This window comes from Candoia aspera, chromosome 2 (assembly GCF_035149785.1).
Source record: "Candoia aspera isolate rCanAsp1 chromosome 2, rCanAsp1.hap2, whole genome shotgun sequence".
Taxonomy (NCBI): Eukaryota; Metazoa; Chordata; class Lepidosauria; order Squamata; family Boidae; genus Candoia; species Candoia aspera.
Window position 1 is genome coordinate 114,215,837 of NC_086154.1, and position 144,179 is coordinate 114,360,015.

The following is a 144,179-nucleotide window of genomic DNA, read 5'->3' on the forward strand; positions in this document are numbered from 1 at the left end:
GAACAGGAAAGACAAGCTGGTAATCCAACAACGTATACAGTAGAGGACCACAGACTTCCCATATTTACTGTACAGTGTGGCTGTTGCCCCAGTGACAATTTTCTAGAGGGCAGATGACTCATGTAGCTATACCGTACATCCTCCTGATGCCTGTGTCTGTAGATCAAATGTGATCACCCCGTGAGCTGTAGAAAACTCCTTTCTATTTAATGTCAGCATTGCTTAATGCCAGTGAGAAGAAAGACGAGAGAAAGGCGTTCTCACAAACATGAACAATAAAAAGGTCTCCAAAATAGTGTTGTTCTCTTCCCAGGAAGATTTAATCAAAAGTCATTAGCAAATAAGTTGTATTTATCACACTTAGAAAAGAAGAATAACAAGACTTTTGAATACATGCACCTAAATAAACCCTTGTGGTCCATTTAAAATTAGCTTGGCATTGCTGCAAAACACTCAGTGACATAGTTGATGTGATGGGAAACCTTTCACATTATGGGAAATGAATGAAACTTACAATATTAGGAGCAGTGTTGCTTTGCTGTCTCACACGTTGAGCACTGCTTGTTCCATTTTCCCCATTTCAGCAGAGAGATGTTGGTTTTACACAGGAGTCTATTATACATATATATTCAAAACATGTTTATGCTGGTGTTTTGAATGTACCATGCCAAATCAGCATTGAAGCCAATCTCTTTGCAGAAGCTATAATCCTGCTCTCTTTCTATGCAGGCCACTGTGCGAGCCATAGACACAGTCACAGATTTCTTGCTGAAACAGACTGGTGAAGATGTACAAATCACTGAATTTATGCTACTGGGCTCATCCAAGGTATCTGAGAGGGCCAAGGCCTAAGTAAGATGGCTGGAGAGTCCAGATTTTTTTAAAGTGTGCCTTCCATCCAACCTCTGGAGGTTCCCCCTTTTATCCCCCGCTTTGTCCCCTCTGCCTCTATTTCCTCTATTGTAGAGCTAGTATAACTTGGCTGCAAAATTCAGATGAACTCTAGATGGCAACAAAGAGTTTTCTGTAACTTTGTTACAATCTAGTGGCTGTCTGGACCTTTGCAGCCCAAGTATGATATCAATGCAAGTTTGACTTGGTGGCATCAAAGAGTCTGCATGGTGGTGAGGTGGAAGGTGGGATGGTGGGAAGAAAGGAAAGGAGGCAAAACAATCAGCTGAGCCCAGAGTTAAGTTTCCAAGTCTTTCTTTGTTCTCTGGTGGCTGCCAGCACAAATTTTAAAGTTTACTACCAGGACAGCTGATGCCACTTTGACCGGTATAAAAGCCAAAAATCCCACATGTGTGTATATGAATGTTATGAGAGAAATGTGCATAGATCTGCAATTATTCTTTAATATGATAGGGTAGTGGTGTGGTTTTTTTGTTGGAGGTCATGCAGTTGTAAACAAACAAGCAAAAAGTATACCTCATCACTGTCCTTCTTCATTAAGGTGTTTAAAAGGCCAACCATGCCTAAGCTGTAGTAGTTCAGAAAGATTCTTGAGTTTATTTCCAGCAGCTCTTCTCCATCTTTCCATTTCTCCCCTTAGCGTGGATGGATCGCTTGGCTGACTGCAGCCATTGACAAGCGTGTGGTGTCATTTGTCCCAGTCGTTATGGACTTCCTGAATTTTGTTGAGGTGAGAATTTTCAGCTGCGCTACTTAAGCACCTGTACTTTGTGCATACTGGATTGGCTTGCCTTGATGACCTGGACAAGGTTTGTGACAAAAGAAGTCTTCTGTTCTCCAGATTTTTCTTATGGAGCTTTTTCTCTTTTTGAAGAAGTTCCATATTTATAAAGCTGAGCAGCTTAGAATACATAATCAAAACCTGATGGTCCCAGACATTAACTGGGTGACTTCAGCTATTGGAATAAATAAACCTGGGTTATGGTGGAAGATGGGTGAGCAACCTGTTTTAGATGTTCTGGACTTGACCTCACAATGGTCCTCACCAGCACAGCCATTGGGAAAGTACTGGGAAAGTTGTAGTCCAGAACTATGTGGGGGCGTGGGCACCAAGCTGCCTACTGCTGATCTTTTAAACAAATGTTGCTGGCTCTCATTTTAATGGGGAAAATGTTATTTTAGAAGCTGGGTCCTGTCAAAGTTACTCTCAGATCAATGCCAATGCTTCCCTATCTGTGTGTCACATATCCATTCAGTTCAAAGTTAGTTGAGATATGAATCGAAATCTCTGCACTTGAACATGTAGGCTTACAAATTATTGCAGAAACTGGCAGGGACATTTTGTTTCAAGATTTGATATGATTAAATACAAGTTTACAAAGTTCACGAGTCTCTTCCCCAAAAGAAGGCCCCTTTGCAGATTTTTTCAACAGTTTTTGTAGCAACCATTACCAACCTCCTCCCAATATCCTAGAATAATGGTAAGGTGAAGGCCTTATGGAAAATACAAAACAACTGCCAGACAACCATAAATAAAACAAAAATTTAAAACTTTTCCGTTTGGTTTCTTTTTAAGGAGGAGGACACTTAGACTCAGGCCCGCAACTAGGGTCTGTGTCACCCGGGGCAAACATGAATTCCGCATCCATTTTGGCGCCTCACCAGCATGGCACCCGGGGCACATGCCCCGGTTGCCCCCCCCTAGTTGCGGCCCTGCTTAGACTGGCCTAAAAATCATTGGAAATATCTCCTTTGTCTCTGGAAAAGTTTGGTGAAATTATCATCTCAGTTTCTTCACTCAAATACAAAGAATTTTGAAAATGGGCATTTGCTCCAAAGCAGAGAAAAGTTTGTTTGTTTGTTTGTTTGTTTGTCATATTTCTTTACTGCCCATCTCGTAGTACCAACTCTTAAGTTATTTGATGTGTCACTAAAAGGATAGATGCAGTTTCCAAAAATCCTAACTAAAACATCCCTTGAAGAAGATATCTCTTTCTAAGGCTCTATGTTACAAGACTTCTCCTTTTGGGTACTCTATCTAGCTCATAGCAAGGCCAAATGCCATGCTCTCTGAGAATTTCAAAGAGTTGTGGTTCTCACAAATGGAGGGCACCAGGTTAGGAAAGGCTGACATTTATGCTACAATATGGGTTGAACCAGGATTACTGACAGGACCTCAAGAGTTCAGCAATGTCCAGTGCTTGCAGAATTGGCCTGTCCACCTGGCTGAGGAGTCAGCTACTTTAAAAAGTAGTGCCAATAATCTAGCTCTTTGTCAGGTTTCCCTTCACTGCATCAAAAGCTCATGGCTATAACCTTCTGCAGAATTTCCATCACCAGTACAGATCATACTGTGGCTGGAGTTTCGCACTGGCAGCTTTCTACCACTTCAATGTGACGCGACAGATGGATGATCCCCGTTTTGAACTCATGGCTTTACATGTGGACCCTTTGAGTAAGTAAACACCACTGAAGATTCAATTAATGGAGGAATTAATGAAGGTCTAGACTATAGAGCCATGGTATTTAAGAAGATACAAATGGATTTAGGAGGATGCAGAGTATGGGAAAGGAACTGAGGCATACTGTGATAGGCTGTGAGAATAACCTTGAGGAAGAGGAGGGAGATCCACAGCCAAGGCAATGGTCAGATAAGAGAGATCTCAGTCCAAAGCAGGAATGGAATTTGAGAAAGCATCTCAGACCTGACCCTCCCTAGTTCTTTTCAGGATAAAGGCAGGGAGTGGGGAGGCACATTCAGAGTTGCAAGGTTCTGTTACTGTGACCAGCTAATAAAAGTAGTTTTAGCAGAGAGTTCTATTCTCTTGGCTGTGAACAATTAACCCTATCCCTCTTTGCTCTCTGCTGAACGTGAGGCAAGGCATATACCTTCCTTTATTTTCTCTTCCTGTTCCCAGAATACAATGAGCAGTATGTAAACAAAGCAAAGTACCTACTTGTGGCATCAGGAGATGAAATCAGCCAGCCTGACAATTCCAATTATTATTTTAATCAGCTAAAAGGAGAGAAATATCTCCGGTGAGTTGAGCCACAGAAGAAAGTTCTCTCTCGTAGAGGCACCCAGGTTGTATTTTTAGAAATGTGCAGTGGAGGTGAGGAATACCCAGTGCTCAGCAAGAGTTTGAATTAATGAATTGCAAATAAATTGTACAAAAACAACACATCTGAGGGATTTTATTATAATTACAATTTAACTCTTACAACAACTATAACCGTATTGGTAGTGTAGGTTAGATAATCACTTTTAATTTAAAATGAGAGAGAAAATGTGTGCTGGGCAGAGTTTAAACCCTCCTTCAGACATGAAACTCAATGAAAGAGTTTGATTAGTTACTCTAAGGTTATGCACCTCCCAGGATTGGTATGATGAGAGGCAGTGGAGGAGAATAATCAGACTTACTATTCCTAAGTCCCTTGTTATAAGGATTGTCTTATTTGTAAATTGCCTCAAATAAAATGCATCTTGAATTCCACTTCTCTGATACTGTTTTCGGACTTACTGGAACAAAATCGCTGATACAGGAGTAGTAGCAATCATGCATTATATCCAAGGATCACTAAATAGCAGCTTTGGTCAAGGTAAAAGAGAAATGACAGTTTGTTTGGGGACAGAAAACTAACCCAGAACAGCAGCTTATTTCTGCACCCTAGCAGACTTAAGGCTCTCTTTACTCTTGGTGGGGCCAGTAGAAAACTGAATAAGCTCCTGTGCAAAGTTGGTTCAAAGCTAACTCTTACTAGTCAAGCAACTCATACATTTCTCACCATTCCTTTACAGAATCATCCCAAATGTGAACCATGCCTTTGCTCACCATGAAGACAGTTTTGGAATTCCAACCACCACTTTTTACCTTATCACCATGCAGAATCAACAGCGTCCCCAGGTCCATTGGAACAGGACTTTGGTGAGAGACATATAGAATCATAGAATCATAGGGTTGGAAGGGACCTTGGAGGTCTTCTAGTCCAACCCCCTGACCAAGTCAGGAGTCCTCATACCATCTCAGACGAATCATTGTCCAATCTCTTCTTGAAAACCTCCAGCAATGGAGCACCCACAACTCCAGGAGGCAAGCTGTTCCACTATTAATTTCTCACTGTCAGAATTCCTCCTTATTTCCAGGTTGGATCTCCCTCTGACGAGCTTCCACCCATTGCTTCTTGTCCTACCCTCAGGTGCTATGGAGAGTAAGTCGACACCCTCTTCCCTGTGGCGGCCCTTCAAGTATTGGAAGACTACTATCATGTCTCCCCGCAGTCTTCTCTTCGTTAAGCTAAACATACCTAGTTCCTTTAGCCGTTCCTCATGGGACTCCTTATCGTCTTTGTTGTTCTTCTCTGCAGTTTTTCTAGGGCCTCAGCATCCTTTTTGTATTGCGATGACCAGAACTGAATGCAGTATTCCAATTGTGGCCTCACCAGTGCGGTATAGAGCGGTACTATCACTTCCCGTGCTCTTAATATGATCCCTCTGTTGATGCAGCCCAGGACTGCGTTGGCTTTTTTGGCAGCTGCAGCACATATGATTGCACTACAGCCAAAAACAGTTGATCTGCTATGCTAAAATGAGAGCTCAGCTTCCACAAAAGGGCATTTTCAACAAACAATTTAGAATATTCCTTATTACCCTAGCATACCTAAAACCATTGCAAATGAGAACACCATGGGACAACCAACCTGGAACTCTCCAGCTGCAGTGGCTGGGAATTCTGAGAATTTCAGTCTTCATACATCTGGTGGAAACTTGTTGGGAAATCTTTGTTACATTAAATTGAATTTGCCTGTCTCTTAGTGCATGTTTCCCCCTGCAGCCATCATCCCCCTCCCCAAATGTTAAACGCAGCCGCAAGCTAACTCATCCCTGCCATAGACCAGGTGTATATAAACAATATAACTGATGGCCCACCATATCTTGTCTCCATCAGGTAGTAATAGGGCAGGATGAAGGTTGAAATCAGATACATCTGGACAGCAGCAGTTGGAGAAGACAGCATTAATGACATGCCACCCAAGATTTGGCTTACATACCAACAACACTTTTTGTTTCCACTTATGGAAAAGGAAAACAACACTCAGAAGAACACCTGCCTTCATTTCTTTCTCATTGATCCTTCCTCTTTTTCTAGACAAATACTGGAGGAACTATATACTTTTCCACAGATTTGGAGCCTTCATCAATCTGTGCTTACTATGCTACCACTAATGCTGAAACAAGGTATTGGGGCCCTAACACATTTTTTTTCTTCCTCCATCCCTTTTTGAAAATTAACTTTGCAAAACAAAGTCACATAAATTAAAATAAGTGACATAAACTAAAAGAAAATACAGAATTAAAAAAGAAAAACAAACCAATTACAAAAATGACAGAGAAAAAAAATCTGGGAGTGTTCAGTTTCTCTACTTTTAACATCCTTAGGAAAGATTTCCGGATGCACGTGTTATCTGGACAAGAAGCTAAAAAGAATCCTATTAAATGGCATCGTGTTAAGGTGAAGAAAGTGGTGAGTAGACATTCATTCATTCATTCATTCATTCATTCATTCATTCGGCTTTGGAGGAGAGAGTTAAAGCTGCCCAATTAATCGCAAGCACCCAGATGTGTGGGACAGGGATGAGAAACCTATGGATATTTAGATGTTCCTATTGCACTACAGTTCTCAACATATCTCATCACTGAGTGTCTGGCTGAGCTTCAGGAAGCTGTAGTTCAACAACAGTTGAAGGACTAGAAATTTTGTACAATTAAGATATTTCAAAGCAAAAGTAGTAGTTAAAATGTTTATCATAACCCTGGAACGCTTCTTTGGCTTCTCTTGAAAAACTTCTAGCATGCCATATTAAAGCAGGAATAGGGATGTGGTTGTCATCAATGTTAGAGTTTGCCTTTGTTTAAGTAGTTAGTTTTGGGGAGACAAAATAAATCTAATTATTTTAATCTCATGTTTAAAAAATATTGGTATTGTCTTTCTCCTCTTTGCGCAGTCATATGCTCTGGACTGAAATTATTCTTTTCACCCATAAAGAATGTCATCTTCTTCTCTGGCAAATACTTTTGCATAATTTGATTAGAGATTTCAGGCAAATTCAAACCACATTTTCCCAAATAGAGAACTGTATCATATAAGCCCATTGATGTTCTTTATTCTTAAATATGAGAAAACATTAGCCCCTTTTAATTTTCCAAGCTAAAAAATAATCTAATTAGACAACTTCTAATTAAATTTGCTTGTATTGTTTCAATAAGGCTTTCTTCAGTTGGTTGATAATTCTGTAAAGATTTGTTTTCTATAAAGATCTCCCTTTCCATGAATGGCATACCCTTGTGCTGTTGATCTTGCTAAAAAATGAAGAAATAAAAAAAACAAAGAAAACAAACTAAAGGGTATTTTGGTCTAGTTAACCTTATAATATAGAAAAAATATGCAATAGTTTCTCCCTTAGAAGCAGCAACAAACAGTATTGAAGAGTTCCCCACCCCCTTTGGATCAATTTTAGTTCCATTTATCTGTTGGATGCCAGCTACTTGTTTACTTAATTTTCCTTCCATTGATGCCTCACTTGTACTGTTTTTCTTCCTTCTTCATCTGTCAGACACCTTCCACACAATTGTTCCATTTGTGCCATCCATTGGCACACTTGATTAACCTTTCTTCAAGCCTACAAAACTTCCTTCCCTCGTTCCCATCTGCTCCTTCCTTTGGTCAACTTCCTCTCCCTTGGCCAATTGCTGAAGTCCTATGGCCACGTAGTGTCTTCCTGCACCTACTCCCTTCGTACCTCTCACTCTCCTGGGACAAACTGTCTTCTTTGTTCCCAACTTGAGATCCATCAATAATTCATGCTGTGCACCCCTTCATCTGTTAACTCTTTAGAAGCATTAGCATACAATAACTCATCAGACAGAGTGGCTATCAAGATCTCACTTTGGGGCAACTGCTTGGTTGTCCTATCTGGCCATTTTCTTTGCACCAAAGCATCCATTTTTATCTGCCTTGCCCTCATTTCTCACTACATATGTCAGCCCCCCAGGCTGCGTGTTCAATTTCAATCTGGCCAAAACTAACAAAAACCCAGAAAAGCTATCAGTCTCTGTAAACAATACTTATTCAGATACATCAGTGACTTGATGTCTTGTTTCCTCATGGATTTTTTAAACTTCCTAAACAGTAACCAGATATTTTTCTTCTTTGGAAAGAGCACAGGTGTTTATAAGAAAGAAATGAAAAATCCAGATAAAGGATGGAGAGGATTCTTCATTGAGGTAAATACTGAGCTCTGTGGGAAACCTTTCCATAGGGGTGCAGTCAAAGGATAAGGCTGAGCTTCCTCCACTTCTGGATATTCAAGACTTCTTACCTGAACAATCAGCTTTTATAAAGGGAGGGGGGACCCAAGACTTTTAAACTGGGCCACATCCCTGCCCCTGCATGTGAGAATTGTTTCACACTTGCAAAAGAGGCATACTTTAATTAAGATCAGGTGTTGTATCATAATGTTTGAAAGGGAAGGGTATGAATGCACTTGAGGTCTGCAGCAACAAAGGGGGCAAATGATGAAATGGACCTTGTGATGCAAGCTCCACCCCTTTTGTAGTTGCATCGTGATGTGGCATGCCTACACATAGGGGGCAGAGCGTCTACCACAGAACTTGTTTCAGTGCTCTGATGAAACTGTCAGGTTCTGCAGATGCCTCTGGGGCTGCCTCTGTTGTTTCAAAGGAGGGATAAACAAGGAGAAATGAAGGACAGAACCAATGTGAGGAGAAGGGGAGCGCCACGTTTTCAGGGGGCAAAACCAGGCAGACATAGATGGTAGCCCTATGCACTGACACAGGGTCTATCCATGATGTTTTTCCTTGAAAAAGCAGCTGTGTGCTCTGTCGTCTTTAGATGTTTCGATTTTAAATTAGCCCTTTCCCGTTTCTCCTGACACAGTTTTTGCCACTGACATGATCTATGATGTTTCACTGACGGTGTGGTGGATGGCAAGGTCGGGGCTGGGATCTACCTAGCTCCTATTGGCAACTTGCTTCTTTCAAACTGGGCTCTCCCCAGGGATCATCCCGATGCAGACGGTGCAGTGCAGTGCAGGGATGCAGCAGGAGAGAGATGCACAGTGAAGCTGGAGAGAGAGAGAACTAGTGCTTTTCATCTCTGCTGTTTCAGGGTGCAATTCCCCTCCATTCATTTTAATACAAATTATTATGTACTTGCCAGGCTTCGGGTCGCAGGAGACTCTGGGAGAGAGATTGCTCTTTACCTGCTAAGTCTGATCGCATAGACCTGTTTTGGAGATCTGGCAGTAAAGATTCAACTCCCCCCCCCTTGCTTCTTCTGAGATTGGAGAGCTGGTTGGTAAAGAGCTGCTTATCTTGAACCACCAGTATTTGTCAATCAGACCCGGCAAATCTCCCATTTAACCAAGCAGTCCCCCTGTTCTTAAAGCTACTGTTTGGGCTGCTTCAGGTTCTTTCAGATGACTGTTAAACCTGTGCTTTAAAATGGCTTGAAATAGAGCGGACAGGTGGGGGCGGGGCAGTGGTTGTGAAGTGGGAGCAACCAGACCCTGCAGTCAGCTGTTAGCTGGGCTAATTTACTGCATACACTTGAACTTAGCCAAAAGGCCGACAAGCAGTTGGGGCTTCTTTAACTCCTTCTTCTGAAAGGATGCTAAACCCATATTCAAAAGCAGGCAGAACATGGGTTTAGCACTTCTTTAGGAGGACACTAAACTTGTATTTAACAGTAGACAGAAATACAGCTGGCAGGCATTAGCAAGTTGACGCCTCACTTCTCCTGCCACACCTTGTAACCTTGGCTGACAGGGCTGGGGGGTGGCAGGAGAATTTTGGTGTCTTGTCCCTTTACCTCCCAGGTGTTTGACCTGTGGCTGATATGCGGAATCAGGAAGAGCTCTCCTGCTTCTCCAGGTGGCCCCTGCCCAGCCACTACATCAGCATTCTCAGTACCAGAATGTGGATCGCTAGGTCTAGCCATCTATCAAAAGTCACTTCCTGTCATAGAGGCAACTCATGTTCGAGCAAGGAATTGGTACTTCTAGGTAATGCTCAGTGGAAGAGGAAACACAGCCAATTTGCTTAACTTGTGCTGTGTTAAAACTGTAAGGGCAGCACCACTTGCCAGCCAGAAGAGCATATTTTATTGTAGCGTCCTTCTCTGCTAGCTCCGGAAGGACAGACTGCATATTAATGCGGCTGCCCAGCCACGTCCTTTAATGCACCCCCACCATCTTCATGAGCAACGTGAATTGAAGAGTGAGGAACTGCTCAGCACATTCTCTCAGACCCTTTTCTGAGGCAGGCCTTTGAAGACTTTGATTCCATTACAGGCTACATATTCCAGCTTTGGGGATCCAAGCGAAACAATAATAACAACATCCGAGCTTCACGTAATCCCAGAAACGTTTCCATGTGAGGACTGTGCCGGAGAAGCGTGCTATGGCAAACTGGTCTGAGAACTTTCAACTAAAATGGAAGATGTCTTTTAATGATCAATAAGCAGCACTCAGAAAAGGGGTGGCAGTACAATCTCTGGAATAGCCTAGAACAGGGAGTGGGCAGCGCAGCCTTTCAGATGCTGCTGGGGCTGTTGGAAGTTGCAGCGTAGCGGTCTCTAGAAGACCATGGCTTCCCCATCCTTAGGTTAGATGGTCTGGACCACATATTTTGCAATAAAATAAAGCAGGCTATTTTCTAGAATATTCTGTGAATCATAGTAGTAACAAAAAAGAATGAATGGATATAGTTGCCTTCAAATGATTTGTCTTGTTGTGACTTCTCCCCAATTTTTTACTCTTTTACTTAATAAAATCTCACTCTGCATCACATTTGGCTAATTGGAATTGATGTGTGTTTAATATATAGTTGGCCTATAAGGGGGCTGAGGTTCAGCAAAATGTTTGGCAATCTGGAAGAAAAGAGATTGTGTCGATCTAATCTACACATGAAGAATCTTTTAAGGACAGGGCAGAATTGAGAGATTTGTTACCCCTTGTTATATATCACAGAGGAACTGCAAAAAATTATGTTATGGAAAACCCCACCCCCACGAGCCACTCATCTGATGGTTTGTTAAAGCCTCCAGTGACTCTTATCACACTTTATCACATACAGAGGGAGTGTGTAGCATTAATGCTTAAATCAGAGTTAAGTGCAATTGGAGAAAAACAGACTCAGGAATATTCCCAACTGTCTTCAGAATGCATTTGCATTTATCAACAGCTTCTAAAAATGTGGTCCAATATGTTGGTGCCACCACTAGCTAGTAAATGCCGTCCATTTACTAGTTATGGTGGCACCAACATATTGGACCTGCAAACAATTCCAGGAGGTAGCAGATGTTTCTAGTTCCCAAACGTAGAAATCTTTACTGTTCTTGCTATTCTCTGTGGACTCTTTAGAGGGCAGTTGGCACAGATCAGATGCAATAATCTTCAAATAAAAATATAAAGGCAGGTTATAGGTTTTTATGTTTACAAGGCATTATATCCCCAAACTTGTTGGGGGAGGAGATAAGGAAGACTGCCTGAACATTTTAAAGAGACATAGTATGGGAAAGTGACAGCACAAAGTCTCAGAAGCTTCCTGAATACCATCTGAACTTTAATTCTTCCCTTGCAAACTACTTATAATAAGCTGTCAAGTTCTTCTCTGCTTCATCTTCTGAGTTTCCATTGTGCCAGTGGATAAGAAGCTTTGCAGCTTCAATCATACATTCACACAATCTGCTTAGTGTTGGATTATTTAGAAGTTTGTTCTTGCAGATTAAACTTCAGCTCTGGATCTCTTGCAAGGGGAGCCCCCTTGTGATCAAACATTGTCATCACTGAAGGACTTGCCATTGTGGAAAGTTCCAGTGAATCCTTTTGGTTTGGGGTGAAGGGAGAAAAATCACTTCCAAAACCATACGATAGATCTTTTTTTTTTTGCTTTGGTGGGCAATCTAGCCTCCCATTGAAAGGGATTCACATCATTCCCTCTCACTTCCTGTATTCCCAGTATGTTAGGTTATTAGATAAATAAAACTGCTGCCAGCATCAACAGTTTGGAAGGCAGTGGATGCTTGCCACCATTGTGAGCACAGAAATAGAGATCAAGTTATTAATTTTTTTTATGGAGATGGGGAAGCATGTGTTCTTCTGTTCGTGGAGAATGGGTAAGACTGGCAAGCAAGAATAGACACCTCACTTTCTATGCTCAGCTAATTGGCCAGAAAGGCTGATTTGCTGGCAGTTTTCTATGAGCTTCTGCACACACCAACATGTAAATATGCCCATCCTTGGAGCATTTTGGTGCTAAATTAGACCTGAAATGAAATGTTGAGCAAATTTTAAAAGAAATTCAGAACGGCTGAAAAACCAGAATTCTTGTCATCTAAAGACAGCCACAAAGAATAAAAAAAACACTGATTTGCTCCTTAACTCTTTTTAACTAGGGAGTTTTCAGTGGAAGATGACATTGGCTGGATTTTGGAAACAGAACCATGCAAACTTCATTTACAAGGATCATCTCTCTATGGATACCCACCATTCCCCCATAATAGTTCAGAAAGCACTCTGAGCTTTAGTGTTTAAAAAACTTCTAATTTAAAATTATGCAAGTTTTGACTGGGAAATATAGTCCCAACACATCTTGAAGGAATCAGGCTGGTGAAAGGCTGATGCAAGCCATTATTCTTCCTCTGTCCTGAACCCTTTTTCAAGTTTTGTTTTTAATCGTACAACACAGTTCAGTGTTCATGCTGCTTGTTCATCCTTGTGAGGTCCAGCAGCCAGATGTGTAGACTATTTCGCCATAACAAGTCATGTTGCCCGGGATGCACCACGAGGAGGCTAGTCTACATTGCACCAAGTTGGGCTGAGAGTGTGTGACTGGCCCAAGGTCGCCCAGCCGGTTTTCATGCCTAAGGCGGGACTAGAACTCACAGACTCCTGGTTTCTAGCCCAGCACCTTAACCACTAGACCAAACTGGCTCTCTCTTTTTCAAGTGATTGTCCTAAACAGGATCCAAATGAGGCTTTAAAAAAATATTATTGGATTATTGGAATATTATTGATGGAATTGTACGTGTGGGGTCTAGATGTATCAATGTAGCCCTCCTGAGTTTCTCCACTGCTACATACGTCAGTTAAGGAAAAAAAGACAAATTAATTGCATGTCTTTTGATTGGAAGTGCTGGCAGTACCTTTAATTAAAAGGCCTGCATAATTTTTGATACTGTTCAGGATGAATCTGTAAGAAACTGAACTTTGCATGTAGAAGCATCTGCTCAATGTCATTTTTGGTCTGAGCCTTGACAAAAGCTCATATCCAGTGAGTACCATATGTATCAAAAGAACACTCTTCCCCAGGTGTCAAACTGGCTCTTAACTGCACTTCCTAGACAGTCTCTGTGTGAACACTAAAGGCCATTTTACAAAAACATTAATTCCAGGTAGGCAACTCTGAGATATATAATTCTCATTCTAAACAGGGTCTGAAACAGTAGTGACAATTCAAAAATCACACTTTTGCTGCCATCTTCAGGTAATCAACCAGGCAGCATGAGTTTCAAAAATGAAACTGGAGGAAAAAATAAATATATATACTCATTACCTGAGAGTCTTTAAGAAATAAACAAAGGCCTGTGACTTTAATCAGGCAGCCACAAAACTAAGCAAGTTCATGTTCTGACTGGCAGAAACAGTCATGGTGAGCTAATCACCATCAGACGTGCCTTTTCCATTTTGCCAGTGGAAATAATAAAGTGAATGTAATGTACCTATGCACTTACGAGAGAAATAGGAAATAGTGTTGTAGTGATACACACACCCGTGTATATATAGGCAATGAATGAGAGGTAAGAGCTTCTTTGTTGCTAAGTACAGGGTTTGCAGAGAGGGTGTTTGAGAATCCAATCCTGGCCAACTCCTGCACTGAAACCATGGACAGTGGCTGCCAGAACACATTGAGAGTTTTGGACTAGGGGGACCAATGATATGTCTCTCTCTCAAACACTCTATGGTTTCTAGCCTTTGCTCATTGTAAGCAAATTAGAAAACAGTTTTGGTTCATCTTTTTCCCCCTTTTAAATGATCTGGGAAGCTTGAAGAGGTGGAGGATGTAATTCTAGCCCCAAAGAGTCACCCCTACTCAGCACCCACCCCCTGCAAGCAAATTAATATTTATATTTATCTATCTTGGTAGGCCATTTGGTAGGCAAATGACTACTCAACTTTCTAGGCAGTTACAATAATCCTTCACAATTTATTATTTAGAGGCCAACCATGTGTTCACCAGATGTGCTAGACTACAACTCCCAGCATTCCCAGACAGTATTGCTGACTCCTTGTCCTGACTCCCTGTAGTACCTCAGCTGTTCTAAATCCTCATCTCATTGCAGCATCCATTTTGAAAGGCATCCAGCGTGGGCTAGACATAACATTGCTCTATCTGCAGGCAAAAGCATCATCAACAGCCACTCAGCTGCATTGTTCTGGAAGGTAAACCTTCTCTTTTGGCAGCCTGCTCTACATGGTGCTCCAGTTGAAAGTCCACGCCTTCTACCTTAGGCTTCTGAAACCTATTTTTTTCCTCTCTAGAACCTCAAGAGGTCAGCAAGAAGAATTTTGAATCTGGAAATAGGTTGTGCCTGCCAGAGCTGAATACAACTCAAAAGTTTTCCCATACAAACATCCATCCCTAGCTACCTGCCACCTCCCCACTTCTTAATTTCAACATCATAATTTAGTGAGCCACCGTGAAATGCTTGGGAGTCAGCAATCTTTGGTGATTTACTTCCAATCACCCAAAGATGGTCTAGCAAAGTAGAGCTTACTGTCTGCCTGCTCCAGGGATAAACACTGCAGTTGTTACCTCTAAACAGACCTCGTTGTTTTCTTTTCTTGGCTGAGTGGGAAAGATCCTGCCCCCATCTTGCAACTGTGTATCTTACTTATTTTGCTAAACTACATAGCACTGAAATGTTGTAAGATGTTAAAAATTATGTCAGTGTTTATACGCAAGATGGCAAGCGGTAGTGGACATGTCTGCACTCAGCAATGTTGAGAAGCTCCCCATTTATCAGTGGATACACCTTTATTATTAATTTCACATAATTACTTAAAGAAAGTAGACATCTATCACCATAGGGGTGCATGTCAGGAAGACTTACATCCAACTATGGACTCCAATTCATCCTGCCAACTTCCTCCAAAGCCACTAAGATCAGCTTAGACTCAACTCTGTGTACTATTTTTTCTCAACTGGCAACCCTGGGATCAGCCAGCAATAGTCTCATGTGGAACCATCCCTGCTGGGGCTCCAGATTAATTCAATCTCATCATCACCGTTTAGCTGGCTCCAACAATGCCTCTCCCACTGTGTTACTTCATGTCATGATTTTGCAGATTTGAAGAGGCTGCCCAGGTTATCTGGTCCCTAACTAGCAAGAGCCTGGTCCTTTTTTGGTGCAAAACTATCGTCAGAACACGAAATTTGCTTAAGAAGAACAGAAGGAGCCAAAAATGAATATAAGCCAGATGCGAGTCCAATGTTTATTTGCTGCAGGTGCTCTGTGCTAGGTCACAAAGTTGTGGGAAAAAAATCCCAAACCAGCCCTGAAAAACAGATTCAAAACAAAATTGTAACCCAGCTGTTTGACCTAGAGTATCTTCCACTCTCTCCCCATTTTCCCCTTGTGCTACAGCAATATGCAGGAATCCTGTCATGTTTCACAAAAACAATCTTCTTTAAAACAAATACAAAATAATCTCAAGGGGAAAGAAACCTGTACAGAGAGTATCTACATCTCAGATAAATAGGCTGATAGTGAGGTGGGGTTGAAGCTTGGAGAACTGTGTGAGGAATCAAGAACACCACAAAATTTTGCAAGGGAAGACAGCCTTCTTTGTGGCTCTCCCACCCCACCCCACCCCACCCCACCAACCTTGTTGCAAACATTAGCCAGCAAAGCCACCCCCTCCAAATCCCTAATCTCCGACCCTTTGCTTGTGCTTCACTCAGGGCTAAAGACTACTACTTCCACTGGTCCAGGGCAACCTCATCTGAACTCACCCAACCCCATCCCTGCCGAAAAGAACAACTGCAACAGGACTGGTCAGAAACATAATGCTCAGGGTGTGTGCTTTACCCTTCCTTATTAGTGGAAGTCTTTTTCTCCCCCCTTAAACCCTGCTATTCTGGGACATGATTCCAATGCTAAATAAAACAGAGGGCCAAGGTTTCACGGTCAGCAGCTGAGTAGGGTAGTCCCCACAAATTGTTGGCAAAATCTTCCTGCAAAGCATCAATACAAATCATACAATGATCCACCTGCCCAAATCTACAAGCCTATTCACTGGCTTGCAGCAGCAACAAGAACAACCTAAAGTATGTGTCCTCTACAACGAGGACAATGGAAATCCTGGAGAGGGCAGCCTTGCACTAGGCAACTAATCCAGGCACTGGAGCTGACATCCTGGTTGCTCATTCCCCTTATGTTTAATTTTTAAAAAAGTGAGAGGATCCCAGCTAAGCATACCTAACAGACCACATGGCTGAATCACTTGGGGGAAAGAAGCCATCAATCTTGCTTGATTACACATAAGGAGCAAAGGCAATACGGGGTGCCTCTGGAATCTCTAGGCTTCAGAGCTAGCCTGTCTGCTCTACAGGTTGATGTGTACCTTTGACAATCCATGGTCCATTCCTGGCGCTGGGCCTTAGAGAGTAGCAACTGCAGCTTAAATAGAGTTACATCCCCTTAGGGGTGCGTACTGCACAATGCCCTCTACCTCTCCATTAGCTCAGGCAATGGACAAATCAACTATGGTAGCCCCAAAGACTCCAACCATTTTCTCTTCCTGCCACATGGACTGCAGAAGACGCAGTGGGTTTCAAGTTGCCACGGTAAGGAGCTGGCGTTCTTCCCAATAAAGAAGTTGGTAAGTTGGTGGCTGCCATCGACTTAGCGCCCCCTTCCCTTCTTCCTGCTCCCAAACTGGAAAAGAATAGCAAAAGCTGAAGCTGGTCTCCCAAGGGTAGCAATAGAGAGCAGACGATCTGGTGCAGCCTCTCGTCCCCCACCCTCAGGAGATGGAGAGACGTCCCCTGCCAATGTCACCACCACACAGTTGGATGAGGTGGCTAATGCCGCTTGGTGGAGGAAACTTTCTTCTTGCGGGCAGCAAGCATCTCGTAGAAAGGGTCCCGGCTGATTGCAGCTCTGAAGAGAGTAAAATGGGACGGGGAGAAGACAATTAAGCACTCGTAGGAAAAATCCTACACAGGCCTCCCAGTAGGATTTAAACAACAGGGGGTCAGGAGGGTTCCAATGTCTTTCATTCATCTTTTACTTTTAGGTTACAAAAAGGCAAGCATTTTGTTATGATTTCATTAAGGGTTGCCCCACCTCTTTTCCTCTTAAGTGGAGCATTATCCCCACTTGCTGCTCCCCTCTCCCCACTTTCAGGTCCTTCTTTGGCTAGAGATTTATGGGTGAGATAGAATACCTCCTCTCCCTGCTTCCCTATCACAAATTTGTATTAGAGCACAAAGCTCCAGCAAATTCCCCATATTGCTTCAAATATACTGGCCATTCCCTCCTTCCATCTCACTTGATGCATTTGATCCACTCGTCCTTCTCCTCTGTGGTGGGCGCTGAGATGCGGTACACGGTGTGGTTTCCTTCCACCACACGTCCATCTGCCTCAGTCTTACATGCTTTGATGACCTGGTCCTTGTTGTCAGGGATATACAGCTCAAAGCAGTTCTGCAAGAAGAACATGTCTGAAAGTATTGCTCTCGCTTCATTACTCTAAAAGTGAAGCCAGAGGTGTCACCACACAGAATTCAGTTGACACATAGAAAAGTCACAAGTTTTCTGCAGCAAGTACCAGTTCCATAAACCACTTCCCTTAACATTCAAAGGAGGAAGCTACTAATTCAACACAGTTTCCAATGTAATCCAAAATGAGAAACTATGATTACCAATTAAACCATCAATATTAACTTGAATTAATTATCAAGTGGCTTGCTCCAAAGCTGATAATATTAATTTCCAAATTCAGTTGAAACAGGAAACTATAGTTAAGAGGCTTCCCAATTGGACTGTTCCTCCACTGGAGGCCTGAGCATAAAAAACTGTAGGTGTAGACAAAAAATGTACTCATCTCTCTTTTTATTAAGTCGAAGTAAGATTACAGCAATTTATAGAAGTGCTAATGTGGCATCTATACTAGCTCAGAGTATAAAGTTTATATTCACCAGGCAACCTCTTCAGGATAGTGCATGTTAGAGTTGTCCGTGCTTCAGAAACAATTTGGAATGCTTGGGAACATGAGCAGAGCACCTGTCATGCGCTGCCTGCCTCTGAATAATGCTCAGACACTGGTTCGATGGATCAGGCTCTGGTTTATTCACAGCGCAGTTACAGCGTCGGAAGAAAAAAGCTGAGAGTGACAGGAGCGCGCCGGTGCGGGGTTTAAATACCCCGCGCCGGTCAGCGCCCCCTCACTCGCGGTCACGTCACCCCCCTTTGTCCAATACGTTGCCCTGCCGGTGGGTGAGGGGTTGTGAGGCCCCGCTGGCGTTCCGGGATCGCCCATCATCGGGTTTTCTATTCATCCGGTGATTGCTGTCAGCTGGGCGATCTCCGTTGTATTGGCGCTGATGGCTTGGGTGTGCTCCATGATCCGTTTAGTTATTGTTTGTTGGCCGTTAGTCGTTGTGAGTTGATGGCTACTTATCTTGAGCCCCTTCTCCTGTTTCCTTGCTATTGTCATGTGTGCCATTGCGCTGATGACTTCAGCTCAACGGCACTCATGACATACTGCCCCCTGTCCGAATAGTGCTCCCCCCCGGTTTTCTGGTTTTTTTTTTTTTTGTTTTGTTTTTTTTCCTGGTGGAGCTGTCAAACGGCTTTTTTTTTTTTTTTTTTTCCCGAAATTCCCGCCGGAGTAGTTGTCGCCCCTCCCTTTGCTCCTCCCTCTACCACGTGCCTTCCCAGGGTGTGTCCATAGTGCGCATGCCCGGGTCACGTCCTGGCGTGCGCATGCTCCAGCCACACCCTGTTTGTTTGGCTCAGTTCGGCGAGGAGAGAGGCGTGGCTGGTCGGGTGCTTATCAGCTCCAGGTAGGGCCCTTCTTTTTTTTAATTTAAAGTGCGTCGCCTTTGTTATAGCTCCTGGGCGTTGCCCCCAGGTTGCCCTGTTGACTTGCTTGCCACTCCCCCGCGGCCGGGGGGCGGGGGGAGGGTGCTGGCGAACGCTTGTCACCGCCTCGTGGGCCCGGGGCGGGGGGAGTGAGTCCCGGGGGGGGAGGTCCACCCAAGTCGCAGGCTTGGGGGGGCCCTTTCCCTTGGGGCACGGGAGGCGGGGGGGGCCTGCGGGGGGGGTTTGCAGGGGACGGCTTGCTGACCTTGGTTGTGGCTTGTCGGGGTATGCCCGGTGAAATGCTCTGGTCAGGTCAGGCGCGTTAACGTTGTGCGCCGCCACCCATTCCGGGTGGGGGAAGTGTTTCCACCTGACCAGATAGTGTAGAGTTCCTCGTTGCTTGCGGGAGTCGAGTATGTCCCTTATCTCGAAGTGGTGTTGCCCGTCGATCATCACCGGTGAGGGCTGTGGTGTGCTTGGGTGCCATCGAGAGGTGGTTGCCGGTTTCAGGAGGCTGGTGTGGAACACCGGGTGGAGTCTCCGTAGGTTGTGTGGCAGGTCCAAGCGTATTGCTACCGGGTTCACTATTTGGGTGACTCGGAACGGCCCGATGTACTTAGGCCCCAGTTTTTTCGAGGGTTGGGGTGACTTTAGGAACTTGGTGGATAGGTAGGCCATATCCCCCGCTTGGAACGTCGGTTGTTGGCGCCGGTGCTTGTCAGCCTGCTCTTTGTAGGCTGCCTGTTCATCCTTCAGCGCCGCCGTGATTATTGGCCATGATTCCGCGATCTTCCGTCCCCAGTCGCTAGCGTCCACCTGGGGTTCCGGGGGTTGAGGTAGCTCCGGAATGGGGACGAAGTCGCGCCCCGAGACTACTTCGAACAGAGTTTTCCCCGTGCTCGTGTGGACGGCGTTGTTGTATGCGACTTCGGCGAACGGGAGCAGTTCAGCCCAGTCGTCTTGGTGATAGTTAGTATATGAGCGTATGAATTGCTCTAAGGTGGCATTAAGAACCTCTGTGGCTCCGTCCGTCTGGGGGTGCCAGGCCGTAGATAGGGCCTGTTGGGTCCCCGTCAGCTTTAGGATTTGGAGGTGAACTGTGTGCCCCTGTCGGTCACCACACATGCGGGACATCCGTGTAGCCTGTACACGTGGATGAGGAAGAGTTTGGCTAGCTGTTGTGCGGATGGGACCGACGTGCAGGGGATGAAGTGGGCCTGCTTTGAGAAGTAGTCCTTCACCACCCAAATGGCCGTTTTCTTCTGGCTGGGTGGGAGGTCCACTATAAAATCCATAGAGATTTCCTCCCATGGGCGGGAGGGTTCTGCCACCCGTTGTAATAGCCCCGCGGGTTTGCCTGGTGCCCGTTTGGCCCTAGCGCACGTTGGGCAGGACGCTACGTATGCTTTTACGTCTTGCCTGAGCGCGGGCCACCAGAATTGACGCCGTGTTAGGTGTAGGGTCTTGAGGAACCCAAAGTGTCCCGCTTGTTTGGCGTCATGTGACCTATGCAAGATCACCTGGCGTTGCGAGTCCGGGACATAGATTCTGCCTTCCCCCCATGCCAGGTCCTGTGCCATCGTTACCTTGTCGGGGTTTGCCAGGAACCAGGGGTCGGTTTTGAGGGCGGAGGCGAGGTCCGTGCGCATTCCCCCTGGTAGTTGCGGTTGGCTTCTTCTGGTCGCAGGTTGTCCCGCCGTCGGCTGCGCCGTAGAGTCGAGCTGCCTCCGAGCGCCGCTTCGGGTGGTCACGGCCATCCCCAGTTGCGAGGCGGATAGGACCGTCCCAATGGTGTCTGGGGCGGGCTCTTCGTCTTGGGGCAGTCGGGAGAGGGCGTCGGCCAGGAAGTTCTTTTTGCCCGGCATGAACTTCAGCTGGAAATTAAAGCGGCTGAAGAATTGGGCCCATCGGACCTGTTTTGGGCTAAGGCGTCTGGGCGTTCGTAGGGCCTCGAGGTTCCGGTGGTCGGTCCAGACCTCGAATGGTTGGGTGGCTCCCTCGAGTAGGTGTCGCCATGTCTCTAGCGCCGATTTTACCGCGAAGGCTTCTTTCTCCCAGACGTGCCATCGCCTTTCTGTCTCGGAGAACTTCCTTGACAGGTAGGCGCATGGTTTCAGGAGTCCCGTGGGGTCCTTTTGGAGCAGGATGGCCCCCAGGGAGAAGTCTGAGGCGTCGGCTTGGACCACGAACGGCCGTTCTGGGTCCGGGTGCGCGAGGATTGGCTCCGTGGTGAACAGCGCTTTCACCTTGTTGAATGCGGTCTGGCACGCGGGAGTCCAATTCAACACTGTGCCCGGGTTCTTGGCGCGTCGGGTGTCCCCCACCCCTTTGGTTTTGAGGAGGTCCGTTAGGGGGAGGGCTATCTCTGCGAACCCCCGGGCGAATGACCTGTAAAAATTCGCGAATCCGAGGAAGCTCTGGAGTTGGCGTCTGTTGCGGGGGCGCTCCCAGTTTAGCACCGCCTCGACTTTCGCAGGGTCCATTTCTATGCCGTCCCCGGAGATTCGGTACCCCAGGTAGTCTAGGCGCGCTTTGTGAAACTCGCACTTTGTAGGCTTGGCATAGAGCTGCGCCCCTCTGAGCTTGTCGAGGACTTGCCTGACTAGGGTCACATGTTCCTCGTGCGTTTTTGTGTAAATAAGGACGTCGTCGATGTAGACCAGGACCCCTTTGAACAGATGTTCATGCAGTACCTCATTGATGAGCTGCATGAACACCCCAGGGGCCCCCGCGAGTCCGAAGGGCAGCACTTTGTACTGGAAGGCGCCTAGGGGGCAGTTGAACGCAGTCTTCCATTCGTCCCCCTCCCTGATTCGGATGCGATAGTACGCCTCGCGAAGGTCCAATTTGGAAAAGACTTTGCCCGTGGACAGGTGGGCAAGCATGTCCTTCACCAGGGGTAAGGGGTATTTGTTGGACAGGGAAGCCGCGTTTAGGCCCCGGTAGTCGGTGCAGAGCCGTAGGGTGCCGTCTTTCTTCTCCCGGAATAAGACGGGGGCTCCGACCGGTGAGCATGCTGGCTCTATGAATCCCCTGTCTAGGTTTTTATCGATGAACTCCCGGAGGGTTGCCATCTCCTTCGGGGTCATCAAGTAGATCTTTGGTCTAGGTAAGGGGACGTCGGGCAGTAGGTCGATCCGGCAATCCGTCTTGCGGTGGGGGGGTAGTTGGTCAGCTTCCACCTCTCCGAAGACCTCGGAGAAGTCGGCGTATTGTTCCGGTAGGTCTGCTGTGGTAGCGGCGTTGTCCTGTGTAGTCGCCTCCGCTCGTCCTACAGTGGGGTTGGTTCTGCCCGCTGGAACTGGTGCCCGATACTCGCCGTCGCCGAATGTGAAGGTGCGGGTCTCCCAGTTGATGCGCGGGTTGTTTGTCGCGAGCCATGGCATCCCCAGGACTGCAATGGGCCGTCCGATGTGAGTGACGACGAACGATGTGCGTTCGGTGTGAGTGCCCATTTGCAGGGTGACCGGCTCGGTTTGCAGCGTGGCTGGTTTCCCTCCCGCTGTAGAGCCGTCCAGCTGGTGGAATGCCAACGGCGTGGGGAGGGGGAAGCAGCGGAGGTCGAGTTTGGCGACTAGGTCGGGGTGGATGAGGTTTTTTGAGCACCCCGAGTCCACTAGTGCCGCGGCCGTGGTGGCTCCGTTGCCGGCAGAGAGTTTGATTGCCGCCATTATTACGGGGCTTTCGTCGTTCCGTCGAGGTGGTCCGCGCTGCTGTCCCACCGCCTGCCTCGCAACGCGTTTCAGGGCAGGCGGGGAGCTTTTCCCGCCGGCTGGTCGGGGTCTACGTTATCCTCTTCCCCCCAGTAGGCGTCCCAGCCTTCCTCTGGTGTCGCTGTGGCCACGGTCATTCGGCGGTGAGGGGGCGGCCCCAGGTTGGGTGGTTTGGGGCTAATTTTCGGGGTGGGTTTAGGCGCACTGGTCGGCGGTCGGTTGGTGAAGCAATCCACCGTCTTGTGCCCTAGTTTGCCACACTTCCCGCAGGGCTCCCGATTGAGTTTCTTTTTTGGGTATATGGGGCCGGCCGTCCCCACGTGTGGTGCGGGTACCTTTTTGCCGGCATAGTTTGTGTCTTCCGTGGTTGTCATGAGGAAGGTGCGGTGCGCGTGTTCGGCTTTCCCCGCGAGGTGGATCCACCCGTGTAGCGTTTCTGGGTCGTCGCGGTAGAGGGCCCATTGGAGAACGTCGCGATTGAGCCCCCTTTTGAACATTTCCAGCAGGGTGGTCTCGGACCAGTCGCTGACCTTCCCCGCGAGTGCTTTGAACTCCAGGGCGTAGTCTGGGACCGTGCGTGTGCCCTGTTTAAGTCTTTGGAGTGCGCTTTTCGCCCTTACTTTGGCTAGGGGGTCTTCGAAGTAGTTTTTCATCTCATTGATGAAGGCAGGGAAGGTGGCGAGGGCGGGGGAGCTGGACTCGTACAGTTGGACATACCAGTCCGCTGCCCTGTCTTGTAGTTTGATCGCCACGGCGGCGATCTTGTCGGCTTCGGAGTCGTAGGAGTGTCCGTGCCTCCCCATGAACTCCCTGGCGTTCGTTACGAAGAACGAGAGTTTCGTGGGGTTCCCATCAAAGAAGATGGGGAAGTCCTTTGGGGCCCGGGCGTTTTGCGCGGCCCTGCCTCTCGCTTCCCGGCCTGTGGTGTCGTCCGCCTGGGCCGTCTGCTGACCCTCCGCTGGCCCGTGGGGGTTCGGTGCTTCGCTCGGGGTGTGGGCCTGTGCAGGGACGTCGTTGGGTGGCGCGGGGGGCATAAGCGACTGGAGCATGGTCCGGAGTTCCGTCAGTTGGGCCCGCATGGCCGCGAGTTCAGCTCGTGCCTCGTCCACGGCCCGCGCCGCCGCTGGGGCCGGTTCCGTCGGTGCGTCGGCGGGGGTGGGTTGCCGGCGGGGTTCATCCTCCCTCTGCCGCTGGTCCGCTTCCTCCGCCGTCTGCTGGGTGTCTCCATCGTCCTCCTCCGTTGACCGCCGTCGGGCTGTCGCTCCACGCCCGTTGCTGGGGTGCGATGTGGGGCGCGGGGTCCTCCGCTGGTTTCGGAAGGCATGTTGCTCCCTCCTGCGGTCGGGTTGCCTCCGTCGCCATCTCCCCTTGGGGTTGGAGCTGAGGCTCGGGTCGGGTGGGGTGGGCGTCCATGGCTCCGGGAGTCCACGGTGCCTCTGGCCTTGGTCGGTCCTCCTCTGTCTCTTGCCGTGCGGCTCGCCCTCCTTGCCCGCGTCGCTCCGGCTTCATCTTGCTGGTCTTCTCGCCGTCTATTCCTCCCGCGGCTCGTTGTCGTCCGGTGGGGCTCGGCGAGGCTGAGTTTATGACTCTCAGCTTTATGTCATGCGCTGCCTGCCTCTGAATAATGCTCAGACACTGGTTCGATGGATCAGGCTCTGGTTTATTCACAGCGCAGTTACAGCGTCGGAAGAAAAAAGCTGAGAGTGACAGGAGCGCGCCGGTGCGGGGTTTAAATACCCCGCGCCGGTCAGCGCCCCCTCACTCGCGGTCACGTCACCCCCCTTTGTCCAATACGTTGCCCTGCCGGTGGGTGAGGGGTTGTGAGGCCCCGCTGGCGTTCCGGGATCGCCCATCATCGGGTTTTCTATTGCTGTCAGCTGGGCGATCTCCGTTGTATTGGCGCTGATGGCTTGGGTGTGCTCCGTGATCCGTTTAGTTATTGTTTGTTGGCCGTTAGTCGTTGTGAGTTGATGGCTACTTATCTTGAGCCCCTTCTCCTGTTTCCTTGCTATTGTCATGTGTGCCATTGCGCTGATGACTTCAGCTCAACGGCACTCATGACAGCACCTCCTTAAAGCAACCAGATCTTTTTTCAGGCTACTATGCACACCTGAAAAAGATAGAACTACTTCAAAGAAGTGCTGCTCCCACCTGGTCCAAAACACCTCTTCCAAATCACTTCTGAAGCATGCACATTTATTGTTTTGCACTTATGCACTAAAATAAAATATTCTGAATAACTCAACATCACCTTGAGAAACTCAAGATCTGCTATAAAACAAGTCAAGTTCTTAGGCAGCAAAGGTAAGCTTGAAAATTTTGCGGGTAAGACCTGGCCACAAAAGTCAGAAGTCATTTTTTTCCTCTGTGGGATTTTCCCGCGCTGAGTGCTTTGGGGTGTCATGCATAGTTTTCCTTCTCTTTATTGAATAATAGAAACAGAACCAGTTCTACAATGTGAGTAAACCTGCTTAATTACTCATATTTCAGCTTTTCTACCACTAGTCTTGAATTATTTCTCATTTTCTTTTAAAGCATGCAGAAGGGCAGCAGATGAGTGTTTGGGGAGAGCTTTCTGGAGAATTTTTTTTTTGTTTTGAATAATGATATCCTGCCTTTGTGCATATACTACGACATTTATTTGTTTCCCACAAGAAACTGTGCTTTCAACTTTTAGTAACCACAGTTAAAAAGAAAAAGGGTGCAAAGGCTGCAAAAAGGTGACCTTGCCCTCTCTCAGAATGGTCTCCAGGCTTAGTATTACTCACCGGCTTCTTAGAATCTTCCACCTCACGGATACTTAGATTTTCCAATGGAATAATGCCTCGTGGTTCCTTGTCCTGCAAGATTATTATATTTGAATCCAGAAGTGAATTATCTTCTCAATTGTCACAGAAGTCACAAACGTTCATCCATCCCAAAGCTAACTGGGACAACCTCCTCTCTCAGACAAATAATTTCAGGATAATTTCAAAGACAATCATTTCAGTGATGATGCCAAAGGCATATACCATAGTAAAATAAGGAAGAAATGGCATATGAAAGTAATAGGCCAACAGGCCTATTGCGGCACAAGCTTTTATGGTTTACGTGACAGAATTTGTGCAGCCTCCCATTCCGAGAATAAAGATTTCAGCACGTCGACTTATTCCAAATACTCCAACCTCATGTCAAAGTAAGACTTCACACTGAGGTCCACCTTTTAGAGTAGCAGCATTAGCCACTCTGGGTTGTGACTGGGTGCACCTGCACAAACGCCAGCACTCGTGACACTCACCGTGGTGTACTCAAAGTAGTAAAGGCAATTGTCTGTCAAGATGAACCAGCGCCGCTTCCAGGTCTTCACTCGGCCACCTGCACAAGGGAGAAGCAAGCTTGACAATGCCTGCCCGGGCCAAAAAGCCAGCTCTGGGCACGAGAGCAGCTAAGGCAAAGGCAGAGCGACCGCCTACGGGCACAACAGACAGTAGCCGAGCACACGGTGCCAAGAGCGCAAGCAGAGCCAGCCCCACGGCAGAGCAGCAGGTGGTCTCCAGCTGAGTGTAACAGCTTGGGGAAGTGGAAAAGGTTGCATTGGTCAAAGGGGTTGCCCTACTATACACTTCTGAATGGACCTGCATCTGCTCCGCACAGCAAGGATGGAGAAGAGGCGACAGATTTCCACTAGGATAGATAAAAGCTTAGACTTACTAAGAGTAAAGCCTACACTTTAGCCAGAGCCTCAGATGAATGTGCTCTCTAGAGCAGTGTTTTTCAACCTTGGCAACTTTAAGATGTGTAGACTTCAATTCCCGGAATTCCCTAGCCAACATATGCTGTCCTAGGCTGGGAAATGGAAGTTGTAGGTCTGAGATAATAGTCCAAGACATCTAGAAAGCATGGAGTTGGAAGAAGCTTACATCGAATTCCAGTATCAGGCCCTTTGGCTTGCTTCCATCTTTCTGGCTGGGGAATTCTGGGAGTTGAAGTCCACACATCTTAAAGTTGCCAAGGTTGAGAAACAGTGCTCTAGAGGATTCCACCTGACTCTAGGAAGTCCACCCCACCTCCCTCACATCTTACTTCATAAACAACCCTTTTTATTATAGGTGAAAGAAGAGGGAATTATTTACCCTAACAAGACCCTCCATGATAATTTGGTAGTCAGGAAACATCCTTTTTGATCTTAGTGCTCAGCCCTACCTGTCCCACAGCACGCTATTTCAAGCTAGGCTAAGAAAAGGTCCTTGATTAAAATGGATTACTACACTTGATCTTAGCCAAAAGGCTGAGAAGATTACAGGAATAGCTCCCCTCCACTTTGCCTTCAAGGTGTAATAGGGCCTCTAGATTTGTGAAAGATTACTTATGCCCTATGCAGAAAAATAGAAGCAAGCCAAAGGGCCTGATATTGGAATTTGATGTTAGCTTCTTCCAACTCCATGCCTTCTAGATGCCTTAGACTACTATCTCAGACCTACAATTCCCTTTTTCCCAGCCTAGGACAGCAGTCCAAATTACCCAAGAGGTACCAGATGGGAAAACGTTATTACATGTAAACAGATTATTTTCAAATGAGATTTCCCCAACAGATGGGGATATGCATTCCAGAGAGTGGGCTCAAATTAACACCTATTAGGGACACATATGCTAGAGATCTTTCTTTTTCCTAATACTAAGTTCCTTACTGGGAAAACAAACTAGCTTCTCCAGTTGCTAAACAGCTGCTTACTCCCAATGTGTTTCAGAGATTTGTCCTTTACCAAGAAACACTCCAAAACAGAAGCTTAGTGGAAAAGAAGTAAGTCCTCTCAGCTTATTTCATAGCAATGCACTGGTCCTTTTTGGTTTTTGGTTTTTCTTCCTTTTCCCCAACTACACTGTACCCACAATTAGCCAATGGCTTTATCCTGAAAGTGAAGCCAATGTGAACAGGAAGATTCAAATTCAGGGCAGCATATTAATTTTGGCAAAAAGTGGCAAACTTAAAAAAAACTGATCTCAGGCTTTGTCAAAGAGGTTTTGAGGCTGTGAAGGATCAGTGCAACAGGTACTATTCTGAACAGTTACTTCCTGGAGAGACCACCAAGGCAACTTCGATCCAGAGCTGTCTGACTTAACTCATTAAAACCCAGAAGACAGAAGTTTGCACAGTCCCCTTGGGCTGGTCTATCCAGCTCAAAGAGGGATGCAGAGAGGCTCCTGTGGTTCCAAGAGGCAGAGCAAAGTTGAGAAGTGGGGAGGCAAAATGGTTTTAAGTAACTTCAGTCAGCATTGGCTACTCTGGCAAGCCCAGAGTAGCAGAGTTGAGCCCACCAGAGATTACCAGGAGCAGAAATATAAAGACCCACTTGGGGAGATCCTGACCGCCACATATAGGCACAGACAACAACAAGGTCTCATTCAAGCAACATAAGAACAAAAACAGAAAAAGAGGGACAGTGGGGAGTGGGGGAAGCCAATTGCTCCAGATAATGCCTGCTACAGTCCCCAAGGAACCTGGAAAGCTTCAGCTGTTGTGAGTCCCTCTTATCATGGAATGACCTACTTCATCACAAGTCAATACATTAAATAAAGACAAAGAAACAAGACCTCCTCAGGAGAGCCAATTGCTAAGTTCAGCAGTAGAACGTGAGTTCTCCAGTTGAAACAATGTCCAGTTAGAAGTATTAGGCAGTAGCATTTTGCCCAGTTCCTGTCAGCGTAGACAAAACTGAGCTAAGTGGACAAACAAACTGTGCTGATAGAAGACAACTTCCAGAAGACAGTATGGTGAAATAGCTTCCAAGGAACAATAGGCCAGCCACCTTTAAATTGAGGATTTCATCAAACAGGAAGAGTAGTTAATTGTCCAAGATGATATTAAATTCAAGACCAACAACTGAGGAAAAGGGCCTTGGAGGAGGAGGAGGAGGAAGAGGAGGATTGGCTTTTTAATGTATTTGCCCCAAACTGTGAACTGAGAAGCAAAATGTGAAAGGTCTTCCATTTCACCATCTCCCCTTTTTTTTTAAAGTCCACCAAAGTGAAGCTCTTGAAACACTCTCACTTTAGAGAAGTCCAATTTGCTACCATGTTTACAGCTGAGAAATGTTGAGGAGGTAATATTACATATGAATGTTACAAGCCAAGAACATGTAGGATAGTAACTGGTAGGGCTACAAAAACCCCAAAGAGCTCTTTGCTACCAACTAGTGGTCATCCTGATTTTCAGTTCAGACATGGCAACTCTAATAGCTGGGGTATACTGTATTTTTAGTGGCCTAGGGAGACTCCTACAGTAAAACAGCCACCAGAAATTCTCTTAGTTACATTTTGTTTTAAGCCCTTCAGGTTATGAAGAAGCTCTTTAATAATACACTTACAGTTAATGCTAATATTACATGATTATTAAATGATGGATTCCATAGAATCACATAGATCCTTTCAGCTACAAATTCATTGGGTGACATTAGTCAAGCCTCTACCTTCATCAACCAGGCATCTTAAGGGATGCTGACACTCCAGTAACCATGCAGGCTGAAAATTACAGGAGTTACAGTCTGGACTCATTTGGCAAACTCCTGGTTGGGGAGGACTGGTAAAGACCATGTTCCTATTCCATGTCCATAAAATGGAAAGGATAACCTATTTACAGGTTTATTGTAAAGATCAAAAGAATAAGGATTACATCTACTGTATAAATTAATAAGTTAATTAATTGAAAAGAAGAGCCTTAGTTATGCATGAAGTGGATTCTAGTCATTTGGAGTGGCACTGAATTAAAAAGTCCAACTTGATAAGAAGAGATAGGATTGTGGTCTTCTTTCCTCTTATCCAGCTGGACATTTTGATTCAGTGCCACCCCAACTAACCAGAAACTATCTCAATGCATAACCGAGAGTCTTCTCTGTTCCAAACAGGACCAGAGCATGGCAAAATGATTGCCATAATCAATTAAACAACTAATATTTTATTATTCCTTTACACACCAGCAGCATTTTTGTTTTGCTTAGTGCCCTTGGATGAAAGTTATATATTACTAATAGGAATTCTGCATTTTAAACTTGCTCTCTTTGATTAAAAAAAAAGAAGCAAAGAATTGAAACAATTAATGACAAGCAGGAAATATGTAATATTCCTCTTAGTGATACTTTTCCTTTCTGAAAATAATGGAAGGGGGATAGTTAATTGGAGATACTTTATATTTAAAAAACATGCACTAAACTGGGGTGTGGGGGAGAATTGGAGAACACAACTTCTGAAGGAAAAAACACACACATGCAAATTGGTTGGAAGTTGCACAGAAAATGGGAAAGGAATTTGTGATGATTTAAGTTCTTGCAGTGACTTAAATTTATCAGCTGCATGGTGCAGGGCTGATGATCAGCTATCGGCCCTTGAAAAAAACAGGTAATGTCATCTAGAAGGTTCAGTGATGGCACTGCAATCATGAAGACTGAACTACAGTATCTGGAAAAAGCCCCTTGAAGCAACTATATTGCTGTGAACTGCCCATAACCTATGAGTGGGGTGGCATAAAAGTTTTTTGAGATAATTGATTAATCTGTTGTATGCCAAGTGTAGCTGAACTACAACTCCCAGCATCCTTCAAACTTAATGAGAATTGTTTTTCAGTAATATCTATCCCAGAACAGATCACACAACATTTTTGAGTTGGAAGTCATAATTTATTTTTAATTATTTTTTCAGCTGGTGAGCATCATAGGGAGAGTTTCAGTAATACTAAGGGTGAGGTGGGAGAAAAGAGAAGCTGACAATTTTGAGCTCTCCCCACTCTTTTTTTGGGGGGGGTGGGGTAGGGTTGGCGATATTTAAATACACAGTATGTCCAAGTTGCGCAGAGCTCTGTAAGATTTAACTTACTGATTCTGGATCTTTTTGTGGGCAAAGCAAAGCAGAAAATGACTGTACTCTTGTCATAGATCAGCATGATCTGAGACGCAATCTGGAGTCACTGTACTAGATCAGCAAAGAATAATTACTTTGTATTTCTTGACCGCAGCTAAAAAAACCCTCACATGGTTACGCACCTTCTCTGTTGTCCAACTGTAACCCTGAATACTTCCAAGGGGATGTGGGCTTTCCCAAGCAAGGGTGCCCTGCCTGTCTGCAACCTGCCACGGGAGGAACAGATTCTTCCTAGCTCCATCATGGCCTTCCTAGCTCCTGCCCCCTTGGGAGCCCAAGCTGAGGTCCAGACCTGGTTCTCAGAACAGGAAGTTCTTCAGGACTGTACCTCACGGAAGACATCCAGCAAGGTCAGTGTGAATTTTAGAAAAGCAGAATGAGGACAGCTACCCAATTCACGGTTTGGGAAAGTCACTGCTCTCTCTTCTCTCTCCTTCTGGTGCCCAGCGGAACACAAGCACTTCCCCTCCCCACCTCTGCCCCCACCATCCCATTTCTCTTCCCCCACCCGCCAGTTCCCCAGGGACTGTGCAGCCAATTAGCAATGGGGGCAACAGTAGCAATACGAGTAACATCACCAGCAAGTAAAAATAAAGAGAACAGAAAAACAGACAAGCACTGCAGCACGGCCTCAGCCCCAGCAAAGCTAGCAAGGAGATATGGGGTACGTACCTCCTGAAGTTTGGGGGCAGGGAAAGGCAGAGCCAAAATCATGGAAACATACAAATGAGGGAAAAAGAAAATTAAAAAACAAAGGACTAAAGTTTGCCCTTCGTGCACAATTCAGTTGCAGTCAGCAATGGGCACTGCCCAAGCTACACATTGTTGAGCAAAAGGGAAATGGAGGGAGGAAGAGCTCTCCTCAAAGGGAGGCCGACATATCTCCTACCTTAACACACACACACAAAAAAGGGCTTTGACATTTCTGGGGTTACCAGCATGCCAAGGCCAGGAATGCAGCAGCTGCTGAAACACTTGATAGAAAGGTTCACCTCTCCTGATTAAGGAATTCCTGGCACTGGCTATATCATGAATGTGTTTGCCACACAAACAGCTGACTGAGGAGTTAGTGATTTTAGTGCCAAGGCAGGTGGTGGGTGTTAAAATGGCCTGGAGCCAGGAGACCTCTGTGGGTAGATGGGAAGGGCAGCATGCATCATCAAGGGCCAAAGGGTTCAGCCAAAGAACAGCCATATGTGGAGAAAACCAGGGTTACATCCCAAACATTCAAGGCCAGTGGTCCTACCTGCTCCACCTTTGTTCTCCTGTTACCACCACCTCCTTCAACCCTCCCCTCTGGAACACAGCAAGGAGGCCTCGTGTCTCCCTCAGGGTGAATGGTGGACCCACACACACACCCCTTCTCTGTCTCTGCAGGGTAAGCCTTAGTTACGTTTCCCCTTCTTTGCTGCGCTCTTGGCCACATTTTCTTGAATTGCCTCCCACGTTAGTGGGAGCAGATTCCAGAACACAGTGCTGTAGTTCTCCTTCTTTAAAAGATGTCACTGCGAATACTGAAAAGATTTGGCATATAACTGGGGATGGGGATCTTCCCCAGTGTGGTTGTCTCTTGGAACTTGTGACCCTGCTATCTGGGTAAGACTTCAGGCTAGGATGTTTACTCCACTCGGACAAGAATTTGTATCTTCTAGAGAAATAAATTAGGCCCATTTGCTCCCCTCCCTTTTGTTGCCCCTGAGAAAAGTTAGCGGAGGAAATGCCCAAACCAGGAGGTCTTGCAGAATTGGTTTTAAGGTGCAATGTCAGAGCTCTTGGCATTAGTATCATCACAGTTCGAGCCGCATTTTTAAAACAGTTGCCACGGAAGTTGAAATGCAAAGAACAAAACATTCTGCCTTTGAACTGAAGTAAATTTGGAGGTTGTTTCCTGAAATGGGACATCAGATGTTGGAGTTTGCATCTCACTTCTAAATCCTCATTTCTTTTGTTTCAATCAAGGCGTCTTTTGCTAGGTGGCAAGGATGTACCCTAACCAAGGTCTCCACCATATCTAAAGAGAGGCCAACAAACAATAATAATAATAATGGACATTACCCTATTTTGATAGCCAGTTTGACTATAGAATAATTGTGCTCTGTTACCTCTATCTGATTAATCTCTTCAATGTGAAGAATCTCTTCAGAAGTGGGTCCAACATGTAGGTCAACCAAGCAGCCTTCTTTGGTCTTTCAATTTTCACCCCAAGCCATATCAAAAGGTCCAGCTTCTACTGTATGCACAGCTTAATAATTCTGCCCAAATACTGCAGCTATTCTTTAATTGCCATCAAGTTAAATCTTTGCTTGCTCAAAAGGCATTTAAATCGCTTTTATGCAGCTAGTCAAGATCTGGTAAACTGCTTTTCAATAATTTTTTAGGAATTGCAAAATTGAAAATGAAAGACATTTCAATTTTCTGGTGTTCGTTGTATCATTGAAATCAGCCATCAAATTTTCAACCACATAATTTTGTTTAATTGAGTGCCTTTCTACTACTCATTGAGCAAGCATGGTGTTGACAGCCTATAGCTCCATCATCCCATGGCTGGCCAGGCTAGCTAGGGATAAAGGCATTTGGAATCTAACTCCCAAAGCACCACAGCTTTCCTGTTCCCATCACAGAGAATGGAAAGTTTGGACAGTTTGCCATCAAGCTAAAAGAAACTTTTTTACAGGGAACTGTAATAATATGTATGTATTAATGTTGTATTATGATTACATAGGCAAGTGTGATTATTATATACACTTGCAGTAATACAGTAATAATGGACATTATCCCATTTCACTATTACTGTATTACTTTACCATTTTACTATTACTTTACTTTGCTGTATTACTATTGTACAACTACGCATTTTCCAGGTTCCATTTAGCATTAGGAAACCTGAATTACTCCTCTCGTAAGAGAAGGTATAGTGATCCTTGGTCATTTTTTGCATGCCTTGGTTGAAAGGAACAGAAGAAGAGGGATAGAAAAGATGAGGACTTAGGATCGAGCCTTATTTTGGACATCAGAGCTAGATGAGTGTATGTCTTCCCTCTGGCTCAAAGCAAAGTACGAAAAGTTATGTACACAGAATAATTTCACTAGTTGAATTTAATTAAGATTCAGCAACTGCAACTTTGGATATTTAGGAGAATTCTGTTTTCAGATTTGATTTTCAGATTTCAGGTGATTTAAGATCGCTGAAAGAGGAAAAACTAAACAACCACCCATTCCCTGAACAAACCAGGAAAACTTTTCAAGCCAAATTCTGGCAACTGATTAAGCAGCTTTGAGCGAATGTGAAGAGGGAGCCAAGAGCTACACAAGGAGAGCTGGTGAATGCATCAGAGATGCCCTGTTAGCACTGCCCGTGTTCGCAGAGCTGGTACGCGTGAGGTGATGCCAGAGACTAGACTGGAAAATGAAAGTGAGAAGCAGAGGACCCTAGACAAGTCTTCCGCTTCTCTGTAGGCAGCTGTAGGTGAGCATTTTGGAACCAGATTCCACCTGCCATTCATTGGACCCAACCAAGTAACCTGCCTTTCCTTTGCCCAATTTCAGTTTTTGGCTGGCCAAACCCAGGTTAAGAGAGCCATAGGAAGCTACTGAGCACTGCAACCAAGACCCTCCTCACTGGATGCGCTGTTCAAGCAAAGGTAATGAGAAGCTTTCAAGTTGTACAGCTGGTCCTTTGTGCTGGACTGTGGCCACCGAGCCCCATGCAAAGAGCCTCCTGCTGAACTCCGTGCTCCCTGCAGCCCATGCCACAGCATCAGCAGCCCTGCTCCTTGTTGGTCAGGCCTTGCCTCGTGCAGACACACACTCACCAAGCTTCAGAAGCCAGCCTTCCCGGTCCGGATTAAAGAAGGTATGCGTCAAGTCATTGCCATCATCCTCAGGTATTTTGAAGGGCTCATTTTTTATGCTCTCATAGAGATTCTGGTGTGGGGGAGGAGAAACATGTGGTGGATCACTTCCACAGAAAGGTTCTGCACAACCTTTTCCATATGTACTAGTGCAGGTCCTACTTCCCGAAAAACATGACTGAGTTTGGAAGCTCGGTATTAGAGCATGAGATACTGGGAAGATCAGGATAGTCTTAACCTCTGGCCTATGCCTGGGACCTTGGTGAGCCTGCCAGGCAGACAGACGGCAGGCTCTCTGTTCCAGTGATTCACCACTCCCACCTGGTTCTCCATTATGGCCCTACTCACAGAATTCCACTCTGTTCTCTTCCCACAAAACTTACCCTGAGTAATTCCTCAGGCAGGTCCCCACCATCATTGATGCCACGGTTCATAGCAATGAAGCGCTCCACAGTTGGCTTGTCCTTCACATTGGGATTATGCAAACTGGTGTTCAGCATGATGATGGCAAAGGAAAGCACATAACAGGTATCTGGAACAGGTAAGGATAAAGAAAAGACAACAGAAGATTCAAGCACAATTTGGGAGCACAGTCTGGATTATACAGTATCAAGGCGTAAGGCCTAAACCAAATTATTAGCTTATCTTGGAGCCCAATATGATCTTTAAAATCCTTTGAAACTCTAAGCCAATTGGGGTCACTTTATCTGAAACACTGCTTTCTGCCATGTATATAGTTACTCATTTCATCAAAGGCTGGGTGTGCCCATAGAACAAGTAGCTAGTAAGGGAGAGGGCTGTTTAGTAATGATACTCTTAAGGAATAGCTTTCCCAGAAATATGCATCAGTTCCATCTTTATGGTCCTCCTAGTGGCAGTGGTGTCCACATAGGTCTTTTAAATAACTCAGCATTAAGATCTGTTTTTACTTGATGTTAAGGGTTTTGTCTTCTTTTGTCTACATCGTATATAATGTTTTTGATTTTTATGATTTCAAGCTTTATTTTTGTATTTAAGTTAGTTGCTATAAATTGCTCTGAGATCCTGTTATAGGATAGCATGCAAACAAAAACATCAATAGCAAACTAAGAAGCCTAACTGAGCCCTATGCTTCAAATTCTGGATTTCCTGGATCATTCACAAGCATTAGCACTACTTTTTTAAAAAGGGGGCATTAGTACCCCACTTCAAAGACACAATATTTTTAATTCTTCAGTTCAATCTTCATATGGCTCAGTGTTAAGCCTTCTCCACTTTCATCAATGAACCTGAACATTCAGCACTGAAAACGAGAAGGTGGTTTTTCCAGAAATCTCAGTGAATAATTTCACCTTGCACATACTGAACAACTTAAGGTGACAATTCACTTACCTGTTGACTGGAACACACCAGGGTTGCATTGACAATACCGTTGTGCAAATGCTTCCATCATCCGGTCAATTTTCTGGGCTTCCCCTGGCAACCGAAAGCTCCAAAGGAACTGCCTGCGAGGGCAACAAAAATTAAGCCTATATCCATTTGTGTGCTGTACAGTTGTGAGCAAAGATATAGCAAAAATAATGTTCAGTGTATCTTTCCCCAATTTGGGGTCCTGCCAATGTGTTGGAAATACAGCTCTTAGAATTCCTTGCCTACATGAGCAACCAGCTGGGAATTCCACAAGCTGCAAACCCAGCATATCTGGATGATGCTAGATTGACAAAGGGAGTGTTGTGCAAAATAAGGCCGTTTCAAGGCAGGAATGCTTCCAGAATTGTCAACAAAGCATTGGAACACTTCTGGTAAGATCAGAAAAACCTGTTTTGAGGCTGAAATAGAATTCAAAACTTTTTGCACACCTCTGCCTATAGGCCACGTCAGGAACAGAGCAGATCTGGACTTTCAAATGCTACTGGACCCCAGTAACTCCCATAGCCCAAGCCAGCATGCTCTATAGTCATGGATTGTGATTTTTGTGTGTGTGCCTTTGAGTCACTTTTTCACCCCTGGCAACTGCCTGGACTAGTCCCTGAAGTTTTCTTGGCAAGATTTTTCAGAAGTGGTTTGCCATTGCCTCCTTTCTAGGGCTGAGAGAGAGTGACTGGCCCAAGGTCACCCAGCTGGCTTTGTGCCTAAGGCAGGACTAGAACTCAGAGTTTCCCAGTTTGTAGCCTGGTGCCTTAACCACTACACCAAACTGGTTCTCTATACCAATCGAAGTGAATATTTGTAGCTCAGGGTTGAACTATGGAGTCCTTGGTGCTCTCTGAGCCTTGTTGTTTTCTTGCAGACGTTTCATTGCCAGACTAGGCAACATCTTCAGTGCAAAGAGGGAGTGGGCCTTGCTCTCAGTTTATATACTGTAGTTTGTCCTGCTTGTGTTGGTGGGGGTGTTGTTCTCTCCTTACGAGTTCTTTGATTGGGCTGTTGTTTGCTGCTTGAAACTCAAGTCTACAGGAAAGCTACCCACACCAACCAAGTGCTCCATTACCACAGTAACAATCCAACCTCCCACAAGAGAAGCTGTGTAAGAACATTATTCAGATGAGCACTTACACACTGCAGCAACCCAGAACACCTGTAAAAAGAAAAAGAACATCTGCACAGCATCTTCCAACAAAATGGACACCCGCTCAACTTTATCAAAAAGTGCCTCACCACCCAACCCCATACAACCCAACCAATGGAAACTATGAAAAGGATAACACTGCCATACATCAGAAACATCTCAGAAACCACCAACAGACTGTTACAACCACATGGCATCACCATAGCACATAAACCAACTAAAACTCTTCAAAACATATTAAGCAACCCAAAAGTCCCAATAGCCCAAGAAGAAAAAACAGAAGTTATTTACAAAATACAGTGCAAAGACTGTAACAGCCACTATGTAGGACAGACAAGCAGAAGACTAGCAGACCGCATCCATGAACACCAACTAGCAGTCAGAAGACACAATGAGAACTCCTTAATCTCACAACACATGGACAGACTCAACCATAGTTTCAACTGGGAAACTGTGAGCATCCTAAACCAAGCCAAATCCAAAAACACCAGAGCATTCCTGGAAGCCTGGCACTCAGACAAAGCAGCCATCAACAGACACATAGAGGTAAACAACATTTACATACCATTCAGAAGAGACAATAGAAAAGCCAAAAGACCAGTACACTCCCTTGCCAGCAGTCAACACCCAGATAGGCAAAAATCAACACTAGGATTAACACCAGATGAACCATCAAACAGCACAATACACCCTAATCAAGGAACTATTAACTCAGGCAATCAACCAAGCAGCAAACAACAGCTCAATCAACTCCCAAGGAGAGAACAACACCCCTACCAACACAAGCAGGGAAGCCATGGTATATAAACTGAGAGCAAGGCCCACTCCCTCTTTGCACTGAAGGTGTTGCCTAGTCTGGCAATGAAACATCTGCAAGAAAACAACAAGGCTCAGAGAGCACCAAGGACTCCATGGTTCTCTATAGTCATGGAAGATGCTGGTTAATCTAAAACCATGGGAAACAAAACACCATCTACAGACAACTTCTAGAGACACACAGACACCCACTATAATATTAATCTCTTCCTGCTGTCACTCACCGCAGTGCCTGTACAAGGTTGAGATCTGTAAACTCATGGAGCTCCACAAATGAATGTAATACTTGGATATTGAACTCATCTCTGAGGGAAGGAAACAGAATACATTGAAATTCTTGACTGAGCAATTTATTACTTGTATACAGATTACCTGTCACATACAGGTGACAGAGCATGACTACTGTTAAGGATTGTGTTCCTCCCTCTTGCCTGATAATAGGAACCCACCAAATATCACTCCATATGCTGAATCCATATAGCTTAGAGTTGCTACTCTGATGGACACTGAAACTCCAGAGTCTGATTCAGGGATCTTCCTGCCTCCTCCTCTCTGAATGCAGACTATACACTCCACTGCTGAGCTATGGCCCCTTCTCTAATGTTAACAAAGAAGAACAATGTGTGAAGATTAACATACAATCCATTTTCAAAACTGGCCTGATTAATTACCTTTCACCCAGGTAGTCACCAATGGCAGTCTTGTTGAGTCCTTCCCCCTTGTAGAGGAATTGGGCAATGTCTTCACAGGTATTCTTCAAGAGGTCATTCTCTATAAGGAACTGAATTCCCTGCAAGCACAGGAAAGGAAAAAGGAGGATTCAAATTTTTGTTATGCAAAGGCATAGAAATAAGAACTTGAAACATCTGCCATACTATTCAACATGCATTTCAAATTATCCTAATTGATTACATCCATTTCAAGCAGGAGGGACTGCAGGGAGTTGGAGGGGTTTGCAATCAATACGACAGTAACTTGCTTAAACTCACTTAATGAATTCTGCAGCTGAAGTTAGGCTGAAATGATTTCCTGACTCACCAAATGCCACACTTTCTCCAGGAACATGATGAGCCATCAGAAGACCTAAAAAACTGAAACCCCAGGGCCCTCAAGCCATGTTAAAGCAAGTTCTGCTTTTAAGAAACAACCCTTAAGCCATTTTCCTGGATGGAGAAGGGAAATTACAGACCTTATTGTTTATTCCCAAAGAATACTTGGGGGAGGAATTGTTCAAAGGAGTTTAGCAGATAATTTGGGAGAAGAGGGGAAAAAAGCACGAATATAAGGCCCGAATTGACAGCAGCCAATTTAGGATCACACCCTTTAGCCCTGTTGATAATACAGGATTTTGCCTCATGCATGGTTGCTATTACCACCACAGCAAGGAAGCAGCATCATTTACCTTCTTAGGATCCATGTTGAATTTCTTCCTGCCCATTGCCACCTGCTTGTTTCTCTGCATGTTTTTCCTAGGTAACACAAAAAGGTTGCTAAGATGCCTTTGCTACAAGCCAGTCCGTGGACACTACTTCTGTAATGATCACCGCCTGTAATACAGTTAGCCTTTTCCCCATCATTTCCATCATACCACTTCTATCTGCAAGCTTAAGATTTGAAACACAGAGGACTTTTCCTCTGTAGGAAAGCAGTAAAGATCTGTCAACCCTAGATGAGGATGGTGGTTCTTAAATGCTCCCAGCATTAAAATACAGTTGAGACAGGAAACTGGTATTCCCAGCAGGCTGATCTTCCAGAATTCGGCTAGGCTAAGGAACCGGAGGACAAGCTTGATGTGGCAAGCTACTGGCCTCTGTAAGGATGGGCAAGTACCCCATGCTGACCAAGGAGATGAAAGAGATGTCCTGTTATCAGTTTCCACTGACAATTCAGGTCACCTACTCTACTGGTGACCCAATCAGCTGCAATTCAGAATGGTGCCAGATGAGGAAACAGGACTAACCCTGAAAGTTTGTGTGTGTGAATGAAATGACATTTGAAGAAGAGAGTGAACCACAGATGCCTTGATGATATTATGGACAGGAAGAAGTCTGAGCAACTTTGTAATGTTTTTACAGAAAAAACTGAGTGTTAGGGCTGACCACACCCTGGCACACAAACACATTCTCACCCCATACTTTTCAACAGTTGACACTGTGACTGTAATGCCCCTGAAAGGCCTAAGGCCCAACCTAGAATCTCTAAACACAAGGAAACTTCTGATTTCTATAACAAGATGAACATTTCACTCTCAACACATATAAGGGAATCTAGGTAACAAAAGACTCATTTCTCAGACAACTGAAGTCAGCAGAACTCTCAAAAATATGTCACTGAATATCTGCATGAGAAAATCTCCAACAAGGTGTTGGTTTTTTAATAATATCAACACTAATGTGCTGCATGTACACAATGGCATATATATTATTTGGACTAAAAATCAGACACTGAGTTTCTAGAAAAAGGAATGTTTTCATTCAGTAGGCAAAACACTTTTGGTTTGATTTATGAAGGTTATATTATGTTGTTCTAGTTGACTGTAGTTAGTTAGCCTCCCAAGTTCTTATGTAAGATGGGCAGCCATACAAATTTTCTAAATCAATCAATCAACGGTCCTGAATACCCACTATCAGGATTTATTTTCAACTCAGATTAGGGACTTTGGAAGACTGATTACTTCATTCTTTCTGATATTCATTAAAAAAAAAATGAAATGCCCCCAAATTTCATCTTCCCACCTCTCCAATAGAAGAAACACTCACCTCTCTTCTGTGGAGCCCAGATTCTCAATTTCATTAGTGACTTCTGCTATCTCATCTTTCAGACGCTGTAAAGAAGAATAAGGAAGAAGTAATGAAGTGAGGCCTTTGATCAGCTTGAAGCAGGGAGGAAGCTGTGTTTATTCTAACCTCAGAATGGAGGACAATCTTTATTATATCGGCCTTGGCTGAACTCTTTATTTTATACCAGCTTCATCTTTTTCAAACCTCATTAATTCAGACCTGAGAATCTTCAGTGGAAGGGCAGGAGGAGAGAAGAAAAGGCACACTCACAGAACATAGAAAAGAACAACCAAACTCACACCACCACCAAAACTCAAGAGGATGATAGGCTGAGATTTAGAAGCATACAATATCCCAATTGCAACTACTGTACAGATCTAACAATCTGACCTCTGCGGCTCCTTTGAAGCCAGGAAACACTGTTCCTCTTTCCAGAGGTACAGCATCCATCTTTTGCAGCCAAAGCTTTGGCTAGGGCAGCCAAAATGAACCAAGGCACCAGCCCGCTGCCTCCTCTCAACGGAAGGAAGAGGAGGAACCCCTGGGGCTAACCCAATTCCTGGATTAATCCCATTAGGAAGTGTCCAGCACATGGCAGTGATTAGCCCCTGCTGCTGTTTTATTTATTGCTGATGGGCTTGATAAGCATCCCTGCCAAGCACAGCACCAGGGAGCAAGTTGCTGCAGGGAAAAGGCAGTCCCTGTCAGAGCCAAAAGCCACGCTAGCTGGCTAGTAGATAATGCAATGAGTGGGAGAGGATGTAATAAAGCCACATTTTAAAATGTACAATCCCTTCTTGAAAAAAAATGCCAATCAGAAAGGGGTCTGTCTTGCCTGTTAGGGAAAGAGGAGATGGCTGAAGGACAGGGGGACAGGAGAGAAGGGAGATAATAAAATCAGGTCACTCAACATCCTCCCCACTTCTCTGACCCATCCCACAGGCCAGAATGGAGATTGACCGGAGTCCCGAGAAATAACTTTTCCCACCAGCTTAAAGCTTGGACTTGGGAGCTGTGCTCTGCAATTGGATCTCCTTGCCATCTCACCTCCCTGCCCTGACCGCAGTGCTCAGAACTATGGCTCCCCACTCGTCAGTAGTAATATAGCTCAAGACCCCCACTTTACAAACTCTCAAGACCCCCAACTAGAGAAAATTCTTTGGGAAACTGAAGTCTCTAATTTTTAATTTTTCAAAAAGAGAACTCACACACAGATATAATCACTGGCTGCTAACCTCTGATGCCTGAGAGACTGGCTATGGTTACTCAGGGGCAAGGTAAAGAAAGAGGCATAGGAAGGAAAGCCTGCACATCTTCAAATGTAGTTCATTTTAGGACTGAGTCATAACACAGCAAACAATTAAGTCCCAAAAGGAGTAGGGAGGAGCAGCCAGAACAAATAAGTGCCAGGTATTCAAAGTGAGAGAGCTGCTTCCCAAAGCAGCTATTAACTCATCATGGAAGAAGAATGTGAACATAGCAAAAAATCGTTACCTTATGTCAGAAATGGGACACACCAAAGCCTATTAATTTGACAATGGCTTGGTCTCTTCTGTAGGAAGCTGTTTATATACAGCCAAACCATTGCCACCTTCCGTACTATTTTAACTGGCAGCAACTCTTCAAGATTTCAGGCAGATGCCGTTCTGTATGCTCCCAAGACATGGGCTACAACCTGACCTATGGCCTGCCTGAATTCCACCTTCCCACACACACCTGTATGTCTGCCAGCAGCTCCTGCTTGCGCTGACGGATGTTCTCAAGTTCTTGACACTCCTCAGGAGTCAGGTCGCTTGGCACTGCCATGAGAAACAGAAAGAGTTATGCTCTAGGTTTGGGATTGAGCTGGATACTCTTCTAGGATCCCTCACAACTGTAATACTTGAGGCTAAGACTTCTGTGAATTCAGCTTTAGCTTGGGTACCATAAGATGTAGAAAAGATAGGGCTGAAAGGTACAAAGACTATCAAGAAGGCATACTGTAAGTGAACAGTGGAGATTGCTCAGTTTTTTCTCTCACTAGGTCAAGGGCAGGTGTGTGCATGTGTGTATACACACTTTCTATCACTGAAATGTTCTCTCATGGCCTCTTTCTAAGGATACTAAGTTCTGGGTCAAAACTTGGTACCCCTAAAACTTCTCATTTGAAAGACATACGCTTTGCATTCACTCCCAGGTTCAGTGAGAGAGCACCCATGTTACAGTTAGACGATCTGTATTAGCGGTGAACAAACTGACATCCCAGGACTGCTGATAGTCTCCCAAAACCTTGGATGCAACCACGCAATCCCAGAGAGCCCCTCTAAAGTGTGCCACCAAAAGGAAAAATTCTTAAATACGGTACATGGAGATTCTTTACATGAATTAGATTTAATTAATGTAATTTAAATTAAAAGAAAAATATATTTAATTTTTATCCTGGCCCCATTCCTTGGTTGAGTGGGACTCTCTGCATGCCCCTTGAAGATCTAAGGTAGATCTCTGTCCATAAAGGCTGTCCATTCTTGATCTATGTAATGACCCAATCTCTTCTTTGAGAAATAGCAAGTCTCTGGTACAACAGCTGCCCTTATAGGCAGCACAGCTTTCTATAACCAGATTGTGCAATAAAATTTTGGGGTATACAGCATATGCCCTATTGCACACATTCTAGTCATTTTACTTATCTTTCACCCTTGAGCTTGCAAGTTTCCCAGACACATCTGGCTGGTTCCACTAAATGCAAAAACGCTGGACTAGAGAGACTCTTTATATGATCAAGCAAAAATAATACTTTTGGAAATTGAGAAGTAGGTCCTGGACTTACATCACAAACTGCCAAGAAGATTTATTGTATATCTGATTTCTTTCTGCTCCACATGCTTCCTTACCATATTACCTTCTGAGTGTAATTTGTTCTTAATGTTCAGATAAAGATTCTTAAGGTTTCTATCTTACTCAATGGCGATTTGTCATGCAAGGAAAATGTTACTTAGTTTTACCAGCAAGCAGTCTCAAGCCCACTTAGGCCATCATTTTCCTTCTCCTTGCAAACATAAAATAGCTAAACAAAATTTTGCAGATTAGGTTAGAGAAGCCTGTATTCGCTCACAAGTTCTAAATGCACGCCTTGAACACAGCACAAATGCTACAAATCTGATCCTCCTTGGGACAAGAATTAGAAGGCATTACTGCATTTTCTAAGAAGGAAAAGCCATATAAAAACCATTTAACATTCACTGAAATTGTGGAAGTCTCCAGATACATTCAACACTCCTAAGAGAACAAGACCTGCTCAAGATTCCAAATGAGAATGAAATTTTATATACAGTGTACAGAATAGATAATTTCACCACTTTGCAAACTGGAGAATTTCAGTGCATGGAACTTATTCCTTTAAGACAGGGCAGTGGTAGAAGAAATGGTGCTCCCTCAAATTATGCTATTCTTTTTTACAAAGTGCATGAGCCTCTCTTAGTTCTAATTCCTTGATGAAGCATGTCAGCCTAACATTAGCTGCTGCATCAAACTCTCTCCTTTCACAAATCTAGATTTACACCAACAGGTTTAGAAAGCTAATCCCAGGAAGGATGGCCAATGGATCTGTTTAGTTCAAATCAGGTTGTTGGCAGTGGATTGGTACTGCAAATGACCCAAGGTCTGATCCATTTGTAAGTCATAGATATCATACAATCCCATTCTTCAGAAGAATCCTACAACAGCTTCAACTTTCCAGAGTGAATTAGGACTGCAGATGTGTATCAGGTGGTGACGATGAACTGCAATCATATGCACACAGCAGTGTCCTATCTTCAGAATTGCTTGACAAGCCCCACTGCAATCCTTAATCTGGTTGTGGCCTCCCACAAAACGTACCCCAAGAAGCAGTACCAGAGTATGCACAACGGCCCTGTGTAGAAATGCTTTGCATCTACTGGCTTTAAGCCTACTGCAAGTCCCAGAAGAAAAGGACATGCCAGAATCGCTTGCCGAGATGGGCAGTGAAGAAATGTGATAAATAAGCTCCTTTCTTATATGCACGTGTCCAGCAAATGGAGGACTCTTGGTGCCTCAGGATTTCTAGCAAAAATCAGAACTTCGTTGAGCATCCTATTTAGCAAAGATAACCCATGGAAGAGGAAGCACATGACGGCTGAAAGAGCCACTTCATTCCAGAACTCTGACCTACATCTGCGCAGAGGCATACACAGGCTTTCATATATGCAGCCAGCATCATAAGACAGTCTGCAAATGCCACTGGAGGAGTTCAATCACATTCTCATCGTTGCAGATGCAAGAGTGCCTTGATGTGACCCAGCCAGAATTTTCGCTGATTCAGTTGGCTTGAAATGAGAGTCAAGATGGAACCCAGGGTCAATATTAGAACTGTGATATCGGATGGAGAGGACCAACATCAGTGGGTATAGCCAATCAGAAGAGATATTGTTGGCTTATTGCTTTAATGGCAAAACCCTCTCGTCTTATTGGGGGTCCATGTCCTAATGGGAGTACGGATTTCCAATTAGAGTGGGAAGTCAAATCTCTCTACTCAAAGCCAATTTCAGAGTAAGCAGAGTTTCTGACATAACAAGGCTCCATTGTGTGACTGCTGGAACAGAGGAGCCAAACAAGGAAAGCGCCTCTTCTTTGCTTTGCAGTTGGACATGAGGATAAGAGTGTAAAGCCAAGCTTCCTGCAGCCACAGAATACAAAGGAGGATGGTCTTAAAGAGGCAGTGCCTCTCCTTTCCATCACACAGGGCAGGTAGACAATGCAGGAGTTCATAATGCCTAAAGCTAGAGCCTTGATGTTTGACTTAAGTAATGCCATATACTTAAGGTATTATTATAAACTGACAACATTCGTTTTCAAAACTGATTGGAGCTTTATAAAATTAAATGAGAAATTATGTGAAGGCTCCTATTCCCTATAACTTTGATTGACCTCATTCCTGGGCATTACATCCATCCTTTTACAATAATGTTTCTAAACATGTTTCTAAACCCTCAGAAGAAAGGCAAAGTGTCCCCAAGAACGGGGAAAACACTTTTCTTTTGTGAAAAGAATATTTCCTTTGCAATCTGGAAAGTGTGAAATCAGGTTCTACACCTTTCTTCATCTTGTCCTTCTAGGATGTCAATGTTTCCCACTGCCAAGCTGTACTGCCAAAGAAAGGTGATCAAGTCAACAGAGAGGGAAAAGTTCAGGGTCTGCTCTCAACTTAATAACTGGTTTGCATGACATACAGACCAACACAGAAACATGATGAATGTGTCCTATAAAAGTAAAGCCAGATGTTTCCATGGTCCTCTTATTAAAGGACATAACTGTATAGAACAGGATAATTGTGCACACATAGTATTATAAATGCAGCTGTCTCCTCCAGGTCAAGTGGGCAATCCTAGACCAATAACATTACAATGACTCCAATGCCTCAAAACAGGTTCCTTATAAAGACACGGTAAAATTATGAGGAGGTAGTATAATCTTGGAGAGGACCTTGGAGTTTATTTTGTCCAATCTGCTGCCCAATGCAAGAATCCTCTACTATAGCATCCCTGAGAGATGACCATCTGGCCTCTGTTTAATTGCCTCTAGCAAAGGGGGGGTCCACTGTGTCCTGAGGCAGTCAATACCACTGTTGATTTTTCATGATTCCAACCAAAATCTTCCTATCATTCCTCCCTCCAAATATTTTGGGACTGAGAGGGCAAACCCAAGCAAACTTGAAATCTCTGATTTCCATATTCTATTCTATTTTTTTTAATCTGTTCAATCATGTCCAATTCTTGGAGACTGCCTGGGCAAGTCCCTGCAGTTTTCTTGGTAGGTTTTTCAGAAGTAGTTTGCCATTGTCTCCTTCCCAGGGCTGAAAGAGAGTGACTGGCCCAAGGTCACCCGGCTGGCATTGTGCCTAAGGCAGGGCTAGAACTCAAGAGTCTCCCAGTTTCTAGCCTGATGTCTTAACCCCTACAACAAACTGGCTCTCATTCTATTCTATTCTATACTGACACCTATACTCACACATATGTATATAGCTCTACTAGTCTAGAAACAGCAAATGAGTCAAAACATTCAGTACAGAAGAAGTTCAGCAAAGAATATATATACAAACTTTCCAATCAGCTGAAGCTTGGAGAGTGGATTACAGTATTTCTCAAGAAGTCGTGGTTTTTCCCCAAATTCTTTAGCGGCACAAGCTCTCAGCATCTCGTTCTCTTCTCTTTCAATACCTCTGCTAGTAAAGTAAAATCACACATTTCTAGAACTATTCATTTTTTCCTTCCAAACAAGTTGCTTATGTGACGGTTAGCCCTCTCACCCAATAAAGCCTTGGAATGTAATGTTGTTGTTGTTTATTCGTTTAGTCGCTTCCGACTCTTCATGACTTCATGGACCAGCCCACGCCAGAGCTTCCTGTCGGTCGTCAACACCCCCAGCTCCCCCAGGGACGAGTCCGTCACCTCTAGAATATCATCCATCCATCTTGCCCTTGGTCGGCCCCTCTTCCTTTTGCCCTCCACTCTCCCCAGCATCAGCATCTTCTCCAGGGTGTCCTGTCTTCTCATTATGTGGCCAAAGTATTTCTTTCTACAGATTAAATACATCTGTGCCCAGTTCAAATGGAGACATCCTATGGGTACCCTTTCCTGCTTTATTTTATGACCATATTAAACAAGTCACCTTTACAGAAATGCAGGCTGGGTCTGCAAGAATGGAGCAATCAACTTCCCATAGATCACAGCAGCTACACTGGGAGTCCTACTCCAATCTCAAAGACAGTTTGTCCTCTACTCTAAGTCTCACAGGGGATTGTGTGAAATGCTCCATTTCAAGTTTGAAACAATTCCAAAACAATCTAACTGGGGGGGGGGGGGAGACAACCATTTTGGACTTATAGCGGCAACTCTGTCCTCAAAACAGAGGGGTTGAATTCAGAATGGTTTAAATTTCCAATATCTTGCACACATCTAGTTGGTTCCAACCTTTGACTCAAAAAAGGAATTTACTTTGCTCCTGGTGATACGATGTCCCTCACCCCAGAAATTTAAACTCTTGGCAAGCAGTAAGTGACACTCCTATAAACTACTGATTAGCCATCACTTCTTTAGAAAATCTTCCCAGGTTTCTATCTGTTCTTCAGGCAGAATAGCAATCACAGCCCATCTCAGGTATCTACCCCTGTAATTCCAAGCAGGTGCTATTTATCCAGAGTACATCCTAGACACAAACTGTACTATTGTCACTCTGGGAACAGCCCCACAGAAAAAAGTAATGGCCTGAGGCTCATCTAGGTAAGGACACTCTCCTCTACTCACATCAGGTAACATCCAGTTTCTGAATGCGCATTTGACTGAATGATGGACTGCTCAGATCAGAAGAGAGATCCCGATAAATAAGCCTGCAGATTCCTGGAACTATATCCATACTTCCCCTGCTGGCCCAACTACACCACTCCTTCAAAGGAGCTATTTCTTCCATCCCCAACACTAAGGAAAACAACATCAGCACAATGCCCTCCATGCCAAAAATAAGCTATTGGGACACTACAGTTATAGACTGCAGGCAGAGGTGGAAAGCAAAGCTCACTGATGGCAGGACAGAAAGATGTGCTACACCAAGCATGGCTATGACAGAAAGGACAAGCACGTGGGGCTCACATGAATAAGACACAGGCACAGCACACTAAATGCAACTGGGACAGATGGACCAGCACACAGAAAGGATGCCAAGCAATAGCAGCTTTTCCCCAGAGCAGACAATTTCCCATTTGCACACACATGCACAAGCTTACCCCAGTCGGCTGCCTCGCTTTTCCTGCCTGCTATCGATGCAAGTCCTGTGACGCAGCATCAGCCCGCTGGTAGTCCACGTGCTGGGGAGCCCAGCCTTGTCAAGGCGAAGGGGCTGTGCCTCGTCGGACCCCGCATTCTACTCCACCGAGCTTCCCGGCCCGCCTTCCGGAGAGGCTGACAGCTTTGGGGCCGCCCACCTGCCGCTGCACAGAGCCCAGGCATTAACTCCTGCCCGCCTGAACTGCAGCCAGGGCTGTACAACATGTAGCGGAGCTCAGCAGCAAAGAAAAGAAAGGGTTCTCCGTAGGACAACCTTGCTCTTCCAAAAGCAGCCCCATCTAAGCCTCAGATCAAAGATAGGGGCCGCCTCTACAAAAAAGGATTTCTCTTCTCTGCTGCTGCTTTCTCCACATCAGTAAAATCTTTCCAGAATGCTGAGAACGCTGAGCTACATTATTTTATTTAATAGTACACTATTCAGTAAACGCTATCTTGTTAAACCCGTTTAAGGCAAACACCACAGAATTCTGTTTTTACCCACATGAATTGGTGACATTTCCACAGAGCTATAAAGCCGCACATGAAATTTTGTTCTTATTAAGCAAACTCATGCTTGCCATTCTTGTTCTTTTTATTCAAAACTCACATCAGTTTGGCCAATGCTGGTTTCCCCTCTATTTTCTGACTGCTTCTGGAGATGCCCCAGCATTATCTACCATACAGGTAACAGAAGTATCATTTTTCTCCTTTACCTTTGAGTTCAAGCGGTAAGTTCTCATACAACATAAATAGTTTCTTCCTCTGTATGTTTTCTCTTTAGCAGAAGACTTTTAAAAAGATTTTGGAAAGCCTCTTTCCCTTTCTTGGCTTAATTAGCTTAAAAGGAGTCACACTGAATTATCATTATTTGCTAATGCAATTTGCTATAAATGCTGGTACTTAAAAAGACAAGTCTTTTTTTTTTTGCACTCCTGAAAGACTTGCTGACCTGTAATTCACTAATACTTACATGATTACTTTTCAAGGCTGCACAATATCAGGAAAGAATTGTGTGCCATCATCTCTTGCAGCAAAGAAAGGCATTCTTCCACAACAGGGTTGTCTTGATTAAGTCCTGCATGCCCAGTGATGCGACATGTTCCATGCATCTACCTCACTTCTTCGGGAAACTTCATGGACAAGAGTCAAAAGCAGCCTTTCTCAACCTTCTGGCCCTGGAGCATCCCTTGAAATATTTTTCAGGCCTTGGGGAACCCCTGCACGTTCAGGCTCAATTATAGGCCAGAAGTTACAAAATTGTTATATTCACTTCATGGGTAGGCCTGTTTATATGCATAAACAGTGTTCTTAAACTGAAAATAAAGACTGAAACTAATCTCTCTAATGTGAAGTTGCCTGAACTTGAAATTATTTTTCAAATAAATTGTGATCTCCCAGGGGCAGAACCCCGAATGACCTCTCGCGGAACTCTGGTTGAGAAACCTTGGTCGAAAGGAGCATCTGGGGTATGTGGGGCCAGGATGTGGAGGGAATATAAGAACTAAGAGGGAAGATCCTTCATCTTTGGCAAATGTAGGATGAAGCAAAACAGCACTCCAGTTAAAAAGTGTTTAGACATTTTTTTATGCACAGGACGATTTCATTAGACTTTAATCTAACATTACATTTAAATGTACTTATTTACACCCTTAGCCTATTAATGAGCTATTGAAATGAAATAGAGTACAATTCTTCTGTGTCTGACAGTTCTGGGCCTTTTATCAATGTACTTACTGGTTCCTTCACATGAAGAAAGCAGAAGTCTGAAATCGTGTTGAATGCTGAAAAAGATGTTATGCGGTTGCTGTTTGGAAGCAGATTCCACTAAAGATGGATTTTCAGAAAACACGGTTTTAGACCTGATCAAAATTAATTTAAAAACAGGGACTTGATAACATTGCAGTTCTGACAAATCACTTCACACTCCAAGAAGATCTTTATTCTGCACTGTAGGTCTTTTAGGTGACATTTGCTCAAATGTTTTTAGCTTCAGTATTCTTAAGCTTTATGAATTAAAAATCGCAGAGACTCCTGTGTCCTTCTCACATGATTTCTATTATGGGAAAATCCCATTAAAAATAGTCTAGTCCAAGTCACAATAATTTAACTTCATGTTTCCATTTCCTTAACAATTTTGAGCCATACTCCACACCAGCCTTTCTAAATAAGTTTTGTAAATTTCGGCCCTTTTTACATCTGATTTTTATGTATCTTTTCCTGTGGCCTTGTCTGATACCCAGATCTAAAGGTCCATTATATTCAAATTCACTGTAATAGCACAAACCTATACATGATTACTCAGAAATAATATCCACTGATTTTACAGAGGGCTGCTGTCAGATAATTAGATATAGAGGATAGAAACCTATAAACATCTCAGTAGTTATGTCAGAAGTGATCTCTCCTCCCATGTGCTTTAAGCAAACTCCACATGCAAGGCATTCAGGAGATGCTGTCTTCTATCTAGTATGACATCTGATTTGTTTACACACAGATCTGCCTTAGATCTCACTGATTTTTTTTTCTAATTCTAATTGCAGATTCAGGTTCAATACTTCCATATGTTTTTACTCTTTTACTGTTACCCAAGCAACCCAACAAATACAGCTTAACCCAGGGGATTTAAAATAAAGAGCTACCACCACCATCTCTTCATAATGGGTGTTTTACAGTATGCCTAATAAACAAGGAAACCCCTTGCTTCATTTCCTCACCGTGAAATTTGACAACAAATAATTGAATGCCACCCACTCCTAAATCAGGGCTACCTTAACACATCTTGGCTAGCACAGCCCAGCTGCATCTTCAAAAGCCAGAATCCTTATCAGTGTTACTTTGTCATGGTAACATCCACAAGGCAGAAGACAGTAGTTGCTGCAAGCAAACATCAGGAACCAACTATCAACTTGAATGATCAGTGAACTTTGGGCATCCTGAATTTTGGCTGCCATGCAGAGCCTCCTTTAAACAGCTCCCTCAAACATAATAACCTCCAGATCTGTTGAAAGGGCCCCAATTCAGGAGAATTCAACAGAAGGGCCTCAGTCAGGAGAAGCTGATTTAAACACACTCCATATGATGGCCTTCTACCTAAACACACCTGTTCCCGCTGCAAGCTGTAAGGCTCAAGATTCATCTTAACACTGTGTTGACCTGCTGAACTCAAACATCCAGTAGAATGAGCAGCCATCACAGCAAACCTAGTTAAAGCATCCTCCAGCAAAGCATTTCTGCCAGCCTACAAGATCATCTGGAATCACTTCTTCTTTGCCAAGAGTTTCTTATGGCAGTTAATGTCAAGACTAGATTCTTCTCAAGTTCATTTATGATTTGTTACTTGCCATCAGGTGGCATCCATCATTTCTGCATGGCATGTATTACTCCTTTGTGAATCCTTACATGATTCACCAGGGGTACCATAATTCTGTATTGCACTGCTTTTCAGGATATGAACAATTTTAGACATTGCCATATAGGCAAGCACTTAGAAGGAACATTCACCCTGTAAGAAAGGCTGATAAAGTGCCTCACGGGGAGGTTAAGAAAACAAAAATATGAAGAGGGGAAGCTGTCTTTGGTGTTATTAATAGGTTGCAAAGGAAAGACTACTCACAGGACTCATTGAAGATTTTGTTGCCTCCAGCACACACAGTGGGTCTTAAATGGTTAGAGCAAGGGAGGAGAATTTCATAAGGAAAGGGGGAAGGCACCTACAGTCAAGGCTGCTTAGGGAGTGCCATTATGCTAGAGATGGTGGCACATGAGATATAGCCATTACATTCCTTCAAATATTTCCTCTATTTGAGACTTTGAGAACCAGTTTGGTGTAGTGGTTAAGGCACCAGGCTAGAAACCAGGAGACCGTGAGTTCTAGTCCTGCCTTATGCACAAAACCAACTGAGTGACCTTGGGCCAGTCCCTCTCTCACAGCCCTAGGAAGGGGGCAATGGCAAACCACTTCTGAAAAAACTTGTGAAGGAAACTGCAGAGACTTGTCCAAGCAGTCGCCAGGAGTCACTGGCTGGAAGGCATAAAGAAATAAAAAATAAATAAGATTTGAGACTAGGTTTGACCAGTTGATTCCCATGCCTGATCACCAATGTAACCAAGTCTTAACCATAATTAGCCTTTCCCCATTTATTTCTGCCTCCCTTTCCACTGTTTTAATCAAATTATGGATCGTAAATTTTGTCCAACACTTCTTTTCTTACACTCTGTAACACAGCATGCATGTTCATAGCACTCTTACCAACAACAGATAATATACTGTGTACATGCACTATCAACTCTCTTGACCAACACACTTAGGCATAGACAAGATGAGAGAAGACACTGCCATAGAGATGAGAGGGGAGAACAGTTCTACAACAAGACTTCTACATATTAAGTATTCAGACCCAGGCAGTAGCAGTGATCGAAGTTAAGAAAGCAAAGGGGAAGATAAATTCAGGATATACTCAGCTTCCTGTGTACGTGCATGAGGAATATAAGCACAGTAGACAGCCTAATTATGAAATCACTTGGTGCCTGAAGCAGCAGCAGGGCTTCTGATCGCCATTTTTCCTCTCTCCTTTCCTTTACTCTGGTTCCCTCAAAAGAATGAATTGCCTTTGACATGGTAGGATTCCACAGAGTTACAATTGCAGACAAAGGCAGGGTGGAGGACAAGAAACTTTTTTGCACATTACATCGCCCACACCCAATATTCATTGCTAGAACCAAGGCCTGTAACTTCCTTAAATCTAAATTTTATTCTCTGCAAAATTTTGAGGTGGTGTAAGAACTGCACACCACAAGCCTTGGAGACAAGCTCTTCTAACAGTCCCAAGGGATATACTTGCTATGTCAATAGTTTGACTTCAAAACATCCTTGGTGGGGGTTCTACATTCAGATATTGTATTACCAAGCTCATTACTTATAGCGGGATTTACATGCTTACAATGTTTGAGGAGCAGAGCACATAACTTTTTTTTTCCTACTGCGTGGGAGCACCTCTAGCTTCTGCCAGTACATTTGTTCACAAGCCAACTACTTATTCATTAACAATTCTCACACATATTCCCTGATGCAACTGGCATCAGAAAGAGGAATGAGGAGGATAATTTATTAGAGAATGAAGGAGGGTGTTATGTACACTAAACACCACTATACTGTACATACCAAAATCTAGGGCACCGTAAGTAAACAGTATGCTTCATTTTTCTCCTGGCTTTCAATATTGATAAATGGCTGACAGATTCCACCCGAAGAAACCCTATCACTGGAGAGGGAAATTAGGTTCCCCTCCCTGTTGTTTCCGTTATCATTCAGCCGCAGGTCCTCAGTTTTATAATACTTTCTCCCATACCATCCCAAGACCTCAGCTATCCATTTTATCTCTTACTGATAGAGATAAAAGGAAAGCTTTGAAGAGGGAGAAAAAGGAGCAGGCCTTGCCCATCATCACTTTGATGCAACTGAATATTCCAGCTACTAAGGAGCCAGTCCTATACTTGGAGGCAGGAAGATTGCCCTCTATGTCATATGGGATCCTCAGATGGCTTCAGTGCAATGCATGTGGATACCCAACGCCAAATTCTCCTGAAAATCACACCTGCCACAAGCCTACGGCTCAGTTGCCTGTTGGGCTCAGGGAAACATGGGTTTGTAGAAGCTACTGTTCTTGGGGGTGCAGGGGCACAAATGGAACTATTGAAGCAGGAGGGAAATGTCTTTCCTTTTACCGGTGTTACCCACCAGCACCCATAACATTCGCTGCAGCCCTCAGGAGCAAAAAGTCTTCTCTGCCTCACTCCTTGTGACTGATAGTTGGCAAAATCGGATGTGTCCACCATGGAATGATCAAGTATTGTCAATGAACTTTGTAAGTAAGAGCTTTTATGCACCGGCTGAGGATCCCTACTGACATGTGAGTCCACTCACCCAAGCAAAGGCTGTTCCCGAGATACAGATGTGAGAGTGAGTGCTAATTCGAAGTCTCTTCGCCTCTATCCTTGCATAAGAATCTTCCATTGTATTGTTGCCTGCCCATATTTGTATAATAAAGTAAGACAACGCATAGCTGCCTTCCCTCACTTATTCTAGATTGAACTAAATCAGCCTTCCCTCCTCTGGTAGCCTTTAGAAGTGTTGTGAGTACAACTCCTGGAACAGTCTAATACATCTGGATGACATTAAATTGAAAAAAAAGCTGAACTACACATGGGGACATATCAGAAATTCCAATGGCCAGATGTGAGGGTTCTCCTTCACGAAAAGAGCTAAGCAAGCCAATTCACATTACATTGTGTTTAGTAAAGAGAACTGATGCAAATTATTCTCTTAAATAATAGCTGTTGCTAGCTCACATTGTTCATGATAGCAAAAAGTTGGCATTAAGATGTGCCAGGTAAGTTACTTTTTTTTGCTCCAAGCTTTCAACACACTTTGCGGCCAGAGCAGAGGCCCATTCAGTGATCTTTGTGGCTGGACTGTGATTTCTACTGGGCCTGTTGTTTCAGGGCAAATGCACTGAACAAAAAGTAGAGCCTTGATTCCACAGAACCATACATCCCAATATATCTTTGGGAAATCCTTAAGCATCCAGCTATTAAATGCAGTCTTCAGTACAGAGGAAACAAAATCTGTGCTGATGGTAACTCAAGAGCAGCAGCCTGTACAGCCTTAGACCACAGACCGCTCCTGATTGTGTTCGGGCGGGGCATTCACATGGTGGAATACAAATTCCAGGAGGAAACAGCAGCTAAGATGTGCCATGCTCTCTGAGTGCGACCAGTAAAGAGAGAGTCTAAGCTTCAGTGAGGAAAACCCAGCACTGGGTATACAGGCAAGAAGAAAAACAGACAGCAGGGTGAAAAATGCATGCAAATACTGAGGACTGACTTGGTGCAATAACTCAGCCCCCCCCCAGTTTCAAATCACATAGCCACTGCTCCGACAGGAACACCAGATCCGGTGTGTGACCACTGTCCCATGTTGGGCTCCGGATAGCCTGGGATAGGCCCATGGCCATCATGGTGGCCATGAACTCCTGAGCTGCTTCAGACCCCACTCCTAGAGAAGGCAGATTGAAGTCCCCCAAGTCCCCCAAGGAGGTCTGGGGACCTCCACTGCCAGCCCAGAAATGGAGTCAAGGAGCTCAGGCAGGGAGGTTACTATGTAGAAGGGAGGGTGGTACAGTAGCAACAATCCCAACTGATCCCTAGAGCCCAACTTACAGGTGGTCCTCACTTAACAACCATTCATTTAGTAATGGTTCGGACTTACAACAGTGTTGAAAAAAATGACTTACAACTAGTTCTCACACTTATGACCGTTGCCTCATCCCCGCAGTCACGTGATCATGATTTGGGTGCTTGGCAACTGGTTCACATTTATGACAGTTGCAGCATCCCATGGTCATGTGATCACCATTTTTGACCTTCCCAGCCAGCTTCTGGCAAGCTAAATCAATGGGGAACCACGTGATTCACTTAACAACCACACGGTTCGCTTAACAGCCATGGTGATTCACTTAACGACTGCCATAAAAAGGTTGTAAAATTGGGTCAGATTCGCTTAATGATCACTTCACTTAGCAACCAAAATTCCAGCCCCAACTGTGATCATTAAGCGAGGACTACCTGTAACAAACAGGGTCTCGCATCTGGTGACCTGTGGTGCAGTGCCCCTGAAGGCCATAAGCGATTCCCAGACAACAATCATGACACCTGCACCCCTGCCTCGGGGCCTCGGCTGATGCCACACCCGAAATCCAGCTGGGCATATCTCAGAAAGGACCACCCCACCTTCCAGGCCCAGCCAGGTCTTGGTAATCCATGCCAGGCCAGCCCTCTCATCAACAATTAAATCAACAGATGAGGGAGGCCTTATTACAGACCGGCCTGGCATTTAGAAGCAGCGGTCGAAAGCCAGGGCCTCTGAAGGCCGCAGATGCTTTTAAGGCAAGGTTTTACTTTCTCAGAATTAGTGGATGATTCTCTAGCCACCTGAGCAGAGCTTCCACTCTAAAACGCAGCCTAGGAATAAATGAATTACAGGGTGCTGTGTACATCTTCACTGTTACAAGCACATACGGTTTAATGTTAGAACTGGTCCTTAACACTACAGCTACATGAGGTTTTCCTTAAACACCTGCATTAGATTGTTCCCATAAAGACAGACTAGGGGGGAAACTCTCAATTGTTATAAATGAACTAAAGCTGTGATCCTAATCCAGCTATTGAAAACACATTTAAAGGCTCAGCATGTGCAGGTAAGACACCTTGCTTCTTAATTCTGTATGCACAGAACCCCACCAAACCGCCTTTTCCAGGCCCTTAAAAGAAAAGAGTGATCCATCTAACCTGAAGTCAGGCCATTCCCATTTATAAGGACAAGCAGCACCTTCTCCCAGCCTTACAGGGAAGTTCCTCAGACCTTGCTGGAACTGAACTTCTGCAGGCAGTCTACAGCTAAGTTCCAGACCTCTCCAGTTAATATGAATACTGTCCAGTATTCCAGAAAAATCATGCTATTCAACAGAATTGTCTGCTGATACAGGTAGTCCTCGCTTAACAACCATTCATTTAGTGACAGTTTGGACTTACAACGGTGCTGAAAAAAGCAACTTACAACTAGTCCCCACACTTACGACCATTGCAGCATTCCCCCCAGTCACATGACCATGATTTGGGTGCTTGGCAACCAGTTGACATTTATGACTGTCACAGCGTCCTGTGGTCATGTGATTGCCATTTTTGACCTTCCCAGCTGGCTTCTGGCAAGCAAAATCAGTGGGGAACCATGTGATTCGCTTAATGACCACATGGTTCATTTAATGCCCATGGTAATTCACTTAACCACCACCACCACAAAAAAGGTCATAAAATTGGGTCATTCACTTAATGACTGCTTCACTTAGCAACTGAAAGTCCAGTCCCAATTGTGGTCATTAAGCGAGGACTACCTGTAACTTGAACAGCATCTTTGGAAAACTACTTAAGCTTTCATGAACTACAATCTGAATCATTAGCTGCATCTGTTCCTCTAAGCTGCTGGCATATATGAATAGTAGCGTTTGTTGCAAAAGACTACCCCTCAGGAAATTATTTAGTAACTAGTCCTTTCAAGTTAGTGAATAAATTAGATGGGCTGCACATTTAAAATGCTACATTGATATGCAGCCATTGTGTGCAAGGGGAACACAATAAGTATCACAGAAAGGTTTTTTTTTCTACCACGACCATAAAATAATAATATTTTCAGCAAACTACAGAAGGAGTGGGGGACATTTACTGGGTCAAGTGTGTAGGGAACAGAATTAAAAAGGCAGCGATACATTGATGGATGCATTGATTGTGACAGCTTTGGGCTTGCTGTTTAACCCATACACACACACAAAACTGGAAATGTTTGACCTTTATAATAACTTGCTAGAATTTTTAGATGGCTAATTTTCAGACTTGATTTGTACTCAGAATTAGTCCTTTAAAAGCCCTTCAAGTACTATGACAATATTTTAAATGGTCTCCTGAAATGTATTTGTTGACCAATAAAGTGCCCACCCATGATTTTTCTCCCTCTGCCAACAGTCTGGGAAACTATGACTATTGCACTTGCTGGCTTACAAGGTTTCTCCCAACTACCAATTCATCTGGATACACTCAGTGTGCATCTAAAGAAAAGAGAAATCTGCCCCAAATTTGGTTTCACCAAATCCACACGATCTCCTCCTTACAGCCTGCTCAGTGCCCAAGGGCCAAGGTGGAACAGGCAGGAGAGATCTTGTATCCAAGACATGCTGCAGCATGTAACTCCATGGCTGCCAACAGAAACTCTCCTTTAAGTACAGAAAGTCTTAGCTCCTCCTACAGAAAAAGAAGAAATGGGGTGCATTCACAAGAGCCCCTCAAATCTTTAGAGCCCAGCAGTGTTCACAGGAACAAGTGTATGTACTACTGGTTTTATATGGACCCCCCCCCCATCCTATAGACACCAGTGCGACTGCCGGGGTTGCCTCCATCATCAGACATATTAAATCATGATCAGGAACCCAAGTATACTTCTACTCAGTGCTGGAGCTGAGAACCAGAAGAAGCCCAACATACCAGGTCACTTTTGGAAGAATCCATCTCTTTTTCTCCTAAGTTGTAACAGGTAGACCAAGATTTCCTTACCATATTCAGTCAAACTGACCCTAGGAGGAGGTCCCTCAAACTAAGGGATTTGGCTCAGCCAGCCAAATGAACTGGGAACTCCCCACCAGATATGCTCACCACTCTCCATCCTGAGCACCATGCTGCCAGCGTCAGAGAAAGACTATAGACCACGGCTGGTGTTCAATCCAAGATAGGTGCGGCTCTGCGGCTTGACGGGGTTGATACCTGCAACTGACTTGCTGTCTGTCTGCTGCTTCCTGGAATGAGTCAAATCTTGTTCCAGCTAATGGGCGGCTCTTGCTTAGGACGGAATAGGCTCACTGACGTTCTGCCTGCAACGTAGATAACCAGTAACGCCCTGTTCCTGTGCTGATCCCTCAAGCTTCAGAGAACCATTAACCCCTCATGCTCCGGAGGTCAGACAGAAACTTCAGCCTGATAGATGGAAGTGTAAGAGATACCACTAAAGGAGCTTCTCCAGGAGCAAAAAGACCCCATATGGAAATAACTCTCATAGCAAAAGTCTGGGGTCTCTCAAGTTCAATGCTGAGCATTTTAATGCAAGTTAACAATAAACTGGGAGCCAATGGTATATAGAGTTTGGAGTGCTGGAATTAAGAATGAAGGAAGCCAAGTTCAATTCATGGTCAGCTATGAAGCTCAGTGAGTCACCTTGGGACAATCACTATCTTTGAAGGTTATCTTCAAAACAACCCTGTGAAAGGATTAAAGTGGGAGAGGAAAGAATGATGGAAATTTGGATAAATGTAATAAATATATAAACAATAAATATCTTAAGCCATCAGGACAGAGGCTATAAATATTCAGGAAGGACAAGCATTTCCTGAAATCAGAATTTTATATACAGCATACCTTTCCTTAAGCTCTCAGAGAGAGCGAGAAAGACACAGACATTGCATGCCACTGTGTATGAGGTTTTACATGATTTTCACCACCATCCCTTCTTTCTTAAAACAACTGCTTAGTCAAGGAAGCTCTAGAATGGTATGTTTCTCAGAAAAGATTTCATGCATACCATGGTACATTTGCTAAAACAAATGGAGATGGTCTAAAGGAATGACTGAATTGCTAGATGCAATTGGCTAGAAGTATCAAATCTGAGATGCAAAAGTGTGGACAGCCACTAGGAGGGCAGCAGCAGAGACAGGCTTCTGCATCTGCATACTTTCATCTTTCGGCCACCCAGATTTCTGCAACCTAGATCTGGCAGCCTTAAGTCCACCCTTCTGCCCATTCATTCATCAGTCATGAAACGGTGTCTCTGCAGTATTTACTGGAGTCTTAAAACACATCACTCTGGAAAACAAGCAACAATTAATCCCAGGTTTCATCTTATTTCTCTCTCTGTTCCAAATACTGCTATAGGCCCTTTCTGGAAACTCATCCTCCTAGTATTTCAGTATTGCTAACGAGCAAGAGGGACAGTGTGAGAAGGAAAAATTTATTTAGTTAGTTAGTTTTTATTCGATTTCTATAGCTGCCCAGAGTCACTTGTTGAGATGGGCGGCTATAGAAATAGAATAAATAAATAAATAAAGTCTAAAAAAGCAGGCCAGTCATCCATTCTAACTCTATATTCTTTGTTATGCTCTTCACTTCTTCCGACCAAATGCCTCTTTGTTCCACTATCCTGTCTTGTGGATTCAAGGCATCATGTACACAAATGTATTTGCTTCATCTCAGAATGGGAGGATAGGACTTCTTGCAGGATCTAGCACTCAAGAGCCCTTGACATACTGGGAAGAAGCTCCTGGAATGACCAAAGCACAGGGAGAATTGGTTTCCTATAACCTTAAAAGCTCTGTAGGAAAAAGAATACCAACAAATGCAGTTTTTCTTGTCTCAACACGATATGAAGCCGTCATTTGTTCTGCCATCAACTTGTTAAAATTCCAATAGGTCTGTCTACCTTTGCATCTCTACCATCTAGCAAATCTACTCGGAATATCATGAAACATCAAGAAAGGAGTAGCAGCAGTTGATCTGTACCATTTCTGCTAGTGAAAGGAAAAGAGTAAAGGCTCAGCTCCCTAATCACAAGGAAGGACACAGCTCAGGAATGAGCTGGCGTAAACTGCAGCTAAGGAACAGTTATTTTATTTGTTGTATTACTAGCAATCATTTAGGACAGTGAAGTGTCCCAAGATACATAGCAGGTTTATAATATCCTAGGGTCGTTGGCTTTTTTTTTAAAGGATAATCCCTTACATCACTCGAGGCCAAGCCAAAAGTAGATCAGTTGAAAAGTTGGATCTGCACTGCCCCCTGCTGATTGGAGAGAGGCATTGTCTTTAACCCAGAAAACCAGGGGAGGACACCACAGAGAAGAAATTACACTTTTGGAACAGTCTTTTACACTGGTACAAATCATCTTCCTGTCATCACTTCTATCTCAGCTTATTATATGCAGACTATAAAAAGGAATCACACACACTGATGTGCCAGTAGCTATTTGTCCAAGGCAGTCATTATTTATTCTTACCCCCAGCAACAGGACTCCTAGGAAGAGACGCTGGAGTACTATCAATCTTATAATTGCCCTGCAACTCTTGCTAATCTAACACTCGATTTTTCTGTATACATCACAGCCTAATAGCTGCATGACAAGAAAGTCCTCAAACAGAACAATCAGGGCATATCTGGGTCTGCTCCATACCTTCCCCACATACTGTATGTATGGATTGCTTCTATTAAATTCATATCTTTTTTCTCTTCCCACAAGGCATTGGAAGCCTTACTAGATGAGGCTGGAGAGCGTGTAGGAAATCCACCTCTCAAAACTATGCAGCAGCCCCACCACTGATCAAATTGTGTTAGGAAAATAATTGATCAGTCTTGAGCCATTCAAATGCCGCTCCTAGGAAGCACAAGAAATGCAACAAAAGTTAATAAATAAACCTTTAATGCACCCAAGCATTAAGGACGTAACACAAATTTGCCTCTGGTCTTTCCATTTCCTAGGCTCAGATGATGACCGAGGGAGGTGGGGGAAAATACTCTAAATCAGTATTATCTAAAGTGCCCTTAAGCAGGAAATCCATCTGGGTAACAAGCCAATTTGAAAGATAGGACAACCTGTTTTGATTTAACAAAGGGTCCCCTCCAGTTTAAATAATGCCAGATGCATGCTGGGGATGCTACCTGCTGGTTTTGCCAGGCAATGCAGAACTTCCTGCCTTCAGCTGCTGATGCCACCACATCCTGTTTTCCTGATGACAAATACCTACTGCTTTAGCATCAGAACAAGCGAACGTTAACAGTGACACAGAAAGGTCCCAACTTCAAGCCTGCAAGGCCTGCTTCTCAATCTTTAAGCTAAAATGAAGCTCACACTATAAACCCACTCCTCTCATTCATACCTGAAATGGAGCAACCCCAGCCACGCACTGTCTGGGATCTCTTGGTTTTCAGAGTGGAGGTCAGGTTTCCATGGACACCTCCTGGCTCCCATTTCCCCCAGCTCCCGCCAAAGCAGATCCTCTTCTGTCTAACTTTTACAGTTGGATCTAACAGCCATCTGGGAAATGGCTGTCCCCGGCCGGGGGTCTGTCAGGGCATCCCATAAAAATTGTTCCTGCCCCGTCATGTCCTCCGCCGCTGGTTTCTTCGATCCCGGGCTACAGCTGGAGTCCCCCGACTGGGGTGTGGGGTGGGGTGGGATGGGGCTCGGGTCCCTGCTCGGGAATGTCAACTCTGGAAGTTTCTTTCATACCTGAAATGGAGCAACCCCAGCCACGCACTGTCTGGGATCTCTTGGTTTTCAGAGTGGAGGCCAGGTTTCCATGGACACCTCCTGGCTCCCATTTCCCCCAGCTCCCGCCAAAGCAGATCCTCTTCTGTCTAACTTTTACAGTTGGATCTAACAGCCATCTGGGAAATGGCTGTCCCCAACACCTGTGAAGGCAGAAAGTATCACGCAGCCAGCCTCCCGCTCTTCTCTGACAAAGGTAGTTGTGCTCTTTGTTCAAGCCCCTGGGTTACGAAGGATGTCTTCTCCCAAACTGGCTAAGACCGCATGCAGTGCTACAAATTATCTCTGTGTTAGTACTACACAACACAGATTACAAAAAATGTGTCACTGTATGGAGATATATGTACAGTATATATATATTGCAGAAACAGTTTGAAGATCCTTTGGCGTTCACAGAATATTTCAGAAGGCGACAACTGGGTGCCTTCTAGGTATTTTAAACTGTAACTGCCATAATCGTTTATCATTGATTATGATAATGGGATTCAGGGGAATTGTAGTCCCAAGCATCAGAAAGGCACCAGGTTGTTTTATGATGCATTCCAGGAGAAAACAATATGAAAAGAAAACAGCTAGGCCTCAAATTCTCTGGGCTTTGTCTCCCTTGCAGATAACCAAAGCACGAACTTGATTTTAAATTTCTCTGTTGGCTAAGGATGCACATTTGACTTGGTTGCCTCCCAAAATGACTTTCTGAACAATCAAGTGTTAACTTTATTAAAATAAGGAAAGAGTCAATCAGGTTTGAAACTTGCTGCACTAATTATAAAAACAAATTAGTTTACTAGTAGAATAAAACAATGAAATTAACTTTTAAGAATAATAATGAGGTAATCATGGTAGGTAAGTTTAGATAAATATTTCACTTAATAATTATTCTGTCTTTTTTTCCCCCTAAAATATTGATCATCCTATATATAAAAAAATTCCCTTCTCACATACCACTAGGGTAGTATGTGTCTTCCTCAACCTCGGGTCCTCTACCAGAGGCCTGGGAGTTTGAAGGTTCTGCGCAAGTGTCTTAGCTGTTCCTAGCATTGCACTCTTCTGGACAGAGAGCTCTGATGTTGTTCCTGGGATCTGTTGGAGCCACTCTCCCAGCTTGGGGGTCACAGCTCCGAGTGCTCCTACCACCACTGGGACCACTTTGGCCTTCACTTTCCATATCCTGTCTAGTTCTTCCTTCAGGCCCTGGTACTTCTCCAGCTTCTCATACTCCTTCTTCCTGATGTTGCAGTCACTTGGCACCACTACATCTATCATCACCACTGTCTTCTAGTCCTTGTCTACTACCATGATGTCTGGTTGATTGGCCAGTACCTGCCTGTCTGTCTGGATCTGGAAGTCCCACAGGATCTTAGCCCTGTCATTCTCCATGACCTTCTGTGGAATTTCCCATCTGGACTTGGGAGGGTCTAGCCCATATGCTGTGCAGATGTTCCTGTACACAATGCCAACTACTTGGTTGTGCTGTTCAGTGTATGCTGTTCCTGCCTGCATCTTACACCCTACCACTATGTGTTGGACTGTCTCTGAAGCCTCTCTGCACAGTCTGCACCTTGGGTCCTGCCTAGTGTGATAGACCCCTATGGATCTGGTGCTTAGTGCCTGTTCTTGTGCTGCTATGAACAGTGTCTTAGTGCTGTCTTTTAGTCCAGCCCTTTCCGGCCACTGGTAGGCTTTCCCAATGTCAGCCACCTCAGCTATCTGTCGATGGTACATCCCATGCAGGGTCTTGTCTTGCCATGGCACTTCCTCTGCTTGATCTTACTTCCATGTCTGCTGCTGCCTCAGGCATTCTCTCAGCAGCTCATCTTTAGGTGCCATCTTACTGATGTACTCCTGGATGCTCTGGGTCTCATCCAGGATAGTGGCTTTGACACTCACCAGTCCCCGCCCACTCACTTTCTGGGTGTTGGACCTGGGGTGGAAATTTCCATACATTGTGAGGAGCTTCCAGGTCTTCACATCAGCAGCCTCCATGTCCTCCTTTGGCCATCTCACTATACCGGCAGGGTATCTGATGACTGGCAGGGCATACATGTTGATGGCGTGGATCTTGTTCTTCCCATTGAGCTGGCTCTTCAGGACCTGTCTTATCCTTTGGTGGTACTTGGATGTTGCTGTCTTCCTCATCTCCTCATCGTGGTTCCCATGTGTCTGTGGGATGCCAAGGTACTTGTAGCTGGTCCATATGTCTGCTATGTGGCCTGCTGGTAGTTCCACCCCATCAGTCTTAACTACCTTCCCTCTCTTTACTACCATCCCGCCACACTTCTCCAGTCCAAATGACACCCCAATGTCCTCACTGTAGATCCCTGTCAGGTGGATCAGCGAGTTGATGTCTTGTTCACTTTTAGCATACAGCTTGATGTCATCCATATAGAGGAGGTGGCTGATGGTAGTTCCACTCTTGAACTTGTATCCATATCCAGTTCTTGTGATAATCTGGCTGAGGGGGTTCAAGCCCATGCAGAACAGCAGTGGGGACATGCATCGCCTTGGTATATGCCACACTTGATGGCCACTTGTGCAAGCTGCCTTGAGTTGACTTCCAGTGTTGTCTTCCACAGTCCCACTGAGTTCTTGAGGAAGGTCCTGAGTGTCCTGTTGACTTTGTATAGCGCCAGGCATTCACAGATCCATGTATGTGGCATTGAGTCCTAGGCTTTCCTATTTGTATCTGTATTTGTATTTGTATTTGTGTATACACACACACACACAGTATATGGATGAAATTAAAATAATGATCTTTACTTGTGATGGCTTTTTGTCTTCCTGTTTGGAGATGCCGCCAACTACCCCCAGGCATGAATTTTTGAAAATAATTAACTCTGATCAAATGATAGGCAACTGGTATGCCAACCCTCCATCAGACTGAACAAGTAAATGCCAGATTTACTGACATAGCAGGTCATGGCAGAATGCATTCATATAGTCACATTTTTAAAAAAAAAATACTTTGGGTTTATATCCTGCTTTGCTTTACCTTTTTAAAAATAGGGCTATCACATCTAAGGATTTAGGGAATAGCTATGAAATTCTACATTAAGGGACCTGTCTAGCTGTAACTGTTAGGATGTCTGTTCTGTAGACTCCTTAATTCCTTGGCCAGGATAGTATTCAAGAAATACAAATATGCAATATTCTCATGCAGCCTCTGCCTCATAACATTCTATACTAGAATGCAGGGAACACAGTAACAGAACCTGGGATTTTGTCAGAAAGCCAGGTAGCTCGATATGACAATAGTAGAGAAACCTTTCTCTGTACTTGAACAGCTTCTCATCTTCGGAGGAACACTAGATCAGTCTGCCTCACCTACTGCCATCCCAAAAGTCACCAACTTGTTAGATTAGAACAATCTACCTATCTGGTTGTTATACAGCAAGAAAGTAGTTTCAGGAAAGAACCCCACCTTCATACACTAGAGATTACACTTTTGTATTGCAATGATTCTAGCAAACAACAATCACTAAGTGAAGATCTGTCAAATGGCAATTCTCCATGCTGGGATAAGACACGTTAGAGATGATGACATCATCAGAAAAGAAAGGTAGAAACATCCCCCACCCCCACCCCATGCTTGTAATCTAGCCAGGGTCACCAGATTTTGACATCTGTTGATTCATTTGCTGTTTTAACTTTCTTGGCCAGTCTTCGGTGGTAAAGATCAAGGACTAAAAAACAGGGCAGTGTTTAAATATAATCCTTTTCACCCTTCATACCCCCCCAAGGCACATTCCAAATTGGCTGGAAAAACTTGTGACTATTCAAAAGTGCATATTTGTGTTCAGGAAGATCAAGCAAAAGGTCCTAGCCACAATCCACGACTAATAGTGATCCTGCTCAGTACCAGGATGGTCCATTATTGGGAAGATATAATTAGCAGTCAAGCGGTTATTTCCAAAGTCACTTGGACTTTGTATCTGGTTTATGTCTCCTTGCACAAAGATTTGCCCAGAGGTCCAAAACCAGAAATTGTTTCTATCCCCCCACTGTAATCAAACCAGAAGTCAGCTCTCCTTCCGCCAATCACTGAAACTTATATTGGTTTCTGAACCAAGCAATCAATGAAACAGTTCAGCAGGCAACTGAATTAACTGTGAGTACACAAGCTCCAAGAAAAAAGGTTACATTTAAGCTGAACGTTAGTGTAATGGTTCTCAGTAAATCAGAAAAGCTACAACAGAGACACTGAAGCTGCAGCCTACAGCCTTCAGACAGGGTGGTAGAGAGAGGGATCCCAACAAACAACTCTATCTGTCTGCAACAGAGGGATAACCGATGCCCGCTCCATACACTCTGTCTTCTGCTTCCTACTTACCATAACATCAGCAAGATATGCCACGCATAAAAAGTTAAAACACCTACCTGGCTTGGTGGCCAAGATGGAAGGGCAGAGGAAGGCTTGGAAACTGGAAGCACAGAGCTCACTGACTGTGCCCATAGTGGCAGCACAATGTTATGCCCTCCCAAGATTGGGTGGGAAATGCTGTCCTTGGACAGAGGGCAACAGCCTAGCGAGTCCGAGTTAGCAAGGGGATGGTGGAGAGCAGAGGTCGGAACTTATGGAAGTCCAGCTTCATAGCATCAAACGTTCAGCTGCACCTGCCACCCCTTCTTCCACCAGCAGGGCCAAGGAGGAGACAGAAAGACAAAGCAAGGGATCCCCAGTCCGGCTGGAGCAGAAGGAACAGCAGAGGCTCCCACGCATTGAGCCTAGCCAATCCCAGCTCCCTGCCAGGAAACTATTCCTAGTACTGCAGTGTGCAGCTGACAAGTCACACAAAACCATTTGGAGGGCAGTTCAGTTTGGAATTTTTTCCAGATGCCCCTTCTCCTGGCTCCACCTCAACCACTCCCTCTAACTGGCCTGGGGAGGTTTGGGCAAAGAATATTTTTAGGTTGGTTTTATCCAGCTTCATCATTTGAGTTTTAAGCATCTAGCGAGCTGGGCTGTTGCATAGCAACTGTCACTGCATAAAGGAAAGGTGCATGAAAATATAGTGTATATGGACACTAAAGATTGGCAAGTACATATGTGTAGATGGAAAGTGCAACATAGCAACTGGGTAGGAGTTGTAAAGCCAGGAAACTGGCAGAATTTTTGCTTCCATCCATGCAACACTATAAAGGAGAATCAGGAATAATCCCATGTGGATATTTCTGGCAGTTCCAACCTTTGCCGGGAAGGAAAAGCCTTTTCCAAACAAGTTGAGAGAGCAGTCTGGCCAGCATTACCCTAATTGTAGAAGTTTCAGAATGTGTAAAACTGCCGTTGCACACTGCACTAAAGACCAAGCAACTATGGATGATTTTTCACCTGATTTCTTAAAAGGTCATTAATCTTCATGAAGAGAGAAATGCCAGCTGAGAGGCTGGACAAGCTGTCTAGCACTTCCTTTGCCACAGCTTTTGTGCTGTTGAGAAGCATAGCAGGCCTGATGGTTACATCTGTCCCTAGACAGTGCACCAGCTTCTTCTGTATGCCAACTGCTGCTTTTAAAAAGATGGGTCCTATAAACAGGAAACAAACATCCAGCAAAATGAGCCATGCAAAATATGTGAACTAGACATAAACCCATGCACTGGGCAGCAGCAGGAGCAGGACAGTGGTCCTGCAAGAGAGCCAACCTGTGTCCTACAGATGCTGGGGGTCTGGCCATATGGAATGGTGGCCATTTTAGCCATCATCTTCACTGGACAACATGACCTCGAGACTGAGGGGAACTAGAGTCTGCCTGAAAATATAGGGCAGCCTTGGTGTTCTTTTCATTGTATCTCTGAAGGACTAAGTGGTGAATGGGATTGGACTGGACTCACAATCTCTGTACTGGAAGTTTTTGGGAGAAGTTATGGGGGGGCTGGAGCTGCTTACTTCTTTTCGGGTGAGAAATGGAGCAGTGTTCTGTCTCACACTGTTTGGTGAGAGTGTGATATATGTCTGGGTGGGGTGGTAGATAGGCCAGCTGACTAGGGTTCGAGTGGTGAATGCTTGCAGAAATGCACCGGTACCCAGATCAGTCAGCGATTTTGGTGGTGTGTGTTATTCTGGAGTCAGGCAATGCTTGAATCAAATACCTTATTACTATCATTATCTAGGGTGTGATGGTGCCCTTTGTTCTGGGGGAAGGAGACTAAAGTCATGGGAAATGAGAGTTGGGAGGGGGAGAGGGCAGGCAGTAACAAAAGGGAGGCAAGGGATGGGGGTGGGCCAATCTTGGGAAAGACAGTCTCAATATTTGGTACCAATGCCCCCCCCCCCGACACTTGGCCCTGAGATTTGCTCATTGGAGTATTGGTGGCCCCAGTCTCCATCTGTTGATACTTACTGCAAGGTTGGTCTACAATAAGGCTAGCCTCATCCATGATCTAATCATAGATGAGCGCTGACCTGATGTGCATTACTGAAACCTGGTTGGGCATGGGGGGTGGTTTGCTCTCTCTGAAATGTGCCCACCTCAGTTTTGGATGTGGCACTAGTGGGCAGGGGTGGGAGTGCAGCTATTCTCATCCAAGAAATTCTGCTGGCTGCCAGGGTGCTGTTCTACAGATAGCCAGATGCAAGACCCTATTTGTGATGTTGGGTCTTAGGGATCAGATGGGGTTGATGCTAGCAGACCAACCTTTCTGCTGCACAGCTGCTTCCATCCTGAGCTGCTGAATGCTATGGTCAAGTTGGCAGTGGAGTTCCCCAGACTTATGGTTCTGAGACTTCAGTCTGTCTTCTCTAGACCTGGAATCAGAGGGGCTTAGGAGTTCATGATTGCCATGGTAACCATGCCCCTGATCCAGGTTATCAATGGAGGTCACATGTTTTTTGTCTTGGGAAAGTGGCAACATGATTTGAAGTTGGGGGATGTTCTCATCTATCCCTTGCAATGTCCCTGGTAGCTTCAGAGTACTCCTAGTTACACCCCCACCCCCCACAGCTGCAAGGAGGTAGGACCTATTTGATTGGTCTGCCTCAAAAGCCTGATGGACCAGGTGGGGTTCCAGGGGAACCTGGGATTGTCCCTGAAGCTCTATTGCATGGATCAAGTAAAGCCCTAGTCACTGCTTGCAATGAGTGGGTGACAGCTGCCTACGATCAGATCACACCTGTGCAGACTCTCTGTGCACGCAGATCTCAGATAACCCCCTGGTTTTCAAGGGAGTTCCAGAAGATGAAATGACACAAAGATGCCAAGAGCTTTGCTGGAGGATGGCAAAGAGCAAATCTTACCCAACACAGTAAGAGCCTTTATTAAGAATTACCTTGTGGTGTTAAGAGTGGCAAAACACTCTTATTTCTCCTCTTGTATTGTGTCTGCAGATAGACAGCCAGTGACCCTGTTCTGGGTGACTTGGTCCCTACTCAGCAAGGGGGAGCTGGGAACTACTGCAAGGTCACTGTGAGCACTATTTTAGGCATTTGTTGGATTAAGTCTCTCAGATTTGCTTGGAACTGGATTCTGCTTGAACAGATAATATGGAAATGACAAAAGCGGGGTCTTGCTTGGTTATCTGGGGAGAGTTTGAATGTGTCAGTTCTGAGAAAGTAGACAGTCCTTGGGGCTCTGAATTCCACCACTTGTTTTTGAGCCATATACCTTCTGGCTGGTCAAGGCCACACAGAGGATGAAATGTTGTTGGATACAAGTGGTAGTGAATGCTTTTTTGTAGGAAGGGACCATTCTGCCTGCTTTAAAGGAGACAGTGGTTCATCCTCTCCTTAAAAAGCCATCACTGGATCCAACAGTACTGGGCAATTTTCATCCAGTTTCCAGCCTCCAGCTTGAAAGGGCCCTGGACAAAATAGATTATTTAGAACCTTTTCAGTCAGGTATCAGGCCAGGAGTTTTTTGTTTGTTTGCTTTTTTCAGGCTAGGTTATAGTACTGAGATGGCATTGATCACACTTGTAGATGACCTTTGGCAGACTCAGGACAGGGGTGGTGTATCTGTCTTGGCCCTCTTTGATCTTCTGGTGATTTTCCATACCATCAATCATGGTATTCTTCTGGACTTGCTTAGGGGATTGGGATGGTGGGTGGGGAAGGGTAGAGTTTTACAGGGGTTTTCTTCTTTCCTCCAAGGCTAGTTCCAGTTGGTCAGGGAGGGAGTAATCTAACCCAAAGCCTTTGCTTTGCAGGCTGCCTCAAGACTCAACTCACTCTTCATTCCTATTTAACATCTACATGATGCTGTTGGGTTAGGTCATTTCATTGGCATGAGTTTAAGTATCATTAGTATGCTGATGATATTCAGCTATACATGTCTGCCCGAAGCTATCCAAATGATTCCATTGAAGTACTTTCCCAATGCCTGGAGGCTGTGGGGGTCTCAATAGAGAAGAACAGGCTTTGACTCAACCCAAGTAAGACCGTGTGGCTGAGGGTTTAAGGACCCCCAAACCTGGAGATCTTCCATCATTAACTCTGGAGGAAGCAGCACTCCTTCAGACAGAGTTGGGGTTCATCTTGGGGTTCTTCCTGGACTCACAGCTCCTGCTCCATTGATTTTTGCCCATCTCACCAGATTCAGCACTGAGTCCTGACCTGGACCCATGTTTTGGGTCCTTTCTGTGAAAAAATGTAATCTAATGGGACCTAGGTGGTGTGCCTTCTCTAACATGGCACCTGCCCTATGGAACAGGTCTCCCTCGATTTTACCTTCATAACCACCACCTTGTGAGGTAAGTGGGCTGAGAGTCAGTGACTAGCCCAAAGTCTCCTAGGGAGTTTCATGGTCAAGCAGGGACTTCAACCTGGGCATCTCTGGCTCCAGTTTAGCACCTTAGCAAGAGTAAAAAATAGGAATGTGACAGGAGGTACTCCTCCTGTAACATGCAAACTAGACTAGTCCTACCCTCAGAATGTAGAGAATCAATTCTTTCCATGTTTGAACCTTCCAGATGTGTTTACTACAACTTCCATGATTCCCAGCCAACATATATGTAGAGGGAACAGACATATGTGTTAAGGATATGAGCATGGGACATGTGCCTGCTGGATATACATAATGGCCAGTTGGGCAACTCATAGATTTGTTTATCAAGATGATTTATGGAGAATAACTTGCTTGCAAGATAGCTCAGCAAAAAGAATTCATCATGACATCCCCAGGAGGAAGGAGTATTAGGTATGTTTGCTGCCTTGAGTTATTTATAAAAATAATAAAGGCGGGATAGAAAACAAATTAACTAAATAAAATAGATAAAAATGTCTCCAATTGCAATCCACACCTGGCTCTTCTTAAGATGCTAAACCTAAAGAGGTTTAGAGGAAAAGGGTAGAGAACTGCAGATCCTAACACAGACATTTTCCAGATATGACCTAACTGTACTATTCTGTGCCAGTTTCTCCTGTTGCTGGCTGGAAGCCATCTCAAACTATTATACTCCAGTTTCTTCACATCTGTAGAATATTTAATGTAATATTCCTACTAGCAGTTAAAAGCCAAATTGCTAGAAAAAGGAGGTCTGAGGATATCCTTTTGTAATTTGATAAACAATGGGATTTGTAATTTGATAAACAATGGGATATGTTGGGTAGGAGGGGGAGAGTGCTCACTACATAAGATAAGCAAAAGAACAAGCCAAGCCAGATAATTTTTATTTGGCTGTAATCTTGTTGCTTCTCAATTAAAAAAAAGAACAAAGCAGTTGCTCCACACATTATTTTTGTTCAGTACACAAACTACAGACAAACACAGTAAAAAAAAGTGATTGGTCTCTTTTTTTTCCTGTTTGATAATCATCAAGGAATACTTCTGTAATTTTTCATATTTATTACATAATCTAGGCTACTGAATAGAAATACAATTGTTTGGGAAGCTGGCAGAAAACCATGCCACTCAATTCAATAGCAAATATATAAAAAAAAAATACCAGGAAAAGATTTTGCTACAGGAGGGAGAACAGGAGGAACAGAAAGGAGGTGAAAACACAGGCAATATAAGGGGTGAAAAAGTCTAGAAGGTGACTGTGAAAGAAGTGGGGGTACTCCTTCCTTACACACACACACATGCACATAGAGAGGCTGGCACTTCATTGGGCACTTCACAGAAACTCATTGTAGAGTTTCAAATTCTCTTGAGCATCAATTTAAGTCTTTACAGTAGTAGCCTATCAGTTGTTTTTTAACCTACAAGAGTTCATACACTTTCTTAAGGATGCCCATTTATTCATTTCTAACCACCTTCCCAGCAACTGAAATCTCCTAGCAATCTCATCTATAGATTCAACTCCTCTTTCGAGAATGGAGTTGCAACAGCCCTGAGAAACTGGTGCTATCACAAAATCTCATTTTTTCTTGCGTCAGAGCCCATGACTGTAATGGCTGAATCACATCAGCTGGCCATCAGCTGTCTGGCAGAAGCAGCTCAGCACTGACAGTCTTCACTGTAAAGAACAATCTTCACTGTTCTTTCACACAGGATGGGTCAAAGTGCCCAGTGGATCTTACTTTTTGTGCGTGGGCACCTTCGAGTCAGGGATGACTCTTGGCGGCTGCCTGGACTAGTCCCTGCAGTCTTCTTGGCAAGGATTTTCAGAAGTGGTTTGCCCTGGCCTTCTTCCCACGGCTGAGAAAGTGTGACTGGCCAAGGTCACCCAGCGGACTTTGTGCCTAAGACCAGAACAGAACTCCCAGTCTCCTGGTTTCTAGCCTGGTGCCTTAATCACTACACCAAACTGGCTGTTGGATCTTACTAGAAAAGGGAAAAAATATTGCACTCTCCTGCTTTCCTATGCTATCTCCTTACAGTGAATAGATCACCACAAGAGACTTAAACAATGATAGGATCCCACCTACTCAACAAATACTCATAGGCTTCTACATTAAACCCAATTGTTGAGGAATCTTAAGAACATCAGAAAACAATTGTTCTGTTCAGATTCTTAACATGCACCTAAACAGGTAGCAGCAGGTCTTGGAACAGTTGGGAGTTTAGCATTCCTGGAATCCCTGCAGTGTCTGTTTCTTGATGTGGCCTACCTCAAAGGACTGACACTGGCCCACCCAGGTACCCTTAGGCTAGAGGGTAGCAACAGCCTGGCAAGAAGTTGGCAATTGCTATGTTTGCAACAGCTGCAAAGATTGGAAGTCTCTTCTTTAGATATCTTCCTTTTTCTTTCTTTTTTTGTTATTCTTCGCTTTTTCTTTTGCCGTTTTGTAATTTCTTTCTTTTTCTATTTCTTCTATATTTTTGCAGTTTTTTAAATCTTTGTAAAATCTTCTTTTAATAAAAAAATATTTGGAAAAAAGGGGGAAGTAGTAGAGCAAGCATTAACAAAGGGCCTCTTTTACATTGTAAGTAGCTGGCAGAATATTTATTGCATTTTAGAACAAATTTTGGGTCTCCAGTTTCTATTACAGTGGTATTTGGTAGGTTTTGGCGGGAAAGGTTAATAGGTAGAATCAGTGGATAGAAGTCTACATAGCTGTCTTTTTTCCTCCTTTCCCAGCTCTCCTGGGCAGAGGTATCACTTAGGCTATTCTTAAATGCTTTTTGTAGCTTGGCTTTGAAACTAGAAGTAATCTGGGGTGTGGGGTGCAGAAAAAAGAGAGGATTTGCAACATTAGCTCTTGTGGGAGAGGTTAAACTTTCTTCTTCCCACTGCCTACTCTATTTTGCAAATTGGTTGCAGTTTCTGTTCCTGAGTTCACGTTATCTCATCAGAGATGGCTTTGAGGGACTTACCAGTTAGTTCCCATGTTCTAGTGTAATGGTTTATGGCCCTCATCTCACTTCCAGACAACCTGTTCAACTGTTGGTCAGGTTAGGGATATCTAAAGCAGATATCCAACTTAACACTTTATTGAGTGCTCATTCTCAACACTCCTTAAGCTACAAGGCACTCCTTTTAAATAGGTATGGGATCAGTTTTCATGTCCAATATACTGTAGGCATACTCCAATAAATGTTAGCATCATGCTTCTAAGACTAGTGATTGTGAAGTTTAGTTCAGCTTTCCTATTTGTGGAATATTGTGTAGAGTTGAGGGCTTTAATAAATTACCTAGCTTGCAGGGTTATTGTGAGGTAGCCAAGCATTTCAAATATAAATTGTATTTGAAACTGGATTTTCTCGTGCTACCATTTTATTTTCACATAACGCTTCTTAGAAAGAAAAAGAAGGAATAGACTAGGTTTCCAGCTTTAGCCTCCCCCTTGTCATCTGCAATATGGGGTAAGGATAGTACCAACTGGGTTAGGCATATTTTGTCCATATAGCACAAGCACAGTCAAACCCTATTTTATCTCAAGCATGCTCATGCCATTCAGTGCAAGCTAGGATCTCTAATCTCAAATTGCATTGCATAATATCACCTGCATTACACAGCTAGGAGACATCCCATGTGCTGACTCATATGTGGACCAAATACAAAAATGAGTGACCAGTATGAAAGAAGTACGTTGAGAAAGTTTGTGGGGCTTACAGAAAAAAATGAAGATTGAATCTCTAAGCAAATGTACGAAGAAAGAGTGAATGGATTGTTAATCATTTGCTATTACTGTTTGAAGAACATTACATTATGGCCTGGGACCAAAGCCAAGTTTCAAGAGCTTACCGGAACCCTAGGAGAGAGGGCACAGTTCCTATCTCTGGGGGATGCTGTTCCAGAGGGCAGGGGCTACAACACAGAAGGCAGACTTCCTCTGTCCCACAAGATGACAACGTTTAATAGAGGGGACCTGGAGTGCACCCACTCTGCAGGAACATACCAGGTGGGCAGAAATGACTGGAGATAAGCAGTCCCTCAGACAACCAGGCCCTATGTCATACAGGGCTTTATAGGTAATAACCAGCACCTGGAATTGCATTCAGAGGCCAACCCACCAGCTAGGAGACATGCCATGTGCTGACTCATACAAAAATGAGTGACCAGTATGAAAGAAGTATGTTGAGAAGGTTGGTGGGACTTACAAAAAAAATGAAGATTGAATCTCAAAACAAATATATGAAGCAAGAGTGAATGGAGTTTTAATCATTTGCTCTTACTGTTTGAGGAACAGCTTCTTTTCTTATTTTCCAGGACTGTGGTTGCTCTTTATCCATTTAGTAAATTCCCAACTGAGAGGAAGCCCAATGGTGTTGCTGCTTTCTTGCCAGGAAAACTGGGGCTTGCAATCCTCCACAAAAACCTCGATTGCCATCAAAACCTGGTACCTCTGGCAACTAAGCAGAGATCAACACAGACCATTCGTGACCAAAGGAACATTGGTTGAGTTTATACCAGAGACCTGGTCAATGTTTGTGGCTTTGCCTATTGAGTGAACCCAGTCTGTTTGGCTAATTTAAGTATATTGTGCAAATCCAAAAAATGGGGTTTCAGTAATTAGATTGAGCATGTCATGTAAGTGCATTTATTAAGATCATACAAAGTTCTTGCTCCATTGAGCCCATGACCACTGTAGGGTACTGAGTCAGCCAGCAGCTCTCAAGCAGGAGTGGGGCCTTTTCTATTTCTGCAGTTGAGGTCTTTTTATCTGGAGATGCTGAGCATAGACCCAGACACATGCTGTGGAGATGCCAGAAAGAACTGGAAGGGAGGGAAGAAAAGCAGGCTCAGAAGGATGGCCGCATTGGGGAAGAGCAGGAATTACTCTTTAAAGCTCCCTTACCTCTGCTTGACTCTTCCCAGGGCAGAAGAGTGGTAGCCAGGAAGCCTGGATCACATAGCTTGGGTGAGGTGGAGGGAGGGAGGGAGGGAGGGAGGGAGGGAGGGAGGGAGGAAGGAAGGATTTCCAAAGTCTTATTTAATTGGACAGTTAGGTTCCAGGTGTTTCTGCACTGCCTTCTTCAGCACTTCAAATGAACCGTGAGGAACTGAGCTTTTGCTCCAGTCTACTCTTTCCTGAACTCAGCATCCCCCCTTCCAGGTGCACACACTCTTACCAAACAGAAAACACACAACTGGACCTCCTCCTTCAGAACAGGGAACTCCAAAGCTCCATGCACCAGTTCTGAGGCCCTGTGAGAACTCTGTCCTGCTCTGCTTAGTCAAGCCGGCTATGGAATCGAGTCCCGGAAGGAAGATGCCTAAAGGGGATGAAGAGTGCGATAAGACCCATCCAGTGCTAAACTGATAAGGGCACACTCACTACTGTCAAGGAGAAGCTCATTCATTTTATTCTCATGGGTCAAACAAATTCATGTACTTTTCCTTTTCAGGAGTCACAACACCACAACCTTTGAGAACCCCCAGGCAATACAGCATGGCTAGTGCTAGAGCCAGCCTGCTTTAGGAAGAGGTGCAAAGCTCAAGCATGCAATCCTGCCTACTTAGGAAAACACATGGCAAACTGATGTACTGTAAGTGCTCCAGGAATCTTTTCTTCTTTTTTTTGTTCAATCGTGTCCGATTCTCAGAAACTGCCTGGACCAAGTCCCTGCAGTTTTCTTGGCAAGGTTTTTCAGAAGGGGTTTGCCGTTGCCTCCTTCCTGGAGCTAAGATAGAGTGACTGGTCCATGGTCACCCAGGTGGCTTTGTGCCTAAGGCAGGACTAGAACTCACAGTCTCCTGGTTTCTAGCCTGGTGCCTTAGCCACCATACCAGACTGGCTCTCCCAGGAAGCTAGAAGGTGACAAACCAGGAAAGTAGAAAGGACAAATGCAGAACAATTTTCCCAGGCCAATTAAACCAGCAGCTTGAACTATACAGAACCAAAATTTATCTTGCAAATATCAAGCAGCTACAATGCAGGCAGGGGGAGTAGAAAAGTTGCCACAGGGATGAACCTTTCTTCATTTGTGCCTAACAGCAGCATAAATATGCCCAGCCTCCTCTTTTTTTGCCAAGTTCTCATGGTGTCACCTTCATCTGGTTCCCAGCCCACACCAGAAGCAACCTTTAGTTGTCTTTAGCTGTATTGGTTTTATGGTAGTGTTTTCCCTCTTATCCCAAGAAAATGTTTGCTTTGAATACCATCTGGCACTCTTCACTGACTATTCTGCTGCTGATGTGGTCAAGTGACTTCTACAGGTTGGGATCAGCCCAGCTGCATTGGCCATATTACACAGGGTAGGAATGCCACCTGCCCATCCTGGATACTGTCCTTCAGGGCCATTTTGATTAAGGCAGCAAGGGAATCCTGTTCTTTCAAGCAGGGCTCTCTCTCTGTACCCGGTTCAGGGTCTGGATCAGCCCAAACAGCAGCCAACCATGACTGGTGGGGGTGGGAGTGGTAAAGAAGCAGAAAAGAGAAAGCCATGACACTCTGTCCCACTGCATGATGCATCCCCCTCTTTTTCATCTGCTTCTGAAGGTGAGTTTAGTATTCTTCCGATACAGGGATACAAATGCTAGTAGAAAGGTAGTGGATAGCAGGTGGGCTGTTGTGAGGATTGGTAACAGAACTTACCAGGAACTATTTTCCCAGTCATTGGAGGATGGGCTTGACAGGAAAGCCAAGTGGTTAATCAGCAGTGTTGATTTGTGAAGGAACCCATGTTCAAATGGTGTCCAAGTATCAGCTGATATTTGGGCTCCCTCTAAGTGCATCTACACAATAGACTTGTACAAAACCAGAGAGGATCCAACAAATGGCTAAATCCACAGGTCTAGGCTTTGGACAAAACTCACCTCTTTCCCAGCCCCATCCTATATTAAGAAGAGAGGGTGGTGGATGTTTTCCTGCTGGCTGATGACTTTTTTGGGGGTGGGGGGTGGAGACAGGGAAGGAAACAAACCCAGGGGAATCCACCATTCCCAGTCTTTAATGAACCTGCACACCCTACATAAGATCAGCACCATTTGCCAGCATTGTGCCAGGGGCAGCATAGAGACTTTCAATAAGGGCAGCCAATTTTATGCCAGAATAGTTTTCTGCTGTCTCAAATAAAGCACATTAAGTCAGCCATGAGGAAGAGCCCTGTGTGAGGGAAGCCAAGATAAAGAACAACATCTGAAATACAAATGTGTTTTACATAAATATGATGGTTGTGCAGTCCTTTAGATTGATTCTTTTTAAGAGGTGCATTGAAACATCTTAAAGCAGCTGAGTCTTTTCCTGGGATTGCACAGCAGCATAGACAGTAGCTTGAGCTAGGAAAAAGCACAGCTGTTTTAAGGTGCTGCAGACAGAGGCTACATTCATACTCCTGTGTACCCCAAAACACCTGTTGGAGACAGAATCTGAAGAACCACACAGCCCTACATCATAGTTCCTTTGATTTTGTTTCACTTGCTATATGTGGGATTCCTGGGTGAAAATTGCTGGCAACAGGACGGGTTGGGACAGTGGGGAAAAATAAATGGCTTTGGGATACACCATGAAACACAGAAGGAAACTCCTTTTTAGTAAAATCCTCTCTGCCTCCCACATACCAAATGAAGGTTGGGATTTTAACAGACCCGTTTTTTCCAGTATAAAAATAATGCTTCATTAAAACATATGTTTTAGCAATGTCTTATTATGTTTTGGGAAGAAGTAATTACATATACATTTGACTCTGAGACAAGTTTTAATATTCTTGGGCATCCATAGCCCAAGATCCATAGTCTTTTGAACTATATCCCCATTACATGGAAATTGATGGCTAGAAAGCAGGAGCAGATTCTCTGCACCCTTCTTATTGCTAATAGACTAGTCCTTCAACGTTAGAAAGATACATTTACGGCTCCATTCACTCAAGGATGGAAGACCCAATTTTTATTTATTTATCTAAATTTGTTATAGCCACCCAACTCCAATGGACTTTGGGCAGCATACAAAACCAAAAAATCCATAAAAACAGATAAAACATAAAGCAGACAGACAGCCCAGACTAAAACAGTCATAAAAGCAAAACAAATCAAACAAAACAGGCACCCCCAAATATAATATATCAACCCCAGGCCTGGGACCAAAGTGAGGTGTTCAGAGCTTTCCCAAATGCCAGGAGAGAGGGCGCTGCCCTTACCTCTGGGGAGATGGCTGTTCCAGAGGATGGGGGATGAAACAGGGAAGGCAGGCTTCCTCAGTCCCATAATGTTTAACAGATGAGATCTGGAGCACGCACACTCTGCAGGAACGAACCAGGTGGGCAGAAATGACTGGAGATAAGCAGTCCCTCAGATAGCCAGGCCCTGGGCCATACAGGGCTTTATCGGTAATAACCAGCACCTGGAACTGCACTTGGAGGCTGACTGGCAACCATTGCAGCTCATGTAGCAGCAGTGGCACATGGGCTTACCGAAAGGTGTCTGTTACTGCTCACGCCACTGCATTTTGAACCAGCGGTGGTCTTCAAAGACAGCCTCATACAAAGCACATTGCAAAATCCAGTTGTGAGGTGGCCAGGGCACAAGTGACTGTCCGAAGGGCCTCCTGATCAAGGAAAGGGTGCAAGTGGCACACAAAATGAACCTGTGCCAAGGCCCTCCTAGCCACGGCTGCTACCTGCTCTTTGAGCAATAGCTGCAAGTCCAGAAGGACCCCCAAGTTGCACACCAGTCTTGAATGAGGCAGCGCAGCCCCATCCAAGACCAACTGCGGAAACATTCCCAACCCCACGGGGCCAAACAGCCACAGACACTCAGTTTTGTCAGGACTGAGCTGGAGTCTTTTCCGCCCCATCTGCACCCGTACAGCCTTCGGATGCTGGATCAAGGCATCAACATAAAAACCAAACAGTCCCTCTGAGCCCTGAACCTACCCTCAGATTCCTTGCAAGTTACTTGCAACTTACAAACAAGTTGCTTACAGATACAGAGTATGTATGGACAACTGTAATGAAATATGGTCATCCTTTATGGAAACGTGTGGCAAACCTAATATACATATAATCTGAGAAGCGTGTGTGCGTGCGTGTGTGCGTAATCTTCTCTTTTGCTCTTTTTTCTTTCTCTTGCTTTTCCCCTTTGTTTAATTAAAGCTTCCCCCCCCCCAATTAAAAACAAAACAGACATTGCTCTTCCAAATCATTTGACTTATCGTTGTGAAGGAAGGGTTAGAATATGTTTGTTTAAAACAAACAATTTTGCTAGTAGCAAGGATGAAGTCAGTTGGGTCTGGGTAACACTTCTCTTAGACTTACTTCCCCATTTACATTTTGGCGTATTTCCCAATACTTTAGCAGTGGCTAGTAGGAAGAAACTGAGTTTCTTCAGCTTCCTCAAAAATGAGGCATATACGTAAGCAATGCTCTACTGGAGTTGCGATCATCAACCAAATGTGAATGTTTTTCAAGGAGATGGAAGAGACATAGTTAACCTCCAGCAAATCTGCATTTCTCTTGTTAATCTCTGGCAAAGCAGAACACACAGCACAAAGTCAATTCAGTCATCCAATTCCTTTTTCTTACCACTGGAACCAGGAGACATAAGGTCAAAGCACAAAGGCACATGTAACACCTTTGCTCCGCGAGCTGCACTGGGTGCTAGTTTGCTTCCGGGTCCAATTCAAGGTGTTGGTTATCACCTTTAAAGCCCTACATGGCACGGGGCCAGGCTACCTGAGGGACCGCCTCATCCCCTTAACATCGACCCATCCTACCTGGTAATGCAGAGGGGGCATGCTGCGGACCCCGCCAGTTAGGGAATTCCACCTGGCGGGGTCCAGGAGGCGGGCCTTCTCTGCAGTGGCACCCGCCCTCTGGAACATTCTGCCCCCGGAGGTGAGACAGGTCCCTTTGCTCCTGGACTTCCAGAAGAACTTGAAAACTTTGTTCTGCCACCTGGCCTGGGGTGGGAGAGGCAACAGCTTTTCTTGGGGGTGGCTAGCACCATAGAACTCTCCCCACCGAATAAGAGCTTCGCCCCTTGGGTTTGGTATCTATTTTATTCTTATTTATTGGTTTATATATTGTAATTTATACTTTATGATTTTAACTCTGATTTTATTGTAAACCGCCCAGAGTCCCCCTCTCTTGGGGGAGATGGGCAGTAATAGAAGTTTGAAAAATAAATAAATAAATAAGATAGATAGATAGATAGATAGATAGATAGATAGATAGATAGATAGATAGATAGAACTTGCATTCTCAGCAACATTCCTACACATGAAAACAGACCAAAGCTCACACACATCTACATTAAGGCCCTCTGGAACAGTGCTGACTAAACAGTCATGCTTCTGAAGTGACTTCTCACCACAAAACCACTGGTTCATTGCAAGCCATCCTTTTCCCACATGCCCAGGGTTGCCAAAGAACACAAGACGATTGTTCCACTGCAAGACCATTTTTTTGCAAAAACGAATGAAGCCAAGGCCAGGAATACCACACCATTAGCCTGAAATAAGGGGCTGATAAATAAATAATCCAGTTTCTAATACATTCGTGGCCCAACAATAAAGGATCCAGAATCAGAAATTCTGCAATCCAACACTATACAGTACTTCTTTGTTTTTCACCTGCACACAGCATGTAACATTAGAATAGTGCTGTATCTTACCTCACTGTGAGCCATCAACCCCTTGAACACTACCTCTGTTTTGATCAAAGAAAAATCAAGACCCACCAACCACAGCACCAGAAGTGCTTCTCATCCCCACCCTCCAAGAAGCCAATTCTCTCCCAGAAAAGGCCTTTTTCATATCTCAGCAATGTACATTTAACCATTTTACTAGATGAAGCACATGCGCGCTCACACACACACACACACGTTTATGCCCTGAATCACAGTACCCCCATGGAATAAAGCCTAGGGTTGGTATTGCCTAGCACTGTGATTCAGTGAGGCATTAATGTCAACTTCGTAGTACGAGATTTTGGAAAAGGGCCCCACCTACTGGCTATAAAGGTTAATTTCAGAATTTGCTGGACATTCCTGTAAAGCCCTTTAAAAACAACCACCACCACCTGGGTTTCAAGTATGTAAATAAGTCTCCTCCAACTTGATACCATCCAAATGGGCTGTACTTTATATTCTATAATCCCTCACTTAATGGTATCATAGCAAGTCAGTGAACTAGAGGATATAGTCACTGATGCAGCCCAAAGCCATTCAGGGCATCAGCAAGTAAAACCCACTGAATTTCCATAGCACCTGTGGAACTCCTCTCCCATTTAAAAGGGGCATTTCAAGCCCTGAAGAGGTGCAGCAATGTCCCTGCTTGCGGGCAGCTGCCAGTTGTTCCCTGACACATAGCAGCTGCCAAGGAACGTATGCACATTTCTATAGCAGTTTAATGAAACATGAGACCATCTCCTGTTCTGCTTGTATCCAGGGTCTACAGATTTCATTAGCTAGCCATAAGAACAGTCATGGAAATGCTATTAAATACAATCCACAAAACTTAACGGCTACATTCCAGCAAAGCAGACAACCAAGGACATGAGACTGCATTGTTACAGCAGATAACCAAATCCAGGAAACTCTCCAATAAAAATGAAATAGTGTGTAAAGAGATACAAGTGGGTGCCCAGTGCATAAAGCCTGCAGCTGCCTATCCCTATCCAACCACAAACACCAAGGATAGGACACACAGTGAGATAACAAAGCACCCTCTGAATAGATGACAAGTCACATTTAGACAAGAACAGAACCAGAGAGAGAGATTAATCAAATCTACATGACACTGAAGAAGCGGAACTGAGATGTGGGGCAACCACCCAGTTAGGAGAAACCATGTGCTACAGAGGATGTGGCATTCATTTCATGATTGCACACAAAGCAATTTTTCTCCCTGTTCTCAAACTTAAATAGGATAGGACAAAAACCTTACTAAGACTTTCAGGTCCCCCTGAACTGGGACTTCAGAGCAAAGGGCACTTCTACGGTGGCCTAATGTTGCCCAATTCCCTGCTTGACCAAATTCCTTTTTCTTAGAATTAATTCAGTGCAATGAGTGGGAGTGTTAATTGAAAATCCCATATTGCCAAGATGCCTCTAATTTTCTGGAGATTCTTACCATCCCAATTACAAGAGAACTGCATTCATTTGAAGAGTGCCCCCACTTCCTCTTTGGCTGAAACAACCTGACAACTCCCATGCAAATCTGGTTAAATTTAGCTTCCCCATAAACAAAATAGGCCAGCAGAGCTGAGCCAATGGCTGCTTTCAGAAAATGACAGTGACCCATACTTACTGTAAGTGCTCAAGCAGAGACACAGAAAGCCTGTTCTGAATTCCTTCCCCAAAATAACATACACAATATTCCCTGGAAACATACACTAATCCATGTGCTTGGATTAAAAGTGATGCCCAGATGGGAGGCAGGGAAAGAAACTAGTTTTTTGTTCTGCAATCTAATCCTAGCTGAGCAACAAGACTTCTTTCCTCATCTCACTTAATGTCTCTAGGTCAGTGTTCCTCAACCTCACAACTTTAAGATGTACGGACTTCAATTCCCACAACCCATAAGAAACACTGCTCTAGGTGAACAATGCAAATGGTCAACCTTCTTCAGGTCATTAAGCAGAAAATTTCTGAGCTGCACCATTTCAACATCTCTCTCCTCCCCAGCCCTGTTGGCTGCACTATTCTGCAGCCATTTGAATGGAAAAATGAGAGCCAGTTTGATGTAGTGGTTAAGGCATCAGGCTAGAAACTGGGAAACCATGAGTTCTAGTCCCGCCTTAGGCACAAAGCCAGCTGGGTGACCGTGGGCCAGCCCCATTGTCTCAGCCCTAGGAAGGAGGCAAGGGCAAACCACTTCTGAAAAACCTTGCCAAGAAAACTGCAGGGACTTGTCCAGGCAGTCTCCAAGAATTGGACACGATTCAACGGATTAAAAAAAATGGAAAATAAGTAAAATCATACCCAAAATAGGAAAATCCCTAGTATCTGAAGCAGCTGAAACAAAACACTTCAAAATGATGCTGGCATTCTAGAGTTGGAATTCTTTTGCTGTTCTTATCTGTTCGATTTTCAGGAAAAAAAATTAACAGAAGTAATTTCACAAAACGTATTTCAAACAGAAAATAATTAATCTAAATATCAATAGAAGAGAATATCCATAGCTCAGGGTTGAACTGTAGAGTCCTAGCCAGCACCCACGATGTTACCTAGTCAGGTAACAAAATGTTTGCAAGAGAGCACCAAGGACTCCACATAATCGAAATATGCCCAACTGCAGTGGCAATCAAGCCTCGGCTCAAATTTAGTCTTTCATCATTTTGCCCAGCTTGGCAGTGCCTTTTTAGGCTGAGTCAGGAGGATACTGAGCATCTAACCCAGAGCTGCCATTGCCCCTAAGTTACCTCTGTGGATGAACATGCAGGATCCCTCCATGTGACTGGGCAGCACATCCAGGTTGAAAATATAGCAGGTTGAGTGTCATGGTGAGCAGAATTGGGCAGCCTGCCATTTGCCCAAAAGGGAGATTATCTACTGCTGAACATCTAATCCAGCCCTTGCAATGCATGCTAGATGAGAAACAGCTGCATATGCTGTTTTACCAATACAGTACTTCTCTCTTCCCAGACATGCTCCCTTGGATCACAGCATGATGTGAGCAACACAGCTGGAATGTTCACGTACAGATCAATCAAGAACAAGTGTGAGGATGGCAGGGGCATATGTGCACACAGCTTGCCTCTCTAGTATCAGCTACAGCTCCCGTGTCTTTCATTGTCAGTCTAGGTCTCTGGAATTAAATGATGTGTCCGAGCTGCCCTAATCAAATCCATCCACAATTCAAAGCTGATTTGTCCTGAAACCACAATTTAATTCAGCCCATCCACATTAAAAGGACCACAATGCTAATGGATAGGTTAAAGAAATCCCAGGTGTTGTTTCTGTGACAGGATATGCCAAGTAAACGGAGCAGGCCTCTGTCACTTCAGCAGTGCAGAGATCTGAGTGTCCAACTCCACTGGGGAAATCTGTAAGTCAGCTACTCACCCATAACTGGGTCATACACACTGGTGCAACAACACTGCAGAGATGCTCTCAACATTCAGAATGTCAGTGAATTTAGAGCCAACACGAATGAAATTAATTATAAGGACAGCACTGAGACAGTCCCTGCACTGCACTGTCATACATACCAAGCTGAGTAAGCAAAGGATCACAGCCTCTTTGAAGTGGGCTCTACAACTGGGCTCACGCCTCATAAGCCCAAAAGGAACACACAGGTTTTCTCTGCAAGGTCTAAACCCTACATTTCCCTTGTGCAGACTGCCTATTCCAATCTGAGGTTCTCTGGACATGCTAGATTGCAATTTCTATCTTCCTAGCCTACATAATATGCTGGAAATTTTAGGACAATACATCTGGACAACACCAAAACTAGAAAGGCAAATATGGCAGGTAAATTACAGCTATTCCCACTATTTTTACAAGATGTATTCTGGATCAATATGTGAACTGCACATCTCTTTCCTAAGGCTAGGCACACTTCCGTTATGAACAAGAAAGACTAACATGCTAACTTAGATGCCAGTTGTTGAACAGCAGCAACAAAAGACTGAAGCTATAAATACAGAAGATCTTGCTTGTTTCTTTAAGGCTTGCTTCTCAGAATAAGACAGCTTTGCAGAAAACACATATGCTGAAGTTTAACAACATTTACAAATTTGTCACAGCATTTCTGAATTGATTCCAGCTCCTTGTTTATGACAGAATAGTCAGGAAATGGGTCTATCCATCCCTTTTTTATGCAAAGCATGCAAGACTTTTGCCTTGACAAAAGCTTCAGATCCTTCAGGCCTGGATGCGTGACTCCTTTGCCAGGATGAATCCAGGGAAGCAGATTAGGGAGGAAAAGTACACTGCTGCACACTCTCCGAACACTGCCAAGCTGTGAGCAACACACTGGCTCTCGCTGCTGTTTCAGAGTACCTATACATACATAAAGCTTTAGTTTGACTTTGGTAAGAAAAGGGCTTGGCTAAGATCCAGGGGCTTCCAGAAATCACTCAAGTGGCTGAACAGCCAGAACCAAGCAACAGGGCTGGCACCACCTGCACTCAGTGCTCAGTCCACTGAGAACCCAGAAGAGTGGCATGGCAGGAAATGGCAGGCAGTTGGGCACACCAGGCAAGCCGTGCTACCAAGGCCCAAAGACAACGACCTTCTCCTCCTCAGCTCAGCCTTGAAGAGACAGTGCGTTTCCCCTCCCGCAGTCTGAGGGCTGCTCGGCCTAAGAGAGCAAGGCCGGCAGCAAAGGCAAGCAGCTGCCATCCACTGCAGCTGTTGTTTCCCCGCTGTCATCTCCACCGCCCCTCTTCACGACCCAGCTAATGCTTCTCCGCTCGGCTCGTGTCCCCGCAAGCAGCCCCGCGGATAAATGCCCGCCCAACGGCTCCTGCCCATCTGCCTTCATTCCCAATTTGCCGCGCTTCCAAGGGAGCCCCTGGTCCCCTGCCCAAGACCGAAAGGAGCTACGCGCCATCTCCCCAACCCCGCCGCCGCCAGCCAACTCCGCGCCGAACTTCTCGTCCCCGGGAAAGAACAGCTGTCCTCGCGCAGGAACCACAGGGCAGTCGCGAGCGGAAAGCCTCCCTTCCTAACCCAAGGCAGCTGCTCCGGACTATTCACCACCACCTAAGAAATTCAGGTAACCGCCGCGCCGCCCCCAACAACGGAGCAGCCTTGAGGCCCCCACCTCGTCCCCGGCCACTCTCTCCGCACGTTCCCGACGCCCGAGATGGTGGGGCTGATCTTGACACCGAACCCCACCCCCTTCCTGCCAATTCCTTCGCCCTTTGGGCAGTCAGCCCCGTAGCCGTCCCCTCTTCCCTGCCCAATTGCTTCGCCTCCTTGCTGGACGCAGACTGCAGGACGCGATCCCTCAACCCTCCGCAAGCCGGGAGACGCAGGGGCGCGCGCGGGGAGGAGGAGGGGGGAATCACCGGATCGCAGCGCGGCGGAGCCCAAGGACAGTTGGCTGGCGTGTAAGGGCCACTCCCCCTTATTGCCACCCGCGAGACAAATGCTTCATCTTCCCCGCCGCGATGCAAGCACTGCGATCCTCAGCCAGGGGCGCTCCTCGCCCGCCCGCCCGCTCGCTTGCACTTCATTCACTCGCTCACCATAACCGGCGGTCTCGTCTTCCTCCTCCATGTTACCAAGCGGAGTTGGACAGCTGCCGAGCAGGCAATGCGAGGCAGCCGCCGCTCCCCTGCAAGTTCCTTCTCAACCTCCCGAAAAGAGGCGCGGCTTTTGTGCCACGTGATAGAGGACGCGCTTCGGGGCTGGTAAGGCCGCCAAGCCCCACCCAAGTGGGGTTGCCGGTTTCTGCTGGGTCGGAGCGCGGCGGAGGTGCGCCTGCTGGAGGAGGTGGAGCTGCCGCATCTGGGCAAGCGGGGAGCGCGGGGTTAAACGCCTTGGCTGCAGGAGGGCAGGGTGGACGGTGCCCGGGGGTTGATGTTGTCCCAAGGCGACTAGAGATAGGCGGAGCCACTTGCGTCCACGTTATTCGCTTTGGAATTATTAATTGTAATTGCAGTACTAATTCGTCTGTGTCGTAGCGTCTCACTAATAGCGATTCAGGGAGTCGGGAGCTTGCAAAACTTGTTTCTGCTTTGGAGCGGGGTGCGTGGCCTTCTTTGCCCCCCTCGAAGCCAGGCACTCCGCCCTTCTGCGTCGCCGCATCGCTCTTCGACGAAACGTTTGAATCCAGAATTTTCCTAAGAATAGGTTTAAAAGAGTGATTCAGTGTAACAATCCTGTCGCTCCGAACTATTTTTGTGCGGCGGGTATTTTAGAATGTAAGTAGGAATGCAGAAACTGATCTTGTAAATTGTTATGGGAGGCTGTTTTTCTAGCTGAGTAATTTTTAAACTGCTACAAAACTAGAATCAAGTAAAACTGCCTAAGGAAGAGGTGGGGGAGAGACATGAGGATCTGGAAGAGGGAAGAAGAAAATTACCCTGCCACATGAAGCAGAATTTTGAATCCAGGGAAAGGACCTTTTGCACAGAAGGTGCTGGTTTGGGGAAATTAACCCCCATTATTCAAGGATACCCTGTCATTTTTTTTTATATCTAGCAGTTAAACAACCTAAACCTTGTTGTGTTGGAAAATCAAGAAAATAGTGGGAAGAAATCATAAGCAAGTATTGTGCTTCCATTTTTCTGCAAAACCTTTCTAAGAAATGCTAGTTCAGGTGTTTTGTATCTTAAGAATTCAAAAACCACAGGGTGGTTTAGTTGTGTCAGCTCAGTCATTCTCTGTGTATAAAGGTGGCCTATATCCACAGCCAGTATTTGAGCACTGTAGTCAAAGCTCATGCATTCAGACTGACCTCTGTGATGGCAAGGAAGGCCCACCGAGAGTCGGCTATATGAGGTTTACATTCTGAGGGGCTGATGCAAGCAGCTTATGCTCACCTGAGAGAATCATGAACTCCTTCCCAATCTGAAGGGCCTCTGGCTGGTGCTGCCCCCATCAGAACCCAGCCCCTTGCTAAGCACCCCTCTTCACCCAGCAAAATGATGCCATGTTTTTGGAAAGCTCTCCCAAGCCATGGCCCTGTTCATGTGCAGAAATTCTGCAGTTTCCCGTATTGGGCCTCTATGCAGAGCCTTCACTTTTCCCTGCCTGCTGCTGTATGTTTTTCCTTGGAATAGTTTTCAGTGAGAATACAGAGACTTCTGACGGTAGTGAAAGTGTAGCTGTGCTCATTCGTGACAGAAAAGCTGCTGATCTGGGGTGCTACAGCCAGTTGTGCACTGACCTATTTCAGCACCATTCTTCACACAGAATGGTGTGCTATGGGCGTGAGCCTCATACATGGCGCACGGGAATTCTGACAGCAGAGAAGAAGTTGCCCAATAAATAATACAGTATGTCATTCCTCCGGCTATATTAGAATGGGAAAGAAGAATTTAGAAACAGTTGCTGTGGAATTTAGGGATAACAGACTCCAGTGGGCTTCTACCACCTCACATCTAATAAAGAGCCTCACCCTTTAGTGATTAAAATGAAGTGAGTAAAGGGAAAATATGGCAGCAGTGCAGTGTTGACCAGAATAGGACAATGGTGGCCAGCCTTTCCCAACCTGGTTTCCCCTGAGATCTATTGGGCAATGACTCCCATCATTTCCTGACATGCTGGTTGGGAATTGCTAGAATAATGGTGTTTAAATAGATTCAAAGGGCACCAGGTTGGGGAAAGATGTGGCAAGCACATGTACACCAAGATGTAGCCATGAGAAGGAAAAGGGTCCTGTTGTGTGTTTGAGTGGGAGAGAGCGCTCTGGCCCACAAGGTTTTGCGATTAGTGTCGAACAACAAATGAAGCCCTATTTAACATGCGAAGTAGTCAAGTTGTGCTGGCAGGGAAGCCAAAAAAAAAAAAAATCCACAAACATCTCATCAGGGATAATAAAATCATTTATGTTATCAATGTTTATGCTGCCTTTTCATAATATTTGTTTCCTAAGCCTGCTGTATTTCATAGGCTAGCCCTTGGTAGAGGGAGGAGCCCTCCCTGAACTCTCTAGATATTAGCCTATGGCCATGTTCACCTGAGATGCTTTGAAAGACCTGGAATAAAGCATGAATTTTAACTGTTCGTTCAAACCAAAATGGCTGCCATCTTGAACTCCTGTAATCTGTACTGTATGGTATAACCCACAACAAAGAGAGACTGATTCAGGATGGTAGCATTTAGGGAACGTATGCCACAGTAAGTCAGAAACCACAACTAGAGCCATTTGTGGGATATTAAAAATGGCACCACAGCCATTGATCTCGAAGTTTCTTACAGAGCTTGGCCTATGAATGGAGCCTGTAACTTCCATCACTCCCAGCTACTGGTGATGCTGTGAGGAATTGGAATCGTATTCTAACATATCTGAAAGGGGGGGGGGATGCTTTCGAGTCAGTCTTGATTCCTGGCAACTGCCTGGACAATTCCCTGCAGTTTTCTTGGCAAGGATTTTTTTTCCAGAAGTGGTTTGCCCTGCCCTCCTTCCTAAGGCTGAGAGAAAGTGCCCAAGATCACCCAGCTGGCTTTGTGCCTAAGGTGGGACTAGAACTTATGGTCTCCCAGTTTCTAGTCTGATGCCAAACTGGCTCTCATCTAAAAGGTTAGATATTTCTTAACTAAGTGGAAGACCGAGGTAGATCCTAATACCATCAGTGGTTGGGATCTTTTAGAACAGAAGGAAATGGAACATGTTTACCTCTTGAAGAAAAAAAGTACTATGAATACCATGATCAAGAATCAACCTAGGTTCTCTTTTTTCCATATTCTTTCACTTGTTTGCCTCTCCAATACAGAGAGAAAGAAGTAGGTCTGGATGATCAGCAGGTAGCCTGGGAGTCATACTTTTTTGCTGCATTAAATCATCCCAATGTAGAAAAGAATGAAGGTAAGGATTCAGGATCACAGTATATCTTTTTCCAGTTTCCTCACTTCCACCTAAAGAGACCATCTTCCAAATATGCCCTTTTTCAGTTAAAATAATATGTAAATGTCAACTTCAGCAAAGGATCGTTACCTTGTCGTGGTGCTGGAGCTTGAGCACCTCAATGATGCCATGAGCTAAACCGTGAAGGGCCACCCAAGTCGGGCAGGTCATGACAGAGAGGTCAGACTAAATGCGATCCCTGGGGAAGGTAATGGCAACCCACCCCAGTATTCTTGCCGTGAAAACTAAATGGATCAGTACAACCAGAGATATGTCGGTATACCATCGGAAGATGAGACCCCCAGGTCGGAAGATGGTCAAAATGCTACTGGGGAGGAACAGAGGATGAGTCCAACTAGCCCCAGACGTGATGACGCAGCTAGCTCAAAGCCGAAAGGATGGCTAGCGGCCGACGGTGCTGGTGGTGAACGGCGAATCCGATGTTCTAAGGATCAACACACCATTGGAACCTGGAATGTAAGATCTATGAGCCAGGGCAAATTGGATGTGGTTATTGGTGAGATGTCAAGATTAAAGATAGACATTCTGGGCGTCAGTGAACTGAAATGGACTGGAATGGGCCACTTCACATCAAGTGACCACCAGATCTACTACTGTGGACAAGAGGACCACAAAAGAAATGGAGTAGCCTTCATAATTAATAGTAAAGTGGCTAAAGCAGTGCTTGGATACAATCCAAAAAACGATAGAATGATCTCAATTCGAATTCAGGGCAAGCCATCTAATATCAAAGTGATCCAAATATACGCCCCAACCACAAATGCTGAAGAAGCTGAAGTAGAGCAGTTCTATGAGGATCTGCAGCACCTACTGGACAACACGCCTAAAAGAGATGCTATTTTCATCACGGGAGACTGGAATGCTAAGGTGGGCAGTCAAATGACACCTGGAATTACAGGTAAGCATGGCCTGGGAGAACAAAACGAAGCAGGACATAGGCTGATAGAATTTTGCCAAGACAACTCACTCTGCATAACAAACACTCTCTTCCAACAACCTAAGAGACAGCTTTATACATGGACTTCACCAGATGGACAACACCGAAATCAGATTGACTACATCCTTTGCAGCCAAAGGTGGCGGACATCTATACAGTCGGTAAAAACAAGACCCGGAGCTGACTGTAGTTCAGATCACGAACTTCTTATTGCACAATTTAGGATCAGACTAAAGAGATTAGGGAAGACCCGCAGATCAGCTAGATATGAGCTCACTAATATTCCTAAGGAATATGCAGTGGAGGTAAAGAATAGATTTAAGGGACTGGACTTAGTAGATAGGGTCCCGGAAGAACTATGGACAGAAGTTCGCAACATTGTTCAGGAGGCGGCAACAAAATACATCCCAAAGAAAGAGAAAACCAAGAAGGCAAAATGGCTGTCTGCTGAGACACTAGAAGTAGCCCAAGAAAGAAGGAAAGCAAAAGGCAACAGTGATCGGGGGAGATATGCACAATTAAATGCAAAATTCCAGAGGTTAGCCAGAAGAGATAAGGAATTATTTTTAAACAAGCAATGCACGGAAGTGGAAGAAGACAATAGAATAGGAAGGACAAGAGACCTCTTCCAGAAAATTAGAAACATTGGAGGTAAATTCCAGGCAAAAATAGGTATGATCAAAAACAAAGATGGCAAGGACCTAACAGAAGAAGAAGAGATCAAGAAAGGTGGCAAGAATATACAGAAGACCTGTATAGGAAGGATAACAATATCGGGGATAGCTTTGACGGTGTGGTCAGTGAGCTAGAGCCAGACATCCTGAAGAGTGAGGTTGAATGGGCCTTAAGAAGCATTGCTAATAACAAGGCAGCAGGAGACGATGGCATCCCAGCTGAACTGTTCAAAACATTGCAAGATGATGCTGTCAAGGTAATGCATGCTATATGCCAGCAAATTTGCAAAACACAAGAATGGCCATCAGACTGGAAAAAATCAACTTATATCCCCATACCAAAAAAGGGAAACACTAAAGAATGTTCAAACTATCAAACAGTGGCACTCATTTCACATGCCAGTAAGGTAATGCTCAAGATCCTGCAAGATAGACTTCAGCATTTGGCCACATAATGAGAAGACAGGACACCCTGGAGAAGATGCTGATGCTAGGGAGAGTGGAGGGCAAAAGGAAGAGGGGCCGACCAAGGGCAAGGTGGATGGATGATATTCTAGAGGTGACGGACTCGTCCCTGGGGGAGCTGGGGGTGTTGACGACCGACAGGAAGCTCTGGCGAGGGCTGGTCCATGAAGTCACGAAGAGTCGGAAGCGACTAAACGAATAAACACACAGACTTCAGCAATTCCTGGAGCGAGAATTGCCAGATATACAAGCTGGCTTTAGAAAAGGCAGAGGAACTAGAGACCAAATTGCCAATATCTGCTGGATAATGGAAAAAGCCAGGGAGTTTCAGAAAAACATCTATTTCTGTTTTATTGACTATTCTAAAGCCTTTGACTGTGTGGACCATAACAAATTGTGGCAAGTTCTTAGCGGTATGGGGATACCAAGTCATCATGTATGCCTCCTGAAGAATCTGTATAACGACCAAGTAGCAACAGTAAGAACAGACCACGGAACAACGGACTGGTTTAAGATTGGGAAAGGAGTACGGCAGGGTTGTATACTCTCACCCTACCTATTCAACTTGTACGCAGAACACGTCATGCGACGTGCTGGGCTTGAGGAATCCAAGGCTGGAGTTAAAATCGCTGGAAGAAACATTAACAATCTCAGATATGCAGATGATACCACTTTGATGGCTGAAAGTGAAGAGGAACTGAGGAGCCTTATGATGAAGGTGAAAGAAGAAAGTACAAAAGCTGGCTTACAGCTAAACCTCAAAAAAACCAAGATTATGGCAACCAGCTTGATTGATAACTGGCAAATAGAGGGAGAAAACATAGAGGCAGTGAAAGACTTTGTATTTCTAGGTGCAAAGATTACTGCAGATGCTGACTGCAGTCAGGAAATCAGAAGACGCTTAATCCTTGGGAGAAGAGCAATGACAAATCTCAATAAAATAGTTAAGAGCAAAGACATCACACTGACAACAAAGGTCCGCATAGTTAAAGCAATGGTGTTCTCCGTAGTAACATATGGCTGCGAGAGCTGGACCATAAGGAAGGCTGAGAGAAGGAACATAGATGCTTTTGAACTGTGGTGCTAGAGGAAAATTCTGAGAGTGCCTTGGACTGCAAGAAGATCAAACCAGTCCATCCTCCAGGAAATAAAGCCAGACTGCTCACTTGAGGGAATGATATTAAAGGCAAAACTGAAATACTTTGGCCACATAATGAGAAGACAGGACACCCTGGAGAAGATGCTGATGCTAGGGAGAGTGGAGGGCAAAAGGAAGAGGGGCCGACCAAGGGCAAGGTGGATGGATGATATTCTAGAGGTGACGGACTCGTCACTGGGGGAGCTGGGGGTGTTGACGACCGACAGGAAGTTCTGGCGTGGGCTTGTCCATGAAGTCACAAAGAGTCGGAAGCAACTAAACGAATAAACATGGAAAGGTCAACTCCTATTCAATCAAATTCAGGTGTCTAGATGTGGTCTAGGGACAATGATGTACTGTCTATCCAACTGGCCAGACATATCTCTTCCTGAGCTTCTTGATCTGGTCTCCAAGGCTGGTGATTGAATTCCCCAGAAATACATTACTTCCATGTTCTGGGGATCAGGTTGGGAGTAGGTTAGATTTGTCCTGCAGAACAGCCATAGGTATGTCTTTGGTCATTATCAAGTCGTATAGCTGGCCATATATTAGATCTAATTTTTTACCTCAGAACAGATGATTCATGATTGGGAAATGGAAGATGTTTCTGTTAATCTTTTATCATACCAGATCACTTTCACTGGTGCTATTGATTTCTTTAAATGTAGAGGACCAATTAAAATATCCACCCCAGGTGCCTTATCAAACCTCTTGGTTTGCAGGAGGAGCTTGGAGAGTTTTCCATATATCTCACCATGCACTGAGTTGATCTCTAGAATACAGAATTAACGAGGGGATTGGATAAACTTGCTCCTGATCCGCCTACCCCCATTAGCTGATCTTTTCAGTTCCAGGAACTGAAGTAATTAAAGACTAGAGTGTTGATGCTGAAAACAAAGAGCAAAACTGATTGTCATGGGAATAAGTCCAAATTTGGGCTTACACTGATAATAAGGGAGGCAAAGTATAGATTCTTCTGGCATCCATGAAATCTCATCCCTGTTCAAGATAACCTACATCCTGCTGGGGGATGGTTGAGCTTCTGCAGGTGATTAGGATTTGTTTGTGAGGTATGTTGAGGATAAAATTGCTCATATTCCATTGGAGCTGAACACATAATAGGCAGAATCCAATGAGATGGCTGGGGCAATGTCTTGTGAGGTCATCTGGCATTTTTTTTTTAGCCCATGGAATCTAAGGAAGTAGCATAAGCTTAGTCATGTGTGGAATGGTTTCCTGTCCTTCTTGGCTTGTTTGAGCTGCAGGGAGAACAGATGAGTGGATTTGGTAAATTTTGCTTCAGAGTTTTGCTGGCCATCTTGAAAGAGATGGTGTGCCTTCTCCTGAAGTTACTTGTTGATCCAGCAGTATTGGGTAATTTCCATCTGGTCTCCAGTCTTCTCTTCCTGGCAGCTCAAAAGAATATCTTGGAAGGAAGGATCTTGATTCATATCTTATAGCTGGTTTTCAAACCCAGATTTGAAACTAAAACTGCATTGAACCACTTGGATTTCTGAAAAGACCTTTATTGCTAGCAGGATATTGTAACAGAATCTTGAAAGTCTGTCAAAGCTATTCTCCAGCTCAACTTAGCAAAATTAAGATAGGGTTACTCTGAGTCTCACATTTTCTCCCTCCCCTGGACTCAGGAATCTTTTTGGTAAAGACCCTGCTTCCTCTTGTAACTATTGTGGACCATTACTACATCAACACCAGATAGCTAGAGGACATGAGCGCCCCCCACCCTCCAAGTGTGTCTTCTCTAGAAAACAAAACATACTTGTTATCCTTAACTTCAAATGAAGTTTTTTGTGAAAAATAAGTTGTTAACAATTGTGTGCTTAAGACCAAACAGATTAAAAGTATTTGAGTAACCATAGTTAAGAATTCTACTACCTCCACTATATTGTGTACTGGAATCCAAAATAGCATCTGCTGGTAAAATGTACATAGGAAGTTGATGTATAACAAATCAGACTATTATTCCATCAAAACCAGTATTGTTGATACTGTCTAGATACTGCAAAAAAGTCCTTGTTATTAGATTTATACACCCCCTTCCCTTAGAAGTTGAAGTGACAGACAAAACATTCCTTCTTCCAGTGGGGTAAGCTGCTCTGAGAAAGGGCGACTGGGCCAAAATTGTCCAGTGAGCTTCCATGACTCAGGGTGGACTTGACCCTAGGTTTCCTGGCCCTAGTGCAACATTTGAACTATGAATGAAGAATCTTAAGAGCCAACACTAAGCTAATTCAGAGCACACACAGACACAAAAAACCATGGTTCATTAAATACATGTGACCCCAGGGACCGACTGGCAGTGGTTCTCCAGGGTTTACACTGGAGCTTTTTCCAGCCATAACAAGATGCCAGGGGGCCAACTACATGCTCTGCTCCTGAGCTAGTCTCTCCACTGAAGCAACCTGAAGTGATCAAACTTCTCCTAAATTGTATCACAGTTCTGTTGAACCTAATTCAAAGGTTGTTTCCAAACCTCCATTTTCTTCCATGTCTTCGAGGGCAGTATTTTTTAAAATTAATGCCAGTGTCTACATGATTTCTCCAAAAGTATCTATCCTGGTCAAGCATTGGGCAAGTAGAGGGTGGGATTTAATATTCACATAGTAGAAGGAGCAAGGCATTAGATAAATTAGATTAAGTGGCATGGGAGTAACTCTCAGCTAGTGCTCCACTTGGAGGGGGGGTTGTCATTGTGGAATTTCAGCACAATAAGCACCCCCAAAACACATACAATACCAGCTTTTAAAAAAAAGCATGCGTTGGATGCAGCTATCAACCCAGCTAAACGTATTTTTAAGCTTTTTTTTAATAATGTAACAATGGTTGCATTTATCTCTTTGGCTAATACTACAGCTGGCAAGACTTCTGAAAACGGGGTGTCTGAGTTCATCTCCTTAGACCATCAAAAAGTCACCTCTCTCACTCACCAGACTTGTTAGCAGAAAATCACAAGAGACTGACTGACAGACTGAACAAACAAGACACATACACAAAACATTCCTTTATTGCACCATGAACCGTTGCTACAATGAGGGCTGTTGCATTAAACCCCAGTACGAGGTGCAAAGTGTGCCCATATTCAGGGTATCTACATATCGGGAGAAGACTGTAAAACAGAAGACCCTGCTCCCCTCAGAGAGATAAGAGGCTCAGAGTCTCCCTCATCAAAGAAGAAAATTCTAATTGTTAGCCCAAAATAGATGCAAGGGCCAAAGTTGGTAACAGTTTTTATGTGTTATGCAGTGGAAAGAATTAAGAGTTTTCAAGCTTCACACACCATCTGTGAATAGAGAAAATGGGTGCCAATGCTGAAAAGGCAAATGGGTGGACAACAGAGAGATGCAAGAATGCATGGGGTGCACATGGACTGCCCCTCAAAAGTGATCATGCAGAATTGGCATATGACAGATGAAATATGTCTGCCTTAGGGAGAGCCATCAACTTCATTGGTAGACAACAACAGGTGCAAAGGAACCCTTTTTCCCGGGTGGCATAATATCCCATTAAAAAGTTTCTCACAGGCAACTAGTGTTTCTTTTCAACTGGGCAAGAAACAAATTTTGCCTTAGTGCTAAAGCAGCAATGATTCAGTCAGCCTCTTTCGAACACTAATCTGTTGTATGAATCTGATCTTCTAGGACACAGCTTCTGCCTATCAAATTGTGCAATAATGCCCACCAGAAATTAATTAGCACAAGGGCAGAAGAATGAAAAATAGCAAAGATAGGCGTGTACTTGAATATTCAAATGCTCCACTTCAAGAGTTCCCAGTTTAGGATATGCAAGGATTTTTGTTTAAAGTAAAAGGACCCTCAAATGTTCAGTTGCAGTTTATACATCTAAAATTGTAAGATTCCAGCAATAAATAAATTGCTTCCAACATCCTTGGCAATGTACATTTGATGAAATCATGTTTATTAAGGGCAGGCCAATCTGACCACCAGCTTTTCTTGCTGTACAGAACTCGGTTCCAAGGATTCTCTGCAGCAAGAATAGATTGTGGAAAAGATGTTTGTGGTGGTGAGAATTTATGCTCATCTGAAAGGCTGAAACAAGGGACAGGTCATGCATGAGTAAAGAAAAGTCATACAAATTACACTCATAATGACAGATCTGGTAAGGGGGGAAAGGACAAATGCCAATTCAGGCAATACTCCTAGAAACCGGGCAGAGTTCTCAGTTTTCTTCAACTTCTCCTGGCAGGAAAGGCTATGGAGGGCACCACAGCTCGCCAAGCCTGGATTTCTAGGTGTGGAGCAGCAAAGGGTTTCATCTCCAAGGGCTGACTACCCTGCCACCACTCCTGATCCACATCCACAGTTACCCTCGGACAGTGCCCTTCCCAGGCACGGCATCTTGCAGCACCCCTGATGTAGTAAGGTCAAGAGCCTGCTTTCTTCAGAGGCTGTAGAGAAGCGATGCCACATCCCAGCACTCTGAATGGCAGCACCCTACTCAAGGCAAGAAGAAAACCTTCTCCCCAGAAGTGGCAACTGGTGACTGTTGACAATATGATTCTGGTCACTTGAAGCTCCACGGTGCAGAAGTTGGCCACAGCACTTCTTCAGCCAAGACTCATCTGTTAGGTTGAAATGGAAACAAGATTAAAAATGCAGCAAAAATCCTCATCCTTGCAGAATCAAGATGACATGACAGCTTTAAACCAAGGAGGGAAAAGAATGGCAGGATTAGCATGAAGTGATTTCCCATCATCACTCACATTCCCTAATTTCAGACAGCCAAAATGCACCTTCTATATCGAGGATAATGAAGAAAAAAAGTGTCACATCTGACAACTGCAGTTTAGCTGTATCCAGTCATACACATGTCAAAGCCCAGGACAACGTTTATACTGTCTAGCACATACCTAAGGCATTTCTGCTTGGGCAATTTATCAGTGCCGTGCAGAGACCTCCATCTGAAGAGGACATGGGTGTGCGTGTAACACCTGTCAGGAAAGCCTTAAACTAAATGCCTATTTTCCCAGAATCATCTATCAATTCTGAAGCATGGCTAAACAGGTGTGTGCATTCATGCAAGCTCCAAGTCATATTCTGCCCTTTGAATACAAATTTCTGCACAACCCAACAATGTAAACATTGGTTTGAAGAATACATAGCATTTTTACCCATCATAGACACCAGCTACCCTTCCTCCCATAATAGCAGGCCATTTGCCTACTCCAGCTTAGCAATTCTATACAAAATAACCATCATCAACATCATCATCATCATCATCATCATCATCATCATCCCATCTTTCGCCAACAGGGTGCTCATTTTATTTACCTTTCAAAGCCGATAGCTCAGGCTAGCTACTTTAGCTGGATGTGTCACAGCCCAGAAGTTACGCCTGCTTTGCAATTTTTGGAAGACATTGTAGTTTCTCCTTCGCTCACGCTTGAACTTCTTACTTTTTTTCACCTATGAATAAGAAGAACACGCTTTATTGCCTAATTCCTAATACCGAAGCTGTGACATAGAAAGGAATTAACCTACAGAAATACAAAATAGCTGTAGAGTGGACAATGGGTTTTTGTAAGAGCTTGGTTTTAAAACAAAAACTGAATTTGCCACAAATATTTTCAAGCCTTCACTTCCTCTTAAAACCAAAGTGCTCTTGAACATCTATCAAGCATACCTAGTTTTTAAAGACTTCTTTACTGTATTGAAGAGCCATGGGAGAAAATATCTGAGAAGTTGAAGGATCAAAATGTATTACAATGGGCTTCTGACTGAATCCAAAATCTAACATATCCACAGGCTCCATAGCTTTATCTTCCACTCTTTCCCTGTGTTCACCAACTACCTGAACTCTGTAATATGCCTAGTTACTTTTCCACTGGATGGAGAAATTCTTATTTCTAGACTAAATAACAACACTTTCTGCTACAGAAAGTGTGGACACTGACCTTCCCACCTCTCAGTTTAAACCCTGTTTAAACAAATGCCCACAGGACAGGATGGAAACCATCAAATAAAAAATCTTGCCAGCCTGGCTTGGGCAGAGGCAGAGAAAAATAAACTGTCTCTCATATTAAAGCAGAATGTAACTTTGTACACACATGGTCTGCATGATCAAAAGTCTGGATTATATTCTTTGACTTATATTACTGCTTTATTTCCTGACCAAAATCCATTGCAATAGCAATCCTCCATGTTATCAAAAACATGGATTTCAAAATGGGAAATGCTGAAACTCAGTCCAAATTGAGGAGTTGGCTCACACAAAATGGCTCCGTACCTTTCCGCTGTCAAACTCCTCATCCCAGTCATCAAGGATGGTCTGCTTCTGGGACCATACAGCATCACGCACAGCATCCTGGCTGACAGCAGATGCTTCACCATCCCATGTTAAAACTGTGGATGAAACAGCACAGCTGAGAGCGGCAGCATCCAACCTCATTATTTCAGCTTACGATGGATTCCTTATTTCCACCCTGAAGAATCAAGCAAGCATCTATTTTCAGAAGTACAGGTGGGGAAACAGGAACACCTTACATTCAGAGGTCTCCATCATAAACCTCAGGAGGTTTTCGCAGAATAACAGATCTATTTTTGCTTTCTTTCATTACAGAAATATCAGTCCTTGATGGTTTAGGATGGCAAGAACCATTCCAAACTTACACACTGCCGACTTGAAGAAAGAGAAACCAGATAGGAATTTTGCATGATCTGGAATTTTAATACATCCTAAATCCTATTCCAAAGCCTTTTCTTAGCTTCCTAAGATTCCACAATACAATTCTGATGGAAGAAGTTAGAAAGCTGAATCAGATGTAAGGTCATAGATTTTCAGATGTTATATTTTACTGATGGGTATCAAAATCTGGTAGAGAATTCAGAGCCTCCAAGGTCAAGAGTTGATCACATTACATTATTATTTTCCAAACTGTAACTTTCCTTATTTATACAGGTGGTCCTCATTTAACAACCACTTGTTCAACAACTGTTCGAACTTAACAATGGTGCTGAACAAGTAGTAGTTATGACTGGTCCTCATACTTAGGTCAGTTGCAGCATCCCCACGGTCACATGACCACGATTTTCTACCCTCTTTGCCAGCTTCCTACAAGCAAAGTCAGTGGGGAAGCCAGCAGGAGGTCGCAAATGGTGACCACATGATGTCCTTGCTTGATGACCCACAGTAATTTGCTTAATGACAGCAACAGGAAGTGCCAGAATTTCCAACACTAAGCAGCATGGTCATGTGACATTGCGCTTTACGACCATGTCACCTAGCAACAGAAATTCCAGTCCCAATTGCCATCATTAACTGAAGACTACCTGTAAATGCGTTGCCCACTTTTTTCCATTACCTTAATCAGAAAGTGAAGTACAAGACATACAATAAATAACTGTACAGCAATGAGCATGCAGCAGTACACACTCAGTAAGAGCTTGGGAGAACATGCATGTTCCCAGTGAGAAAGGCTGCCAAGTCCTGGCAAAAGCTGCAACTGGAGAGGGAGGGAATTCCAGATGTACTGAGTATACCTTGCTTTCCATAAGCTTTATCCAAAGAATCCTTCAGTAGCTCCTGAACTACATCAGCTGGTCCACATTCATGCTGCATAATTTCCTTCTTTGGGCTCAGGATATTGAGGGAGGACTTGTCCCTATGTCTGAGCTGGCTGCCCCAAGCCAATGCTGTTGTGAGAAGAGAAAGGTGAATAGCATATTGATCTAAGAGATGTATGTGCAAACCTGGTCTTTCCTGCAGGGTTAGCAAAGCAAGTAGGATATCCATACATGTTCCTCTAGGGCAGTACAATCTTAATGACTGGAATGACAGGCAAATTCCTCACTTGAGATTTCAAGGTGAACACATACAAGACATTAGCACATACTGAAGTATTCCAGTTCTGCCAATTATTCTTCATTGCACTAAATGCCTCGCAAAACAGTAACTTTTAATTCCAGCATTTACAGCCAGAATCTATCACCAAATCCATTCCTTTTCAGAATATCTGTGCATGTGTGTATGTAGGGGGGGGAGAGGCTGTTTGCTAGTTTTTCATCTGCCTTCATTCAAATAAGCAATGTGGCTTATCCAGGAACAGATGCCTGATCTGTTAAATCCCCAAATGAGGTTGGTTATAAACACTGTGGACACAAACAGATCTTGATGAAACTATCTTGGTGCTAATACTATGCACTGGTGCTAATACATGCTTCTGTTTTAATTTGGATGTACAGACATTGCTTCAGCAATTATTTCTGAATAATTGATACAATGGATTCTATTTACAATTCTGCTTGAGTGCAGCAAGTGGAAGGTCATCTAAACCACATCAAGGAAGCAACAAGACTACTTCAGGTGGGGATATGGGATGAACACGTATCTCCACTATCCAGATTCTGGCCTCCCTTGCTTCCCCCTACCCAATCAACCTTGATGCAGATGCACTGCCAACCTGGGGGGCTGTCTCTGGCTGAAGAAAGGCCATTCTCATTTAGTTCTTCTTGGGGGCTACTGACTTCAGCCACAGGACAATGCGGTTTCTCTCTTTGCTTATGTTTGTGGCGCTCACTCTCTCCAGAAGAAGCGCTCTTGTCTGAACTGGGGGAAGGCAATTGCTTCTTCTTCTTCCTCTTCTTCTTTGTTCTACAGGACCTTATTTCAGGTGGAGGAGGGCAGCTGCACATAATAAATAAAAGTAAGTGATTTCTTTACATTGAAAGAGTTGGGGAGAAGGTTAAAAAGCCAAAAACTCTTTAAACCAGCAGTAACAGGGAGACATACTTTTTAAAAATCTAGATATGCAAGCAACGGGGGGAAAGGGAAGAAAATACTTAGCTCTTTCTCTGTGAGTCTTCCTAGGTGTCCCACTCAGAGGGAAAGCAAGGTTACGCTGTTGCAGTGAGAGGAAAAGACCATGCTCCACTATTGTGGCAACCACCTTTTCTTAAGAAATTGACAAGCAGCGCAACTGTCACTTTATTGGTCAGGTAAAGCCTTGACTTGAGACAACCAGCCAAGCAAATGCTTACCGGTTCACAGGGGACAACAAAGATGAGCAGTCTTCCACCCTCTGCTGCAGCCTTTTCTTCTTCTTCTTCTTCTTCTTCTTCTTTTTCTTTTTCTTGTGGATGGAACTACTTTGACTTGCAGCTAATGCCCTGTAGTCTCCAGCCCTTCTCTCCTCCTCTCCCTTCCTAGTCATCACCAAGTTGGCTTCCTGTGCAGGGAAGGGCACCATGCTGCCATTTCCCTCCAGTTGCCTCCTCTTGCTAGGAGGACTAGAGAGCCAAGTCCCCTCACCGTTGAAATCTTTCATGTTCCGGCTACTGTGGTCATCCTGCTCTTCCACTAGGGAGCTATGCTTCCTTTTCTTCTTCTTACTGCTGACAACAAATGGCTCTTTGCTGTTGTCTGGATAAGAGAGGTGTGGTGCCACTGTGGGCACAACAGGTGATGGAAGAGGGGTGGCAGCAGAGAGGCAGCATGATTTGAAGCTGGATGAGGGCATGAAGTCGACAAAGGTACTGTCAGCTGTTTGTGGTGGTGCTGAAGATTTGGAAGCAGGTGAGAGCATCCTAGAGAATCACATAAACAAAGTTAAGACCCAGCAGATTCTGAAGCTCTGGAAATATTTAGAGAACTTCTTTGCTGTCTCAGTTCTCTAAAGGTCAGTGCCAACAATCCCACTAATTTAATGTACAAACATCCCTTACATCACCTAGACAGACTGGCATTACCACATATCTGGTTGCTTCCAAGTGCAGATTGGAATTACATTTTTCCCTTTTCCAAAAGATACAAGTACCAGTTTGGATCACAATTATCCCAATTTCAGAACTGGATGTATCAAAGATTTCACACTTCAGTTCCCATCCAAAGAGAATCACACACTGGGCACAGATGCAGCATTGTCAAAACTAACATACTTCCAAGCATAGAGATTTCCCAATTACAGAATTTCTATTCCCTTATTTTACTGCCAAATCTGAAGGCACTATGTGATGTGACAATGGCTGGGTTCACACCTCATGCTGGACTTTAAAGTGGCTTGCAAGGTTGTGACTTAAGTGTGATGTGTTAACTATGTAACTGTGGCTTATTTCCCAAATCACCGCAACGAACCAAGGTTTATGTAAACACTAATTTATTCTTCTCATGACTATACATCTGAAGATATTACATAGTCCACAAGAATAGTGGTGTTCTGAGGTAGGACGGGAATGAAATGTTGCTGTCCCACATTACTTCTTGTTTATGTCCTATGTGACTGAAAGGCATTTCTCTACAATATTTTCTATCATTCTGTTAATCCACTTGTGCCCATTGCCCTAGAATGCTGCTTTTTTTGTGTTGAACATCCAGCTAAGATGCACTACTTCTTAAACAAAACATGCAAATTCCGTTACCTTTTGCTAAATAAGCTGATCTACACCATTTGCTAACAGAGTTTACTTGAAAAAAAAATGTTGTAGCATGGGAAGCATTTACTAATGAGCAACACAACTACATTTTGTTTCTAGAGGCTAAACTATCCCTAAAAGTATCTTTATCTCTAGAAAGCTTAGATAATGTGCTGATCAGCTCACAGGTCAATTACTGGACACTAATAAAAGCTTTCAGGGGATGGGGGAGACAGAGCTTACTGATATTAGGTTATCCAACTAGAATCCATTCTCAGGCATCATCTCTAGCTGTGCCAAGGACCTTCACCTCCCTGGACACAATTCTCAGTCCCAGAACATGGATTAAAAAAAGCACCTGAACCAATCAGGTTCCTCTGAGCTAGTAGGCTTTAGCCCAGAAATCCTTAGGCAAAGCACCAGAGGGATTAGAGGAAAGACCTTAACTAGCAAAAGGCCTTATTGAGGAAAAGGATTAAATACTGCCAGCATCAATATTCCAGCGGCACGTGGACCACTTAGGCAGGTTGTCCTGCCCAGAAACCCAACTGTGCATAGCTTACCTGGGTTGGATGAGTGCTGCGGCGCAGACGAATTGGGTGGTATATGTGGCAGCTGGGGGGGAATGGGGCGGTGCCCGATGCTCACTGCCGCTCACTTTCCGCAGGGTGTTGCTGCCCTGTAGTTATCGACATAAATAAAAACTTGGTGGTCTAAAAGGAGGTTTCCATGACCCCAGGGACAGCGGGTGGCATAAGAAGAGAGGGTGGGGACAAAACAAAGAGAGGTAGGGGTGGGAGGAGGGGAAGAAGAATCAGAAAAGTGTTTGTGGTTAGAAACAGAGGGAAAACAAGGAAGGACATGTCAAAAGACAGAAGACGTGTTAGAATAAATACTGGGCCACTGACACCTTCCCATTTCCCAGGACATGCTAGGCCTTACTCCCAAAGGTCACACCCCTGCCCAGCTGCCTTGTTCTGGCCCAGGGCTGCAGAAGGATGTCTCTTCACAAGCAACCTCATTTACTTGCAGATCCAGCAGGGTGGACAGACTGAGGATCAGGAACACAGGCAGCTCACAAAGCCAAGAGGGCCTTCCTCAAAACCCTACCCCATCACATGGCAATTCTCACCATGACCAAAGGGGGAATCTACATTTTTATCATCAATATTTCAGTCAGTTAATATCATCTTAACTGTTCAATTAATTCCATTTTAGATTTTTGCCCTAGTCCTGCCCACTTCTTGCAATGCAGCCCTTGGCTGCTATTCAAATGGCCTAGTGTAGCCCTTGGCCCCCAAAAAAGGTTCTACATCTTACTCTTAATAGCCAAGAGGAGGAGGAGGAAGAGGGGAAGCCAACTCAACACAAGTTCCACCCCAAGGCCATGGAAAAACAGGTTTTGCTACAGAGTACAAAGCATACAATTTACTTCCAGCGAATGCTGTCTAGTGTACTGGGGCATTGCAAGCTGGCTAGATGAGGTATCCTTTTGGTTACTACCAGCATACAGGTGCCCCTGAGCATACAGCACCTCTGCTAGATAGAAAGGTCATCTGGCTTTCCTTCATCAAGCTTTCACCTTTCTCACCACCATTTCTCCCCCAACTTGGAGAACTGTGAAATCAATTCCTTCCCCCAAACGCACCTTCCTGGCAGAAAGTGCCAGTTTCTTTGCAGGTGGGGGCGACATGGTACTTCCCAACTCCAGATTGGTCAAATTAGCCAACAACGGTGATTTTAGCTTGGCAAACTTGGAGTCCTCAGAAGCATGTTTCCCAGACACACAATCCGTTTCCTGAGAGGAAGAGTAGCCATCAGCTCCTACTGTGGCCTGAGAAAGTCCCTTAATTGGCTTATGAGCTGGACTGGAGGAGGAGGAGCTGCTAGAAGATGATGATGAAGATGCCAAGGATGAGTCCTTGCTTGGTAACTCTGTAACTTCCTCACGCACTTTGGCTTCAGAGGATCCTCCAGAGCTGCCTGACAGCTGCAAAGATGCCGCCAAGTTCTTATCTCCCCAGGAGCTCTGCCTGGCCATCTCCAGCTTAGCACTGTCAGCCTGGCCAAAGTCCTGAGAAGTTTTGAGAGACAAGGGAGGCTGCTTCTTGGATCTCTTGCTTAAGTCATCCAAGAAAGCAGGCTTACTGGGGAGTTTAGGAGATGAGAACCCAATGGCAGGTATGAGCTTGGGAAGAGGAGGAGGAAGTATCCCATTCTGAGATTTGTTGCTGGAAACAAAGGTGTTGCGGGAAACAGGAACACCAGATTCCTCCGTCTCTGAAGCCTTCTTAAGATGAGTTGCATCTTGTCTCTATGGAGAAGACAGACAGAAGTGCTGGATCAATACAGGGATCTACTGTATCTGCATTGCCATCTGCATAATAGGCTACCCACATACACACATACTGTACCTGGAAGATGAGAAGCTGACTATAACTCTGGTGGTCTTGCCAAATGAAGTAAGACAGCTGTTGTATACATTATCCCAGCCATTGTAAGATTTCCCCCCACCTCCACTTGATCTACTGAAAAGGAGCTAAATGTAATTACTGCTTATTACAATGAAAGCCTGCTGTCTCTGCACAAGTTCTCACAATAAACTGGTGCAGCCAGCACCCAGGTCTGAGAAGTTAAAGGCAGAACAAGATTTCTACTGTCTGGGGGCAAAGCTTCAGCATACTTACTCAATTAACTTAATAGCTATGCTATGGATTTCTCTTAACTGGCCCAGAAATTGACTGCTTGGAGGCAAATTTTCCCACCCATTTTTTCCTCTCTTAAGTTCACACAGCCACATTAGACCAACTTTGGAGTGTGGCTGTGGTGTGCCACTCACTTTGCTTATCAGTGGTGACGCAAAGGTGCCATTAGTTACACTTTTCTTCAAGTGATCAGAGGCGATGTTTGTTCGGCTGGGCACTGAGCAATTGGTTTTGGAGACAAGTCCTTCAGGATTCTTCCTGGTGCTTGGGATCCTTAAAGAAAATTGTATTATTTCATTAAATTAATTTTTTCATAAATTTGCCTGGTCCTATGCCTTTCTGCTTTAAACATTAACATTTCCCTGAAGCAAGTTCAGAAGGAATGAGGGTAAGTATTTAAAGACTGGAAAGCGGTGAGCCACTGGCCCAAGTCAGCATTTAATCGCTATGTATTTGTCCTGATTACCAGGAAACACACTGAGACAATGACTTGGTCTCTAATATTTATTAGTAGTACTTAACAAGAATCCTAACAAACTGAGGAAGCGTGGGAAAACCCAGCCATATAAACCCCAAAGGTTAAGGCGGTCCCGATCTGTGTCTCTTTGAATGGCTGAACAGTTCCTCAGTGCTACGCATGCGCTTGACAGTCTGGGTGGGAGCCCCCTGCTCGCCATCCTTACTCATGACAGTATTCTGTACACAGCATTCTATGTAGTAGAGTTCTGACGACTATTAAACTCGAGGACCTGGGACTGAGGATGTCCACAGAAACACAGGAAGCTGCCTAACTCCAAGTCAACCCAATGATGTAATCTGGCTCTGTACTGTCTACATCAGGTTTCTCAGCCAGGGTTCCATGGCACCCTAGGGTTCCACAAGAGGTCACTAAGTATACCCTGGGAGATCACAGTTTATTTAAAAAATTATTTCAAATTCCAGCAACTTCCATTAAAGAGGTAAGTTTCATTCTTTATTTTTAGTTTAAGAACATTATTAATACACATGAAACAAATACGATAATTTTGTAACTTCTGGCCTATATTTGAGCCCAAATGTGCAGGGGTTCCCCGAGGCCTGAAAAATATTTCAAGAGTTCCTCCAGGGTCAGAAGGGTGAAAAAGGCTGGTCTACATCAACTGGCAGCAAATCAGAGATGGAGTCTTTTCCATCTCTGCCTGAAGATGCTGGGGACTGAACCCAGAACTTTTTTTTTCACAGCAAGCATGTGCACTAACCGTGAGATATGGCCCTTCCCCAATGGAAAGGATGGCTGTATGCTATGATACAATAAACACATTTCCCAATAATTAACCAAGCCGGCTCAGCTCATGAGCAGGACAAAGAGATGCTTGCCACTCAGGCTTCCTGCCCAGCCATCCAGACTTGCAAGGGCATCAACTAGGTTATCCCCAGTATTAATATTATTGTATCTGTTACCTGCTTTTTGTTACATAATAATCCAGAGGTAGGACACAACACAATAAAGTCCTGTCAAATTTCACCAGCTTTTAAAAGAGCATAAAACAAGAAAGCACAAAACAAGAAGGACCTAGAAGACAGCAGCTCAGATTCAACTTAAAAGGTTTGGTAAACAAGTTCATTATCATTTGTTGCTTACAAGACTCAGGGAGGGAATCTCATGATTGGGTGGTATGTATCACAAATGTGGTATACAGCAAACCACTCCCTTGGTTTGCTGTATAATCTAGCAAACCTATCCCATCCAAGAGGGCACCAACAACTCCATTTCCAAAAATGGATTTCTGTTCCTTGCTGCCCACTTGATCAGCAAAAGTATCAGGGGTGACAGCTGGAACACCCAAAGGGAAAGCAGGAGAACTGTGTGGGCAAGAGGTACCACAAGCATCTCACTTACCTAAGATAGAAGAGTACATAGGCCTGTTGGTTGAGAACAACCTTGATGTTGCTTGAATGTACCAGAGAATCATTCATCTGGTACCACTGCCCATTACTAGCCTAAATATATGAAGCAGAAAGAATAATTGGTCACTGTCCCCTAGCACAGATAGTGAGTGGCGGTGTCATCATTATCACCAAAAAATGATTACATACAGGTATTCGTTTATTAGTACCAGCAAGCCATGGAAGTCAGCCTAAGTACAGCAATGTCTAAACAGCAATACTGGAAATTAGTCCAAATGAGTGGATAATGTCACACCGAATCCTAATATACTTTGGTGTCTAACTGATTAATGTTATTAGACTTAAGACATAAGGGCAATCACTGTCTGGAGTGAGCTCAACCATTCTTATGATGTCACATCACTTCCAGTAATCTGTAGCTTGGACATCTCAGAGAATTCCTGAATCACAGATTCTGCAATAACTGAGAAAGTTCACAGATGGATCACAAGACACAGAAATATTATGTGTGGACATTAAGAATATCAGCAGGAAAACAAAGTAAAACAGTTTTGGTGGTACAGGGCAATTTTGTGAACTTCTCAAAAGGCACTGCTCACAAGGCATGGATATAAAACCTCTCCCCCAGGACTAAAGCACACTGCCCCACTGTCACTCACCACCCAGCATGTCAACGAAGACCCACCTTGACATAGCAGTAGTAATGCCCTGCATGGCAGCTGTATCCCGAATGCACAAGCACAGCATAGAGGCCATACATGACTGGGTCACCACTGCTCTGTGACATGTAGGGACGAATATTCAGGAATTCAGGGTAACCTACGTCCTACAACAGAAAGAGTACTTAAGAATTTGTTCCACCTTCTTAGGTGAACATATAGGCATAAAGAGCATCAGCTTTACCAGGCACAAGTCAGTGATCTACAGACTGAATTAGAAGACTATCCAATAGAGTGACACCCACTCTTAACAAGGTCAGAGATACTGGCCACTTCGACTCACCCAAGCCCCCTTTCTGAGAAGGGACCACCACCCCTTTTCTGATCACCTTGGTAATCTTGCCCCCACTGAAGTTGGCAAAGCGCTTGAGCGAGATGGTAAGGACATTGGAGGCCCGGTGGACAGTGAAACGCTTGGTGGCTGGAACTTTCTTCTTGCACCTGTGTGGAAGGGAAATGAGATGAGTTCTATAGCTGCTCAAAACATGGAGCACTTGTTGCAGGATTTTGGAGGGAAACACAAAGCCATTCCCTAAACGTCCATCCTCAATAGAGGGTGCAGCTACCGGACTGCTGATAGCAGAGGCAAGTTTGAAGTATCTCAGGAAGGGCAGCTTCCTGTCTCTCAGTCTGCCATGTTAGGCCACCCCAAAGGAAGAGTAGTTTTAAAAACTCATCTGCTTCCATTACTATACTCTCACCAAATTTAAGGCAACCCTCCCATTTTAAAGACAAATTATTTGAGGAAAAACTGGTCTGCCTTCTAGACAAAATGTAGTATTCTCATATGCACTGGATAGTTTCTAAATATTCAGGAAAGTGATTGGCTTCAAGTCTTAAGTGGTTATACCAAATGTAAAAAAGCTTATCAAAATTCCACTTCTACTCAATTATTTCCCCATGCCCCCTATCCCTGCCAACTGACTACTTTATAAATGATTAGGTGGAGTGATCTTACTCTTCCCCATTTCTTTACAAATGCTATCTTCTCAGCTTACACTATCTTCTAGCTAAGAAGATAGCATAAGGTGAAAAGACAGCGTTCTCAAGTCACGTGGAAGAAACATCGCCAGAGAAGCTGGGTCTGAAAAGGACTCAAAAAGGCAGGCAGCTGCTTCTGCTTCTCCTGCGGGGGCTGAGTGAAAAAGGCAAAGGTAGGTGCGGGGAACTGGGAGAGGAGGCAGCTGGGTGAAGGAATGCAGGCTGGGGAGGGTGGAGCTTGCTATTGGCAGCCTCGCACTTGCACAGGTGGGCTTCCTGTCCCCAAGGAAGGTTGCGGGGATTCCAAAAGGGCAGAGATGGGGGGAGATGGGGGGGGGAGGTTGGAGCACCCCCACAGTCGTAAATGCGGGTGGGCTGCCAAGTGCCCAAATTTTGATCACGTGACTGCGGGGGCGCTGCAACAGTCGTAATTTCGGGCACCAGTCCTAAGGCCATTTTTCTCAGCACCATCATAATTTTGAATGGTCACTGAACGAATGGTTGTTAAGTAAAGACTACCTGTACTTCCACTCTATAAACAAACTTTTCTTTCTGTATGTATGTATGTGTGTGGGTGTGTACAGGTAGTCCTCAGTTAACAACCATTCGTTCAGCGACCATTCAAAGTTTCAATGGTGCTGAATGAGGAGACTTACAGCCAGGCCTCAAAGTTGCACCTGTTCCAGTGTCCCCAGAGTCAGGTGATCATGATTCAGGCACTTGGCAACTGGCTCACAATTACAACAGTTGCAGCATCCTGCAGTCACTTGATTGCCATTTGCAACCTTCATTGCTGGTTTCCAACAAGCAAAGTCAACGGGGAAGCTGGCAGGTGGTCGCAAATAGTGATCATGTGACCGCAGGACACTGCGACCATATGGGATTCACCTAACAACTGCAACTGGAACTGCCAGAACTGCTGACCTAAGTCATCAAAGTCACATGACACTGTGCTTTATGACCGTGTTGCTTAGTGACGGAGTTCCTGGTCCCAATAATCGTTAAGCAAAGACTACCTGTATGTGTAATTATGTGAGGGGAAATGGTTTATACACAGAACAAAGAAATCAAGAGGGAAGCCAAGGAAAAAAAGTAACTCACTTGGCACACATGTAGGCATTCTCCCCACTCAAGACATCGGCCTTTACAAATAACTCTAATGCCCGTACAATGTTGGCTGCCTGCTGTAATAGAGAGAGAGAAGAGGGAAATTGAAAGAAGCTTCTGCTTGAGCCACACAGAGGTTCAGAACAGAGCAAAGCAACCTTTTTCTCCCTGAGGCCATCTCTAGTGCTGGGGCCCAAAGATATGTCTGTGAACATATACATTCATACACACAGGCACACAAACACACAGACACACAAACCTACCCCCCAGCAGGCTCTCTCCTCTTTGCCTGCCCCCTCTTCCTCATCAATGTTGCAGCCACTACTGAGTAGTAACATAGTACGGCATTCTTTACAGGCATTCCGGATCTAAATGAGGGGAATAAGCCTGAAAAGCAAGCTGGGCAGAAGGATTAGACTCTTCCAGAAGTGGCTGTGCCCTAGCCACTTCCTCCTACTCGCATTTTTTTATTTTTTTATTTATTTATTATCCCACCTTTATTATTTTTATAACTAACTCAAGGCGGTGAACCTACTTAATACTCCTTCCTCTTCCTGTTTTCCCCAAAACAACAACCCTGTGAGGTGGGTGGGGCTGAGAGAGAGGGACTGGCCCAAGGCCACCCAGCCGGCTTTCGTGCCTAAGGCGGGACTAGAACTCTCAGTCGCCTGGTTTCTAGCCCGTTGCCTTAACCACTAGACCACTAGACTTTTACTCCTTTTTACACGGAACAGCCGCCCTCCTTCTAAAAAGGCCATGAGCTTTAAGGTGTGGTATGGTTGGAACAGCTGCCTATGACATATATCTACCCCATGGTCTAGAACGATTCAAAAGGTGGCCTTCAATACTTCATTATTAGTACAACTGACTAGATGATACCTTCCTTTTAAGCTGGATTTTTAAAAAAGAAAACAAAAGAAGTAAGTAACACTGGCATACCCTGATTTCCAAAGCCACATCCAGGTACGGGTCATAAGTATCTGAAACACTCTTGCACATGGAGCACTTCACTGCAAAGAAAGCAGAACAGTTGCTTGCCTGTTCTTCATGGTCACCGCTGCCTGCCAATGTCACGTTTCAAATTGGGATAGACGAGGCAGTGATGCTTCAGTCTCTGCGTCTAGCAAAACCAGCACTGAAATCAGCTAAGCACCCAGATGCCTAATATCCCCTTTATAGCCTTGATAGAGGCCAAAAGCTAGAAGGAAATGTTTACGCCACTGTTTCTCAACCTTGGCCACTTCAGATGTGTGGACTTCAACTCGCAGAATTCCCCAGCCAGCCTTGCTGGCTAGGGGATTCTGGGAGTTGAAGTCCACACATCTGAAAGTGGCCAAGGTTGAGAAACACTGGTCTACACTGCCTGGAGAGCAGCCAGAAGTCATTTGGACCTGTAGAGGTATAACTGGGCAATGAAGAGAGCTTTGGGATTGCCATATTACCAACAGGCTTAGCCAAAATTTAAAACTCCAGTAACATGGCAAGGGAACCTCCCAGCACACCCTCATCTGAGTCCTTGCTATGCTGTGCTCACCACGAGATCGGAGGTAGCCGCCAAAGATCTGGTGGACCAATGTGGTAGCCTGAGTCTGACGATCCAACCTGAAAAGAAAAGCAACAGAGTGACAAGGTTTCAGAAATGCTTTCATGTAAAGCAGGGGTCCCCAAACTCTTCAGCTCAATCCCTTCATGAAGTTTCAGATAGTTTATTGATCCCCAAACATTTATTATATGAAAATAATTTAATAAATGCTACTTTAATCAATGGAGAGCCAGTTTGGTGTTGTGGTAAAAGCCTCAGGCTAGAAACGGGAGATTGAGAGTTCTAGTCCCAACTTAGGCACAAAACCAACTGGGTGACCCCGGGCCAGTCACTCTCTCTCAGCCCTAGGAAGAAGGCAATGGCAACCATTTCTGAAAAACCTTGCCAAGAAAATTGCAGGGACTGGTCCAGGCAGTCTCTGAGAATCAGACACGATTGAACAGATTTTAAAAAAACTTTAATAAATAGTACTATGAATAACAACAACAACAACAACGGACAGTCCCATTGATCTTTGGGGGTCAATACTGATCACTTTGGAGAACCCTGATTTAAACAGAACGGCCTAAACAAGGGTAGGGAATCTTGCTACTCTACAATTCCCAGCAACAGTAAGTAGCATGACCTATAATGAGGTATGAGGGGAGCTGTAGCTCAACAATATCTGATAAAATGCAGATTCTGATAAAATGCGGATTCTGATAAAATGAAGATCCTCCACTTATGAGTTAAACACAAGCAATCAAAACCACCAGGCATGAATTTCCTCCTTTCAACAGTAAAGAATACATGCAACTCCAGGTTAAACTGATAGTTTTTTTATGTTCTCTGAGCTTGGTTTTTCTCCTCAGATGTTTTTGTTACCAGGGCACTGATGATGTTACCTAACTTGACAATGAAATGTCTGCAGGAAAACAACCAAGCTCAGAGAACACCAAGAACCCAACATTTCTTCCTTTGATAGGATTTCTTGCTTTAATACTTAGGTCCATAGTAAGGAAAGGCAGACCTATTAACTGCTGCTCATGTAGAGTGCATTTTCCCCCTTGCCCATATTTGAGAAAGCTCATGCTTCACTAAGCAGATTTAATGAGAGGACAAGATTGAAAGATCAGTTCCACCCAGTGTTCTCTCTCAAGCACATAGCAAGTGAGCTGGTTTTTCATACTTAGTGTAACCGTTGAGGCAGGCCTTTTGCATGGCATCAATGGTGTAGCGCAAGAACTCATGAGCATCCTCCTGACTACCAAAACGAAAGTGCCGTGCAATCTCTGCCAAAGGAGATAAAAAAGAACATCTTACATCCCTCAAAACAGTGCCAGAAACAGATATCATTACTGACCCAGCATGGAAGTTCACAAGTTGTTCCACATAAATTGACCACCACAAAAACCAAATTCTCCGCCTAGTATGCCTAAGAAAAATGTTGATGAGTAAAACAGTATTTTTAAGTTTCACCCTTACAACTTTAGAGATGTGTCTAGTTACATCTTGAAGAATCCAGGAAAAGAGCATCTCTGGTCCATGACTTTTACATTGATGGCTTCCATGTCTTAAAGCTCCTCCTTGCAACCATGAGATCTAGATATTTTGCTTTTTCAAAAAGCCAGCACTCACACATGCAAGCACTCAGGCTATGTCAACACCTCAAAAGGATCACTGATCCCTTGCCCTGTGTCAACTGGTTAGGTAGACCATCATTTTATATCAGTATTCCAACTCACTGCTTACTTTTAAGATCTCTGATGAAGGACACTGGTTTGATGGCATTGCCACTATTGGCAAAAGCCTGGATCATGTGATTCTGCATTATGCACATCATGCAGAAGCCTCCCTGGTGACCTGGAACAGAAGAAAGCACAATTAGCTATTTTCATCAGTAGCTGCTCACACACAAACTATACATCTTCCATTGTTATCACCTTCTTCTGCTAGAAGCAAAGTATCTTTAGGAATTTCTCCATAGCTGGCACCAAGAAACCCTCACTTTACCAAAACAGATTGCCCATTCAATTCTGATCAAATCTATATGGCAGTCAATTAACCAATCAATCTATTTTGACTCTCTTCTTTTCCTTTTTATTTCTCTTTTATTTGCTGGCCATAATAAATAAAATTGATTGATTGCATGGACAGTTTAATAACCTCCCAAACCTCTCTGACTCCATCACAAGCTTCTCTGCCACATACCTGTAAAACTCCTCAATGCAACACTTCCCACTGAGCAGCAGAGACGGGCAAACACTACCTGAACAATGAGAAAAATTTCTAAAGCATGTGCATTAAGCTGCTGGGCACCTTCTGAGTGCAAAATTATCCTTGCTGCCATCCAAATAGCTAATTTGATTTTTTTAAAAAACACCAAAGCTGCCATCTACCTATCCCTACCTGGTCATATACATTCACTCTCCCAACTAAGAGTCAGTACCACTAGTAAGGATGGGATGGTGTAGTAAGGAAAGCAATTCTTATGTAACCCAACAGCTGGCTCAGGACCTTCACAACTGTTAGCATAGCCTGCCAGGCTCCCATCACAAGGATTTCTACAGTGAAAAGCAGCTGCTGGCTGGAATGCAATACAGCACATGTGGGCTAACCCTGGATTTACTGTACTCACCCCTCCCTTACCCCACATGCCAAGAAAAGCCCACCCATTAAGCTCACACAGCACCGCAACCCCATTATTGCACTTGGGTTCAAGGTAACTCTTTGTCACAACAAGCATTGCTCCTAGATTTCAGTCACAGGAACCCCAGGGCCCAATAACGAGACATATCCAAGTTCTAAGCAAAAAGAACAAAATGCAACAGTATCTAATGCCACAGCTGAACTCCACTATAAAACCTTTTCTTAAGAGAAAACTACTTAAGACACTTTCTAATGTCTTAAATACAGTGAGATGCTTCTCATGTAAGATAGTTTGTTAAAGTATAACCTAGTGTTTGATTTTGGAAAAATCCTAATGTTTTCCCAAGTACACTATCAGAATAGAGGAATCAGAAATTTGTAATGATAAATAAATTAAAGTGTAATTAGAAAAGTAAGCACCATTTGAGGGGGAAAAAAGGGAATTTCACATAAACTGGGCAGAATTATAGAAGAATAGAAAGGTTCTATTTGAAAGATTCTTATATAAGATTTTGGAGTAATAATATCATCAGCATCAGCATCCGAACAACACTTCTGAATGGCCAAATATTTTTATATTCATGATCTTGCTGTGATCCTCATTACAATCCTGTAAGATGAAAGGGCATGACCTCTTCCCACACTGCATGGAAGGCTAACCCCAATTGGAGGTAGTTTGCCCATGGGATTGGTGAGATGGTGGCAGAAGCAAAAATTGGACCGGACATAATCTCCTAGTTTTGGGTACTGTAACTGCCTGCATCAATGCTCTAAAAGCAATAATGGGGATGGGAAAGGAGTAGCTTACCAGAAGCAGCCTTGAATCCCCTCCAATTTCCACAAGACACACCAGAAGATATATGCCAACAATGTTGTACATATTTACCCTCCAGATGCCTCACTCCCTGACCATTCACCTTCCCAGGGCTGCTCTGCCAGCCATTATGCTTCTATTTTTAAGAACTCCACCTTTCACAGGCCTTGGAAAGTGAAACAGGTCATTCCTATAGCCTTTGCTCTAAGGAGGAAAGAGGTATGACTGAGTGGAGGCATACAGCACTGCAAAACACTGCACAACCTCAGCCACGCACTCACAATTGCGGCTGTGCTCCTTGGAAAGCAGGTAATTTGCCAGAGGTGGGGTGTACGTCAGACACTGCAGAGTGGAGTTGAGGAAGCAGGTGTTGCCCAGGTTGTGGAGACCAGCTCCCACACGGTACACCCGCTCCCATTTTAGAGAGAGTCGCTCCAGAGGGAAGAGGATCTTCTGTGGAGCTGGCACCCCATCACTTCCCAGCATGTGCTCATTACCTGTCAGAAGAAGAAGGAGAAGGCAGCAAGTCAAAAGCAAAACGAAAACTCATTCTCCAAAGGACAAGTAGAACAAATGAGGCACCTTGCTTTCGGAGGGGTCCCTCTTCAGAGCTCTTGTGCCGACTGAAGCCGTCTGCCCTCGGGTTCAGCAAAACGTACTTGCTCTTGAGGCTCTCCAACTGGTAGGAGAAGTTTTTGGAGGCTGGCTCAAATTCAATCTTTTGCAGCAAAATCTTCTTGGCAGAAGCTGCCAACAGCTTACCCAGCTCAACATCATCAGCAGAGTCTTTCCGCCCAGGCTTTAGGGCTTCTTTTAATTTGTCCACTATCGGCATGGTGCATCACTGGGTAGAGACAACGGCTGCCATTCTAGCAAGGGAACCTCACTCCGCAAAACTGCAAAAAAAGGCCATTCAACCTCAAAATCAAATGCCTCAAGCAGAGCCCTCTTTTCTCCGTACTGTAGTGAAATCCACCCCAAGAATATGTAATTGCAGCAATCAGATAGTTTTTCTTTCTGTACTCCTACCTCTATGCTGCTCCCTATGTCACTCATCTTCCTGTGCTGTGTATAGATTATAAGTATTGGGCAGGTACCTTTTCTAAAGTGCCATGAACTTTATGATGCTTTAGAAATCACAATCACCATGAGTTTAATTTCCACAACATAGCTTCTGTTAAAAAATCTAAAACCAGTCTACCTTAATAATCAGGAAAATTCAAAGCATATCCATAAATCCAGATTTTCCAACTGTGGATTTCAAATAGAAATTTGTGGGAGCAATAAATATGTCCTATCTCCTAACGTACAGGAGTAATGTTCCCTTGACAGACTAGAAATACACTTATTTGAAAGGCAGGATGGGAAAAAAAAAACAAAGTAAAATACTTTTCACATTCTGAAAAGCCCAACATTTTAAATACATTCTTAAGCATTTTAATGTATCCTTTAGCATCGCATATCTCCTGGATCAAAATTCTCTACTCCTCAATAAATAGATTTTTTTTCTAGAAACCAAACAAAGGATTAGACTATATAATAGTTTTTGCTGTATATGAGGGCTCTAGATGCATACTCACATTGCTTTGCAACTAACTGGAAATTAGCTTGTAAGTGATGCATTTCTGTTTTCTGAAGTGACCATGCTCTGGAACGTACAATTCACATTACAGCCTTTAATGAGGTTTGAAAATTGCCTAGTCCTTAGACAGACAAATTAGCAGCCACAGCAAGAAATATAAATAGCATAAATAAATAAAAAGGCTCACACTATTATCTGATTACTTCCTGGATTGCCTTGAAGTTTGATTGGCAACAGTTTAACAGTTAAGAAACCCCAAGGGTCTCTACTTGTAGAACATTAAAACACTGCCGCCAGGCTGAATAGAAGAACTGTATCTTTCTTATAAATACAATAGACCTTGCTGAAGAATAAACTCATACTCTGTTTTTGAAGAAAAGAGGTTCACATCATGCCTCTGGTTTTCAGGAACCAAGGATTCTCCAGGGGCTATTAAGATGGCTGTATGCATGGAATGCTATCACACACATATTCAGGCAGGCTATTATCTGGGCATGAGCACCCCCCTAAAGTAAACAGCTTCAGGAAAGTTTCCTCAGTCTATCTTGCTAGCAAATTTGCCACTCACACTTACAGAACACAGGGGGATCACACTTATCTAACACAACGGTCTTCCACACCTGCGGGCCCTCTAGATGTGTCAGATTAAGTCTCATAATTCCTGGCTAATGGGGAATTGAAGGACAGCACACCTGGAGGGCACCAGGTTGGAGCGGTTTGCACTTCATATGCAAAACAAATCCCACCCGCTTGGCAAGTAGCAGCATCTAACCCAGCAGCCAAGGACACACAAGGTGCAGATGCTAAGGATGCGTGGGGAGTTGGGGGGCAGTGCTGCTGGTCCATTCTTGAACCTGAGAGCCTGTCAGCAGAACTGAATCATCTGGAGAAGAGTGTCACTGGGTGCCTGAAAGCGAGCTTCTCAAGTGCAGACTCACAAAGGTGTTCTGTCCGAGATGAGGCGGGGGCGGGTCTTCCTGTGAGATAACAGGCCAAAAGGAACCCAGCGTTTATCAACAGACATTACTCCAAGGGGGTCAAGAGGTTTACAGGTCAGAAAGGAGAGGAAACAGCAGAAATACCGCCGTTCTAAGGGGGAAAATACTTCCTCTACCTTCCGATTTGTTTATCAAGACAAGACAAACCTTTCCTTCTCTCGTCCTCTCTCCTTCCCCAATTCCCTTTCTTTGCAAAGAGCGCGCGCGTACTAGACCCAGCGGCTATGTTCCGACAGTTTGGGGTGAGCACGAACAGTCCCCAACTATACACGCTGTTCTCTCCACCCCAGAAATCCTTGGCTGAGGTTAATCTGGCAGCCCCGGCGAATTCCAAGGCGCTCCAGAACCTCCGGCGTTCGTGCAAGGACACCTACATGCGTCGCCTTCCTGAGACGGTCCAGGCAGGGCCTGCGCTCACAGCGGAGTCTCCTCCTCGGCACGGCCCCGATTCACCGGGTGAGCCACTGGAATCCGACCAGAAGTCGCTCGCCCTGGCGCCGGGGCCATCTGTTCAAGCAGCCGCGGCCAAGAGGAAGCCGAACAAGGGCGGCACAGAAGTAACCGCGGTTCCGAAAGGGGGAGAAGGGAACCGGGGGAAGAGTCACCCAGCCAGGCGCTCAGACTCCCGATCGATCGCTCTCCGCGAGCAGCCAACACCCCGTGGCCCAAGCCGTCTCCATTGCACTGGCCCCCTCGCTAGCCCAGCGCTCCTCCTCCGTTCTCACCCCGGCCTTTCACTCACCATCCGGGACTGCTCACCAGGTCCCTGCGCTCCTACCGCGTGTGCGCATATACAACACGTGTCCAACGCCGCGCAAAGGAACGAGGAGAGCGCAGCTGCTAGGCCGCGAGGCCGGGCCCAATCCGCCTCCTGACGGGGCGGGGAAACGAAGGAGCCCAGCCCGTCCTGCTCTGACGCAAGGCAGCGCGTCTGCCCGTTCGCACGTTTCCGGAAGGCAGCGCCGCCTGGCTCCGTCTTCTTTGGCCGGAGCAAGTCTTGCTGGTCTGCAGCAGAGCCCGCTCTGTCCCTGCACCCCGTCGTTCTGCTGCTCTTTCGAATAAAAGTTGCTGCTTGGCCGACTGACTGGCTGACTGTTCAGCAAAGCTGGAAAGAGGAGGCGCGGCGCGGGCCGTGCCGGCCACTCCCGAGGCGGCTCGGGGATCCAGAAGCCATGGTCCCGCACGGAGCGGATCGCAGCTCCTACCACGACGATCCCGCTTAAGTGACCGCGCGGAGCATTGCTCGGAGGATCCGTCATGAGGATTTTAGCCGACACGGGGCGGATGGTTGCACTTTGAAGCCCAAGTTTATTCTGTGCAATTTTATTCCCAGATACCCAAATCGGGAGGGCTGACGAGGTGGGGGGTGAGCTAAATCGATTTCTAAATATTTATGATGGAGAAGAAAATTAGTCCTAGAGAAGGTAAATTTAAACTTGGGGGAATTAAATTTAGACTTGTGAATGAGGAAAGTGAACATTCAAACCTTCTTAGCGTTCCAATGGAACGCTAACTCCGTATGATATGTAGAGAGCTTCGACTAGAAATGAGCATCTTTAGTTAGGGCTACTGTATCTGAGCTGTGAGAACCCGGACGACTTCCCCACGACAGGCAGATTTTTTTTCTGTACCTCTCTGCTGCCGTCTAGTGGTCATTCCAGTAGTGGCTCTTGTTCGGATTTTAAAAAAAATTGGTTGCCTTCAAGTCAGTGTTGACTCCGGCCGGCTACCTGGCCAAGTCTCTGCAGTTTTCTTGGCAAGGTTTTTCAGAAGTGGTTTGCCCTGGCCTCCTTCCTAGGGCTGAGAGAGGGGGACTGGTCCAAGGTCACCCAGCTGGCTTCGTGACTAGGACTCCTGGTCTCCCGGTTTCTAGCCTGGTGCCTTAACCACTACACCAAACTATCTGTTTGGAAGTAGGGCACATTGATTGCACTGATTTCAAGTTGCTCTAGAAAGAATAAGCAGAATTCCTGGAGATCCCTTATGTAATTTTGCAGTTCTGCTCAACTGAGAGAAGGGTGACTGCATGTTGTCCGCAGCATGGAGCCTGATCTACTATTAAACGGTGTTGCTGGATTAATTGCCATCTCTTAGATATCTGGTAACAATATTGGATAGGGGAGGGAACATCAAGAACATCAGAGAAATACTGGAAAATAGATGGAGGGGGAAATTTAAAGCAATTGACGCTGGGGCTGGGAAGAGGAAGCGGGTCCTCCATTGGTTTGCCTGCATTCATCCATTCTGATATTCTGTGCTATTTAGTGGTTAAGAGGAATTTTGGCTGCTCTTCGGCAGAAACAAAGTGTACTCCACACAAAAAGAGACTGTTCCCATTTTCTTTGATAATACTGTTTATTGTCCGGAGACTCAAGTGTCCACATACGAATTATACAAAGCGTCAGAGACATGCACAGTCTGCTTGTCTATTCAACAACTTTCATGTGTTCCCAGCACAAGAAAATCCCAGCTTTCAGAATCCAACAACAAAAACAGCCCACCCCATATTATTCTACCCACCAAACAATCTTCCCACCCCAGCTGCTCCCCAAAAAGCTTTAAATTACGGCAGCAAGTTACTTATTTTTTCATACTCACTAAGCAAAGGTTTGAAAATAATGTAAACTCTTTATTATTTTTTAAATATTTTGAATTGCTGGCATAGAGGGGAAACTTCTGTTATGGGTGCTTTTAGGGAAGGTTCAGCGTGATGCTGAAACCCACAGCTATAAATTAAGCCAATTGAGTTTTATACTGTTTTTCCATAAATAGGTCTTTTTCAGGGGTTGCTTTTCACACTGCTACTTGAATGGCCGAGTTTGCTCGCTGACAGGCTGAGAGCTGCAGTTTGGCTAGCAAGAAGTAGTCACGTGTTGCCACCACCCTCCAGCCTCGGTGGGGGGGGGGGGAGACTTGCGCATGCTGCAGGAGAGGCCAGAGGAGGGAGGCAGGGATGGAATACTGCTTCCTCCGGCATTCAGGAATAAGGGGAGGAACATGATCCACTGCACATTTTGACATTCCTCCCACTGTATGTTAAAAGCTTCCAATGCAGAACCCCTTTACAAAGTAATTAAGTGCAAATCTAACAGCTAAACAAGGACATCTTTTAAAAAAAAACGTAATAGAGGAATGATACAACTGATTGCTGAAACAAATTGAAAAAATTAAAAATCAAAAAGTAGCAACAGAGAGAAAGGAAAAGGTAAATGTCACATAGGATATAACCGTACAGGAAGCAAAACAGGAGTCTTATACTGGATTGAACAGATTTTTTCCTTTTTCTTTTTTTAAAAATATATTGAAATCAACAGACTGGCCCAGTATGACATCTTTAAATTCTACCTTGATGAACAGCATGAAAAGGCCACAGGGGGCAGGCCTGGCTAAGAATAAGTGTGAGTATCCTTCAGATCCATGTCTGAGAATTGCAAAGAGGGGTGGCACACAGATCTTGGGGCGCCCCAGGAAAGGAAGGGCTGGCTCAGAAGTGGGGGAAAAGGGCTGGAGACAGAAGAGCTGAGTAATACTTCTTTTCAGACAACAGAAGCTTTGTCATTACTCCAAAGGAGCGTTTATAATCACAGTTTACAAAGGTATACCACTGGCCAGCTCTCCTAATCACATATTTGGGAAGAGAACATAACTGTTTGCCTTCTGGGGAATTCTTGTTCCAATAATTAGTTTCTGCATAGAGCAGATGGCAGGGCTTGGAGCTATGTTGGTCTGATTGAAAATCATTCAGTACCAGGAAGTTTGAAGCAGGAGGAGGAGGAAGGTGACAACCCCTTTGGTCCACAAAGCACCAAAATCCTAGTGGGAATAGCAAACCTTAACAACTGGCTAAGAGAGGCTGTGACATCAGAATTCCATTGATGGCACAGGCATGCAAAAGAAGGTGGATAAAGCATATGAACTAAGTCCATATCCTGGAACACTTTTTTTTTTACTGAAATTTGACAAATCAGGATGCAAAGCTAGAAGCTGCATATATCTCACATATATCTTCCAGGTTACATATTATTTGTTAACTATGTACCTGATTAGTCTCCCCATTTCCAAACTTTGATAGTCAATTCTCAAAGGGTTGCTTAGTCCTTAGAAAATAATGCAACTTTTTTTTGCCAGTGCTAAAGGATGCCATGACTGATGACCACGCCACCACCTTTCATGGAGCGCAAGATGCATGTCTAATCTCAGCCCACTACATGTGTCTGTGCATATGTGGCTAAGAGAAAGGAATGACTCTAAAGCAGTAAGTGTGGAATCATATGAGGAAGGAAGAAGGGTTTTGACACAGGCAGAAGGTGGGAGAGTGGGAAAGGGGGGGTTAGGAGCTGTCTTCACAATGAGGGATGTCCTCTCAAGACAATAAGAACTTGGTAGGCCTGCTACCCAGAATCAGAGACAACACCTCTCAGCCAATCATACTGTTGATACTGGCTTCCTCCATTATACCTTGGCACGTTGCTGCTAAAATCCATAGAGTAAGAAGACACTCACTGGAACAGCACAGGAAAGGAAGCAGAATAAGCAATATATGAATGGCCTCAACATCCCCTTCCTTAGCACTCTCCACCCACCACTATTGGCCTGCCCATGAGATTTTATTTTCATGCTGTTTCCAGGAAGTGATGTCAAATGTGAACCAATCTAATTCCTTGCAAGCCATGCTGCTGGTGCCCTAGGGACTCAAGGATCCTCAATGTCAAGGAACTCCTGTTTAGGGGGAGCCACTCCACGGTACCACGCACAGGAACCATCACTCCGCTTGATGCAGGCATAGTGTTTTGCCTGCCGCCCATTGATGTTCTTCTCTGTCACCCAGTCAGTCCACAGACACTCATCCTGAGCAGAGACATAGCAGGGGATGGAAGGGCAGCGGGAAATCTGCAGAGAAAAAAATACCAGGAGCTTCATTATTTCCTACCACTATGATCAAAGTTCTGATGAACCCTGCTGACATTAGATTCAAGTTCCATCTATTGCAGCACTTTGGACCAAACATCTCAGCAATCCGGCAGGTTAGGGTGCAAGACTACTGGCAGGACAATACCATCAATATGGAATTAATGCATATTTTAAAGTCCCTGCAGTGGTTGCCAGTAGGCTTCTAGGTCCTGTTCAAAGTGTTTTAAAGCCCTGAATGACCCAGCCCTGGGCAGGGGGGTTGACTAGAAGACCTCCAAGGTCCCTTCCAACCCTAAAAGTCTACGATATCAGGCAATACCTTGCCAGAATGGTGTCTGCCTATCCGGTGTGGATGAAAGAGCAGGAATGCTCTCTAGTAGCCTGCACTTTGTGGAACACTCTCCCAGCAGATGTACAGGCAATCCCACCTGTTTGCAATTCTGGAAGCAAGTCTGTTTCAGGTCAGCCTGCCTTCTGATTTTGATTCTGATTCGTTGTATTAATTACCATGGCTTTTTGTTTTGTTCAGAGGCCATACACCACCAAGAGACCTTGGGGGTTGGAGCAGGTTAGAAGTTCTTCAACTAAACAAATAAATACTCCACTCTGCCAGTGCCTCCAAGAAGGTGAGCAAAAAAGCATATAGGAGCCACTGATTAAAAGAATACGCTTCTTCTGCTCCTTGCAGGAGGTCCCAAAGGTGAAAGGCTCTCATTTGGATTTACCTTGCATTCACAGCCCATCTGGTACCGCTGGTTGAGACTCTTCTTCTGGGTGGCACTGAGGGAATCCCAAGGAATGATGAAGTCACACAGGGTGATGTGCATCCTGCCATTGCCCTCCGATTTCCCTGGGAGAACAAAGCAATTATGAATAGCAGCCTGCAGGCCAGAGTCAATTGATGCACTAGCCACCCTCTTAATTTGTTCAGGAAATCTCAATCGTAAATAAAGTGAGAGCTAAAATGGAGTTTGATCGATAAAGTAATTGCACTCTCCGGCACGGCTTCCAGTCAACTGGGGGGTACATCTGAAATTTCCAGATCATACTATACTAGCTACATGCCTCTAAATCAGTGTTTCTTAACCTTGGCAACTGTAAGATGTATGGACTTCAACTCCCAGAATTCCCCAGCCAGCATGAGAAATTTCTGGGAGTTGAAGTCCACACATCTTACAGTTGCCAAGGTTGAGAAACACTGTACTATAGGCTCTGTCACAAAATGGCTGGCTTCGTGGGGAAGCTGGAACATTCACAAAACGGCTGCTGCAATGGGCATTGCCTATCATAACTATTTACCAAAGGCATATTGGAGAACCACTGCTATTCCTCTCTTACCACCGTCCTCCCCAGGCTAAGTTATCACCCCAAACTTACAGCAGTCAGCCACTTTTTTTCTTCTAAGCCCTCTTAAAAGATACATGACCAAAATATATTCACGGAAATAAAGATGAAGTTGAAAGGTTGGGCTTTAATGTGTAACATGCCCATTTCATTCATTTTTTCAAAAATAAAAGTATAAAAATAATAGCTATACTCTATTCCATGTTAAGCTGCAGATGAAGTATTGTTCTCTATTTCTTGGCACCTCATTTTAAGGAGATTGAAAAACTGAACTATGCCCAGAGAAGAACAAGCAGGATGGTGAGGGAACTGGAAAGCAGATCTCATTAAGAACATTTCAAAGAAGTGAATTTGTTTAGCCAGTAAACACAGACATATGTGGCAAACTGAGATTGTAGCAAAATGATGATCCATGTGAAATGAGGCTGCCAACATAAATTCCACCCTTACATTTTGGTGTCCCAACAAGCACATACTTCACAGGTTTTGCATCATGACATGTGGACATGTGTTGCATCACTCCCCCACCCTTTATTGCCCTCACCAATGGTTATGCCTGGAAAAGAGAAAATTATGGGCAACTGATAGCAAACATTACATGTCTGAAGAGCTATCATGAGGAAGGTGAAATAGAATTCTTCTGTTCTATTCTACTAGAAATAATATTTATTTATTTAAAACATTTATATAGCCACCCATCTTATATCAAACTCTGGGTGGCTCCCAACCAATACTTAAAAACAACATCAATATATCATTAATACTTACACATATCTATTAAAACCACAGACATTAAAACCTGGAACCAAGTAAACTTCACACACAGTCTATCCTTATCCCAGCACTTGGGGAAAAGCCAGGTCTTAAGCGCTTTTCAAAAGGCGGGGGGGGGGCTGCCAAATTTCAGGGGGAAGGGTGTTCCATAGGGTAGGGGCTGCCACAGAAAAGGCATGCTTCCTAGATCCATAAGATGACAGTGTTTAAGGGAAGTGACTAGGAGCGTGCCCGCCCTATCTGATCTGGTAGGAAAAGTAGATGTTCTTAGGGAGAGGCAGTTCCACAGTCTACCTGGTCCTGTGTCATTTAGGGCTTTAAAAGTAATAACCAGCACCTTGAATTGCACCCAGAAGGAAACTGAGAGCCAGTGCAGCATGTGCAACAGAGATGTTATACGGGTAAACCTTGGGGCACCCATCACTGTGCACACCACCGCATTCTGGACCAGTTGTAGTTTCTGGATGGTCTTCAAGGACAGCCCCATGTAGAGTGTGTTGCAGTAATCCAAACGGGAAATGACCAAGGCATAAGTGACTGTGAGCAAGGTTGTGAGCAAGGCCGTGAGCAATAATAGGTGGGAATTGATAGGGAAATGGATTTCAGCTAATTTTTCAGAGACATTTTCCAGCTTGGAGAGCTGAACGGATTTAAGATGAAGCTGGACAGCCCCCTGTTGTGGGTGTATTATAAGATCCTGCATTATGGATCTTGCATTGAGCAGGAAGCTGGACTAGATGAGCCAGACCAATGATCCTGTTTGTTCGTTACTTTTTTTTCCCAAGAAACAGCCAGCCAAACACCACAGCAAAATTCTAGTAGCAAGTTGCTAAAGGTACATGATCACCAAATAGGAGGTTGCATTTCTTGCTAGTTAATTTGATAGTTAATTGTCAGAAATATTTTGGATGTTTTTATCTCTTAAAACTCATGGAAACTAAGGTCAATAAAAATCCTTGCTGCAACAGATTTCATGAGTACATTTTAGCTTGTTAGTTGCTACCTATTTATTTAAACTGTCCCGCAGCTTTCTCTTTTGGGAGACTGAAAACCTTTCCCTATTTTTCCCTCTTCAGCCTCCTTTACACTACCCATATTCCTCAATATGTCTGTCATGCCTCCACTCAATCATTTTTTTCCTAAGCTAAAAACCCCAAAGATTTAAAAACTTAACCAGGCATGGATTCCAAAGAACCCTCAATTTTATCAAAGTAGTATACCACAGCTTGTACAGGGCAGACCTACATATAAAAAAACAACAACACAGACAACAGTTTTATCATCATTTTCTGGAATGCTACAACAGGATTGAGGAGAAGACAGACAACAATACATACCAGCAAGAAAGAAGTACAGAAGGGCCCCTACATTCCCTTCAAGCACACTCCTAAGCAACAGTTACTCTCAGATCAAATCTGCACTCAGTCTATATGCATGACAGCATCTGGCTCCCAAGGCACATCAACATTGGCACCCCAATAATTAAAATTATAACTTGGTTAGTATTCTCCTTTGTGCACAGTGGCAGATTCAAACAGTGCCAAGCCAGGATTTTGATAAAACTGTAGTTGAACAAGTCATAGTGTCTGTAAGATTTGGCCATCATGGGTGGGTTCACACATCACACTAAGCCAGGATAGCCAAATGCATGGCTGCAAAAAGCTTGCCAGCACCTCTGCTGTGGTTCTCAGAGCCTCCTCAGAATGAGCGTTCACTAACTGGTGGTATTTAGTGAGTATACAGGCAGAATGGAATAGAAGGAACCAAACCTCCCAAGGGGTTTAAATTTTAAACTTTATCAGTAGGCAGAACTGAACTCAGAAACAAACCCCAGTGTAGTTCTTTAAGAATTGGGTCCATATTGCGCCACTTGCAAAACCTATCTGCTGAATTCTGAAAGATTCCAAGCTTCAAGGGCAGCCCCATGAAAAAAAAATTTACAGTAATCTAACCCAAGGGAAATTCTGTATACCAACCTTCCTCTAAAAATGGAGGATGTATTTTCACTTTACAACCACCTGGTGAGATAATTCAGAACAGCCTGAGCCATGCCGGCTAGGAACTCCAACAGATACCATTGTAACATGTCTAAATGGCACCTAGTTATGAATAGTTGATTTAGGCTGAAAGAGTGATTCATTCAAGGACATGAGCTTCCAGACCGGACCAAAGATCTGAACTTGGATTTCTGGCAACTAACTTAGCAATCTCATGTTCTGCATGTTCTTGATTTCCTCACTCCATAATGGTTTCTAGCAAATGGGTAAGAGGAAGCATGGCATCCATTTCCCTCTTCTCTGAACTTCTGACAACAGTCCAAGGCAATATATTGTACGAAGCAATGTATGGACATGATAGAAGTAAGGACGTTTCCAAGGATAGAAAGATAGGAGGGATGCTTGTGAAAACTAGATTTAGATTTCCTTCTCTTTTTCTTTGTCTTTCATGCCTTTTATTTCTTTGGCTTACCATCTCCTACTCATTTTCTGGGCTTTGCAAGTGTTACCTGCAATGAGATATTCCTTCTTGCCACCAACATCCAGTGTCACTCCACAAACTGCTGAGGAGGGAGCTGTGAAGATGAATTCAATGTCCTGTTCTGGCCCTTTAAACATCTGGAAGGGGAAGAAGCAGATGAGGCCAAGAGTAGAAGTCAGCGATGATGCCAGTCATGATTTTAGAAAAATAAGATAGAGCGCACCCTTTAGAGATCTTTACAGGCACAAGCCTTTCCTCGTGCTAACCATAATGTCAGGCATGTTTCTGGTACAGCCTTTTCCAAACTGGCACCCTCCAGATGTGCTGATCTCATTCTAGAAATCATGGCTAGGAACTGTGGAAGTTGTTGTCTAGCACATTTGGAGAGCATCAAGTTGGGGAGACAATTCTAGTGTTTCCAATGTTATCCCAAGTTCTTTCCCAAACAGAGTTAAAAGACAGTGACCAATGATTTCACAATTTTCCTTCACCCTTTGACAGTCAGGTATATTTTTCCCTATTTTCCCTCTTTGAGAAATCAATTAATATACCAATAAAATGCTGCCACCTATTCATTTTAAAAATGCCACCTATTAAGCATTATTAAAATGATGGGATTCACAGATTGTGTCAAGCCATAAATTGTGATTTAGAAACCAAGTTGCTAAATCAAAACCAAAGAAACTACATGATAGGTTAATGTATGTGAATCCCATCGTTCAGCATGGGATCTTACATCCAACTGATTTCCATTTGACAAACGCTAACTTTATGGTTAGGGATATTTTTAAAAAACCATAAAATTATAGCTCAAATAATGAATCTGGGTGAATGGGATGTTGCACTGAGACCCAAGATCGAGTTGTTTTAGAGTAGAAACTCGACATATGGAAAGGGGGCCTTTGTTTCCAACAGCTTCTCCAGCAGAGGGACAAGCTTTTATAGATGAAATGCAGGGAAACCAAATTACCATTAATGGGCCAATTCCAAAGAAGTTCTGGAAACTGGAAGTCAAAACTGCTCTTAAAGGCTGTTTCTGCCATACTGGTTCCAGCATGTCTAGGATACAGCCTAATAGCTCTTCCACTCTCCTCCTCTTAAATCAGTGCAGGAATGGAATGCCAATGGGATCCGACTCCAGGATATACCAAGCCCTTGATTCATTTGCTTCTGAGGGATCTTTCAAAGTTTTTACACTATCAGCTAGGACCAGAAGGCTTTTCTTCCCTCTCCTTTTTCTTTTTTTGTTAGCCTAAGGTATTCCTGTTCAGGAAATTGGGAAAATTTTAATAGTTCTAAACAGGGCGGCTGAGAATCTGAAATGAAAACAAACAAACTCCATTATAGAAAATGTCTAGGCTGCATAAAAAGCTCCAATTAGCACCCTTCCACCTTTTTAGCAAATCGTGTTATATGAGCTAGGTAGCACTAGCGTAACAGGTTTATAGGTTCTCTGCTTCACTCTGAACTGTGCTGTGCTCCTCTTCTCTGTGTGCATGTGTAAGGCAGATATACACACGTACCCAAAGCTGTGGTTCTCATGTAGCTGTTTGTTACCTTTATCTGTTTGATCTCATACTGGATGCGTTTAATGGGGTTTCCATAGATGTCATTCCCAGAGTCCACCTCTTTTTCAGAGACAGCCTTTGCTCTGATCACTGAAACACAAAAAGGCAAAAGAAGTTGGAAAGATGCAGTGCCAGTGATGAATCCAGCCATTCCAAAGCAGACGACAAACGAAACCACCGTGAATCTCACTCTTCTTCCCTCCCGACTCACAAGCAAACCCTGGAGCTACCCGTCCCGGGGACCGCGTATGTTGCATGCTGCTAACAATAGAGCCGCCTGCCCTTTTCTGCAGTTTCCTTTCTGCAGTTCTATGATTATAGACTCCTTCGAGCTTGCAACAATATTTGAAATGCCACCTTGTTCTATTTATTTCAGAGATAAGGATAATGTCTGCATTATCTGCAAGCAGCCTCCAGGACAAAGAAGATTTCTTTAACTAAAACATGCTGCAGTAAGAATACTGATACAAGAAACAGAGGTTAATAGCTTTTCTTGTCAAATGGATCTGCTATTGAAATTCAGGACTCTTCATCCATAATGAAGCTAAACACACTGAGACCTGACTCAGATAAAAATATTTTACGTTCAGCCTCTTGGTACATAAAATCTTCAGGCAATTGTGGGTTTTGGGGTGGGAGGAAGGAGAGGGTTTGCTTTCAGCAAATGGAAGAGATGAAAAGCAGGAAAGAAGATACCTTTTCTTTAAAGACAATCAGGATATTTGTGCTGGGCTGAGGCCAAGCAAGACTGCACCCACTTCAACACTAAGACTAGATTTATCATGGCTTGTTGCTTAAAAACCACAATTTGCTGAGTTTGCACAAAAAACTAATGCTTAGCAGGCATGGACTGAAATCAGATTGGGATTTCCTTGTACATTTCTGAGTAATTCCTGATTTTAAATTGCTTAACAGTCCCTACAACTAAGCCAGCTTGTTGTTTGTTTCATCTAGACTATCCAATTGAGAAAGTTCGAGTCAAAAAGAAATAGGCTTTTTGTGTGAAGGATTGTGATCTCAGTTCAGCATGTCTGTTGAAAACCAACTGTTAGGCTCAGAATTCATAAAGTCATCCTATTTATTTATTCTAAGTTGATTTTTGTACCTGGCTACAATGGACCTTAGAGCTAAACAAAATAAAACAAAACACCAGTGAAATTTACCACTGCTGAAATCTGCCTCAGCCCACCTCAGGTTCATAATATAAACATTTTCTTGCTTTCAGTTCAAGTTATATTACTGGGTTTATAAGCTCAGCCCCTCAGATTATAAAATACCAAAACAATGATCCAAGATAAAACCAAATCCTTGCCAGAAGGAATAGACTTCAGCCTCAACAATTCAGCCATGTGGCTGTGCTCTCCTCTGGTCCCAGAGCTGAGAGGAAATAAATAGAGCATAAATCATACTCTCCCCATAGATTGCCCTTCACCTGCCCATGCCTTGCTGCTGTCCATTCAGCTCCTCTGCGCAACTCTGTAAGGGCAGCGATTGGCGGTTTTCCCTGGCTGAAATCTGAATGCCACCAACTGCAGGAAAAGTCACCAAATGCCATACAGAATGTATTCCAGGTGATGCCTGTAAGGTACTCCAGCTAATCATTTTTTCCCTAATTTTGTTCCCTGAAGGACTGCTGACCTATCATCCTAGCAATAGCTAAATTGCAACAAATAGTTTCTCTGCATTAACTGCAAAGTTGTGGCCACTGGGATTTGCGCAGCTCAAATGCAGCCTCTGCATAAAAGTTCTTGGAGCTGGCATTCAGAACAGGAGTTAGGCATGACTGAGAATGTTCAGGCTGTGAAATGCTGTTAGGTACAGTACAACCTCATGTAGGAGCCTCGTGTGGCACAGAGCGGTAGGCAGCAGCATTGCAACTGAAACTCTCCCCACGACCCGAGTTTGATCCCAGCGGAAGCTGGATTCTCTCTGGGTAGCCAGCTCAGGTCAACTCAGCCTTCTACCCTTCCGAGGTCAGTAAAATTAGTACCAGCTTGCTGGGGAAGGTGACAACTGGTGAAGGCAATGGCAAACCACCACGCTCTATAGTCTGCCAAGAAAATGTCGTGAAAGTGGCGTCCCCCCAAAGGGTCAGACATGACCCGTTGTTTGCACAGGGGACCTTTCACCTTTTTCACAGTAAACCACATAACTGCTTCAAAATTACTGATGGGCTAATCTATTGGCCACTAGATGGCATCAAATAGCTAAAGTTTTCTGTATCTCCTGGGTGCCAGGATGCTGGATCAGTGTGTTTGAAGAACTCTATGCTGAGGCCAACATTCATTGGATCATGGAGAAAGCAAGACAGTTCCAGAAAAACATCTACTTCTGCTTCATTGACTACACTAAAGCCTTTGATTGTGTGGATCACAACAAACTGGCAAATTCTTAAAGAGATGGGAGTACCGGACCACCTTACCTGTCTCCTGAGAAACCTGTATGCGGGTCAGGAAGCAACAGTTAGAACTGGACATGGAACAACCGATTGGTTCAAAATTGGGAAAGGACGACGACAAGGCTGTATTTCATCACCCTGCTTATTTAACTTACATGCAGAGTACATCATGAGAAATGCCGGGCTGGATGAACCACAAGCCGGAATTAAGATTGCCGGGAGAAATATCAACAATGTCAGGTATTTATTTATTTATTTAGTAAATTTATATTACTGTCCATCTCCCCCGATGGGGGACTCTGGGTGGTTTACAATAAAAACAATAATAAAAACATCTGAAGGTATGCAGACGATACCACCCTAATGGCAGAAAGTGAAGAGGAACTAAAGAGCCTCTTGGTGACAGTGAAAGAGGAAAGTGCAAAAGCTGGCTTGAAACTCAATATTAAAAAAACTAAGATCATGGCATCTGGTCCCATCACTTTCTGGCAAATAGAAGGGGAAGAAATGGAAGCAGTGACAGATTTTATTTTCTTAGGCTCCAAGATCACCGCAGATGGTGACTGCAGCCATGAAATTAAAAGACACTTGCTCTTTGGGAGGAAAGTTATGGCAAACCTAGACAGCATATTAAAAAGCAGAGACATCACCTTGCTGACAAAGGTCATTATAATCAAAGCTATGGTTTTCCCAGTAGTAATGTATGGCTGTGACAGTTGGACCATAAGGAAGGTTGAGCGCTGAAGAATTGATGCTTTCGAACTGCGGTGCTGGAGAAGACCCTTAAGAGTCCCTTGGACTGCAAGGAGGTCAAATCAGTCAATCCTACAGGAAATCAACCCTGACTGTTCATTGGAAGGACAGATACTGAAGCTGAAGCTCAAATACTTTGGCTACCTAATGTGAAGAGAGGACTCACTGGAAAAGACCCTGATGCTGGGAAAGACTGAAGGCAAAAGGAGAAGGGGATGGCAGAAGATGAGATGCTTAGATAGCATCACCGATGCAATGAACATGAATTTGAGTAAACTCCAGGAGACAGTGGAGGACAGAAGGGCCTGGCGTGCTATGGTCCACGGGGTCACGAGAAGTTGGACACAACTTAACAACTGAACAACAACAATGCTGAGGCCGCATCCTTACCAGGAAACATTTATGATGGAATGGAGTTTTTAAAAGAACATTCCATGAGTAGAGGAACTGAGAAGCCAGGGCCATTGGGAAGGAATTCCCAATGCTGCCTAGGCTACAAGAGGTGAACCCTTTCAACCACCCTTTAAATTACATACATTAAGTTAGAGATAGGCTGATTCATTTCAGAGCTTTACACCCCGTCAAACTTGGCAACCTTAAGATGTGTGGACTTCAACTCCCAGAATTCCCCAGCAAAGTTTGAGAAACATTGCTGTAAATCAAGCAATTGATCACCTGCTCCAAAGTGGGGGAAGAAAGGAAGCAGCTGCAGTTCGAGACTCCCTTGCAGCCAAAACTGCATAGCAGAACATTCAAGCCCCAAGACCTGATTGAAAGGGATCATCCACAGCAGACCCAGTGGGCCAGCTGCAGCCAAGCAGATCACTGGCCCCAACCATGTCATCTCAAGCCTCCTCCTCCATAAGCCATTGATTGTCAGACAAATTTAGATCAGCTTTGGCTTGCCTCAACAGCAGACTGCTTGAAAAATGGACATGCCCTTAGCAAATTGTAAGTGGGGCATCCCTGCACCATATTAAGGAGGTTATGTGGATCCATCTTTCCACCTATTAACCTCCAACAGGCTAACCACAGACTGAAGACCACATAAATACAAGCTAATCAGATACCACACCTAATCCATAAAGAGCACAATAATTCATATCCAGAAACCACAGCGAACAATCCAATTACAGGGTATAGGACATGTCAATTTAGGTATGCTATATATATTGCATAATACTTAGATTTGTTTGAGATAAAAGCCTTTTCCCTTATTTCTGTGCCATAAAAGGATGTAACAGTCAAGACTTCTTCTTTAGTGCCTCTGGCCAAGCTATTTTTTTTGGGGGGGGGGCTTAATTTACCAAAGAAGTCCTCTTTTTCTACAAATTTCTCTTGCAATTATAAGGGACACAGATTTTAAAATGAAATCATAGGTGTCAGAAACTGAACTGCAGATCATTGTAATCGTGCTTTAGAAAAAAGTTAAAAGTTCTCAGTTTCATCAGCAGGAACTCACAGAATCCTATAGCGACAAATTCCACTGTTAAACTGTTCAGTGCACTAAGCTTTGTTCTTTTCATACACATGTTGCCAATCAGTTTAATTGGGCCTACATTCCAGAAGAGCAGCTATGTTAGCTTGTTGCAGGCAGCAAAAACAACAGAGACTCTTGGCATCATAAACACTGTTACAGTTTCAGCTCTCATTAAGTCAGAGCCTGCTTTGTCAAATATGCTGGTTAGTCTTCATTATACCACAGAACTCTGCTGTTTTTGCTGGATATAGAGTTTTTCTGGGTTGAGCCTGACAAATTTTCCATGTGCTGTTAAAAACAGTACAAAACTGACTCAGCATTCCTGCTTAGAAATAGATGTCCCATATACAGCTCTTTTACTGAAAACTAAATCTTTGGTCCAGCTAGGGTAGTTAGTTATTTTATATCCCACCATTATTATTTTTATAAATAACTCAAGGCAGCATACATACAAAATACTCCTTCCTCTTCCTGTTTTCCCTATAACAACCACCCTGTGAGGTGAGTTGGGCTGAGAGAAAGTGACTCAATTCACACATTGCACCAAGCCAAAAGGTGGTTTGGTTTTGGTTTAGTGTTGTGTGAACCCAGACTTCTGACTTGTCAACCATGGTCATGGTGATTTAATGTAATATGTGAACCCCAAAAGATTGTTGAAATCCAACCATAGTTTAACACAAAATGTGAATCCAACCACTGACTTGCTTTAGGCAAGGATCATTTCCAGCCCCCTCATCCCAGATAGGAAATATCAGGGATTAAATGTGGGCTCACGTACATGCAAAATATACACCTACAACTGAGCAATAGCTCATTTTCATGCAGTTGCCCCAAAGGCTGCAATATAGTTTCTAACTAGGTAATTTGCAATTTCCAAAATTTACCCTTAGTGTTATGCTCGGGCTGCCAGATCTGGGCTGCAAATGTCCAGACCTTTGGTATCCTTTTGCTTCCATTTAGTGGTCAGCTGGCTGTCTGAAGATCAGATTTGGTGGCCCTAAGTTAGCCTTCCTGGTAGACCACTACTCGTTGCTCCAGCCATTATCAGGAGAGGAACAAGGAAAAGGCAGTATATTTATCTTCCTATCCTGAGATGAGTTCAGTCAGCTGTGTGGAGTCTTACCTAATCATGTCTCAAGGCTGATTCTGTATATGATGCAACACTACTGCAATTGCACATGCAATAGATAGTACATCAGATGCAGAACCCCCTCCCATACCATTTCAGAGGGCTCACTGAGCAGATTGCTCTCAGCATATTGCAGGAAACCACACCCTTATCACAGATAATCAGGCGCTTGAAGATGCTAGTTTGTATCTAAATAAAAAGAGCTTCTATGCAAGGATGTAGAATATTTAATTTGGTTAATATAAAATATTTTACATTAAACTATAGGACTGAAGAAACAGCAACAAAACCACAAATAAATGTGGAAAAAGTGGTAAACAGACTTCTTTTGTGTGCCTAAGCTTAACTGCATTGGTTGGAACATACTGGCTATTTTAGTTTTAGAATGGCTTATCTTTGGCCAGTCTTACCTGCCAATTTAAAACTGGGCTCTTCTTTCAAACATTTAATCTGACTATGGAGTCCTTGGTGCTCTCTGAGCTTGGTTGTTTACTTGCAGACGTTTCATTACCCAACTAGGTAACATCATCAGTGTGAGTGAGTGTGGGGTTTGCGGCTTGTTTATATACAGTAGCTTGCCCTGCCAATTTTGGGGTATGTGTGTGGTTTCCTCCTTGGCGATTCCTTAATTATTCTCTGCCTGATGGTTTTTCTAGTGCTGATCCCTGCTTATCTGAATGTGGGCTCCTGGAGGGGATGTGTTCTAACCTTTTTATTTCCTTCCTAGTTTTTTTTTTCTCTTTTGAATGGTACGTAAATGTGGTTTATCTCTGTGTGTCTATTCATGGCTTACTAACTTAATCTTACTAACTCTTGGCATCCCGGGTTGCTCCTGTGAATTGCCAAGGATGTTTAGTATAGTTGTCAACATTCAGAAATATCTTCTGTCCTATTGCTTGCTGGTAGACTGATGAGAAAGTGGTGTCCAAAGTGGGGAAAGGTGATAGGCGTGTAAGGAACTCAGGAAACAAAGTGGTTATTCAAAGGGCATACAACAGAAGACAAAGGGCTGCCACAGAGGGTAATGACCAGAGTAGGGATCACGTGAACACTTCCCAACATTCCTCAAACAGACTGCTGGACACACCCACAGCAAGTCACCTGAAGTTGCCTCCAAGATAATACAGTAGATGACAAAGCATTACTGATTTAACACACCTTGGTATAGGATAGGGTTGATTTAAGGAGGAAAAGAATACTTTAAAACCAGTATACCTGATTCTTTGGGGTTAAATTTAATCCCACCTAGGTTGGTTACAAGCTATTTTCGTGGGCTAGAGAGTCTGTATGACATAGTCCACCCCCATTATCTAGTTAGTTCCATATCATGGAAAAAATAACTGAGTTTATAATCTACAGAGCTATAAAGATGCAAAACTGAAGTAAGGAATATTTCACTTGCTCACAGCTTCTGAAAACAATTTTTCAAGTGTAAGTAGAACAAGGGCAATTTTTTAAAACCAGAGTTTGCTTTAGATTTAGTAAAATCCTTGGTGACTAGCTGGAATCTATTTGTGGTCTAAAATGCAGCTTGTGGGCTTCCTGCTGGTCACTCAATGAATCACATCCACTGGATACTTTCCGTACTAAAGGCAATTATAAATAAGCTAGTACTTTGCTCCAAAGAATGTGTTCAACAAGTTGTTGGAGAATTATATTGGCAGCTCTCCAGCGATGGGCTGTGGGAGCTTCAAAGTGGGTCTCTCAGTTACTAGCTGCTTTTGAATGACGTAAAAGGACAATCAGAACGGACTGAGGTAGAACCAGTGAACAGATTCAAAACAAAGAAAATATATATTTTTTGTAATAGAAAACTTAAGAATTATTATTTGAGGCCAGGGACATCAGGGAGAAACTGTACAATTGTACTAATGAAAATAATTGTCTTGTTATGCAATACAGGAGTTTGCAAACTACCTTGCATGCACTGCATGATTCTATTGAAAGCATTTTATTAAACTGCTGAATTTGGAATTAAGTTATCTCTTATAGCAAGATCTTGAAAATCAGCTCCAGGTTGATGGTTCTCAGTGATTCCTTCTGCATTTATTACTAGCTAGGTGGTTCAAGCGTACCTGTAAACAGTAAGAAAGATGACCTTGATGGAGATATGCATGACCCATTACCAAAGCAACAAGGGGGTAAAACAGATATCAAGTCCACAACAAAAACAAAATATGCAAGAGGCTTAGACAGACACATCTCTAATTTACACGAGTATAAGAAGGGGGAGCAGTTAATATAAAACATTTTACATTAAACTATAGGACTGCAGAAACAGACTTGCAAGGTTCTGTTATTATAGCCACTCTCGTAATTTTAACCTTCCTATGGAATTGATTTCCTGGCCTGGCCAACCTGGTGGGGCTGACATCACCTGAGAAAAACAAAGATGCCTCCCAGTTTTGGGGCTCTAGAGCAGCACTACACATCTGGTACAGCCATCATCAACTCTGGTTCAGAGCCTTTTTTTGCTTTCTGTTTCTTGAAAACTGCTTGTGGCCTGACTTGGATGCCTTTGGCCTGGCTTAGACAACTGTGTGACAGCAGCTGAGTTTTTAGGCCTAGTTAATAGTTATGGCTCCAGGCTTTTCCACTCACGTGCTGCTGAATCACTGGCAAAAAATGCAATCCCGTAGAAAGAAGATTTCTGTGCTGAACAGAGTGGCTTTGTAGAAGGGAATTTGCTGCTTTAGATTTTCTTAGCCAAGTTCTGGGGGAGGGGATTGGGAGAGAGAATGAAAGAGAGAGAGAAAGAAAGGATAGAAGAGCGTATATATTTGAATCCCACATATACATTTTAATTTTCCTTTTATGCCACCATGAGAAAAGGAGATTCTTGGTTTTAAAGGGGTGGAGGTCAATGCCTGACTAAGAAGGCCTCTATTTTATCCTACAGCTTACTGTTTGCCAGCAACTTCATTAACTTATTCACCCAGTACGCTTTGGACCTAGCAGGTATAACAGTAGTTGCCACATTTCACTGGCAAGAAGCTGCAATAAAGTCTTGCATATCTGGCTGGACTGAGTCTCTTCAACAAATGACCTGGGATTCCGGGGGCATTCCACCAACTCAGAGACCCACAAAACTCAACCCTGCTTTTAGCACTTTGTGAAGATGGATCCTATTGTTCTGCAGATCACCTTTCAATCATTATGGCAGTAAAATAAAATGGATTGCCTCTGTGCATGCTTTTGCTTGATTTCAAGTAGGTCTGTGTCTTGAATAAGAAAGAAAGTAACTTAGCCTACTGGGAATTAGAATTACTTAGCAGCTATAGTTTTTGTCACAATAGATACCCCATGGGTATGTGAGGTTGCAGGTCAAATTATGTGAATACAGCAGCCAGCAGGCTACTCAATTCTAATCTTAGGAAGCCCTTCATCACATGGCAGAAATAACCCTTTCTTTGCTCATTGATCATCTATGTTCCACTTTGACCCAGATATAAAGGGACTGAGGTACTAGATCTATTAAAGCAAGGGATGAATTTAGCGTGACAATCCACATATTATGAGGTAGCATAGATTTTTCTGCCTTATACCACAGATTTATTAAATGGTCACCTTTAAGAGCCATGAGAAACACTTTAGACTAGACAAATGCATTGTTGAGACATACTGCTATATAAAATTATCTGAATAAATGGTGCTATCAATGAGAAATAGGCAAACGAATCAAAGCCAGCTTTAAGCACTGTTATGTTTACAAATGGGAAAAGTCAGCAGGGCTTTTCAAGGCTATAAGATATTTGTAAATATAAAGACAGGAAGCCTACAAAGTACATATTATGAACATGACCTCAGTTATTATCCACAGATCTGAAGCAATGGCACTGCAACATATAATAATGATTAGGTTTAAAGAGATTCCATGGCAGATGTTCCAGACATATTCCTACAGGAGAAGTATCAGAATGAAGTGATATATACTAGTAGAAGACACACCAACTGCAGTTTTATACAGTAATGAGGCAGCAATCCTGTGAGATTCTGATTGTCCATTAGCTATCGGTTCTCCCCACCTGGATCTGCTCATACATCCAGCTATAACCTCCTTTTCATGCAGTGATATACTGGTCTTTCCTTTCCCATCATCTTAGGTGTTACTATCAACCCAGCTGCCTCATTTTATTCACCAATCCCTGAAATACGTTGCCAAGCAAATCAAGTCTCAGCAAGCAGATTTATTACTCAGTGAAGAATTTTGGCATTGCCTTAGAGATAGCATGTGATCAATACAATTGGCTTTGAAAACATTAAAAGTGCTTAACGCCCCCCTCCAGCTCACAGGTTAAATTTTGGGAGTCCAACTGCCTTCTTGCTCCCACAAACCAGACTTTAATACAATTTCTATCACTTAAGAAAAATTGTGTCTTTGGGGGCAGAAGGATAAACCCCCATGATAGCAAAGTTCAGCTTTCTACCACCAATATACCATTTTTCCTCCTTTCAGTCAGCTGCGCCCTGTTTTATACACAATACTGAGCTTAAACAAACAGGTGTGTCACCCACATGCCCCATCTGAGGCAAATATATTAAAGAACAATTACAGTTGCAGGAGGACACTGGAGTGAGATCAAGGGAAATTTAACAGGCGGCTTTCTTGTGTTCCGTTCAGAACTAACATAAAAGGCAATATATGAATCAGTGCATGGATGTGATGGAAGCAAGGATGGCCTGATTGGATAGAAAGATATGAAGAGGTATTTTGAATGGGGTTGGTTAAAGGAGACTTAGCTGAATGTCCTGTTCTTATCCCAACTCTTTAATTTATTTGGCTTGCTAGTTCTCATACTTTTTCTGTACTATCCCCAAACTTATTTTTTCTATACTGTCCTCAGCTGATGTACGTCTTTTGTATTATCTTCAAACAAGGGCAACTGGTGTCTGAAGCTAATCTCCCAGAAGGGCTGTGAAATGGAAGCCAGAATCTTCTAAATATGCCTCACCAAATTATTCACAGATACAGCAGCTCAGCTGGTAATACCTCTATGTTGTCCTTCCAACGTAAAGATACCACACCGGCAATTTAGGTCTTCCGTCTATTTCCTGTAGCTCCTCACACCTCTCATCATCATCTCATCAGTTTCTTGTGTATTACACACACGCATATGCCTTTGTTCTAGTATGAATGGCAGCCAAACAGGTGTTCCTTTAGTGGCAACGGCAGCAAAGATTTTCTATTAAGTTTCTCTGTTTATGAGCTTGGTTGCTCACTTGTGTTGATATCTCTTCAGCCCTTCTGCAAGTCCAAAGATGGCCCCTCTCAAAAATTAATTTCACATCAGGATTCTGGCACACTAATGGTGACCAGCATTTGTGTTCTTGTAGATTTGCTTAATGTCCCTGTTCACCACAGAAGCATGACTAAAATCAGGACCAGAGCAATCGTATCTCCAAAGGTCTCCTGTTTGTTGTTCATTGTCAGCTAATTTGGACATTTCTCTACAGCACACTCATCCACAAAAATGTGATTAAGCCTGAGATGATGCAACTCACATTCCTAGCAGTTACCATAGCAAGGGACCCAATGCCCTCTCTGCTTGTTTCTTTGGAGAAGTCTGATGCTTCAACTTAAACCATTTACAACGGCTAAATAGGCAGCTTAAGTAGCCAGGGTGGAGGAACATCAGTCAGGTGCTTTTTTTGGATTAAAAACAACAGAGCTACAATTCAGTACAATCCAAATTAGCAACACTGGCTACTCCTACTGCTTGTAGCAGTCCTACCAGTGTCTGAAATCTTCAAAAACAAGAAAGCTGGTTTTCTTTTTTCCAGCTGCAAACAGAACCAGAATGCAGAGTAGTTCTAAAGCTGTTTGCAGTCAAGATTGTTTTCTAAGGACAATTATTTTTAAAAATAAAAATTCCCTCTCAAGAGTACTCTTAACATTATTTTCTTCCAGATTACCACAGATGAGTTTCTAGAGGAAGAAGCTGACTTAAGAAGCACAAAACTAACATGTAAATTTAAAGCACACAAATGGCCATTTATTTATTCATTCATATTTATATAGCCGCCCATCTCACAACCAAGTGACTCAGATCCTACCCTTTCGTAGAATAACCCATACCAAAGTCTCTCTCTCTGAGAACCCCTTTAGACTTCTGAGAAGTGAGAAGACCACAGCAGAAAATGAGAGGGAGTGTCAGAGAGATCCCTTCCACTTCTGACCCTGGCCCCACCCATGGCTTTCTTCAATCCAACATCAAGCTGCCCTCAACAGAACAAAAAACAAGATGCTCCATTTTTGCTTCACACTACAACCCAACCTTACTTCTTGCAGATGGAATTTACTTCAAACAGACTTCAGCTCTTCTCACTCACAGACCCACACGTGAGAAACCACCACCTTCTTTAAATAGGCATGCCTGAACTAAAAAGTGAATTAAATGAACCCCTAAATCAGCCTTTCTCAACCTTTTGACTCTGGAGGAACCCTTGAAATATTTTTCAGGCCTCAGGGAACCCCTGCACATTCAGCCTCAAATATAGGCCAGAAATTATTATATTTGTTTCATGTGTAGGCCTGTATATATGCATTAATGGTGTTCTTAAACTAAAAATAAAGAATGAAACTTATCTCTTTAATACAAAGTTGCCAGAATTTGAAATATTTTTTTTAAATAAATCGTGATCTCCCAGGGAACCCCTAGTGACCTCTCGCAGAACCCTGGGGTGCCATGGAACCCTCGTTGAGAAACTCTGCCCTAAATACTTCAACTTAATCTTTTAGCATTCTCAGCCAAAGAGGAAGGGATGCTGGTTCAGATAACACATCCTACTCACTGTCTGGTTTTGGTTTAACATGATGTTTGAGTGCAGTCCCTGTTTTAAGAACTATTAGGATACATTATAAAAATCAGTTTTCAAATCTCCTCCCCTACTTCCATCACCCACCCTGTCTTATTTTCCATCCAAATCTTCTCCCCAGAGACAATTTATATGCTATATTAAATACATACTGTGGCTTTGCATTTTTAAACCATTAAACAGTAGCCAGTTTACCTCATAAGCACAGAATTTGCTATTTAGCATAAGAAGGAACTTATTCCTGGCACCAGTGGTAACTTTTTCCCCACAGCAAAAGAGTGTCCCAGAGGAATACCCTTGCTCTGAAACCATGGTCCTAGATCTTCTGGGGGGAAAGAACTGCCACCCTTGCTACCTACAGTTTTTAAAAATGGGACACACAAAATGGCCAACTTTATATTTAATGTAACATTGTCAGCTCTCACTTACAGAAAAGAGAAAGTCTCCTCCAAGTTATGCTTAACATCTGGTGATCTCAGAGACATATTCATTAAGGTTTTTTTGGTGAACAGTGACAGAGAAGAGGCCTTCACAAGCTTGTTGGTTTCATGGACTCATCCAAGATATTATAAGTTGATTGAAAGTACCAAGGGCTGCCTTGGTTAACCTTGAAAAAAATAACCTGGGTCAGGTCTGTTTAATATGTGGATGAGAAACTCCACAGAATACCAGGATTGTATGCTAGACTGGGAAATTGGAAAAAAGAAGGAATTTAGAAAGAAGAAATTAATGGTAAACCATTTCTGTATTGTCACCAAGGAAACTACACCAACACGTCCATGAAGTCACCAGGAATCAAGGTCAAATTACTTTATCTTACCGATTGTTGACTTATACTAACTATTGTGACAAAATAGGGTGCTTGTAGGCAAAGCCTACAAATCTCTTTACTTAAAAAGAAATACACTGCATTAATATTCTTACTATAATTACTGTAAGATTTTTCAGTGTAGCCATTTCCAATATTTTGAAAATATTCTATTTTTTTGTTTTTGTTTTTACTTTGTTTGCAATTCAATGTTTGGTTTATTCAAATTAGCCACTGAAGTTTACTATGAATCTTACCCTCTATTTTTTCTCCGGAAACTGAAGTCAGAATAAATTAAGTTTAAACAAAGAAGACGGGTGGCAAGCAATACAGTGTAGTTTAGGTGTGTGTGTGTGTGTGTGTGAGAGAGGGAGAATGTAGAAGTAAGAAAAATATGCAGAAACCAGGCAGTCTAAATTGGTTTGTTGCAGAGAAAAAACAACCAAAGGTGGTAATACTGAATGCTCATTTGGATGTTTTCACCTAACAAAATGGTACAAATTTGGAACAATTG

At 44.1% G+C, this 144,179-nt stretch overlaps 3 protein-coding genes across 9 annotated transcripts in view; all 3 read right to left on the minus strand.

Annotated features, from left to right (window-relative positions):
- Positions 1-15,472: 15,472 nt before the first annotated feature.
- CYTH1 (cytohesin 1) lies at positions 15,473-87,426 on the minus strand. 2 transcript variants are annotated; one of them, XM_063293338.1, is made up of 13 exons: positions 87,297-87,426; positions 42,397-42,479; positions 40,660-40,724; positions 39,303-39,369; positions 38,572-38,690; positions 38,125-38,205; positions 35,908-36,020; positions 34,920-35,068; positions 34,498-34,609; positions 26,073-26,149; positions 25,564-25,635; positions 17,548-17,702; positions 15,473-17,156 (listed from the first exon to the last, which is right to left on the minus strand). In XM_063293338.1, exons 1-13 carry the CDS (start codon positions 87,325-87,327, stop codon positions 17,078-17,080), a joined length of 1,203 nt encoding a protein of 400 aa, XP_063149408.1. In that variant the 5' UTR covers positions 87,328-87,426; the 3' UTR covers positions 15,473-17,077. The 2 variants fall into 2 exon arrangements, with proteins under 2 accessions (XP_063149408.1, XP_063149409.1); XM_063293339.1 differs by lacking the exon at positions 87,297-87,426 and adding an exon at positions 58,752-58,927 and having other exon boundaries at positions 26,073-26,151; positions 34,497-34,609.
- A 9,438-nt stretch (positions 87,427-96,864) lies between these two features.
- USP36 (ubiquitin specific peptidase 36) lies at positions 96,865-120,071 on the minus strand. Of its 5 annotated transcripts, none has more exons than XM_063293332.1 (20): positions 119,949-120,071; positions 117,209-117,522; positions 116,908-117,123; positions 114,916-115,026; positions 114,353-114,455; positions 113,176-113,243; positions 112,581-112,651; positions 111,636-111,715; positions 109,883-109,994; positions 109,520-109,660; positions 108,827-108,927; positions 107,082-107,220; positions 105,891-106,556; positions 104,806-104,921; positions 102,872-103,417; positions 102,295-102,518; positions 101,375-101,527; positions 100,122-100,237; positions 99,167-99,301; positions 96,865-98,457 (listed from the first exon to the last, which is right to left on the minus strand). In XM_063293332.1, the coding sequence occupies exons 2-19, from the start codon at positions 117,459-117,461 to the stop codon at positions 99,170-99,172; spliced, it is 3,348 nt and encodes a 1,115-aa protein (XP_063149402.1). In that variant the 5' UTR covers positions 117,462-117,522; positions 119,949-120,071; the 3' UTR covers positions 96,865-98,457; positions 99,167-99,169. The 5 variants fall into 5 exon arrangements, with proteins under 5 accessions (XP_063149402.1, XP_063149403.1, XP_063149400.1 ...); XM_063293333.1 differs by having other exon boundaries at positions 102,412-102,518; positions 111,636-111,718; XM_063293330.1 differs by having other exon boundaries at positions 111,636-111,718.
- A 1,471-nt stretch (positions 120,072-121,542) lies between these two features.
- Positions 121,543-144,179, minus strand: part of TIMP2 (TIMP metallopeptidase inhibitor 2) — a 31,155-nt gene continuing 8,518 nt past the window's right edge. For both annotated transcript variants that reach the window (XM_063293340.1, XM_063293341.1), the window contains exons 2-5: positions 130,271-130,371; positions 128,742-128,850; positions 124,843-124,967; positions 121,543-124,096 (exon numbers count right to left, since the gene is read on the minus strand). In XM_063293340.1, the coding sequence (XP_063149410.1) occupies positions 123,899-124,096; positions 124,843-124,967; positions 128,742-128,850; positions 130,271-130,371 (533 nt within the window). In that variant the 3' untranslated portion in view covers positions 121,543-123,898. The remainder of the gene's footprint in view (positions 124,097-124,842; positions 124,968-128,741; positions 128,851-130,270; positions 130,372-144,179) is intronic.

Excerpts from the sequence above, each read along its gene's own strand:
- CYTH1 (XM_063293338.1), bottom strand. The coding sequence starts at position 87,327 with ATGGAGGAGGAAGACGAGACCGCCGGTTATG. Across the intron at positions 40,725-42,396 it reads AGCTGCTGGCAGACATACAG|CGTCTGAAAGATGAGATAGC; the intron begins GTGTGTGTGGGA and ends TCTTCTTTACAG. Across the intron at positions 38,206-38,571 it reads GGTGACTACCTGGGTGAAAG|AGATGAGTTCAATATCCAAG; the intron begins GTAATTAATCAG and ends TCCTTCCCTCAG.
- USP36 (XM_063293330.1), bottom strand. The coding sequence starts at position 117,461 with ATGCCGATAGTGGACAAATTAAAAGAAGCCCTAAAGCCTGGGCGGAAA. Across the intron at positions 109,661-109,882 it reads GTGGGGGCAAGATTACCAAG|GACGTAGGTTACCCTGAATT; the intron begins GTGATCAGAAAA and ends TTTCTGTTGTAG. Across the intron at positions 99,302-100,121 it reads AGGAGTTTGACAGCGGAAAG|GTGAAAAAAAGTAAGAAGTT; the intron begins GTACGGAGCCAT and ends TCTTATTCATAG.